Source organism: Eriocheir sinensis, chromosome 30 (genome assembly GCF_024679095.1).
Source record: "Eriocheir sinensis breed Jianghai 21 chromosome 30, ASM2467909v1, whole genome shotgun sequence".
Lineage (NCBI taxonomy): Eukaryota > Metazoa > Arthropoda > Malacostraca > Decapoda > Varunidae > Eriocheir > Eriocheir sinensis.
In genome coordinates this window covers 5889926-6009925 of record NC_066538.1, presented here as the reverse complement: position 1 = coordinate 6009925, position 120000 = coordinate 5889926, and the positions used below count along the sequence as shown (strand labels likewise).

Genomic DNA, 120000 nt, shown 5'->3' with positions numbered 1-120000 from the left:
AACTTACCGCGGGCCCCAACACCAGCCCCTGCACCACCCCAGGACGAGCTGTGTGGGGATGACCCGGCCTGGCAGCGCTTCGGGGCCCACTGCTACAGCGTGGTGGGCGCCGAGGAGCCTCTGCCGTGGTGGGAGGCGCAGAGGCGGTGTGTGGAGGAGGGAGCCGACCTGGTCTCCATACACTCGCTTGAGGAGAACTATTGGCTGCAGGAGAAGGTGTGTGGGGGGAGGGAAGGGGGGGGGGGGAGTGTGTGTGTGTGTGTGTGTGTGTGTGTGTGTGTCAGTATACCGCTACCTTCACCTTTGTCCCTAACACGTCTACCTCTTACATCCCTTCTCTTGCTTTCTCTTCCTTCCCAGTTCCTTCATACTTTTTTTTTCTGCTAACACCATCAAAACCATCTCATCTCTATTTATACAACATGTACCTTCAACCTCATCATTAGTGCCTCTACCTCTTATTTCTCCATTCCTTGCTTCCCTTCGTAATCATTCCCCAATACTAAAACATTTCACATTATAACATTTTAGCCCATCGCAGCTTCATAGGGTTAAGATTCAGCACATGACCTTTGCTGCTTAGCGCTAACCCGGTAGCAGCGACGGGCCAAATTTGTGGCTTTACCGTGTAGCAGCAGCGGGCCAAATTTGTGCCATGATATAAACCCCCCAAAATAGATGATACATAATCTGATCACAAATGCTTTGATATATATTATGAAATGGTTTGTGTGAGTGATGATTTTTTCTCATTTTTCTCGTTTGGAGGGACCATTAAGAAACGTGATCCCTGCTGCTACCGGGCTAAGGGATGCTGTATCAGACCCATTCATTTCATCACTCTTCATCTCGAGTTAAATTCACGCCCATCTTTACTTTCCCTTTCGTGCCACAGGTGATGTCGTTGGGCGTGAGCGCGGTGTGGACTGGCGGGCGTGTGTGGGCGCAGGAGGAAGGGTACCGCTGGATGGACGCCTCACCTCTCGCCTTCTCTAACTGGGCGCCGGGAGAACCCAACAACGTGCATGGTGGGTGTGTGGGGCAAATTATCGTACTCATCGCATTGCATTTTCGAAGTTTCTGACCGATAACTATAGCAAAAAACACAAACCTCAATAAATAACAGTTTTAATGGTAACTTTGATGATTTTCTGTCGTTATTTGTGTAGGTACGAGAGTTTGAGGTTTAAAAAAATGATGAATACGTTGTGGTGAATACGATAATCTGGCAACGCTGGTGTGGGGTTGGGGGAGGGGTTGTGTGTGTGTGTGCGGGAGTGTGCGGGGGAGATGGGGAGGTTATGTGTGTGTGGAGTTTGGTGGTGGAGGGTAGGCGGTGGATTGTTGTATGTGTGAGTAGGTGGAGATGTTTATTTGTATGCTTGTTTGTTTGTCTACGTGTGTGTGTGTGTGTGTGTGTGTGTGTGTGTGTGTGTGTGTGTGTGTGCAAGAGAGAGTACCTGTTTGCACACCTTTTAGTACGCACACCTCAACCCACTCGTAATGCGCTATATCAACTACTTACAAAGGCAAAAGTTCTTATCTCTATCCATTCGTCTACTAAGTTCCCTCCCTCGCTATCTGCAGAATCTTTTAATTACCAATCTATCTAGTTTTTCCTCCCTCGCCCTCTAAACACGTCTTCAGGGACTCAGAACGGTAAATACTGCCTAAACCTACGATATCATTAATCCAGTCCACTCTTACACTTATCCATTTCGAAATACAACACACACACTTTTCAAGCTTCCCAACAGACCACGATGATAGTCTTCAGGGGCTCTTAGAACGGTAAATACTGCCTACACCTTCGATATTATTAATCCAGTCCACTCGTACACTTCCCCATTTCGAAATACAACACACACACACACACACACACACACACACACACACACACACACACACACACACACACACACACACACACACACACACACACACACACACACACACACTTTTCAAGCTTCCCAACAGACCAGGATGATAGTTTTACCCTACACACGTCTTCAGGGCCTCTTAGAACGGTAAATACTGCCTAAACCTACGATATTATTAATCCAGTCCACTCCTACACTTCCCCATATCGAAATAAAACACACATAGTCTCTTCTCTTCCTCCCCAACAGACCAGGAGGATTGCCTTGCACTTTACACTCGTCGGCGGGCTCTAAGAATGGTCTATGCTGCCTAACCGTACGATATCATTAATCTAGTCCACTCTTACATTCCCCCATTTCAAAGTACAACACACTTTTTCCTTAATTTTCAACAGACCAGAAGGATTATTTTTTTCCCTACACACGTCTTTAGGGGTCTTAGAACGGTATATGCTGCCTGAACCCACGATATCATCAATCCAATCCACTTCTACACTCCGCCATTTCGAAATACAACACACACAGACTCTTCCCTTCCTCCCCAACAGACCAGGAGGATTGCCTTGCCCTCTACACTCGTCGGCAGGGTTACTGGAACGACCAAAACTGCGGCACTCCTGAAGGACGTGTGTGTAAGCGACCTGTTGGTGATGCCCGCCCCGTCGCCCCTGCCCCGACCCTCACCACCACCACTGCCACGTCCCATTACTGTCACCCTGGCTGGACCGCTGCCCCTGGTTAGTTGTCCTGTTGTGGCTTTCTCTATGCAGGTTAACTATGTGAATAGGCCCAGCATCCACCAAGAAGATTTAATCCTTCCCAGCATCCGCTAATGTGATTCAACCCTTCCCAGCATCTGCTAATAAAACTTAACATTTCTCAGCATCCGCCAATGAAATTCAACCCTTCCCAGCATCTGGTAATAAGACTTAACATTTCTCAGCATCCGCCAATGTGATTCAACCCTTCCCAGCATCCACCAATAGGATTTAACCCTTCCCAGCATCCACCAGTCACATGAATTCTGAGTTAGTGAGTGAGATTGTTACAGCACATGTATAGACACGTTAGATTTGGAGAGAAAAAGAATACCTAGGTTTCAGCATATCGCAAGCACAGAAGGGGGCTTCGTGGTGCAGTGGTTAGCACACTCGGCTCACAACTGAGAGAGCCCGGGTTCGATTCCCGGGCGGAGTATAGAAATTTGGGCGGCCCCTGTCCACCCAGCAGTGAATGGGTACCAGGTATTAATCGGGGGCTGTGTCCCGTCTCCTGGGATCAGTTCTCTTCTCCTATAATTCCTTCCCCTTCTGTCTCTCTCCGGCATATGACCACAGATGTTGCGACCACTAAACGAAACTTTCCAAACTTTCGCAAGCACAGAACGGCCTCTCAGTATGTCCTTCCTTCAGGTGGCAAGTGTTACAAGTACTTCGGCGAGCCCCGGGACTTCGTGGGTGCCAGGGACGCCTGCAGGAGGGCGGGGCGAGGCGGTGACCTGGCCAGCGTGCACACCTCGGCCCAGGCAGGTGTGTGGGGTGCTAAAGGTCTTGTACACACCTGTCGTATTCAACTACTATTTATATTTATTCATTTTATTTATTAGTTTATTTTGTTATTTTCATCAGTATATATTTTAAGATTATTCCAAACTTTCTGCATTTTTTATTCACATTCTTAGTCTTTACAGTTTTTACGATGAATGTTTTTTTTTTCTTACTCAGCGATTTATATTTAATGATATTACTTATTATACATTGTAGTTTGTTTCATTATCTACGTCATTAGTATATATTTTTTAAGACAATGCCACATTTTTTTTCTATTTTTACATTCACTTCAACACCACCACCACCACCGTCCCCCCTACCCCGCAGCCTACCTCACCATGCTCGGGGGCGGGGGCGCGGCGGGGGCGTGGCTGGGGCTGAGGCGGCAGGTGCGGGGCTTCCTGTGGGTTGACCAGACGCCCGTGAGGTACACCAGGTGGGCCGCGGGGGAACCAAGCGGCGCCCAGGTGTGTGTGTGTGTGTGGGGGGTGACGGGGGGCATATGTGGGGGGGGAAGAGGGGGGATGTGGGGGGGATTTGTGTAGGTGGTGGGGGGAGCATGTATGATGCATTAAGACAAACAATATTATGTAATTTAATTGTTTGTTTCCTATTTTTTTTATTTTCTTCCTTTCTCTCTCTCTCTCTCTCTCTCTCTCTCTCTCTCTCTCTCGTGTCAAACCTCAAATTCTCACAGCGATGCATCGATGCGGCAAATAAAGCGAACAGAATGTTGGGCTTCATTAAAAGAAAATATTTATTAAAAAATAAAGATGTAATACTCCGCTCTACAACAGTTTAGTCAGACCCCACTTGGAATATGCGGTACAGTTTGGTCTCCCCACCATGCAAAGGATATTGCTAAATTAGAAGGTGTTCAGCGTCGGGCAACGAAAATTATCCTTCCTTGCGCAACAAATCCTACGAAGAAGGCTTACCCTTAACATGTTCTCTTGAGAAACGTCGCCTCCGAGGAAAACTGATCGAATGTTTTAAAATACTTAATGGTTTCACGAATGTAGACAGATCAACATTGTTTATGATCAATGACACTTTGCACGAGGAACAATGGCGTAAAACTCAGATGTGAACAAGTAAATTCAGACTGCACCAAATTTTTCTTCACCAACGTTGTAGTGCGAGAATGGAATAAGCTCCATCATCAGTGGTCCAGTGTAACACGATTGACTCCTTCAAAATAAGCTCGACCGTCACTTCCTTCAACTTAATATCAACTAGAGTAGAAATGCAACGTTTTGGAGTCTTCTGATTAATGTAAAATCACTTAGGTTTAAGGACAGACCACCAAGTCTGGACTGTGGGTCTGATTTTCTATGTAAATCTATGTAAATCTCTCTCTCTCTCTCTCTCTCTCTCTCTCTCTCTCTCTCTCTCTCTCTCTCTCTCTCTCTCTCTCTCTCTCTATATATATATATATATATATATATATATATATATATATATATATATATATATATATATATATATATATATATATATATATATATATATATATATATATATATATATATATATATATATATATATATATATATATATATATATATATATATATATATATATATATATATATATATATATATATATATATATATATATATATATATATATATCATTTGTCCTCCTCCTCTTCCTCCTCCGTCTCCTGCAGGTAATGTTGGCGAGGCGGCGGCGGGGTCAGGCCGAGGAGTGCGTGGAGATGCTAACCCAGGGTAGGGCGGGGCTATGGAATGACCTGACCTGCAGTGAGAGGCGACCCTTCCTGTGCCAGTCCCCTCAAGGTAGGTCATGGGGGGGAGGGGGAGAAGGGGGGAAGGAAGGAAGGAAGGTGAGCGTTGATCGAGGAAGCTGCATAACAGTTTTTCCGTTAACTCCGACAGGCCGCGTTGAAGTAGTTTGTATTGCAGGCCCTGTAACCAGACTTTATCAAACGCCTTGGTGATGTCACGTTGGATAATAGTGCAGTTTGTTCCTTGTCCTTTAGTGAGAGCTACTTTTTCGTTGGCGATGGAAAGGAAGGTGGGTGAACGGTGGGGAGAGGAGAAAAGTGATATTGGTTGACGTGGGTAGTGGGTGGACGAGATAATAAGAGAAAGAGATAAAAAAAAAACAAGAATATGAAGGAAAGAGCAAAAAAAGTATTGATATTGGTTGCAGTGGGTAGTGGGTGAACGAGATAATAGGCCAGTTTCACAGTTCCCCATGATGGGTTAGTAAGCTCCCAAACCAATACCAGAACCTTCGAAATTTCATTGTGTAGTGTCTGGTGTTTATATTTAAGTTCACAAATTAGATGAAACTATACAGGAAAAGTCTTGTGTATTTAGTGTGGCATCGAAGACCTCACCATTTTGGATTGTATGGGATTCTATAGTTTGGTTCGGGCTGTTACGAAGACACTGTGCTGGACTATGAAATCGGCTCAATAAGAGAAAGAGATAAAAAAAAAAGAATATGAAAAAAAGAGCAAAAAGAGTATTGATATTGGTTGACGTGGGTAGTGGGTGAACGAGATAATAAGAGAACTAGGTAAAAAAATAAAAATATGAAGGAAAGAATAAAAAGAGTATTAAAAATCTCGACTCACTTTGCCTAATATTACGAAAACTATTGTCCTTACCGTAAGTGTGAGTGGTCGTAAGTAGGTAGCCAACGTCGTAACTCAAGGACTAGTTGCAGCACTTAAATTATCAACCCTTCTCCGCCAGACCCAAGACCAGTGCACCCCATCACCCCCTCCAGCTCCCCCGCCCCCCCGGAGAGCTGCCCCCCGACCCACCACCACTACCAGCGACAGGGGGAACACTGCTACCTGGCCGTTAACACTCCCCTCACTTGGCAGGTAAGACGCGTGGTAATTCGGTGACGGCCACATTCAGCTCATGTTATAAAATAGACAAAGGAATGAATAAGTGGTTGTTGTGGTGTTGTTGAGATTTCGTTCTTCTGTTTTATCTAAATCACGCAAAATGGTGTCTAAGAGTAATAAAAAGAGTAAATAGATTAATAAAGAATGATGAATAGGAAAATGAACATACACGTTATTTTGTTATCTGTGGAGTTTTTGTTCTTCTGTTTTATCTAAATCACGCAAAATGGTGTCTAAGAGTAATAAAAAGAGTAAATAGATTAATAAAGAATGATGAATAGGAAAATGATCATACACGTTATTTTGTTATCTGTGGAGTTTTTGTTTTCTGCTTCAGCTAAATCACGCAAAACGGTGTCTAAGAGTAATAAAAAGAGTAAATAGATTAATAAAGAATGATAAATAGGAAAACAAACATACGCATTTTTTTTCTCTTCACGTGGCCTTGTACAAAAAAGTCTTGGGAGCCTCACACCCAGAGTTAAATTTCAAACACAATTATTAAAATGTTGATGACTGATTTTTTTTCGTCTTTTTTTTTTATATACAACAAAGGAGACTGCTCAAGGGCAACAAAAAGAGTGCAGAGAAAAAAAAATCCCGCTACTCACCGCTCCCATAATAGACAAAAGTTAAGAATGGCCATAAGAGAGGTCAATTTCGGGTGGAGAGGTGTCCTGATGCACTCTTCTTCATCCAGTGATTGTATTCTTTTACCTGTCCCACCCTTGTCCAGGCAGCGGAGGACACCTGTGCGGGGGAGGGGGCGCACCTGGCCACGGTGAGGACGAGGGGGGAGGCGGCGGCGGCGTGGGTGTCGGCACTGGAGGCAGAACTGAAGGACCCCTGGCTAGGACTTCACCGGCAGGACGTGAGTAGAGAACACACACACACACACACACACACACACACACACACACACACACACACACACACACACACACCTCTTCTTCACTTTCTCTTCATTTCTTTCGTCCCCCAACTTCATTTTTATTTCTCCTTTTTTATCTCTCACTTTTATCTCCCTTTCTTTATCTCCTCTTTATCTTCCTCTGTCTCCCTCCCTTTCCGTCTTACTCTTCCTTCCTTCCCTTCCTCCTTTCTTCCTTCCTTCCTTCCTTCCTTTTTTCCTTCCTTCCTTCCTTCCTTTCCTCCCTTCCTCTCAAACTCAGCTGTGGTCCAACAAGCAAATTAATCACACACACACACACACACACACACACACACACACACACACACACACACACACACACACACACACACACACACACACTATACCCCTTATTATACCTCTTCATGTATCTATTTATTTATGTATTCATTTTTATTTATGCAGTTGTTAATGAACTACTTGATTGATATGTTTTTTTTTTGTTAATTACCTTTCTATTTCATCACTTTAATCTCTTTTATCTTGTTTTCCAATTCGTTTCTTTCTATTTTTCTCTATTGTTTTCCTATTCATTCCTTCTTTCTTACTCATGCGCCCTCAAACTCACTTTTCCTCCTCTCATTCATTCTTCTCTTCTCTCTTCTACTTCCTCTCATTCATTCATCTCTTTCTCTTTTTTCCGTCAGTACTCAAACACTTATTTTTTCTTCAGTTTTCCTATTTATTCCTTCTCTCTCATTCATGCGCTCTCAAACTCACTTTATCCTCCTCTCATTCATTCTTCTCTTCTCTCTACTAATTCCTCTCATCCATTCATCTTTTTTTTCGTCAATACTCAAACAATATTATTTTTTTTCTACTATTCTTCCTATTCATTTCTTCTCTCTTACTCATGCGCCCTAAAACTCACTTTTCCTCCTCTCATTCATTCTTCTCTTCTCTCCTTTCTTAGTTACTCACTTATAATTTCTCTCATTCATTCATCTCTTTCTTTTTTTTCCGTCAATACTCATTCATTATTTTTTTTTTCTCTTTTGTTACCACACCTTCAGGAGACAAAGGACTTTACCTGGTCGAGTGGATGGCCGCTTCTGCACGCCCCTTGGTCCAACAACAACAACAAAGACAACAGCAACAACAATACAGAAGGGTCGTGCGTGGGTCTCCTCTCCTCCAGCGGGGAATGGGTAACCGTCCCCTGCTCTTCCCCACGCCCTTTCCTCTGTCAGCTGATGATAGGTGAGTGTGGGGGAAGGAAGAGAGAGAAAGGGAAGGAACTGAAAGGGAAGAAGGGGGATAGGAAGGAAGAGGAGGAGAAGGGAGGGGATAGGAAGGACTAAAAAATTGAGGGAAGGGATAGGAAAGGGAGGAAGGGGAGAGGAAGAAATAGGAGGGGAAGGGTGGGGAGAGGAAAGAAGAGGAAGGGAGGAGAGGGAAGAGAAAGCAATAGGAAGGAGAGAGAGAGAGAGAGAGAGAGAGAGAGAGAGAGAGAGAGAGAGAGAGAGAGAGAGAGAGAGAGAGAGAGAGAGAGAGAGAGAGAGAGAGAGAGAGAGAGAGAGAGAGAGAGAGAGAGAGAGAGAGAGAGAGAGAGAGAGGAGAGGAATAAATAGGAAGATAAGGGAGGGAAGAGGAAGGGAAGGAAGGGAAGAGGAAAGAAGAAGGAAAGAGAGCGAAGAGAAAAGAAGAGGAAGGAAAGAGAGGGAAGAGGAAGCAATTGGAAGGGAAGAGAGGGGAGAGGAAGGAATAGGAAGGGGAGGATAGTGATGGGAAGTGAAGATAAGATAGACAAGGCAGAAAACGTAGACTCGATAAGATAGACAAGGCAGAAAACGTAGACTCGATAAGATAGACAAGGCAGAAAACGTAGACTCGATAAGATAGACAAGGTAGAAAACGTAGACTCGATAAGATAGACAAGGTAGAAAACGTAGACTTGATAAGATAGACAAGGCAGAAAACGTAGACTCGATAAGATAGACAAGGTAGAAAACGTGGACTCGATAAGATAGATAAGGCAAAAAACGTAGACTCGATAAGATAGACATGGCAGAAAACGTAGACTCGATAAGATAGACAAGGCAGAAAACGTAGACTCGATAAGATAGACAAGGCAGAAAACGTAGACTCGATAAGATAGACATGGCAGAAAACGTAGACTCGATAAGATAGACATGGCAGAAAACGTAGACTCGATAAGATAGACAAGGTAGAAAACGTGGACTCGATAAGATAGACAAGGCAGAAAACGTAGACTCGATAAGATAGACAAGGTAGAAAACATAGACTCGATAAGATAGACAAGGCAGAAAACGTAGACTCGATAAGATAGACAAGGCAGAAAACGTAGACTCGATAAGATAGACAAGGTAGAAAACATAGACTCGATAAGATAGACAAGGCAGAAAACGTAGACTCGATAAGATAGACAAGGCAGAAAACGTAGACTCGATAAGATAGACATGGCAGAAAACGTAGACTCGATAAGATAGACAAGGCAGAAAACGTAGACTCGATAAGATAGACATGGCAGAAAACGTAGACTCGATAAGATAGACATGGCAGAAAACGTAGACTCGATAAGATAGACATGGCAGAAAACATAGACTCGATAAGATAGACAAGGCAGAAAACGTAGACTCGATAAGATAGACACGGCAGAAAACGTAGACTCGATAAGATAGACAAGGTAGAAAAAGTAGACTCGATAAGATAGACAAGGTTAAAAACGTTGACTCGATAAGATAGACAAGGCAGAAAACGTAGACTCGATAAGATAGTCAAGGCAGAAAACGTAGACTCGATAAGATAGACAAGGTAGAAAACGTAGACTCGATAAGATAGACAAGGTAGAAAACGTAGACTCGATAAGATAGACATGGCAGAAAACGTAGACTCGATAAGATAGACATGGCAGAAAACAGACTCGATAAGATAGACAAGGCTGAAAACGTAGGCTCAGGGCTAGTTTCACAGTTCCCTATGATGGGTTAGTAAGCTCCCAAACCAATACCAGAGCCTTCGAAATTTCATTGTATAGTGTCTGGTGTTTGTTTTCAAGTTCACAAATTTGACGAAACTATACAGGAAAAGTCTTGTGTATTTAGTGTGGCATCGAAGACCTCACCATTTTGGATTGTATGGGATTATATAGTTTGGTTCGGGCTGTTACGAAGACACTGTGTTGGACTGTGAAATCGGCTCTCAATCTCCCTTCCGTCATTCGTAAGGTGACTTCTGATGATAATGATGATGGCGGGATGATGATAAAGGGGTGACTCATCTTCATCCCCTCCCACACACAGACTTGCCGGGAGTGAGTGTGTCGGTGGAGACTGCTTCGAACCCTTGCCCCGACCCTCGCTGGCTTGACTTCGGGGGCGCACACTGCTACCTCGTGGTGCGGGAACCCAGGCCCTGGCACGACGCCCGCCACACGTAAGGGAGAGACGGTTGGATAGATAGATAGATAGATAGAGGTAAATAGATAGATAGATAGATAGATAGAATGATAGACTGATAGATAGAGAGAGAGATAAATAGATAGATAGATAGATAGATAGGTAGATAGATAGATAGATAGAATGATAGATAGATAGATAGATAGAGAGAGAGAAATAAATAGATAGATAGATAGATAGATAGAATGAGAGAGAGAGAGAGAGAGAGAGAGAGAGAGAGAGAGACAGAAACAGAGACATAGACAGAGAGAGAGAGAGAGAGAGAGAGAGAGAGAGAGAGAGAGAGAGAGAGAGAGAGAGAGAGAGAATAAACATAGGAAAGACTAGATGAGTAGGGAGTTGGTAAATGTGTGGAAATGAAAGATTTTTTTTTTTTACAACAAAGGAGACGCCTCAAGGGCAACAAAGAGTGGAAAAAAAAAAAAAGCCCGCGACTCGCCGCTCCCATAATAGACAATAGTAAAGAATAGCCAAAAGAGAGGTCAGTTTTGGGTGGAGAGGTGTCTTGATGGATAGAGGTAGATTGTGAGGTAGATAGAGATAGATAGATAAATAGATAGATAGATAGATAGATAGATAGATATACAGATAGAGTAGAGCCTGATAAATAAATAAAAAAAAATAATGGACGAGAAATAGAAAATTGAGATAGCAAAACATACAGCATAAATACAGAAAAACAGAATTGAGGAAGGAAAAAATAAAGAAGCATAAATAGAGAGATAAATAGATAGGCAGATAATGATAGATAGATAGATAGAGTGAGTGAGAAAGTGAGGCCTTCCTAATTTATGTTTCCTTCTTATCATTCTCTCTCTCTCTCTCTCTCTCTCTCTCTCTCTCTCTCTCTCTCTCTCTATCTATCTATCTAACTATCTATCTATCTATCTCTATCTATATATCTTGGACAGGGTGTCTTCTTGAGGCGAGGTGACTGACCCTCTCAGACTCCTCCCTCGGAAATGACCCTGCCCTGGTCTACACGACGTCATGCAAGCGGTCTGGATAGGCCTACTGCACGAGGAGGACGGTGAGCCTACTAGCGACTTTATTTTTTTTCCCCTCTTTACACTTCTCTCATTCAGCATCGGGAGTTTTGCCTTTGTAACGGCACTCCCAAATGTAGTCCCACACTGTTTAGGTCTAATTTTTTCATCCTTTTCTGTATCTCCTCTTTCTATTTCTTCTTTTTCCCTGTCTCCTTCATATTACTTTCTCTCCCTTTTTTCTCCTTCCTATTGCTTCCTCTTCCCTCTTTTCTCTTTTCACATAAAGTTGGGCTCGTTTTCCTTCTTCTTTGTATTTATTTTCAAACAAGTAGCCTATTCTCTTCCTCCTCCTCTTCTTAACCGCGTATTTTTGGAACACATCGTCTATTTTTTCGTCCTTTTCTCTCCTCTTTTCTCTTTTTACCTGAAGTTTCTGTTGGATTCGTTTTCCTTCTCCATTGTATTTATTTTTTAACAAGTATTCTCCTCCTCCTCCTCCTCTCCTTAAGGCACACAACGAGGTCAAAGTGTCATATTACTCCAATCGTCATTAAATTTTTATGGTTTGAGTGCAGTACTTTACTGATCATTCACCTACAATATCAAGATGATATCTTAAAAGAAAAAAATTTCCTTCACTTTTTATGTAAATTTACTACCCATTTAAAATGGGGTGAGTTTCTGTGTTTTTAATCCGATTTTAGTTTTCTTTATATAGAATTAAAGAATGAACATTCCTCTACTTCTCCAAGTTAGATAATCCATGGATTCGAAAAATAATAGTACTTATGAATTTTTTATTAATGTACTCATTTTCCACTATTTTTTAATGTTTCCATCCTCCTTGTGACCAACCAATACAATCTAGAAGGAAAATCAACTACCATTGCAAATGTTGCTGTTTTACTACTCTATCCAAAACTGCAAACAGATTTAAGATCGGTTAAAAACTTTCAAATCTCAGGAATTTTGAAGTTAAGGCAATGCACTTTTGAGATACGGGCATTTAAAGTTACGTAAGTACATATTGATGTTCCTCGTCCATGAATGGCCACACTGTGCCGAATATTGTTAGTACCAGGTATTGTAATGTTGCTGTCTTGCTATTTAGGTGATCTTGAGTCATGAACATGGCACCTGAACCCACTTCTTGTTGAAGTATTACTCACTCAAAGGTGAGGGTGTCAGGGAGCCACCGCCTCCCTCATTGTTGCCAGTTTTTGTTTGCATCACTTGGTGTTAGAAACTATCTGGCTCGTAGGATTTGCTTCCTTCCTTTTCTGTTTTAATCTTCTTTCTTGGTTATGATGATCTGTCAGAAGCTCTGTCTTTCCTTGTCTTGTATTCGTTTTCATATTTTTTGTTTTTATGTTGTATGGTGAGATGGGCTCTTCTCTCTTGAAACTGAAGTAGGCTGTGGTAATGGTGGTGATGATGCAGAAGCATCAGGAACAGCAGTCGTGGCAGCAGGGAGCGAGTGAGAGGTGGTGGTGAGTAAGGCAGCAGCGGTGGGTGGTGGTGAGTCAAGCCTCGCTGCTCCATGTGGAACGCCTGTCTGTCTCTTCATTATCTACTCGACCATGGCGTGCCTTCTTCAAGCAGGCAATCCTCTTGACAATGACAGCCTTTCTTCTTGGCATTTGTGCTGGATGAAGCCATCATCAGCAATTTTGTCATAAGAGGAAAAAAAAGGCAGTGTGGGGGTAAAGCGTACACACCTATTTCCATCCTCTTCGTGACAGGGACACGCACTGATGAATTCTAGTTCGTTCGTTCGTTAAGGATTTACCCCCTAAAAAATTCTAGTGAGAGCTACGGGACAGTATTGTCCCGCGCGCACAGGAGAAAGTATCAGACACCACCAGAAAGAAAACTATTCGTGTCTAAATACTACAGTGTTTTTCCTACAAATTTTTTTCTAAAGGTATCTTCTGCCTCACGTGACCTTGACTGAGCGCGCGGGGTGATTTAAACGGCGATTTAAATGCCCATTTAAACTCGGTCGGTAAAAATTCTTCCTGTAATGTTTTCTCTATGCCTTTAGGGTGATCATTGACGAAGTTTCTCATTAAATTTTTCGATAATTTTTTGCATTTTTCACCTGAGTCGTTTGCCTTGAGCACATATTTTTTAACATGTCTATTTTTTTCGTCCTTTTCTCTCCTTTCTCTTTTTCACCTGAAGTTTCTGTTGGGTACGTTTTCCTTCTCCACTGTATTTATTTTCAAACAAGTATTCTCCTCCTCCTCCTCTCAATAAGCATGTATTTTTTAACACATCGGCGCCTCAGTTCGCCTGTCTGAATAGCCTCTCGTTGAAGTTGCTGGGATTTTCATGGACTGTTTTGTGAGCCCAGTGATAGTTTTACACGACTTAAGCGCCTTGAACGGGACCATCGCATTGCATTGTCGTTTCTGACCGATAACTATGGAAAAAAACACAAAAAGGATCAATAAATAACAGTTTTAACGCTAACTTTAATGTTCTATCGTTGTTTGTGTGGTTGCGGCAGTCTTAGAGCCTAAACATGATAAATGCAATGTTCAGAGTACGACAATTTGGCAACGCTGGACTCACACTACCATCAGGGTCATACAACTACCCCTGGAAATGCCCAAAACCACCATGAAAGCCTTGTCAAATGTGTGTACTTGGGCGCCGAAATATTTCAGAATATGGTCCTAAGTACGACAATCTGGTAACGCTGGACTCACACTACCATCAGGGTCATACAACTACCCCTGGAAATGCCCAAAACCACCATGAAAGCCTTGTCAAATGTGTGTACTTGGGCGCCGAAATGTTTAAGAATATATGGTCTTAAGTACGACAATCTGGTAACGCAGGACTCACACTATCACCAGGGTCATACAACTACCCCTGGAAATGCCCAAAACCCCCATGAAAGCCTTGTCAAATGTGTGTACTTGGGTGCCGAAATGTTTGAAAATACAGCCCATGGACCTTACACTGATCTTTCTTCTGTGTACGCCGCACACACACACACACACACACACACACACACACACACTTTTCCCAACACCTTCCACGGGCACCATAGGAAGTGTCACCGTTGCCAGATTATCGTACTCAGAGCCTCGTATTTACCAGTTTCTAAGCCATAACTATTGCCCAAAAAACACCAATAATTAACGATAACTATATATGAAGGCAGTTATTGGGGTCAAGAAGTCAGTTTTGGGGTCGGACATCGGCAAACATAAGAGGCTGAGTACGACAATCTGGCAACATTGAAGTGTGATTGATTGATTGATAATTTACTGTTGCAGGTAAACAACAAGGGAGAAGGGAGGAACATGCCATCCCAACCCCCAGGCAGGACAGTGTGTGATTATACGTGTTTTCTCTTCCAGGGTTCCGGTGGACTGACGGCTTGGCGCTCAACTACACCCACTGGCACGAGGGGGAACCGAACGGGGGTGCAGGGCTGTGCGTGGAGGTGTACGCGGGGACGGGCACCTGGAACGACGTGGAGTGCTCCCAGGTGCGGCCCTTCGTCTGCACGCACGTCAGGGGGTAGCCACACACACACACACACACACACACACACACACACTTTATTATGTCACCTGAAAGTACCTGTTCGTGTATCAATTCTCGTGTTTTGCTCAATACATACATACATACGTAGATACATACCTCATAGATGTTCTGTATAAATATTGTATTGTATTATTGTTGAGGCTTTTGTAGTAGTTTCTGGTTTTGTGTGTGTGTGTGTGTGTGTGTGTGTGTGTGTGTGTGTGTGTGTGTGTGTGTGTGTATTGCATTGTATTGTATCCATCCCAGATTTATGTTCATCAGGTATTGGGACAGTGACAGTTGGAAGAGTTGGTTCTGTTGATTATTATGAGAAATTCAGAACGCTACTAAATTTATTGGGCGACTTTGTGGGATAAAACTATAATGCCGTGTGTTGCTTGCCTGCAGAGACCTGTTGATAGATAAATATTTTGGCACAGAACGATAAGGAAAGATAGAATTACCTTTTATAGGCTTGCAACAGATATTAGCCTACTTTATTCGATTATATATAAGATCTAAGTTCTTATCATATGGAGACAGCATAAATTATTTAGCCTACCTTTCGACCAAACGTTTTCTCTAGCCGGTGGGGAAGTTAAACTGAATGAGATATTGCTATATTATGTGTTATTTGCGCGCTAGAGGGTTTAATAATGACAACTTGATAATTATAATGTTCACCTGTTGCTGTGTATCCGAGGAAAAGCCAAACAAACAAAAGTAAAACAAAACACAATCAACTTATCAATCAATCAATCAATCACATCAACTCTTTCCAATGGCCAAAAAGGAGATAAATCGGGTTCTAGGGAGTGTTTTTTCAGGCTCATGGTACAGAAGAAGAGTCAAACTACCACCAGGGTCATAAAACTACCCCTGGAAATGCCCAAAACCCCTACGAAAGCCTTGTCAAATATGTGTGGTTGGGGTGACTAACTTAAGGGCCACTTGCACAGTTCACCATGATGGGTTAGTAAGCCTCCAAACTAATACCAAAGACTTTAAAAATTCCTTGTGTAGTGTCTGGCGTTCATATTTAAGTTCAGAAATTTGAGGAAGCCATACGGGAAATCTCTTGTGACTGGTCCTGCATGGATGTAAGTAGCGGGCTTTATTTTTTTCATTATTGTTTTCTTTTTTTTTCTTCTTTACGCCCTTGCACTGTCTCCTCTGCTGTAAAAGAAAAAAAAATGGAGTGAAGATGAAATAGTTCGGTTCGGGTGATTACAAAGTCACTATATTGGACTGTGAAATTAGACCAGAAATTAGAACTCTTTCAAATTGACCTCTCTTTCGGCCACCTCTTTTGATTCTTTTTTATAGGAGTAGCGAGTAGCGGGCTTTTTTTTTATTATTGTTTCCTTTTTTGTGCCCTTGAGCTGTCTCCTTTATTGTAAAAAAAAAAAAAAAAAATCGCTACTCCTATAAAAAGAATCAAAAGAGGTGGCCGAAAAAGTTGGCTTCCTTGATTTTGTGACACGATGGCGACTGTAAAGGAGTCATGAGAAGGAAACAGCTGCAGTGAAGAAACGAACGAGGCAAGACATGAAGGTTGAACCACGGCCAACAGAAGAGAAGGCCTTGGGTTGAACACGCGCCCGGAACCATGACAAAGGAAAACGGGGAAGGAAGCTGTAAAGATGACCCCCCAGCAGCAGCAGCCCCCCTCTGAGTCACCCCGTAGGCTACACGTGGTTATAGATCTCTGTTTACATTTATAGTTACTTATACATGTTTTAAGTGCGGGATCCTCCATTGTTCCTCTCTACAGCATTCTACTTTTGGCGTGTTTGTGGTGTCATTCCTGTAAAAAAATTAATAGCTCTTCATCTTGGCTATGTGGAAGGTTAAGACTTTAGTGGTACTAGTTTCTTTCAGGGCTCCCGCCTTTGGACCGGTTCGTTTTTCCTGCAATTTATCCAATCTTGAGAATGTTTGTGCCCTGTGGAGACCTGCCGTGGGTGTGAGGGTGGACACACGCCGCGGTGGGGATCACTCTCACGCCTTGACCCCAGTTTGGATTTATGTGTAGACTAACTTATCGACGTTAAGTAAGATAGCAACCCATTGCTGCAAAACAGTAACCTTTCCTAACCTATAATAGTACTCTTTTCTCATTTTCTTTGTCTTTTTTTTCTCTTTCTCCCTCTTGTTTGTTTACCTAGTACAAAAATTGTACATTATCTCCAAATTTGCTGTGGCACTCATGAATCTAATTTCCCGTGATAACTGTTTCCACGTGAAAAAGCATCATAATTTACCCAGTAATGAATAGTCTGTTTCCCTGAAATTTAATGCTCATAATTACTAACAATACCAGATTAGTTATTGGCCACAGTGACAGGGTGCAAGTGTCATCGTGGGCAGGGAGTGAAAAAAAAAAATCAGTAAGACAACTGAAACTGCGTGTGGCCAGCGCCTCAGGTAACTGTGAGGGGTCACCTTTACTATAAGTTTGCACTAGATCCGCATGCAGCGTTGAATTACTTGTGTGTAGACAGTGTGTGTAGCTTTCCAGTGGCTTACCCCCCCTGTCTGGCAGCCCCCTGGTGAAGCCATGCAAAAGCAAACATGTGGCTCAGGGCCACAGGGGGCAGTGGGCAGGCATGCCAGGTTCTTCAACAACACAAAAATAAACAAATAATAGAACTATCAAAGATATTGGGAGTATTTTTTTATAATTTCTCCAGTTTTTAGGGTCTGAGGTAGTAACCTTTAGTAATTTAATGAGTATTAACACAAAAAAACATTCATCTCATTAATGGTGCATATAATTATGTAATGCCAGAAGGTTAAGTTAATTATGAAATATATACAGGATCACAAGTATCGTAAGTAAGTAAGTGTGTCTCCCTCCGACCGTTAGACGTCCGCATTCCATTTTTTAATTTTTTTTTCGTTAAAAAAAAAAAAAGTAATGGAATGAGGACGTCTAACGGTCGGAGGGAGACACACTTACTTACGATACCTAAACCTACTTTTGTGATCCTGTGTATATATATATATATATATATATATATATATATATATATATATATATATATATATATATATATATATATATATATATTCCATACTTAACCTTCTGGCATTACAATTATTCTTATAGATTCTTGTGTGTTAATCAACTTCATAACAATTTCTGCCAGAAACACTTGTTTTCTTTCATGAATTTCTTCTTTGTAAGTTCTCACACGTTTGAACTAATAAGGAAACAGCTTATGTGTGAGTGTGTGTGATTCACGACACCAGTTAGGTAGTAGTTTCTTTTAGTACACTCATGTGAAATATAAAGTATATTATGCACTGCTTAAGTGCACTGCAATGCTGTCCCAGAGCTCACTGGCTTGAGGAACAATTTTGGAGCTCTTTGATGGGTTAATTAATGCCTACCACAGCCATTTGCCATGCTTGTGGAACACTAGTGGAGGAACTACTACACAGTCGACTTGATGTGCAATTGATGCCGTGATGTATATATTTGTTTCTTGGTGCAAGCATGATAGATTCATGTTGAGATTTAATATGAAAATAGTTTCAACTGCATTTTATGTTAGTTTAGCAAACTCAATAAATCCTTATGACCTTTTGCTTAAAAAGTACTGAGATAAGTACCTATTATAGTCCCTTTCTATTATTCAATTAAAAAAATTATACATATTGTGTTTGCACCAAGAGACCATGCTATCTCCTGGTGGATCACGTGACCTTTCCATGGATGAACTGCTCGCCGTTTGGGGATTTACATGTCCTTAAGATTTGTTAGGATGCATTTCAGTGAAGTTCGCTCCCAGCACCTAATTTTAATTTTCACAACACTCTTTTACTGAACTGTAATTCATCTGTCAGGATCCTATTTACTTTATGCCATTCTTCTTTTTTCCTTGCAGCTTATTATGGTTATCTGTATGGTAACATTTTATACATTTTTTCCCCTTTTCCATGCACTTTTATAATTCTTGTCAGTAATTGTTTATTAATTGATTCTGTTGATGCAAAACCTACAACAAAAGAGAAGAGAGGTGCATATAACATAAGAGGCAGCCATATGAAAAATAGATTCAGAGCTAGAATATATAGGGAAAGTAGAGGTTCTCCATGTAACAAATTGATAAATTAGCTGAGGAGGTGGTGACTGAGTACAATAATTAATGTTAAGGGGAGGTGATGGAGTACCTTGTCCTCTTAATCTATACCAGACTGACTGTGGCGGGGGTGGTTTGTTGAGTGTAAAGGTGGGCTGAGGTGAGGAGGGCAGGATGTGAAAGCGAGTGACAGCGGATAATGAGATTGTACTGCCTGTCTGTCTATCTCTGTGTCTGTCTGCCTGTTTTTTTTATATTTTTTTTTACAATTGAATACATATATGTCGATGACTGGGCAACGGCCTGCTCTCTCTCTCTCTCTCTCTCTCTCTCTCTCTCTCTCTCTCTCTCTCTCTCTCTCTCTCTCTCTCTCTCTCTCTGTGTGTGTGTGTGTGTGTGTGTGTGTGTGTGTCAGCATCCATCCCGCCCCCTCAAGCACACAGATAGGATAACAAGCCTTCCGCCCTCTCTACCCTTTCCCCCTTACCCCCTCCCCCTCCCCTCCCTCTGACCCTCACCCCTCTCCTTATCGTCCGTCCCCCCTCCCCCCTCACGCGATGACTGACTGTGGACACGCACCTCGCCACGTCCTACCTTTGACCACACACACACACACACACACACACATCGTGACTCAGGCTCCAGCATTCCAATCCTGTGAGACGAAATAACCACAGGAGGGAGGAGGCGGTGGTGATGGTGGTGGTGATGGTGGTGGTTGCGGGAAACTCAATACTATATACCAATTTATTTTTATTTTTATCTTTTCACGTAATATGTATACGTATATCAAGATACTTGTTGCCACTCTCTCTCTCTCTCTCTCTCTCTCTCTCTCTCTCTCTCTCTCTCTCATTACTGTAAGATGCAAACTATGCCTTTTTTTAATTACTGAAGTATTACTTTTACACACACACACACACACACACACTAAATAGATAAATAAATAAATAAACAAGCGCCATTTAGTATAGTTTCCCCTGAAGTGTCTCATTCACCGTTTCGAGACTCACGACGCGCTTCGAGACGTGGTGGGAAAGACAAGTTGGGTTCAGTTTGGTCTTGGCAGTGATGGTGGAGTGGTGGTGCTGGATAATATAGAGGAGGTGAGTTTATAGTTATTAGTAATGTAAGGGTGGTTGTGAAAGAGGAAGTCAATTCACACACATGACGACCTGCGATAATCTTCATGGTGTAAATTAATAAAGAAACACCTCACTTTGTTAGTCTCGTTAGCAAGGTAGTATGTGATTTTACCGAGTATAGACAAATGGTAGCTTTTTTTTTTTTTTTTACATAAGAGGACACGGCTCAAGGGCAATAAAAAAAAAGTACAAAAAAAAGCCCTCTACTCGCCGCTCCTATAAAAGATAAAAGTAAAGTTTGGGATTATGTTAAGTTTAGGGTATCTTGAAACCCATAATACTCGGCAACTTATGGTGTAATTGAACAGGGAAAGAGCTCACTTTGTTAGATAATAAGTAATTACTAATACCACTACTAATACTACTAATACTAATACTGGTACTCTTTTTACAACAAAGGAAACGGCTCAAGGGCAACAAAAAGTGTAGAAAAAAGAAAAAAAACGCTACTCGCCGCTCCAAACCGCTCTACTACTACTACTACTACTACTACTACCTGTCTTTCATCCCCTTATCCATCATCCTTCTCTCTCTCTCTCTCTCTCTCTCTCTCTCTCTCTCTCTCTCTCTCTCTCTCTCTCTCTCTCTCTCTCTCTCTCTCTCATTATTACTTACTACTTCTATTACTATTTCTACTACTTCTCTACTATCGAAATTGAATCGTAGAAGGAAGTAGTTGCAATAGTAGTAATTGGTGGTGTTATCATCGTTATTGTTGCACCGTTAGGGATGGAGTGCTCTTAATTAAGTATAATATCACACTAAGTTCCTCATTCATGTCGGTATCGCTGGTGTCGGTATCGCTGGTGTCGGTATCGCTGGTGTCGGTATCGCTGGTGTCGGTATCGCTGGTGTCGGTATCGCTGGTGTCGGTATCGCTGGTGTCGGTATCGCTGGTGTGGGTATCGCTGGTGTCGGTATCGCTGGTGTGGGTATCGCTGGTGTCGGTATCGCTGGTGTCGGTATCGCTGGTGTAATCTTAACTTCGCACACAATCGCCCATTAGGATCGGTATCAGCGGGGCAGAAGTAGTCTTTAACGTAACCCTAGAAAGTAGCCCCCCCCCCGTGTAATACCTTATAATCTTTATCAAGCTTCGTTCCCTTCAATACATGAGGAGGAGGAGGAGGAGAGTGTTCAATCCTTTTCCTAACTGCACGACATCAGTAACAGTAGCATAATCTCTCTCTCTCTCTCTCTCTCTCTCTCTCTCTCTCTCTCTCTCTCTCTCTCTCTCTCTCTGATAACGGCTATCATGTCATGTCTGGGTTTTGGCAGCAGAATGGCGCCGTAAACCTATCATATTTAACGTCTGTCTCTCTCTCTCTCTCTCTCTCTCTCTCTCTCTCTCTCTCTCTCTCTCTCTCTCTCTCTCTCTCTCTCTCTCTCTCTCTCATTTGTAAACTGATTTTTTGTGTAGTTTTCCATTTTTCTAATGCGAGAGTTAGTCTGTACTCTCACACTTCTAGCTTGCTCGCGTACTAGTAAAATCGCGGTGATACTACTACTACTACTACTACTACTACTACTACTACTACTACTACTACTACTACTACTACTACTACATCTATACAAACTGCGTCCTGAATTATGGAGTAAACCTTAGTATTTCAGTAATGTCTTTCCTCAACAAATCTTTAGTTCAGAGTCATCGATCAAAGTAAACCATTCATATGCCTTTTTTTCTTTTTTTGTCTCCAATGCCGTGGCCTTCACACTGTATTCCCTTGAGTTGGCTGAAGAATAAAATGTTTCCTCCACGGCCTCGACTTTGCCTGCTGCTTCCTGTTGTGTGTGTGTGTGTGTGTGTGTGTGTGTGTGTTCCCTTTCCAGACACAGACGAAGACGGATTGATCTGAGTTTTATTATTATTACTGTAGAAGAGACCGCCAAGTTAGTGATAAAGCGAACGTAAAAAAGGTGTTCCTCGTTATTAGTTTACTAGTGTCTTATCAATTTATCAATATATTACTAATGCTTCATTATTTTTCATTATTTTTAATATATTTTTTTATTGTTGTAAGTTTTATTATTAGTAGTATCATTATTTTAGCATTATCATGTTGCTACTATCCTTTTCCAATATTAATTTTTGTATGTAAGCTATTTCATTGTTATTATATTTTTTGTATTATTGTTATTGTATCAAGATGGCGCCATTATAATCACTTGCCTGCGCCATAACGGGCAGGGGCTGACCACCCGGCCCTATCGAGAGCCTACCGGCGCCAGAGGTGAAACGTAAAAAAAAAAATAATAATAAAAAAAAATCACTCCTAATTTATATCATCGTGTTGACTACGTGACACAGATGAGTAAGAGCGTGTTTGTATGTTTGTTTGTTTGTCTCGCTCCTTGGCCCTTGTCCCTGATGTTAAGTGTTCACTCCTTAAGCCTTTCTCTGTTGCTGTTCTTGTTGTTGTTGTTGTTGTTGTTGTTGTTATTTCCTCGTAACCATGACTTGCTCGTTTCGCTTCGACAGGAAAGTTTCACTGAATATTCTTGCGTTAAAGTTGGTGTAATGCAGGGAGTCCTTCGTGTTTTTTGTTTTTTTTATTTGAGGTCCTTAATTGTTTATCTTTATTTCTTGTTTGTCTATATTTGTTTGACTTTTTTTGGCAGATTTTTTTTTGCACACACACACACACACACACACACACACACACACACACACAGACACACACACCTGTATGTTGTGTGTGTGTGTGTGTGTGTGTGTGTGTGAGAGAGAGAGAGAGAGAGAGAGAGAGAGAGAGAGAGAGAGAGAGAGAGAGTGTGTGTGTCGGTTGCCTGAAAGCAGAACAAAAACTGATAAACGAGAAAAAGAAAACGGAAATAGCAAAGACAGATAATGACCAAGAGAACTGAGGAAGGAAAAAGAAAATAAGCAGAGAGAGAGAGAGAGAGAGAGAGAGAGAGAGAGAGAGAGAGAGAGAGAGAAAGCTCGGGTTATGAAAGTGAAGAGACGAGAAATCACGGGTTATGAAAGAGAAGAGAAAGCACGGGTTATGAAAGAGAAGAGAAGAGAAAGCAAGGGTTATGAAAGAGAAGATAAGAAAGCACAGGTTATGAAAGAGAAGAGGAAAGCACGGGTTATGAAAGAGAAGAGAAAGCACGGGTTATGAAAGAGAAGAGAAGAGAAAGCACGGGTTATGAAAGAGAAGAGAAGAGAAAGCACGGGTTATGAAAGAGAAGAGAAGAGAAAGCACGGGTTATGAAACAGAAGAGAAAGCACAGGCTATGAAAGAGAAGAAAAGAGAAGAGAGGAAAGCACGGGTTATGAAAGAGAAGAAAAGAGAAGAGAGGAAACCACGGGTTATGAAAGAGAAGAAAAGAGAAGAGAGGAAAGCACAGGTTATGAAAGAGAAGAGAAGAGAAAGCACGGGTTATGAAAGAGAAGAGAAGAGAAGAGAGGAAAGCACGGGTTATGAAAGAGAAGAGAAGAGAAAGCACGGGTTATGAAAGAGAAGAGAAGAGAAAGCACGGGTTATGAAAGAGAAGAGAAGAGGAAAGCACGGGTTATGAAAGAGAAGAGAAAGCACGGGTTATGAAAGAGAAGAGAAGAGAGTTAAGCAGTGATGATCAAGAGAAGAGAAGAGAAAGCACGGGTTATGAAAGAGAAGAGAAGAGAAAGCACGGGTTATGAAAGAGAAGAGAAGAGAGGAAAGCACGGGTTATGAAAGAGAAGAGAAGAGAAAGCACGGGTTATGAAAGAGAAGAGAAGAGAAAGCACGGGTTATGAAAGAGAAGAGAGGAAAGCACGGGTTATGAAAGAGAAGAGAAAGCACGGGTTATGAAAGAGAAGAGAAGAGAGGAAAGCACGGGTTATGAAAGAGAAGAGAAGAGAAAGCACGGGTTATGAAAGAGAAGAGAAGAGAAAGCACGGGTTATGAAAGAGAAGAGAAGAGGAAAGCACGGGTTATGAAAGAGAAGAGAAGAGAAAGCACGGGTTATGAAAGAGAAGAGAAGAGAAAGCACGGGTTATGAAAGAGAAGAGAAGAGAAAGCACGGGTTATGAAAGAGAAGAGAAGAGAAAGCACGGGTTATGAAAGAGAAGAGAAAGCACGGGTTATGAAAGAGAAGAGAAGAGGAAAGCACGGGTTATGAAAGAGAAGAGAAGAGGAAAGCACGGGTTATGAAAGAGAAGAGAAGAGAAAGCACGGGTTATGAAAGAGAAGAGAGGAAAGCACGGGTTATGAAAGAAGAGAAGAGAAAGCACGGGTTATGAAAGAGAAGAGAAGAGAGGAAAGCACGGGTTATGAAAGAGAAGAGAAGAGAAGAGAGGAAAGCACGGGTTATGAAAGAGAAGAGAAGAGAGCACGGGCTATGAAAGAGAAGAGAAGAGAAAGCACGGGTTATGAAAGAGAAGAGAAGAGAAGAGAAAGCACGGGTTATGAAAGAGAAGAGAAGAGAAGAGAGGAAAGCACGGGTTATGAAAGAGAAGAGAAGAGAGGAAAGCACGGGTTATGAAAGAGAAGAGAGGAAAGCACGGGTTATGAAAGAGAAGAGAAGAGAAAGCACGGGTTTTGAAAGAGAAGAGAAAGCACGGGTTATGAAAGAGAAGAGAAGAGAAAGCACGGGTTATGAAAGAGAAGAGAAGAGAAAGCACGGGTTATGAAAGAGAAGAGAAGAGAGGAAAGCACGGGTTATGAAAGAGAAGAGAGCACGGGTTATGAAAGAGAAGAGAAGAGAAAGCACGGGTTATGAAAGAGAAGAGAAGAGAGGAAAGCACGGGTTATGAAAGAGAAGAGAAAGCACGGGTTATGAAAGAGAAGAGAAGAGAAGAGAGGAAAGCACGGGTTATGAGGTGGCATTTCCCGGCTCTTCACTATTAGATAACAAACTTTGACCTTGAGGAGTCAGGCACGGACGGTTGCTACGAAGCGTTGGAAACAAAACCAACCACAGGCATGCACAAGGGAGGAGGGGGAGGAGGAGGAGGACAAAAGACTGACTCACAAAGAACCGTACCATCACCTGAATATAAAAAAAAAAAGTGCTAATCTGTTGGAGGTCAATGTCAATGTGTGTGTGTGTGTGTGTGTGTGCGCGCGTCAGAGAGAGAGAGAGAGAGAGAGAGAGAGAGAGATGGACCTTGATGCTTGGCGGGGAAGAGAGGAGGTAGAGGAGGAGGAGGAGGAGGAGGAGGAGGAGGAGGAAAAAGAAGAGGAACATGAGTAGGAGGTGGGTGGAGGAGGAGGAAGGAGGAGAGGAGGAGGAGGAGGAAGGAGGAGAGGAGGAGGAGGAGGAAGAGATAGAGAAGAGGAAAGATGAGGAGGATAGAGATAGAGGAGGAGGAAGAGATAAAAAGGAGACAGGAGAAGAAGGGAGGTAGGGAGGAGGAAGAAGGGGTTTAGGGAGGTAAGGAGGAAAGGGGTAAAGGAGGAGGAAAGGGGGGTAAAGGAGGAGAAAGAAAGGAGGAGGAAAAGGGGGTAAAGGAGGAAAAAGAAAGGAGGAGGAAAGGGGGTAAAGGAGGAGGAAGAAAGGAGGAGGAAAGGGGGTAAAGGAGAAGACGGAAAGGAGGAGGAAAAGGGGTAAAGGAGGAGAGAGAAAGGAGGAGGAAGGGGAAGGAGGGAGGGGGCAGGAGGGCGGTCACCTCACAATCGGGGCATTATTCACCCAACAAAAGGTAACCAAAGTTCAGTAAGGTCAACGTTCTCTGTCCACCCGAGATAACACTTCCCTCCCTCCCATTGGTCCGCTGAAAGTCCGAGGCCCTGGCGGGAAAGACGCTGATTGGCCCTTACTGGCGCCCAAATAAGGAGAGGGAAGAGCTGATTGGCGGAGAGACGAGGCTGAAAATGTTAATGCTTACTCGTGTTAAGTAATCGTTCGTGTATATTTTTATTTATCTATTTATTTTAGTCCTTTTTATTTCCTTTTTTTTTTTTTGTCTGGGTTTTCCCTTTCGTCCTTCAAGTCTTCGTGGGAAAGGTAAAGAGTGAATGTGACTAATTAACTTTTCAAGGACAGGTAGAACAGGGCTTTTCTTAGCGTACTCCTTTCTTTTTTCTGTTTTCTGTTTTTCTTTTATACAATTTACCATGAAGTTTTGCATCACTGTACGTTATTTATTATCATCTTTACCGACTGTTTACTTTTATATTTATTATCCACCGTTATTTTACTGTTATTTACTACTGTTATTATTACATTATTTAGTTTTATACCTTTTTGAATGTATATATGAGAGAGAGAGAGAGAGAGAGAGAGAGAGAGAGAGAGAGAGAGAGAGAGAGAGAGAGAGGAGGAGGGAAGAGGAAGAGATAGACGTGAGAGGCAAGCAGCGTGTCGAGGAGGAGGAGGAGTGTCGAGGAGGAGGAGGAGAAGGAGGAGGAGGAGGAGAGGTATCAAGTGCGGAAAGAAGAGGCTGCATGATGGAGGAGGAGGAGGAGGAGGTATGCGGTTGGAGGAAGAGGTTAAAAAAAAGTACAACAGGTGATTGGAGAGAGAGAGAGAGAGAGAGAGAGAGAGAGAGAGAGAGAGAGAGAGAGAGAGAGAGAGAGAGAGAGAGAGAGAAAAAAAGAAAGAAAGAAAACGACGGAATAAGAGGTAGGCTAACACAAAACCATACAAAGACTGACAAGGAGATGAAAGAATAAAGGAGGAAGAGGAGTTGAAGGAGGAGGAGGAGGTAATGAAGGAGGATGTGAAAGTAAGAAGGACATATGTAGAATTGATAAGATGGAAAAGGGATGTAACTGCTCCCAAAGATAAGGGGATGTGACGGTTTGATAGGAGGAGGAGGAGGAGGAGGAAGAGAAAAAGGAGAAGAGGGTAAAGAAATATAACATACCAGGGAACGAATAGGGTAGATAAATAAGCAAGAAGATAGGCCTACAAATGCAAGGGGTAAACTGGAGACTAGAAATAAGAGAGTAGAAGAGAGAACGAAGGAGGAGGAGGAGAAGAAGGAGGAGGAGGAGTCGAGTTACAGTAGTAGAGGGGGGGGAGGGGAAGATATCAGGAGAGCAGGTGAGAGGAAACGACGGCTTGAGAGAGATTAGGAGGAGGAGGAGGAGGAGGAGGAGGCATTGACAAGTTCGAGGACAGTTTACAAGCAAGCAGGGAGGGAGGGAGGGAATGGATGGATAAGGGCAGGAGGTAAATAGGGAAGAGGAAGAGGAGGGAAGAAGAGGGAAACACAGGGGGAGAGGAGGAGGAGAAAAGGGCAGTTGATGATAGGAAAGGGCAGTTGATGATAGGAAAGGGACAAAGAATATAAAGAAAGATAAGGGATGATCGAGGGCACCAGAAAGGGATGAAAAGGGTGGAGGGAGAAAGGAGAAGGAGGGGAAGGAGTGTGAGGTGAAGGGAAGCTTGGAAATGGAGACAATCTAAGAAAAGGGGAAAGGGAGGGAAAGGGTAAAGGGAGTCAGGAGGAAAGAAAGGGCAGTATGCGATGTGAGAGGAAGCGAAGGGAGTCACTATAGAAAGGGGATAAGGGAGAAAGGGGTGGGAGAGTGCGGACTGCAGGAGAGGGGAGAACTTAAGGAGAAAAAGGATAGAAGGGGGACAGAGGAGGAGGGAGGTAGAGAGAAGAGAAGGGAAACAGGGAGAAAGGGCAGAGGCAAAGGGAGACTATATACGAAGGGGGTACGGAATGAAGGAGTGGGAGAGTGGGGGAAGAAGGGGGATAGAGGAGAAGAGAGGTAGAAGGAAGAGAAAGGGAAACAGGGAGAAAGGGCTGAGGCAAAGGGAGACTATATACGAAGGGAGGACGGAGTGAAGGAGTGGGAGAGTGGGGGAAGGAGGTTAGGGAGAAGGGGAATAGAGGAGGAGAGAGGTAGAGAGAAGAGAAAGGGAACAGGAGAAGAGGCAAAGGGAGACATTATTGGAAGGAGATACGGAGTGAAGGAGTGGGAGAGTGGGGGAAGGAGGTTACGGAGAAGGGGGATAGAGGAGGAGAGAGATAGAGAGAAGAAGAGAAGGGAAACAGGGAGAAGGGGCAGAGGCAAGGGAGACTCTATACGAAGGGGATACGGAGTGAAGGAGTGGGGGCAGGAGTTACAGGGGGGAGGGGGCGGCGTGCCAGAGTCCACCATCCATATTCTTATCACCGCAAGACGAACGACACACGCCCTTACCGTCCCTTTCCGTACACTTCGCCCCCTTCACCGACCCGCCGCCGAGCCTCGCCGAAATCACCTTTAACGCCCCGCTGATGCCGAAGTGGAGGGCCATCCATGCGCCGTCACAATGCGTCTTTTATCTTGGGTACCGCTGGTGCTGCCCCTCTCACGTGCCTGCCGCGGGGGGAGGGCGGGAGGGGGTAAGGGAGAGAGGGGGAGAGGGTAAGCTGAGGTATATATGCGGGTGAGAGCGTCAGGCACTTCACTCTGGCTTCAGGAGTTGCCCTCGCTGTTTCTACCAACACCACCACCAACAACACCACCACCATCATGTCCATCACCGGGAAATACGTTCTGAGCGGCAACGAGAAATATGCTGATTGGCTCAGTGCTGTGGGTATGTTGCTTAACCCCCTTAACACCATCCCTGTACACCAGTTCGAAACCCTGTATGGTATTGTTGTGGATTTGTAGGTGTGAGTTGTATTTTACCTGTCCTTTAGCCCCCTCTCTCTTTTTTTTTTTTTTTTTTTTTTAGTTGTATTTGATTTGTCTTTAATGATCCCTTGATTCCCACCATAATACTTCCTAAATATATGTCCCTGTTTATTTGTTTAGCGCAGTGTTTGCATTTGTTGTATGTATTTATCTCCTTTAGTGTGTGTTTTCATGTCTAGCACACTTCCACCTCTTTGACCTCTTCAGAAATTCGTCCCAGTGTATTATTTTGCTTAGTAGTAGCTTTGTGGTGTTATGAATCAGGTCCTCCGTTGGTTCAGGAGTCACAAGCGGTGTGGGTCGCAGATGACTTTTTTCTTCAATTAATTCTAGCGGTTATAGTAAAAATGAGGTGCTTGATTCGGTTGTCAAGTTGTACAATGTTTACATGAAAATTAACGCCCCTGAGGATGTAACAACCTTACTACACATTTCACCCTTTTTATGCAATCTGCTTCGAAATCAAACGGACCGGTTCATTTTTTCGAGGTTTGAGCAAGGTGGGCGGTTAATTAGTTAGTGTTAGTGGGGACATTCCTCTTCGTTCAGTGTAATAGAAAAAAAAACACTAAAGTAACAGGTGCCTCAGTTACCTGCATATTGAATCAGAGTTATGTAGACGAGTTAACATACATATGGTTCGGAGTCTCAGTTCGGGTGGTTCGAACAAGACACTAGACACAAGGGCAGCTCCGTGTCGGGGAGGTAGTGTGTGCAGCGGCCTTCCTTGTGTGGCTTCTAGTATACTCCTGTGGCTGCTTGGTGATTCTTCAAAACTTCTCTGGTTCACTTTGATCGCACTACGTGAGATGATATCGACGTGACTACGGCGGGCAATATTCGCAAGCATTTCGGCGCCCATGTACACATAATTATTAGACATGGCCTTCACAGGACTATTGGACATTTCCAGGGTTATTTCCATGACCCTGTTGGTAGTTTGACCTTTCTGTGCCATGAGGGCCCGATTAATCTACTCCTTGTCCTTTGAAAGTACTTGATGTGAGGCGTAAGTGTAAGAAAACCAACCTGCACAACTCAATAGATCATTCAATATTGCACTTTTCCTTGTCTTTGTAACGCTCCAGCACAGCAGCCTAACTAACTGCACAACTATCAATCAGTCAATCAATTCACAGCCTAATAAAGCCCATCAATCAATCAATCCGTAGCCTAATACAACCCACCAATCAGTCAATCCGTAACCTAATACAACCCATCAATCAATCAATCAATCCGTAGCCTAATACAACCCATCAATCAATCAATCCGTAGCCTAATACAACCCATCAATCAATCAATCCGTAGCCTAATACAACCCATCAATCAATCAATCCGTAGCCTAATACAACCCATCAATCAATCAATCCGTAGCCTAATACAACCCATCAATCAATCAATCCGTAGCCTAATACAACCCATCAATCAATCAATCCGTAACCTAATACAACCCATCAATCAATCAATCCGTAGCCTAATACAACCCATCAATCAATCAATCCGTAGCCTAATACAACCCATCAATCAGTCAATCAGTCCGCAGCCTAATACAACCCATCAATCAGTCAATCAGTCCGCAGCCTAATACAACCCATCAATCAGTCAATCAATCCGCAGCCTAATACAGCCCATCAATCAATCGCAGTATCCTCATAACCGGTGTGTCCGCAGGTATCCCCGCTGACCTCGCCGCCAAGCTGGAGGCCGCCAAGCCCTCCCTGGATGTGACCCAGAGTGGCAACGACATCGTCATCAAGACCACGGCCGGCGACAAGAACTTCACCAACACCATCACGCTCGGCAAGGAGTCCCAGGCCACGCTCCCCGGCGGCATCGAGTACACGGTCAGTATTATAGAAGCGGAGTACCTTAATGCAGCGTTGCCAGATTATCGTATTCACCACATCGTATTTATTACTTTTAAGCCTCAAACTCTCGTACCTACACAAATAACGATAGAAAATTGAAGTTAGCGGTAAAGCTCCTATTAAGTGATGTTTGTTTATTTGTTTTTGCTATAGTTATCGGTCGGAAACTACGAAAATGCAATGCGATGAGTACGATAGTTTAGCAACGCTGTCTTTATGGTGTTTTTCCCCCATTTTGAGGGGAAGTATAGATTAACATTTTTTTATATTTTTTGATGGGTGTTGATTAGAATTTTTCATATATTTTTTAAGGATATAGATTAGCATTTTCTCTATTTTTTGTGGGGTAGTCTTATAGGTTAGCAAGTTTTTTTCTATTTTTTGATGGGTGTTGATTAGAATTTTCCATCTATTTTTTGAGGGATATAGATTAGCATTTTCTCTATATTTGGGGGGTAGTCTATAGGTTAGCATTTTTTTGTCATTTTTGAGGGATATAAATTAGTACTTTTTGTCATTTTTGAGGGATATAAATTAGTACTTTTTGTCATTTTTGAGGGATATAAATTAGTACTTTTTGTCATTTTTGAGGGATATAAGTTAGTACTTTTTGTAAATTTGTAGTCTGATAGTCCGATACTTGTCATCTTATCTCTCTTCCTCCTCCTCCTCCTCCTCCTTGTACTCGATCGTCTTTTGTTTCTTCCCCAAGACTTCTTTTTATTTGTAGTGTATCATTTTTGTTTTTCTGCCAGCACATTACCTTTCCCTTCGTCTTCATTTTTTTGACTGGTGTTCATGTCTATTTTTTTGTGTGTGTTTGTTTCGATTTCTTTCTCATATCTTCCTATCTTTCTATTCATCATCTTTTCTATCCATCATCTTTCTATCTTTCTATTCCTCATCTTTCTATCTTCTATTCCTCATCTTTCTATCTTTCTATTCCTCATCTCCCTATCTTTCTATTCCTCATCTCCCTATCTTCAATTCCTCATCTTCCTATTTTTATCTTTCCCTCCTCTTTATTTCATCTTTAGTCTTATTCTCAATCTTCTATTTGTGATTCTCTTTTGTTTCCTCTTCATCTTCCTTTGGTTATTCAGTTTTCTTTGTGTATTTTATTTATTTCTCATCTTCCTTTCAGGCCTGTTTCTTTCCTTCATCTTCTATTCGCCTTTATCTTCTTCGTGTGTGCATCATCTATTCTTCCTCTTCTTCATTCTTGGGTCATTCAGTTTTCTTTGTGTAAATTCTTTCTCCTCCTCCTCCTCCTCCTCCTCCTCTGCTTATCAGTCTGTTTATCTTCCTTCATCCTCACTTCACCTTTGTACTTGTTCTTTTTTCTTCGTGTGTTCATCATCTATTTCCTCTTTTTCATTCTTAGGTCATTCAGTTTTCTTTATGTAAGTTCTTTCTCCTCCTCCTCCTCCTCGTATCATCCAGTTCATCTTCCTTTCATCCTCCTTTCACGTTTGTACTTGTTTTTTTATCTTCTTCGTGTGTGCCTCATCTATTTCCTCTTCATCTTCAAGTTATTCAGTTTTCTGCGAACGTGATTCATTTCTTATTCAGCTTCCTATCAATTCAGTTTTCTGCGAACGTGATTCATTTCTTATTCAGCTTCCTATCAGTCCGTTTATCTTCCTCTCATCCTCACTTCACCTTCGCTCTGTTCTCTTATCTTCGTGTGTGTGTGTCATCTCTTAGGTCCTCTCCATCTTCCTCTCAGTATATTACACGTATCGTCTCCCTTATCTTCACTTTTAACTATCTATTCCTCTGTTACAAACCTTACATTACTTCTTCAGTCTTATTCTCTTCGCTTCCTTGTGTATCATTTCTTTTTCCCCTTCATCTTCCTGTCAGTACATTAACCATATCTCCTCCCTTATCTTCACTCTACCTGTTATCTTGCTATTCAATTACCTACTCCTCTCGTATGGGTCTAATTTTGTCACCATCTTCAGTCTTATTCTTGTATTGTTCTTGTGTATCATCTCTCCTTTTCATCTTCCAATCAGCACATTATACCTATCTCCTCCATTACCTTCACCTATTATCTTCCTATTGAATTAACCACTCCTCTTTGTGCCGGTGTATCTTCTCTACGCTCCCATATCACCTGTAATTAACTCCTATCTGACTAATATCTGTCGGCCCACTCACATCTTCAAGTTTCCTTCAGTGCTTAATAATTGGTTTACTGATAGGCTCGCTGGGTGACTCATGTCCGTTCCCACAATCATATCTCTCAAGTCCTCTTCAGCTCTAATGTTTGTTTCATTATTTTACTGTTTTACTGATACTGTTGTCATTGGTTATCGTTGCCCTTACCTCCCTATCTCCACCTCTCCAGCCTCACTCCAATGGTCCAAGCCTGGCAGTACAGTGACGCTCTCTTCATTTAGTCTTTGGTTGTGTTTATTATTTCTTGGCCTCACCACACGCCTTTACATCTTTTACCGATACTGTTGTCATTGGTTATCGTTGCCCTTACCTCCCTATCTCCACCTCTCCAGCCTCACCCCAATGGTCCAAGCCTGGCAGTACAGTGATGCTCTCTTCATTTAGTCTTTGGTTCTGTTTATTAATTCTTGGCCTTACCACACGACTTTACATCTTTTACTGATACTGTTGTCATTGGTTATCGTTGCCCTTACCTTCCTATCTCCACCTCTCCAGCTTCACCCCAATGGTCCAAGCCTGGCAGTACAGTGATGCTCTCTTCATTCATTTAGTCTTTGGTTCTGTTCATTAATTCCTGGCCTTTCCACACGCCTAAACGTCTCCTTTCCTCTTCGTTTTAACCCCGAGCAGTGACATGACCCCAGCAGTATATTCTTCCCCTTCAATCTTTTTTTATTTTTATGATCTACTATTTAACATCAGGCTTTCCAACAGTCTCTTATGAGGTTAGACGGTCAATGATTTTTTTATATATGGGAGTCAATTGTGATGGGATGAAGGAAGGGAGGGAGGAAGGAGGAAGAGGAGAAAAGGAGAGAGAAGGGAGGAAAAATAGAGAGAATAAGAGAGGGGAAGATAAAGCTTGTGATGGCGGGGTGGAGTAAAGGAACACACTACGTCTTCCTTGGCCTGCCTGGTGGATGGTGACCTGGTTCTTGCACTCCCAACACCTCTCCCTCTCACTATCATGGAGGTAGAATTGGTGGTGTCGACTTCAGCCCAATTAAGTGAATCCGCCCGAGATGTCATTTTTACGGCCAAGTGTCAGGTGTTGTCAGGTCAGGCTCCCTCTTAATGGGCTCGGCCAGGCTCGCCCACCCCCATCTTTTGGCCGTAAATTTGACAGTTCGTCGGCTTCACTTCAATGAATGGGATTAGCGGGCCGTATCGACTCCATCAATTCTACCTCCATGATCACTATCCTCCCTCCTCTTCAAGCGCCCAAACCACCTCACTCTCCGTACTCTCAGCATCGTACTCTGCTCCTGTAATCCACATCGTCCCACCTCTTCACTGGACACCATGTCTCTCCATGTGATCGCAGCCATAGACATGTATATTTTTTATGATTTCATTGCTCTTTAACAGTCATATATCCCTGTATGCTAACCTCATAACCTCACCATCACCCAGATTATGTAACCCCCCCTTAGTGTTTTGATTCTTGAACTTTCCTCCCATCCTCTCATTGATGTGTCCAGATCATCTCACTGTCTACAAAACTACCTTATCTAGCCTCTCCTCTCAGCTTTTTAGTCAGCTGTATCTGACTCTTTAGTGTTTATCACTGGTTTGTTTTTCTCCAGGCAGGGAATGAGTGTGTGTCAAGTATGTTCTTCCTACACTTTTCCATGCATTTTTTTCTTTTCATTTTGTTTCAGGATTTTACTGTTACTAATAGCAATTCGTTCTTACTTTTCTGAGCTATCCTCTTCCCAAGTTAGGCTTTTCCGATACCCTACACCCATGTCCACCCAGCAGTGAATGGGTACCAGGTATTAATCGGGGGTTGTGTCCCGTCTCCTGGGATCTGTTCACTTCCCTATAATTCCTTCCCCTTCTCTCTCCGGCATATGACCACAGATGTTGCGCCGATTAAACGAAACTTTCCAACTTTTCCCAGGTCCTTTTCCATCATCTTATAAAATAACGGGACAATTTTACCTCATCTGCCCAACAAATCTTCACTACACCTTTAAGAGTACACATATATATAATTACAATGCCTTGGAGTGCAGAGGGTAGCAGGGTCTGACCTCCTCCCTTGTTATATTATTCACTTACAACACACCTCTGCATCTGAAACTGACTCTCTCGTCTGGCCACTCATCCATCTCAACCTTGTGTCTTTTTCCTTTTGTTTATCTGTCCCTGAGCTGCTTCCTTTACCATAAAAAAAATAAACACAATCCATCTCGACTTAGTCTTTTTTCTCTTTGCTTATCGTTTATCCATCCCTCTGCAGGTGAAGTTGACGCTCTCTGGCACCACCCTCAACGGCACCTGGGACTTTGGCGGCAAGACTGGCACCGCTACCGTCGAGTTCACTGCCGACGGGGTCACACAGGTGAGCCGCCCCATCACCCGGCCGACCCTGATGCTGGCCGGGGCGGGGGAAGTAATGCCTAGGAGGAGTGGGTGTTGGCACTTTGCATGATTTAGAGTAGGGTTAGAGGTGTATTTTAGTGCTTTATATTTTTTCTTCACCCAATTTTCTTTCTATATTTTTCTTTACTTCTTCAATTCCTGACTCTCTCTCTCTCTCTCTCTCTCTCTCTCTCTCATTGATCACTCACCCCTGACTCTCCTTCCAGACCATGATCTACAACAACATCGCCTCCAAGAGGATCTACTCCCGCCAGTAGTCTGCTACACCCCAAGTCTATCAATATGGTCTCTAGATTACCTTTTCCTCACTTCACTTGCTAAATTTGGTTGTCTTTGCTCTTCAGCCTGACTTAGTAACTTTGGTATTTAAATTGTTACACCACCTGCACTCAAGTCACTTTTATCTTTACATTCTTTAGTCTTGTAACATCTTCTGAAGTGAGTAATTTAGCAAAAAGATATCCTTGAACACTATCTGTACTGCTAACAATAAGGATGTGAAATTTTATTTCTAATAATCATTAAAGTCTTTTTTATAAGTACTGGGTTATTATTGTGTAGTTTGTAGTTCCCACTTTCCATTGTCTCTTAGTTGTCTGAATGGCATGTATGGTCTATTCCGTGTCTGTGTTCCGACTGAAACCTTGCACGTGAAAAGATCAGAGGTCACTTTCATGGGTTCAACTCGGGCTTGTTTTTACAAAATCTCCTCAACACTGCTGCAAGACGTGCCACATCAAGCCACGAACACTGCACAATGATAAGCACCAACCTTCCTGTAATGTGAGGACAGCTTCACCACAACTCACTTCACGCCACATTCCTTCCCTGAGGGTTGTAACAAATGATGATAAGGGTACATTTTATTACACTTTTAAAGTGCAACACATATCAGAGAAAATATATCTTTAAGTGTGTTGCTCAGCCATGACCACTGGCTCCCTCGCTCCACCAGTGTTGGCTGACGTGTGGTGACCAAACACACCCTAGAACACACCTTAATGCGATGCTCATGAACACGTTACTATATGACAAGACAGAGTGAGGGAGCGGGCGGCCGACAATGTCTCTTCTCACGCACACGCTCACTCACAGCTCGGACACTTTGGCGTCCTTGTACAAATCATAAAATCAAGAGGGAAGATTTGTTAAAAAATTAGCATTCATTTTGCACAGTAAAAGCTTCTGTTAAGTTATTAATATACAATATTGACCCTGTGAGTGAGGCAACTCATGTACTCCTGCCTCTCATACAGCCACTCACTCTGTAGCTTGCTTACATTTTCTTTCATACTTGCTCTCTCTCTCCCTCCCTCTCATCCGCCAGCACTGCACAAACTGCTAACCACAAACAATGCAACGTAATGTATTCATGGCACATTATTAATTATTGTTTTGCATCACCAATCAGCTCGGTAACATAATATTTCACTACTTGTAATTATGCAATTCTACAGCGTCACACATTTTTGTATTTTTCTTCATTCTCTCCAAAGGCAGCAATAACCTAAGTATTGGGGGCACGGCCTGTTCTTTGGGTAGCTGATGAGGCCCATGGCACTACTTCCTCTATGGAGTGCCAGGAGGTGGGGGACACAGCAGGGAGGGGGCAGGGGAGGGGCGAGGTAGGAATGGTGAGAGGGCTGTTATATGGCACCCCCACACACCTCTGAAGGGTGCTGGCAAGGCTACTACTAGTGTGTGTGTGTGTGTGTGTGTGTGTGTGTGCGCAGTGTCTGTGTGCGAGTGTATTGACTATGTACACTTCTGAGCTCTACCTTGCATGTTTGGGGTGATGGTTGAGGCGGCGGCTGGCATCCCTACTAGTCTGGATGCACCACACATGTGGCGGCCTCATTTATAGTCTGTTCACATTGATGTTGAAATGTTCTTAAACGTATCGGCACCTCAGTTTGCCTGTTTGAAAAGCCTATCGTAGAAGATGCTGGGCTTCTCATGGACTGTTTTGTGATCCTGGTGATAGTTTTACCCAGCTTATGCACCTTGATCAGGATAACTGACCCATGAAAATCCAGTTAATCTTCTCTTTGAGCTTAGAAAATAGCTATCATGGGAGAGCGATATGTCTAAGAACATGGACTAAGCCTCATCACCTCCATACAGTTTATATCGTTGCCCAATCCAAGCGAGAAACACTCCAACTCGGGTTACATGTGATGGGTGGATGCTGGGAAAGGTTAGATCTTGTTAGTCATTGCTGGGTATGGACTGGGTGTTCAAGGCTGGTTTATGATATCAATGTGAAGAGTGAGACCTTTATCCATCAATTATGCATGTTTACATTGTCCTCTTCCAGCGTCCATCACTACCTTTTTGACACTCCCTGGTGCAGCTATGAAGCTTTCAACCCTCCTGACACACAGCAGCTCAGGGCCCAAGCTTCATTACATAACATAAGAAAACAGCAACAGTTCTCCCTGATTCCTGCTGATGCACTACATGTTTGTCTAAACTCTCCCTCTAATACATACATCAAAAACAATCAACAAGTCACTACTGTCCCTGAATCTTGCCACTCTGCTACGGCTCTGTCACTGCAGCTCTGTACCCTCCTCCCACCACACTGCTGGCAACAGGGGTGGGAGGAGTTAAGATATGCTGTTAATTCAACTCATTGTCCTGACTACTTAAAAAAACATTGGCTGAATTTTACAACAGCATATTCAGTCTTTCCCTCCCCAACAATGACTTTTGGAACATCCACATCATTTCAGTTAGGGTATTATTTTGCTCAAAATTGGCCTCAAGGATTTCAGCAGATGTGTTGTTTTGGTATCAACAGATACCAAAACATTACAGTATATTCATTCTCCACACACTGGATGGCATCTAGCAAAAACTGGGAAAATCCAATGACCGTCAAAAATTCTTATTGAGGTTTGAAAAAGCAAATATGCTGCCCAAAACCAAGCTATGTAATAATTTGGTAACAACGCAATCCTTGCTTTAACGTGCACTACTAAACCAATCAATCGGGGGGAGCAGACACTTAGGGGCACGTTGCCTTGCCTGTCCTACAATGCCATTCCCCTGAGCAAGTCTCTGTGCCGGCTGCCTTCCCTTCCCCAGTAACTCAAGGCAGGATTAATCAACTTGAAGCCACAAGTGTTGTGGGTGTCCCCTTGGCTGTCTCCACACAGGATTGTCTCTTACAGGAACAACCCAGTGAACAAGGCTGAGTAATGTGCCACGTGCCCATTTGGCAGGAGTTGGCACTGATGGTCTATGCAGATAGCAGGCCTCAATTGTGACCTGGAGTAATCACTGAAGTGACACTACATCATTCCAGCAATGCCCCATGACTCTGTCGAATACTTATTACCAAAGGCATCAATTTGCCTTTTCAAGTCCCTATTTAGTGTAAATGTCTCACATCCATAAAGACAGGGAGCACAGGCAACTTTTAAGATTTGAATCTTTGTCTTTCAGACAGGTATTGATAACGCCATACATGTAAGCTGAGTGAGTACATAACACTGAGGGCCATGCCAGTCATCCAGACATCACCTGCAGTTGTACTGTGCTGCCTTTCCGTTCCTCTGCCTTATCACAGCCTCTGACATTACCAGGAGAGGGTGGGGCTTGGCAGTGGGTGAGTTAGCATCCACTATTTGTAGCCCAGCTGTTTGAAGCTGCTCACTAGCAGGGTCTGCCATGTACAATTGCTCAAAGTACTCAGCCCAGCACTAAAGTAAACCCTTAATTCAATGGAGGCTGAAAGTAACACGTCACCACACTGTTCATTTCCAAAAGGGGAGGACACCAGGGTGGTGAAGCAGCAGGAAGTGATCCTCTACATGTGCAGAGTAAGATGGGTTAGGGTAACAAAGTGGTAAGTGTTAGTACTTTTGCCTACCAAACTTATAAATGTAAAAGCTTGAATTCAAGACTGATATTAGTAACAGTAAAAGTAAGGATTTTTTCAAGATTTTGTGTATTTTTTACTTGACTGAGGCTATAAAGCCAACACTCCTGGTGAAGATTTGGCATGTGTACTGAACATTATCTCAACACAACCATCCACTTTCCTCTCACCTTAGGAATAGGTTCAAGTAACTCAATGGATAACTAAAATGTGGATTTCAGAGTTTTTCATAAGAGTATATGGAAGTTAATGAGCGCAGGTCGGAGGATGTGTCATTGTTTATGTCCACTGCCTCCACGGTGGCCAGGCCAACATGCCACAAATGGCCAGGCTGGGACATTGGTTGAGTTATTTTGGCAGGGTTAGTTAACTTGAAAATTTGTCATCAATTAAAACTACTGATTTCCAAAATATTCATATTTGTTCAAAACAAAAGTAGCACATTCTCCAGATCTTTACCACACCTCTAATGGAGCATGTGGGCAGTCCAGGGGACAGCCTGCAGGAGGGAGAAGTGTGGACAATGAGATGGTAGAAAAACTGAAGAAGCATTATTTCCAAGAGGAAATTGAAGGTGTAGAGAGATAAGTCTGCAGACAAGAGTGAAAGGAGACTTGTAGGTATTCTCTTGTGGAAGTTCCAGAGGTAGACATCAGAATTTGTAAATGAATAGCAATTAGCATTCAACTAAGAACCTCCGCTATATTTTTTCATTCATTACATGAATGTTACTCATTTCTGGTGATTTATCTTAATATAGTCCATCCCCTGAGGCTGGCTCCCTGGCTCACAGCCGAGTAAGTAGGGATGCTGCTGATTGGTGGTTGGCGGCAAGGCGCCTGACACCTCCCTCGCCCAACACACCAGCCCAGGCTTAGAAAACATGCATATTCTTTTATACAAAATAGGTAAATATTGTTGGTCCCATTAGACTGAGCAGAGATTGTACAACCATAACATCATGTTCAAAACTCATTAGGGTGAAAAATAGTTATCAAGGTGTGTCAGAATTACATTTAATATTTATACCACTCTTTACTTACTATTTGCAACAATAACAATCAATTTTAGAATAAAGTTTGTTCTAGGACATAAAATCCTCCTGAATACAATGGTACGATCAGATTTTAGATGAAGTGAAATATAAGAGGAGACGAGAAAGGATTTGTAAAAGTGGTATAAACATTAAATGTTATTCTCTAACTTCTGCTCACCATAGTTACTTCTTCTTTACACTAACAAATTTTGAAAATCATGTGATGGTTGTAAAATCACTACTTAATCCAATGGCATTGACAATATTTACCTATCTTGTCCAACAGATGAGCTAAGTAAAGAAATGTTAATATTTTCTGAACTTAAGCCAGTGATGGGTGACAGAGATGCCAGCCAACAGGCAAGCAGCAGCGACCTTCCTTACTCGGCGAGAGATCCAGCCACAGCCGGGACAGATCCAGCTTAAGTGAACAGACTGGCCATCCTGACGGTATCCTCCTATTGCCAGTTCATTAAATTGAGGGTTTACAATTAATAAGATTACTACCATCATTACTAACCCCACGTCCCACCATGTTCTTCAATAAATGTATCTAAATGTGTTCATGTTTCCACAGCCTGTCTCTCAGCCATGGTGTTTCCTCAGGGTGAAACTGCTTACTAAACTCTGCGTGCATCACCCGGCCTACACTTGGACACTGCATGGTATTCAGCCGGCAGTCACCAGTTGATGCCAGATTAACATTCACAGCAGAGAAGTTGACTTAGTATGAAAAAAAAATGCCTTTCTGAAGTCTAGCAATCAGCCTGAACCATCCCATCAGAGACAAGGACTTTTTTTTTTTTTTTTTTCATGCAAATCAAAGAGAATACTAAAAATTAAGAACAGAAATATGTGACTTAGATCAGACTCCAATCTGTATGAGCACAAACCAAACCTTCAGATCACGCGTGGTAACCATATGCCACTGCAGGGAGTTCTCTGCCGTGGCGTGGCACGGTGTGGCAGGGCAGGGAGGGGCAGGGCGATGGCACAGCTCTGCCCAGCTCAAATTTTAGGACCAACACACACATGTATGCACACACACACACACTTAGTAGTCTGGAAAACAAGGGAAACTGTTTTACTGTGTGGAGAGACCTAACAAGTAGGATGAAGTCTCACCCTTGACACACAAGGCAGCACAGGGCGCACACCCAAGGACATCATGCTTCTGTGCTGTTTTCTTCATACAAATTGATTTTTAATGGAAATGCTGTATTTGGTGAATGGAACAAAAACTGTGATTTGCTCATGAAATACTTCTGTAAACATCTGTAAAACATATACGCAATAAATTTCAGAACTAATTCTTGTGGATATTTTAACAATGTCTCTTCACGCCTGTCCTATGACGTCCTGGCACTTCTTTGATGCAGTAACCTCTCATTAATCAACAGGGGAGTACAACAGATGGGGGGGTGGGATAGAGGGTGCTCAATCACTATATCATCCCTGGGAGACCCTCAGAGCAAGTCTCCATGCCAGTGCTTTTCCCATACCCAACACGTCCCAACAGGACCCATTAACTTACTCTAGCCACAACATTTATAAACACTGCCTTAACCTCCTCCACTCAGGGTTGTTTTGTAGGGTTGTTACTTGCAGAAACAACCTGGTGAGCAGGGCCAACTTCTGGGTAGCATGGCACGTGCCCTTGTATTCAAGAGTTGGTGTTCAAGGACCATGAAAGTAATGAGCCTCAGTTCAGTCTCAAAGAATAACTGCCAATTTGACACAGTCCTTCCAGCAATATCCCATGATTCTGTGAACTTTTAGTTACCAGAGGTATCCATGCCTTGCATCCATAACGTAAGACAGGAGCACAAACGACTTGAAGATCCAGATCTTCATCCTTCTACACATATATTTGTGCTTAGCAAGTTCATCATACCATAAGCCAAGCCAACTTGCCAGAAGACTTTAGACATGACCCACTCTTATTTTGCACTACACTACCAAGGTGTGTGATATTTTCCAAGAACTCAATGTCCTCGCCACATGCATGAACAGTCCATATCGTTTCATCTAGTATGCCTCCAAACACCTGTACCTTGGCCCAGGAACCCAAAGTCCTAATGGCTTTGCCTTCTTGTGCAGTGCCTCGAGTCATCAAATCTCAAGCGACTCCGCAAGGATTACTGCATCACCAGCAAATCTAAGATCAAGGACCCTGGCATTGCCAACAAGTACTCCACAATAACTGGCCCACAACTCTGCCTAATACCCAGTCCACACAAGTGATGGGGCAAGGACACAGCCCTGCCCCACTTTTGCATTCACAGAAAAGAAGCTGGGCCCCTTCCCACACTTTACAGCACTCTCTGTCCTACAGTAGAGGCCAATCAATCTTTCCAGGAATCCCGCAGAGTCACAGGAGATCCAAGACTGCCTCACAATGGACTCAATCAAACATCTTCTTGAGATCAATATAGACCGAGCATCCCTTTCAAAACTCATGACAGCGCTCCACCGGTAAGCGAAGCAATAGGATACAGTCTGTTGATGATTTATCAGGCATGAATCATGACTGCTCAGGTCTGTGATCTCAGTAGTTGACTGCAAATCTGCATAAGCAATAGAGGGGCAAACACATTGCCTGGCACACTGAGCAAGTTAATACTGCAGTAGTTGTTCCAGTCCTGATGGCCCCTTTTCCCTTTCTGGGTAGGGATGACAGCCACATTTAACATTCAGGAGGAATGGCATCAGATTTTCATATGGCAGTTAAGACCACATCCAACCTGCTGATCAGAGCTGCAAGGCTTTGATGTGTTGACAACAGTGGGTTCAGCTGGCATGAGAGGCCAGAGTAGGGACATGGCATGTGAAAGCCTGTAAAAAATCCTCATACTAAACACTTCATTATCTACTACTAACTAAATTAACAGGAACATACACCAGGGGGGACGTTGCTTCACTCACCTACCGCCTCCACCCCCGACAGTCCCTCTGAGCAAGTCTACACACAGTTACCCTTCCCATTCCAAGCCACTCTTGGCAGGATCAATTAACTTGCTCCAGCCATGAGTTACGTGGGTGTCCCCCTTGTTTCCTCCACTCAGGGTTGTCTCGTACAGAAACAACCCTATGAGCAGGATCAACGTCTTGGAAGCATGCCACGTGCCCATGCAGCCAGAGTTGGCATTCATGGACTAAGGTGGTAACAAGCCTCCATTCAGTTTCAGAGGTAGTCGCTGGTTCACCACTAAATCATTCCAGACACCCCATGATCCTGCGAAGGTACTTGATACCAAAGGCATCGACACGCCTCTCCAAGTCACTATTTAGTGTCCATGTCTCACAGCCATACAGCAAGACAGGAAGCACAAGTGACTTACTAAAATCTTTGTCTGCCTGCAGAGATATCGACAATGGTACATACTCATATTGAGCGAGTCCATAACACAGCGGGCCAGCCCAATCCGTTGAATGACTTCCTGGTAAAACCCACCACTGTTATGCACTATGCTACCAAGGGCCTGGGGGCAGCCAGCAGCCCAGAAAAAGCCTAGATATGAAGAGGATTGAATCAGTTGGCAGCATTATACAAAGGTGCTACCAACTGAACTACTGTGCTTAGCATATCAAAGTGAATACCTGTACTGTACTGTGAAGTATATTTTGAGATAGGTACTCAATGAAGAATAAATAATAATAATAATAATAATGTGATCCCACAGTGAGCAAGTAAACAACTGTGCAAACAACAAAGGTGCAGAAACATGCAAGGAGGAGTGGGCTAAGAGTGATCAGATCCATCAATGAAAACACCTTCAGGATTTGGATTATAAAGTGAAACTTGGTACTTTAAAAGGAACTCGGGATTCAGATTCCGTACCGGTGAACTAAAATGATAATTTCATTGCCTATTTCAATTCAGATACGTACCGTTTTCTTGAATACCCTAATCCAACACTCATTCAGCTTATCATAGGGAGTAACTGTCTTTCAATATGTTTGCAAAAATTCAATATCTTTTTCTAGATGAAGGAAAAGTGACTTTTCAGAGGCTTAACTGCCTGTCCAGAGCTTTGCTGCGGTGGAAGACGTGCACTCTTCCCCCACTTAGTGACTGCCTGCCTGAGGCTACAAGACCTGCCAGTGCTGAGGGGAGCCAGTTGAGTCTTGTAGCCTGCACCAGCCCAGCCTTTACTTTCCAAACTTTTGAGTTCATAATCCAAAGGATGGCCTTATCTTTAGTTATGAGGCTTTGTGGATAAGGACTGCCAAGTCCATGAAACAGCCAAGGCCCTGAGGCAGCCCCTCCCTCCCATGAGCAACAACTGTCATGTGAACAGCACGTCATATGTTTACTTGGTGCTTTTCATGGAGGCAAAACAAGACTGAGCATAATTTATACTAAGTCTATGAGGAAAAGCAATTTGTCTGGTCTGTACTTTATTACACAACAAATTAGGAGCTAGACAAGTTCAAATAAAATTTTATTCCATAACAGTGCACAGCAAAATAAAGCAACATTCTTAAGATTATCATTCTAATATTTCATCCTTTTATCTTCTAAAAATTCACTTCTTCACTTCATGAAGAGTTTTAAGGCAAGTGTAAATTATCCCACAGGTCAGTTTGCCAACATTTGCATCAGTGTTGGGCACCAGACAGGAGACCAAATCACTACACCCACAGACCCTGCGAGACACTCAGACTGTACTGAAGGGAGGTAGGTGAGGCCTCTCAATAAGCTGGCCATCCAAGGACTGACCCGGCACAGCATGCCTTGCTCAGGGAAAGGGTTCTTTCAGGCCCATAAGTTGGTCTGGCTGCTGGTATGCGCTGGGCTCACCAGGACAGGTGAGGCCACACCACCCAGCCTCCTGATGAACCACGTCACTAACAAACAAGTGTGAGACTACTTCGCAGTGAATAACAGTAAGACCATTGACAAATGGCCTGCAGTCATGATAAAAACTAAGAAGTAATTAGATAAAAGTAGTTCTTGAATAGTTCAAAAAGTCTTGTGCTGACATAAAATAAAACAGTATGAGGTGTAGATGCATAAGAAACTAAGCAGACATGACCATAAGAGAAATGAATGATAAGCCAGACACTAGAGTCTTTTGTGCTAGCAACTTCTCCCTGCAGCCAGACCAAGTTACTTGATAATGCCTCCGTTGTAATAATGCCCAACAGAATCAGAGCCACAAGTGTGAGCTGAACTATGAACACACACTTAGCTTTGCTGTGAGATTAATCTACACATTTACCAATTCATTACATGTTAGTCTAAAAACTTTTGAGAACATTTTTAAATTTGAAGGGTCTGTGGGGGTTTGATTTGTTACAACTTTGATGATGAGTTACAGAGATGATGATAACAGATGGTATTACTTATCAGGACTGATAATAATCACCAAGTCAACAGTCTCAATATGGAGGGTGGTTGTTATAATAATAATAATAATAATAATAATAATAATAATAATAATAATAATAAAGTCACTACCATTACTAGAGGTTACCCCACTTTCTGCAGGGGCTGGGAGAGAGGGAAAAACATGGCCTGTGTTACCGTTTAGAGAACTGTGTCAGGGACAACAGATAAGGGATGACCAGTCTCTCATCTCAACCTCCTCTTTTGATATTAATTTTTATACAGATACATGTATCCTTCAGAACAATAATAATAATAATAATAATAATAATAATAATAATAATAATAATAATAATAATAATAATAATAATAATAATAATAATGATAGTAATAATAATAATGATAATGATATGATAATAATAATAATAATGATAAAAGAAGTCACCACTCATTTTTTTTCAGTTGTATGTTTTCAGTAGTTGCAAATCACACCCTGGACAAACTCTGTAGTACATCTGACACTGACCTGAATATACACTATGTACAGTCCCATGAAGGTGAGGCAGAGAATATGAATGAACAACAGAGTAAACAACTACTTTCACCACGGCAAGAGATAGAAGAGGTACAGGAGGCCAAGGCATGCACAAGGAGGAACATGGGTCAGGTACCTTGATCTTATCTGAGCCACAGCTTCAACCGCAGTGCATCCACCCCGTTAAGATAGTACCTGCAACGAGAGAACACCGGTGAGGGAATGGCAAGGCAGCAAACAACATCCCTGCTCAGACCCCACTCACTCCCCTCTCACTTGTTCCTGTGTTCCTGGTCCCTTCAGCACACAACCCTGACTTTCAAGAGGAGGGTATCAGGACGCCTCTCCTCCCGAAATTGACCTATCTTTTGGCCACTTCTCTGCTCTTTTACATGAGCAGCGAGTAGCGGGCTTTTTTTCCCATTATTGTTTCTTTCTTTTTTTTTTCTCTCTTTTTTTTGCCCTTGAGCTGTCTCCTCCACTTAAAAAAAAAAAAAAAAAAAAAAAAAAAAAAACTGTGTGTCTCTCTACCTTGTTAAAGCATTCACATTTTATCAATACCTTCTTCCTGTCATTACCCTTCCTCTCCTCCTTCCTTCTTGTCTTCACTCTTAACACAGAGCACACTTGAGCCACTAAAAGCAGCATTCCTCACACTAATGTCCTTGTACAGTTTTTGTCTCTTCCCCATTCACATCTAGCTTATCCATCAGCTATCTATCTATCTCTGGTTTCCTCACTCTGGATACTGAATACATTAAACAGTTCAGAGGAGCTATCAACATAACAACTTAGGTCTTGGATATGACTCCCTCCTCTACTCTTAAAAAAAAGTAATAATCCTGAAATTGACCTCTCTTTTTGCCATTCCTCATACTCTTTTTTTATAGGAGCAGTAATTTAGACTTTTTTTTCATAATCGTTTTCTTTTTTTGCCCTTGAGTGGTTTCCTTTACACTAAAAAGAAAGAAAAAATACAGCTATGAGTGTGAGCCTGGAAAGCACAAGTGTGTAAAGTATGACCCATGGTATGAATACAGATAAGCAGTTTCTTGCACACCACAAACCCGCTTGGCCCAGTCACTGCAGCATTACAATTCCTGGCCAAGTCCTTGATGAGGGTGGGTTGCCAGGTAGTGTCTAGATCCGTGTGTGTGTGTATGTGTGTGTCAGCCGAGGCTCATCTACAACTACTACTACTACTACCTCTACCTAATCATGAAACCCACCCAGCCTTATGTACCAAAATGTAAAAAAATAGATGAGGGAGGATATCGAAGTAGTGTCTGATTCTGTATGTTTGTGTGTTAGTCCAAGCTCATCTACTTTAACTACCTCTACCTAAACCTTATGAAACCCACTCAACCTTATGGACCAAAATGTAAAAAAATAGATAAGGGAGGGTTGCCAGGTCATCTACTTAACTACCTCTACCTAACCATCACAAAACCCACCCAACCTCTTACACCAAAACGTAAAAAAATATGTAAATAAATAAAGATAAATAAATAAATGAAAATGAGCCCATCTGAGCTTCATCTACATATATTTTCATGCAAACTAGACTTCTATAATAAGTATCTAAACATCTGTAAGAAAATCATGAAAAATAAACATCTATAACAATTGCCGAACTTCATTTCCCGTGTGGATAATACAATAGTCCACCTCCCCAGAGTGCCACATTCAACCACTTCCTGTTTCCATAAATAAGTAACAAAGGACCTTCATATCAGAGAGACCAGACAGAACTTACTGACAACATACAACCAGACACAACATACTGACAACATACAACCACACAACATACTGACAACATACAACCAGACACAACTTACAATATACAACCAGACACAACTTACTGACAACATACAACCACACAACATACAACCAGACACAACATACTGACAACATACAACCACACACAACATACTGACAACATACAACCAGACACAACATACTGACAACATACAACCAGACACAACATACTGACAACATACAACCAGACACAACATACTGACAACATACAACCAGACACAACAGACTGACAACATACAACCACACACAACTTACTGACAACATACAAGAGCAGCAGCAGCAACATACAACATACCTACATAACATACAGCAACATACCAAGAGAAGTTTAATTATCTGGGCAAAGGTTGATATAAGGATGAGTATGTGAGAAATTAAAAGAAAGTACTAATAAAAAGAAGAAAGGACGGATACAAGGAATTATCAGAGGAAGGAATGTTGATGGTATGCTTCTGGTTACTCTGAATTATACTTGAGAAATGTTAAAGAATGATGCCTAAACAATCTCATAGCCTGTCCAACCCCATAAGGGAAAATAAGGATGTTAAATGAAGAGGAAGAGTTGATATGTAAAGAGTGGTTTAAATAATACATACACCTAAACAGTTGATATGTAGAGTGGTTTAAATAATACATACACCTAAACAGAAATGAGAACGTAAGCAAGAGTTTGATTTTTTTCTTAATACAAAGAGAGACATAAATAAGGTGCAAAATATCCTGTGATGAGAGAGGAGTGTTAAGAAGAAGAAAAAGAAGAAAAGGAAGAAAAAAAGAAGAGGAAAAAGAAGAAAAAGCAAAAGCAGAAGAAAAAAAGATGAAGAAAAAGAAAAAATATAAGACAAGAAAAAAGAAAAAGCAGAAAAAAAGTACAAGAAGAAAGAGGAGTGTTAAGCCTAAGGTTGGTTTTACAAGACACTTTCGCTTCTCACCAACTATTTCTAAAGGTCAAAGAGGGGATCAATCGGGTTCTAAGGAGTGTTTCTTTAGGTTCACGGTACAGAAGAAGGGTCAAACTACCACCAGGGTCATAAAACTACTCCTGGAAATGCCCAAAACTCCTACGAAAGCCTTGTCAAATATGTGAACTTGGGAGACAAAATGTTTAGTAATATGGCCCTAACCACGAGCATCAGTGAAACAACCTACCGGAAGAGTCTCTTGTCGCGGACGAAGCCCAGGTTCTCGTACAGCCTGAGAGCCGGCTTGTTGGTGATCTCCGTCTCCAACACAACCTCGTCAGCGTCGTCGGTGGCCATGGCACGGATTGCTCTCTGCACCAAGTTTGACCCTGAAGGAAATGAGGTTCAGGTCAGGAAAAATAATTGACATTCATTCACATCCTTTTACTACACTTTAAGCACCTTCTACTAGATTAAATGCTATTCACAACTAATATTTGGTGGTTTATGCATTACTGGTATATTGTATTGAAAATTACACCAAGGTTATATATGCCTGATTTTCTTAAACATCTTAATAGACTCCACCAACAACAATGTAGTTGATTTGGCATTTTTGACCTGTTTTACAAGGTGTGGTTTGTTGGTTTTGTTGATTTTTTATATGATTTTTATGACTGAATTTGTAATGTGTAATATGTAAAATTCCAACACCTCTAACTTCCTCCCTCCCAAAAATGGAATTGAAAAGCCAAACTAGCAACATAACTATTAATAAATACTAATATGACATATAAAAATCTGATGATAGCATTTACTGTGTCTATTCCAACCTGAATGACAGCAAAATTAATACACAGCATGTTTCCTTTTCTACTTACCAATTTTTCTTTTGCGAAACCTGTGATCGACGGCAAGCATTGCAATGTAGCCCCGGACCGTGACTTTCTTGTGCACGTCCAGCTTACAGACGATGGCCCCCACCACCTCTCCGTTTGAGACAGCCTGGAGCACACACAACACTCAGAGAGGAGCTATTACGGCCCTGCCTGAGCTGACTGTTCCTACCTCTGAATGTTACCTTGGGCTACAGTATATACACAAAACTTATTTTGAGACTAACAATGTTCCATCAACACCTGTCAAACTTAAGCAACTACTTTATATAAATAATACCCCAAAAATTAATCCTTGGTAGAAAAATAAAAAATAAGGTTGAAATAAAAAAAAATTGCTTACATTCCTTCCTTTCCAAGTTATCTACTTTGATAATGCATTCCTGTATCAAAAGAACTTTCCTATCACATGCTACCATATACTGTATGTTTACAGTTGCTTAATCATTCCATGATTAAAACTTAGTGCTGGTAATGTCAAATGTCCTGCCAACCCCTGCTCCCTCCCTAGTGAAGAATACACCACACCTGGAGAAGCCTCAAATTTTACCTAAACAATCTCATGTCCTCATCACGGACATATTGAGATTGGAGCAACTGCTGTACGTTTATAAATAGATATAAATAGGTTAGGTCAGCGGAGCAATGTACATTTGAGTGACAACACTGCACAACTTCTTCAACAAGTTTACTATATATACCGGTAGTTCTTTTGTAGCTGTTTTCCAGTGAAGAAAACTGTCATGTGGAAGAGCATCATACTTTACCCGGATATGGACAATCTGTCTCTGAAAAAGACTGCTCAAGTATTCATCAAACCCAGTTATATAATATTCCAATAGGTTAGTTTTTGCTGAATCATTTTTTTCTATATTGGTGCCAAATAAGGGGGACCCCTGTACTGGTTGGGACTGACCAGCAGGATGCCAAAAAAACTACAGACACCATGGGCATCATAATAATGAAATATATGTGGGAGATACAATCTTCACCTTCTCCAACCTGATCTTGATGCATTAGGTATTTATGAAAAACGGACCGACTATTTACTGAGCAGTGCTCCCTGAATATTGGATATTTACATCATTGTACATCAAGCAGACCGGAAACTGTTCTAGCCACAGGGTGGGTGGAGGCAGAGGTGTAATGGCCGGTGATGCAGATAATGACTGAGGGCCTTAAGCTGTGGGGCACCCTTTGGCTTAATGCTTGTGACTGCCTCATGTCTCAATGGCCTGGGGTTGATCCCCAAGCAGGTTGCTAGAAAAAAAAAACTTTTCCAAAGTAGATCAATTTCTCATGTGCTTTAAGAAAGTGGCAAGTCCCCTTGATGATAGTAGGAGGACAGTGCAAAGACCCTCCCATAAAAGGTAGGGGGGACAAGTGGGGTCAAAGCTCCTTCATATGGTGTGGTTAGGCATGGCTTATAGGCCCAGCTACTTGGTAAATAACAACTCAAGATTGACTAAACTGACAAGCTGCTTATAAATAGCAACTAGGTACCTAAGAAAACTCTTGAGGTCATGAATAAAAATATAAAAGACAAAAATATTACAAAATCACATTTTGAGCAAGTTATATCTTTCCAATAAATTTTCCTGTTTTAAAATTTGAACATTTTTCTAAGGCCAACCTAGTGTCTGAAACACCTCTCTCACAACATAACTGGTCTGAGGAAACACCCAAGACATCAATCAAACCTGCAACAGCCAAAGACTTCCTCATACTCCACTAGTGTATAGTAAATTCATACTACCAAACCTCTAAAGAATTATGATGATGCTGTGAAAATGACAAAGCAGGACACTGGATGTGGGAAGTCATGCCACAAGAGATGCTCAAGACTGAGGAAGCTAAATCAAGCAGGGGTGAATTACAGGTGCCCAGTGTGTGAGAGGGGACAGGAAACAGAGGAGGGAGGAGGAGACAATGGAAGTAGATGGAGGTAGCCTTCAAGTGGTGGACCATTCTGCTGTTTGGGAGAGATGTTGTCGTGTGAGGTTTGAGCAGACAGCAGTGAGAACAAGAATAGCAGCTGCATGGATAAAATAGTGATCAAACTTGCTGGTCAGCAGAAAAATATCATTAAGGAGTAGGGTAAATATCTACTGTGCATGTGTGAGACCAGTGATGTTGTCCAGAACATAAACATGACCAACAAAGAGTTGGAGAGGACAATGAGGAGCAGTGACTGCAGATTGCTGAGATACATGGGCGTGTGAGATGGGAGGGCAGGATATCAAATGGAGGTGATAAGGTGTGGCGTGGAAGACGTGTTGAAAGTGCTGAGCAGGCAAAGGTTGAGGTGGTGAGGGGATGTCAAGAGGAGGAAGGATGAGCGTATACTAAGAAGAGCTGCAGAGGTGGAGGTAGAAGGGAGGAGACCAGCTGGAAGACTGAAGATGACCTGGAGAGGGTGTGTGGAGGAAGATATGAGAAGGATGAACATCTGGGGGGAGAGAGTATATGACTGTGGGAGACTTATAACCAGTCCAACCTCATTAGGGAAAATAAAGACCTAAACTTATAAACTGAATAAGCAATACTACTTTATGAATCATATCACACACACACACACACACACACACACAGTGCCGCCACAGGGAAGATCCAGGGCAGCGTGACGTCCTCTTCATCTTGGGGTCCGGCAAGCACCGCTGCCCAGCCAGGCCCGGGCACCACCCCAAGGACGACCTGGCCAGGGACACACCTACACCCGCAACACAAGATAAGCGCAACACACCGCCGCCCACCAACACATACGTACCAGGAAGCACAGCTTGGGCCAGTTATGTATAAAATATCTATACGTGTATATAGAGTAAGGTTCAGACAGGTCCTTCTGGATTAGCCTCATTATGGCGGACATTTGTAACTCGTTCTCGTAATTAATGTACTCCACTTGTAGGTCGTCCGCCACCGCCGCCGCCGCAGGCACGGGACTTATGCATATTTCCGGAGTCACTAAACTGTCACTGGCGGAGCTGAGGCTGAGGTCATGCGCTGGGGTGCTCTGGGTGCCCTGCGACGAGCCCCCGGAGGTGTGTCGGGTCCTGGGCCGCGCCCCGCACAGCGACTGCGACGAGTCCGACGAGCGCTCCGAGGCCAGGGAAAAGGTGTCGGAGACGGCAATGCTGCCGCTGCTGGTGGCCTCTGAGACGGTGTGGCCGTTGCACACCGCACCATTGAGGTCACTCTTGGACTCCTGACTAGACTCTGAACACGGCTCCTCCGGGGGGGGCACGGTGGGCACGGCGGGGGGGCGGCACTTGAGGGCGGGGACGTGCACCTCGACGTCCGTGGTGCCCAGCTTGATGCCGTTGACGCCGCCCCTGAGGGAGAGCTTGTCCCTCAGCTCGGCGGCCACCCCGCCCTCCGCCACACCCTCGCCCGCGGCCCGCTTATCCATGGCGTGGGCGTGGGCGTGGGCGGTCCTGGCCCTGGCGCCGTGCACGGGGGCCAGGTCAGCTGACGGGGCGGGCACGGTGTGGCACGGCAGCAGGGGCGGGAGGTCTGGCAGCAGCACCCGCCTGACGGGGGCCTCACGCATGGTCCCGCGGCCTCCACGCCTCACAGGCTGGGGGCGGCTGGCCTCACGCCCCGCCTGGCCTGGCTCAGCACGCACGCCATTACCACCTCGCTGGCTGCCAGTGTTTGGGCCAGACAGCCTCGTCACCTCCTGCTGGGCCGGGGACGGTTCCTGCACTGGCCGCCCGCACGCCCTCCCCAAGGCCCTACACACCCTCACACGCCTCGCCAGGGGGCAGGGGAATATTTTAGCAAGGGCGTGTGGCCTTGTGGCGGCCCAGCGCTGGCCTCGCAGGGATATTGAAATGTTTCACAGACTTTGCGCTTATATATGGATTTGCGGCCGTGTGGAGCATGGTGAGCGTGACGTCACCCGGCGGCCTGCTTGAAGGGCCTGCCCCGCCACCACGCCCTGCACACGCCTGCACCTGGCCTGCACTGCCCACGATGGCTCTTATGTGCTTTTCCAGTCCCCTCGTCTGTCACCACTCGCCTACTGCCCGTCCCGTGGCCCGCCAGTGTGCCTCACCCACCGCCATAACCCTTCATTAGCATATCATGGCCACATCTCGGCCCCAATAGATCCATCACTGTGCTAAATCTTGTGGCACATCACCTCAGTACACCTTTTCATGACTTTTCACACACATAAACAGCATCAGCATTTCCATTAATATAGCACTTTTTTTGTTTATTCTAGGTATGCAAGCAATATATCAGAATCAATCAGTGAATTAAATGACCAATCAAGCAATCTGATAGTTCGCCATTTCGACTTGTATAATTATTTAATCAACCTATCAGCCCAGTTACATAACTTAGCTAAGTGTTCCATATACGTACATTAAGGTAGGAAACCATCGATCAATGTCTTCAACTTTGCATGGCTTAATTAATTCCAGCAAAGGTAGTCCATAATAATTACTGTTTCACCGACTCAAAGGTTGTCTATCTTTGATAAGGCCAACAATTCAAGGATAGCCTATATTTATAGAGGAAGTCATCCTGGAAGGTGATAATTATAAGCCAAGTTATTGAGTTTGATCAGAGATTCTTAATTTGTAGGCTACACTATTGCAGGAAGGTGTAACCATATGATTCCACGGCATACTCTAAATTATGAGATTCTTTTTCAATGGGGCAAACCACAAGACGGTGTCCCTAGTCGTGTTAGTGGACAAAGTCAAGGTCCTTCACAGAATTAGATGATTGAGTTTGCCTTGAAAGATCCGTTTTCTAATACACCAACAGAAACAACAAAGCAAAATACCATTTAATAAAAACAGCCTCCAATACGGGCAACAACTCAAAGATATTCTGATAAAATAATACGTAAAATATGACAATGATAATAGGTGATGAAGATAACGATGACCTTCGACGATAGGCCTATAATCTGGGTTTTGGATCGCTGCTAACATATGACAGTGAAAGGCCCGCTACTGTCTACATATATTCTTTTTAATGAGGTAGTATAGTCATCATCTTGAAGACTTAATTTGTAATATAGCAAGTTCATCATGGCGGACGCGAAGGCTCCATTTACAGACGTTCATCCCCAAATACAAAGCATGATGAAATTTTCTTGAGTCACTGGTAAATAATGTCAGTGTTGCAACCACATATCAAATACAACGAAGATTTTAAGAAGCTAAAGAAAAAGAGGAGGAAGATGAAGAAAGGCGAAAAGGAGAATTAAGAAGAGGAAAAATTTAGACTCAGAGCAGGAGGAGGAAGAAGAGGAATTAAGGAGAGACGTGAAGGAAAGGGGAGGATGAAGAGGGGAAACTATAGGAGCAGGAGGAGGGGCCGGAGGAGGATGTGAAGGATATTAAGAGGAAGATGAGGGAAAACTAGGAGAAGGAGGAAAGGGAGGAGGAGGAGGAGGATGTGAAGGAAAGAGGAGGATGAAGGAAAACTAAGAGCAGGAGGAGGAGGAAGAAGAAGAAGAGGATGTGAAGGATAGGGGAGGATGAAGAGGGGAAACTAAGAGCAGGGGGAGGGGGAGGAGGAGGAGGAGGTGAAGGAAAGAGGAATTAAAATGAAGAGGGAAAACTAAGAGCAGGAGGAGGGGGATCGAGGCAGAGGGCGGAGGAGGAGGAAAAGGAGGATATAGTGAAGGAAAGAGGGGATCGAAGAAGAAGGAAAGCTATAGGAGGAGGAGAATATGAGAAACAGAAGCAAGGGAAGAAGAAGAAGGAGACCATTACGTATAACAATTTAGTACGACAATAATAACAGATACTTCAGGAGCTTCCATTTCAAAGGCTACGCATCAACATATCCATAAAAGGAGAAGAACAGGGGAAGGAGGAGGAGGAGGAGAATGAAGAGGAAAAACTATATCAGGAAACAACAACAACAACAACAACAGGGGTGATATTTTACCAGGCCCTAAAAAAATGGACCCCCCCCCCCCACAGACCCCCCTTCCCTTAATGAAATGTGTGGGTGCGGGGGAGGGGGGTGGGAGAGGAGCATCTTCCCCCCGGTATGCACAGGTAACGGCATCTCGGCCTTGCCTGCCCACCTGCCCGAGGAGAAAGTCACCTCGAGGCCCGGAGAAAGGGAGAGAGGGAAGGGGAGAACAGGTGAGCGGGGCAGGTGAGGGAGGGAGGGTGACAGTCTCTCTCTTGCCTCGTTGAAAATGCATGTCCTCCCTTCTCCTTTGTCGTTTACTTGCAACAATAGACTATCAATCAATCAATGTAGACTCTAAACACTTCTTTTCTTCTAAATATACCTATACTTCTTCTTTGTTTATTAACTGTTTTCTTCTAAATTAACACTTCTCCTAAACTCTTCTTGTAAACACTACTTCTTTCCTTATTAACTATTATAGCTCTTTTTTTTCTTTGCACCTTTTTTCTTTTCTTTTAATTTTTTCTTCCAAACACTTCTTTTTGCCTCTACTACTACTACTACTACTATTACTACTACTACTACTACAACCACAGCCACCAACATATGTGAATCTGACACTATATATAAACAAGCACTAAAAATGAGAGATATCACCCATTCCTTCTCCTTCCCCAATACTATACACTAAAGAAACAAGATGAATGAATGAAACAATAAAACTTAAAAGATGAAGAGAAGAAAAAAGGAGGAGGAGGAGGAAAGAGAAAAACTCGTAGCACCGGGTGAGCAAGGGTAAGCGTATATCTATGCCCAGCAGAGAGGAGGAGGAGGAGGAGGGGAGGAAGAGAGAGTTGAAGAAGATAATAGCCCACGCTTCCATGCCCATCAGTGTAAGGTTAGCAAGTGCGCGTGAAGGGTGTGCAGTACGTACCCTTAACACTTAGGCTTTCTATCACCCCTTAACACTTGGGCTTTCTATCACCCCTTAACACTTGGTCTATCACCCCTTAACACTTGGTCTATCACCCCTTAACACTTGGTCTATCACCCCTTAACACTTGGTCTATCACCCCTTAACACTTGGTCTATCACCCCTTAACACTTGGTCTGTCTATCACCCCTTAACACTTGGGCTTTCTATCACTGCTTTCCTGTTTGTATATAATTTGATTCTCTGTCTATTCTCAGAAGCTTTCGGCTCTCACAACAAATATATCACAAGACCACAAAGAGTTGTTTTTTCATGAGTGTCTTCTTCATATTCATAGTGCAGAACCCTTGTCAAACTATAGGCTCATGACATAACCCTTATATAATACTAACACAGCCTCTATCAAAGCCTTATCAAACGAAGATGTATATGTGTGAGCCCGGAAATGCTTGAAAGTATGAGCCTCTATATTTCAGTGTAGCCAACCATCGAATAATGTGAGCTTATGATGGTTATTTTCAGCGAGGAGGAAGCGAACTGAACCGAACTTATAGCGTATTAGGAAACTTCTTTATTGATGTTGCAAAGTCTGAGTTCCTGATTGCGAGGCGTGTGTGCGTGTGTTTGTGTCTATATTTGATGGAAGACTGGACATAATGTATTCTCCAAGTTCCATCCGTGTCTGTCTTTCCTGCTCGGTGACGTCAGTGATGGCAGAAAACAGGAAGATGGCAAAAGAAAATGGAAAGTTGTGATGGATCGATCTGCTTCGTGAATTAACTTTTGACGCTATTCTTTGTTTTCGAAGTTACAATGATAGGGTTGTTAATTCAGATTGTTATTAGGCCTACCCTTGCCATTACAATTATAAGCGAAGAAGCACGTATATACTAGTTATAGCTGGTAAAATATAAGGAAGTATATGAACAATCTTACAGGTGAGAAAAAAAACTTGATGTGAAAGAAAACGGAATGTGAAGAAAAAAAAGGCCAGGATGTGAAAGAAAAAAATCATGATGTAAAGGAAAGAAAAAGAGAGAAATAGAAAAGTAAGAAGAGAGAAAAAGAATGAAAAATCGAGAATGTGAAAGAACAAAGGAAATTAAGAGAAAAAGAAAAAAATGAATATGAAGAACAGGATGTGAAAGAAAAAAAGTGCAGGATGTGAACGAAAAAAAAAAAAAAGCTCACAAACTGGATACACACACACACACACACACACACACACACACAAAAAAAAAAAAAACTTGATCGGGGGAAAAAAAAAATCAACAACAATTAACATGCAAATAGAGGCTAAAAGGAGAACTAAGAAACGCCAACACTGCAATCACTAGAGAATGAATGAAGGCAAGGATATGAGAAAGAGAAAACAAACCTTACAAACAGGATATGCCCAGTATTAGCCAGTAAAGTAAAAACTAAAGATACGATACCTGCTAACGAAAAAAAAAAAGAACTTAACAGGAGGAAGAAGAGGAGAGGGGAAAGAGAACAATATACCTACATCAAAACAATTAACGAACCTACACCATACACCTGAACACTCGTCTCTACTTTAACTCCTATTGTAGGCCTACGTAACCTCCTCCTTTAATCCTCTTCTCCCTATTTTAACTCCTATTTTCTCTTCCCTCACCTATACCTCTTCCTCCAACTGTATATTTCCTCCATTATAGCCCTTTATCCTCTTCTATACTTCCTCTTTCCTCCGCTTTGTACGTCCTCCAGTAATCCTCCTTCCTCATCTGTATGTCCTTCATTAACCCACATCGTTTTCCTATTATATCCTTCATTATAATAGGAGTGACGATCGAGATGGCTTTGGTTCTTCTGCTGCCTCGCCTGCGGGTTGGGAGCGCCCTGACTCTCCTCCTCCTGCTCCTGCTGCTTCTACTCATGGCCTACACCGCCCACCACCACGTCCGCATCAGCAGGTTGGTTGCGGAAAGACATAACGTATACATTTAATTTGTGTTCTCTTCCCCTTGTATGCGAAAGTAGACTAGGAGGTAACCATTTGCAAGCGGCGAATTCTGCTATATGTCAATGCCCAGTGTTTTTTTTTTCTTTCGTTTCTCATTTTCATATCGATTTATCTTTTTTGTCGTGTCACATTAATAAGCATATCACTAAATTTCCAAATCCTTGTTGTTGCTAAGTTTTTGTCTGGTAACCTTTAGCAAGCAACTCCTTTCTGCGATATCTGTCAGTGCCCAATGTTTTTCTTTCTTTCGTTTCTCATTTTCATCTCGTTTTATCTTTTTTTTATCGTTTCAGATTCATAAGCATCACTAACTCTCCAAATCCTTGTTGTTGCTAAGTTTTTGTCTGGTAACCATTAGCAAGCGACTCCATTCTGTTATAGCCCAGTGTTTTTTTCTTTCGTTTCTCATTTTATCTTTTTTATCGTGTCAGATTCATAAGCATCACTAACTTTCCAAATCCTTGTTGTTGGTAAGTTTTTGTCTGGTAACCATATTAGCAAGCGACTCCATTCTGCTATAGCCCAGTGTTTTTTTCTTTCGTTTCTCATTTTATCTTTTTTATCGTGTCAGATTCATAAGCTTCACTAACTTTCCAAATCCTTGTTGTTGCTAAGTTTTTGTCTGTTACGCAAATTATCATATTCCTTCGAGCTCATATTTAAACCTATTATCATTTCTTTATGTGGTTTCGTGGGTAATTTGTTCCTTTCGCTAGTTAATCACCGCCGCTTATGTTTATTTCCCTATTTCCTCTTATGTTGATTCCTATTCCGCGAAACTAATTGATTGATTGATTGATTGAAAGTTTATTGTTGCAAGTAAACAACAAAGGAGAAGGAAGATTGAAGTAAAAATGTTTTGTGCAGGACGGGCGGCAATGGCGAGGCTCTGGACCCCCGGCACGTGGCGCTGCACCAGACCCCGCACGTGCTCTTCTTCAACCGCGTGCCCAAGTGCGGGAGCGAGATGCTGGTGCTGCTCCTCCAGTGGCTGCAGGCACGCAACGGCTTCAGGCACGTGCGGCTCAAGAACAGCGTCAGGCGGTACCTCACGCGCGACGAGCAGGTGTGTGGGGGTGGGGGAGGGAAGAACATAAGTTAATGGGTCATATTCTTAAACACATAAATGACAAGGATTTCGCAGCAGTATTTGAGCCTGGGCAGGTGTGTGTGTGTGTGTGGGGGGGGGGGGGAGGGGGGGGAGGGGGAAAGAGCATAAGAACGTAATGGGTCATATTTTTAAACACACATTTGACAAGGCTTTCGCAGCAGCTTTGAGCAATTCCAGTGGTAGTTTTCTGATTCTTGTGGTGATTTGAGCATTCTTTTGTGTGTGTGTGTGGGGGGGGGGGGGGGGGGGGGTTGAAAGAACATCAGAACGTAATGGTCCGTATTTTTAAACACAGATTTGACAAGGCTTTCCCATCAGTTCTGAGCATTTCCAGTGGTAGTTTTGATTCTTGTGGTGACTTGAGCATTCTTGTGTGTGAGTGGGGGGGGGGGGTGAAAGAACATAAGAACGTAATGGTCCATATTCTTAAAAACATATTTGACAAAGCTTTCCCAGCAGTTTTGAGCCTTTCCAGTGGTAGTTTTGATTCCTGTGGTGATTTGAACATCTTTTGTGTGTGTGTGTGGGGGGGGGGGGGGAGATGAAAGAGCATAAGAACGTACGTAATGGGTCATATTTTTAAACACACATTTGACAAAGCTTACCATTGCTTCATAGGCTTCGAAGTGGCTCAGCGGTTTCGAACACGGATTCACTTGTTTCGGGTTTACGTTCCGGTGGGTTAATAACTTGTTACTTGAAATAATTGATCCAGAAAACTTATTATATATTATTAAGGGATCATACGGCCGAAAAAGAGAGGTTAAACGTATTCCCATGAGTTTCTTTACGCTAAATGTGGAGAAACTTTGTCAAACTACCACCGGGGTCATAAAACTAACCATGGAAATGCCTACAAACGGTCCCTATGAAAGCCTTGTATAATGTATGTGCTTGGACGACGAAAGGGTTAAGGCGGGTATTACCAGACACTTTGCCATATCACATCAACTATTTCTAAAGGTCAAAGAGGGGCTCAATCGGGTTCTAATTGGTGTTTCTTTAGGCTCACGGTACAGAAGAAGGGTCAATATACCACCAGGGTCATAAAACTACTCCTGGAAATGCCCCTAACTCTTAGGAAAGCCTTGTCAAATAGGTGAATTTGGGCGTCGAAATGTTTTAAAATACGGCCCTAAGAATACCGACTTTTCTTCTGCAGGCGGCGTTGGTGGAGGAGGTGGGAGAGCGCCTACAGGAGAGCCCAGAGCCACGAGTGAGCTTCGACAGGCATGTGTACTTCACCAACTTCAGCAATCACGGGTTCAAGATGCCGCTGTACCTGAACCTGGTGAGGGACCCCGTGGAGAAAGTGGCGTCCAGGTGAGGTAGTGGTGTGGGTGAGAGGTTTAATTTGTTAATTCCTTCTATTTCAGTTTTAATTTTCACCAGACGGCTGGTAGAGAGATACCCAAGTGTACCAAGAGTTGCTGGGTTGTCGTGGCCCAGAGTCGGCACAGTGTGAACGGAGCTTAAGACTTCATTCCTTCTCCTTCTCCTTCAGGTTTTACTACGCCCGTGTGACACCCCGCCCTGGAGCAGCCACCCCACCAGGCTACACACGGCCTGCCCCGCCCCGCTACACCAGCTTAGAGGAGTGTCTGCAGCACCATGACCCTGAGTGCACCTTCCTCCCAGGGCATATGTACGACCTCACCATCCCCTACTTCTGCGGCCATAAGGAGTTCTGTAGGTGGGTTGTACACTATGGGCGGTATTCCCAGATGCTTCCGCCTCTCACACCATTCCCAAAGGACGAACACGAGATTAATCAGGTTCTAACGAGTGTTTTTTTAGGTTCAAGGTACAGAAGAAGGGTCACACTATCACCAGGGTCATAAAACTACCCCTTGAAATGCCCTGAACTCCCACGAAAGCCTTGTCAAATCTGTGTGCCTGGGCGTCGAAATGCTTAAGAATACGACCATATATCTTCATCGACCCTTCCAACCCCACAAGGGAAAATAAGGGTGTTAGACGAAGAAGAAAAAGAAGAAAAGAATAAGGTCATACACTACACGATATACTATGTCCTCTTTTTCCAGTGGGCACAAACCTCATGCGTAATCTAGCTTCTGTACTACTATTTCCACATCTCTTGGTAAAAATAAGAAATTGAGATTATTGATTTTTTTTTCTAACAACAAAGGAGACGGCTCAAGGGCAACAAAAAGTGTAGAAAACTTGTTAGAACTACACTTGGCAGCAAAGACCGTGTGTGATGCTGCTATGGGCTGACTTCAGAAGCCATATTAGCACCATGAAGAATCTTAAAATTTTGCTCATTATTATATGTTTTAGAATTTCTGTGTTTTCCTCACAGTCTATATCTAAGCACTTTTTTTTTATATCAGAGGACACGGCTCAAGGGCAATAAAAAAGAGTACAAAAAAAAGCCCGCTACTCGCCGCTCCTACAAAAGATAAAAGTAAAAGTAGCCAAAAGAGAGGTCAATTTCGGGTGGAGAGGTGTCAAGTAGAGCCTCAAAAATAGGTTCATCACTGCATCTTTCAAATCTTAACTCCCTACTGATCTCCATCCCCAGGGAGCTTAACAACGAGGCTGCCCTGAGGGAGGCCAAGAGGCAGGTGGAGGCGTGGTTCCCGGTGGTGGGCATCCTGGAGGAGGTCAATGTCACCCTGGCCGTCCTGCAGCACCGCCTCCCGCACTACTTTGCCGGCGTCCTTGACCTCTACCACAATGACTTACTAGGTACTCTTGCGGGATGGGACGGAGAGGATAGGGAGGATCAGAATGCATGTAGTTACCAGGTGCACTAAGGGAAAATAGGGAGTGTAGGGTTAAGAAGTCTCATGATACTGCATACAAAGTTAATTAGATGCAAGTGAGAGATGGGAAGTCTCAAAACAAAGACAGATTTACTAGGCAGCCTGGCAGATGGGGATTATGGGAAGGAGAGAGCCTCAAATTACCAACACACTGAATTGCTAAATAGACTGAGGATGGATGGAAATTCCTAGGTGGACCAGGGGGATAGAGGTGAGGGAAAGGGGAGAGCCTCAAATTACAAACACATTAACCCGGTAGCAGCGACGGGCCAAGTTTGTGGCTTTACCATGTAGCAGCGACGGGCCAAATTTGTGCCATGATATAAACCCCCAAAATAGATGATACATAATCTGATCACAAATGCTTTGATATATATTATGAAATGGTTTGTGTGAGGGGTGATTTTTTCTCATTTTTCTCGCTTGGAGGGACCATTAAGAAACATGATCCCTGCTGCTACCGGGTTAAACTGCTGAAGAGACTGAGGATGGATGGAAATGGAATGAAATAATATATCATCAAGCAAAAGAGAGCATATGACATCCCTGGATCATGAAAAACTTGTAGATCTCTCATGATAATCCTTTAAAAGTAAAATGAAGAGCTGTATATTCTTAATGATTCTTAGGCTGACTAGTATTCTTTATAAAAATTCTGAGCCCCCACAACTAAGGTCTGCTCGCCCCTCCCAGCAGCGCCGCACTACAACATGAACCAGCAGCGGCCACCCACCAGCCCTGAGGTGGAGGCCGCCCTCAGGACCAACATCTCCCTTGAGTATGACTTCTACAACTTCCTGAAACAGCGGCTCGTCAAGCAGTACCTGGAGCTGCCTGTGACGTGACTGGTGGCTGGGGTTCTTTGTCATCTCATTCTTATCACTACAATGTCTTCTCTTAACATGTATGAGGGAGAATGACATGGCTGGAAAGAGTGTCACAGAAAGGGCAGAACTAGTTTTTGTCATTCAATCACAGGGACGTTAAATGAAAATAAGAGGGAGTTGCCTGTGGTTCTAGTGATCTGGTTCTTATCAACACAACATCTTCCCTTTACATGTATGAAGTAGAATGACATGACTGGAGGAAGTGTGGCATTGAGGGCACGAGAATTTGTTTAAGCCGCTCAATAACTTAAACCAAAAAAGACCAACAGGAAAAGAAAAAAAAAGAAAGCATGAAAAAAGAGAAATAAAGAAGAAAACCAATGAAAAACAAATAGTAAGAGAAAGAAGGAGAAGAAAGAAAAAGAGAAAAGGAACCTAAAAAGACCACCAACAGGAAAAGAAAATTAGGGGAAAATAAGGACGCTAAACGAAAAGAGGAGATGAAGATTCAGTCACAGAGAAGTATGAAATAGTAACTGATAGAAGTACATGTGAACACAAGGAGACTGTAAGAGAAGCCTTCCCTATCACACCTCCCCTAACAGGAAGGCTCTGAGCTGCAGGAAAGAGAAGAGATAAGGAATACACCCATGAAATTTTAGATACAAGGAACCACTTCTTACCAACTCCCTGAAAAATAAATGATACTGAGTCACATACTGCCATAAGGGGCATTAAACAGGAAGGCTCTGAGGTCCAGGAAAGAGAATAGTGAATATAATAATGTAGTTTGAGATATGCAGAACCACTTTTTACCAACTCCCTGACACACAAATAATACCGAGTGACATACAGCCATAAAATACATTAAAGTGATACTGACACACTAACTTCCCCTACGCAGCATTCTCAGTAACCAGGAAGTGATGTGATAATAGAAACAATACATGTGATATACATATAAAACTTTTTATTTATGTACTCTTCACCCTCCATTGCAAACCACTGTGTTCACCTGGGACGTGGGATTGTAAATAAATACCCAAACAAAGCTATTAAAGATTCCTATTGGTTAACACGTACATCATCCATTACAAGATAGTTCAATTGCTCTTCCTATAACTTAAGTGCTGGAGTGATGATCTTTTTCTCTGTACATATATACTGCTTAGACATTTGGAGCATCCAGAAGAGAAGAAACATAAGGGACTAAGCCATTTTTTCTAGTCTGCACTGGGAAGGGGAAGCTACACATTGCAGAGAGAACAAGTTGCATGGAAAAAGTGACCTTGCATTTGGTGTGCTGTGGGTTGCTTTTCCCTTGTAGCTTGTATTTTGTTCTTCCTGGGATGTGTAGTCTGCCTTTCCCAGTGCAGACAAAAAAATGGTTCTGTCCCTTGCATTCTTTCACTGTTGGATACCTCAACTGAGAAGGGGAAAGCAACTTGCAGGAAAAAAGCAACATGAACGATCCAAAATAATGAATGACATGTATATTGAGACTGTGAGTGTTTGTGTTTGAGTGCGCGTGTGTGTGTGTGCGTGTGTATAAACGAACCCTTAATTATAGGTCATGTAGCGTGGCGTGGCAGAGAACTTGGCATAGGCCTTGATGACCTTATTGACGGCATCCAGGAAGTCCTTCTCCGTGGCCACCTTCCTGCGGGCTCGGATGGCGTACATGCCTGCCTCCGTGCACACCGACCTGATCTCCGCTCCTGGAAGAGGGGGAGGAAGGAGGGAGAGGGTGTCAGGAGGGAGAGGGAGAGGAGGGAGAGGGAGAGAGAGGAGGAGGGAGGAGGGGAGGAGGAGAGGAGGGAGAGAGGAGGAGGGAAAGAGAGAGGGAGGAGGGAGAAAGAGGGTGTGAGGAGGGAGAGAGGGTGTATGGAGGAGGAGGGAGAGTGTGAGGAAGAGGGAGAGAGAGAGGGTGTATGGAGGAGGGAGAGAGGGTGTATGGAGGAGGGAGAGAGAGAGGGTGTAAGGAGGAGGGAGAGAGGTGTATAGAGGGGGGAGAGAAAGGGAGTAAGGACCTGTCTGTTACTGGTATGTGATTGTCCCTTCTTTACTGCACCTTAAAAAAAAAGGGGGTACTAATAATTCCAATCACCTCCCCCCCTTACCTGTGCTGTTGGGGCAGAGGCGAGCCAGCAGGTCGAAGCGGATGTCTCGCTCCACAGACATGGACTTGGCGTGGATCTTGAAGATGTGCGTCCTGCCCTCCAGGTCCGGCAGGCCAAACTCTACTTTGCGGTCCAGCCTCCCAGGTCGCATGAGGGCCGGGTCAAGGGTGTCGGGTCGGTTGGTGGCCATCAACACCTGCAAGAAATAATGTTAGTCTAGTGTCATCTCATCATGTTTATAACTGTACTTGTAATTAACCGTCCTCTGTTACTTTCGATACTTTGTAATGTCTCCTAATCTGCCCAACCCCTCAAGGAAAGCAAGAACATAAAACAAAAATAAGTACTGCCTCCCAAGGGACGTGTTTATTTCCCTTTCTCAGACTATCTTTTTTATCTTTCAGAATCTGTGCTAAAAACAAGCCCAGTTAATCTTTTGTAACTTAGCAAAGCACAGAAACATGGGGGTATAAATAAAATACCAGCACCCAAATTACTGAAATAGGAACATGGCAGAGAAGGACAACTATAACAGGGTAAGGAATCAAATAGGAACGCACCGGTCCAATACGTATGCATCAGGTATTTAAAAATGTCTTCAGTGTGAAAATACTTAAAATTTCAAACAGTCTTATACTGATTCTTAACCATTCCTCATATAGTAATAAGAGTTGAAATTTAAATTGATGCTAGCAGCCTTGTGATCTAAACCAACAGCCTCCTCACCTTAATGTTGCCACGAGCGTCAAAACCGTCGAGCTGGTTGATGAGCTCCAGCATCGTCCTCTGCACCTCATTGTCACCGCCGGCACCGTCGTCGAAACGAGCGCCACCGATGGCATCAATCTCGTCGAAGAAGATGAGGCACGCCTTCTTGGTCCTCGCCATCTCAAACAGCTCACGCACCATCCTGGCTCCCTGCACCACAACACATTAGGTTACTACTGTTTTTTTCCTGCTTTTATACAGTAAAGGAAGCAGCTGAAGGGTAAAAATAAATGAAAACAAAAAAGCCTGCCATGAAAACAAAAACCCTGATATGGAAACTGTGAAAACAAAAGACAATGAAAACAAAAAGCTTGCTATGAAAACACAAAAGTCCACTATGAAAACAAGAAGCCTGGCTCGTAATACAATAATTATCATCATTTTCTATCACTCCATTGCTAGACATGGACTCTTACAAACATTTCTACAAGCTAATATTCAGTCCCTTTCATTTTCAGTTTAAATTTTTTGTGGCCTAAGTTTTATCACACCCTTTAGAGCAGCACAAGGTAAAATATCCAACAGCATAACACATCCCCAAAGTCAGCCATAACTCACCTCTCCGACGTACTTCTGCACCAGCTCCGAGCCGATGACCCTGATGAAGCAGGCGTCGGTGCGGTTGGCCACAGCCCTCGCACACAGCGTCTTGCCAGTGCCGGGCGGACCGAACAGCAGCACACCCTTGGGAGGCTCAATGCCCAGGTTGACGAAGCGCTCTGGCTGCAAGGTGATGAGAAATGTTGATAAAATGACTGGCAAACCAAGACAAGAAAAACTGTTGCTGTTCCTGCTGTGTGGAGTCTCAAAGCAAGGAGAGAGTGAGGGTGAATTCCATAACCACAACAACTTCACATCAGCACAAGACCTCATCATTACACAGCAGACATACCACAACACCACCACCTAAAGTTGTAAAATTCCAGGGAACTTTGAGAATTGAGAAAAATTTGTCTGTCTATGGTGCCTTTGGGCTTGTTTTTTTTTTTTTTTTTAAGGCTGTTAGTGTTGCCTCTTCAGACTTCAGTTTTAGGGGTCTGTTAGTGAATGTCCCTTAGCCTGGTAGAGACACAGGCAGGATTGTTTAAGTGACACCTGTTGAGCCTCGTGCCACCCTCCGGTAAACCTAACCTAACCTAACAAAACCCCAAACAGTTACTAAAGGTCTTAAGTTATATTTACCAAAATTGGTTTGTTTATTAACACAAATCCACATGTGAAAATTTAGAAAATTCCCCAAAATATCCAGGCCCTGAAACTTTCTATTTTTCTGGAAACTTTCCCACCCTTTGCAACCCTACCACCACCACCACCACCACCACTCACATGCAGCAGGGGCGTCTCCACCACCTCCCGCAGCTTCTCGATCTGTTCCTTGCAGCCGCCCACATCAGAGTACGTGACGTCCGGCTTCTCCTCCACCTGCATCATGGTGACGGATGGATCGATCTTCGGCGGCAGCGGAATGTGGATCTGGTACTTGTTGCGGTCCACTCTGGAGGGATATAAGTTATTATTTTTTTTAAGTATTGGAAGTAGCTTAAGGGCAACAAAAATAGGAAACAAAAAAAGCCCACAAAGTAGAAAAGTATAATAATAATAATAATAATAAGGGATGTACTGATTTCAGGAAGGAGAAGGGAGGGAAAATAGACATTAAACAAGAAGAAGTAGGAGAAGAAGTAGAAAAGATGTACTGATTTTAGGAAAGGAGAAAGGAAGCAGAATAAAGATGCTAAACAAGAACAAGAAAAAGGATAAAACAGCAACATTAAAACAAGAAAGGGAACATAAGGGTGCAGCATGGCCCTTACCCAACTCTCATGCCTTCCTCGATATCTGTCGGGGCCACGGAGTCCGCCAGGTCCACCACAAACTTGGCAAACTGCTTAACGTTAATGATGTACTTGGGGTCATCGGAGTCAGCGTTAATGATCTTGGTGCAGCGGGCAACCTGTGCGTGGCATGGGGACGGGTGAGACACAGAAGGGTGGACTGCAATGTTACCAGACTGTCGTACTCAGCCGCTTATATTTCCCGACTTCCTACCCAAAAACTGTCTTCTGGACCCCAATAACCAAACTCATTTATAGTTATCATTAAAAGAGTTAGATCCTGATGTCTCTTGGCAATAGTTAGGCGTCAGAAACCGGTAAATATTATGCTCTGAGTACGGTAACCTGGCAACGCTGGTGGATTGTAGTAAAGAACAGCACAACACAGTGGATGCAGGATATAGTTACTCTAGTATATTATTTAACATATTAAGGGGCACATGTTTTTTGAGTAGGGGGTCAAGAATAAAGATCTTTTTGTCACCTGTAGAGGCTGTTCATTCTGCAGGGTCTGTTTGTCGGCCGCCAGATCCCAGAGGGCGGGCACGGCCAGGCCAGTGTCTGACTCCTTGATGCCCGTCAGGTCATTCACTTTCTTCACTGTCTTCTGGATGTCCTCCTCGATGTTCTTGATTACCTTGGTGTATGGTCCTTGACCCTGTGGAGAGACTCAACATTAATAATACAAGTTTATCTCCTGGTTTTGTTTTCTTTAGCTCACTCTGATCTCTGCATCTTGTGACCTGATGGTATGGAGAAAATGAATGCCTCAGTAAATGAAATAACATAACTACCAGGCAATACCATAATCTCTCACATCCCTAAGAGAGGCAGGACAAAGAAGGCTCATACTCACATAAGCTTTTAGCAGAGTTATGTCGGCCTCATCCAGAACTGAAAAATGAGATAATGACATATTACTACTGATGTTAATATTAATTATCAACTCCAGAGCTTTTTAAAAAAGGGCTTGAAAGTATGAACATGTCTTCATATTTCACGGCATACTACTGTAAACTGTACGTAGTGATTAAACGGGACAAAATGGCACTAGCACTTCAGCCCTTACAAGATCATTAGGAAGGCAGACTCTACTGCTGCCTTTAACACCACTGAAAATGGCACATTGGAAAGCACGATAATTGTGGAGACCATATTATAACCATAATAGGTAGTTATACATACGCGCACTGTTTTTGCTGGTGTCAGCAGCAGTGGCAGTCTTGCCAACGATCCGGTTGGCGATGGTTCGCAAGGTTAGCGATGGTACCTATGTTTAGATAGCGATTAGCCCACGCATGTGAGACCCAGTTCCACCACGCGAGGTTATTATTTTTTTTTAGAACACGCACCTTTACCTAATACTATACCCGGCCCAAACCAGCAAGCTTTCACAAAACCCTTTGGGTAAAGGTGCGTGTTCTCAAAAAAATAAATAACCACGCGTGGTGGACCTGGTCTCACATGCGTGGGCTAATCGCTAACTAAACGTACCATCGCTAACCGGATCGTTGGCAACACTGTCACCACCGCCGACACCAAAACAGTGTGCGTATGTATAATATGCCTTTTCACTACCTTTACCACTTTTTCTTTACTTTGAAGTTTTTCCGCCTTCATATCATGGTTAAGGGACATGTATTTCGTCCCTTAAGTATAATATGGAGGCGTAATATCGTATTTTGGAGGCGCGTAGTGAATCTGCACAATTACCTATGTCTATATTTATTGAAAATAATTGAACAACAAATTTAACCAAACTCAGCATCATCATTTAGAGAGGGGCTTTCTTTACCCCCACAACCCCCTTGCTTCAACCTAACCAGACCCAACCTGACTTCATAGCAGGGGGGGGGGGGGGGGCTCTACAACAACAATTAAGCCATTTCTTGGTTATAAAGATGAATAGTAGGATATGTATGAAAAAAGTCAAATTCTCCACTGTGCGATAGGTGTAAAACTAGATTAATTAACGCTATTGGGCTTTTTTTTTTTTTTTTTTTTTTTTTACCTGGAGCAGCCTAACTATAGGTAATAAAAAAAAGCTACATGCAATCTTAGCCTCAGACCTTCCATTAGTGAGTAAAGCTTCGTAAACTGACCCGCAGACCCTCATGAGCCATCAAAAGGCGACCCAAGAGAATAAACAGCCGAGTGACGAGACAACAACAGGAGGGCTCATGACAGGTGCCTCGATTATGCCATTTTACGAGCCTCCAGCCTCACCTTTGATGGGCTCGTCGTCGCTCTTCTCGTCGTGGGTCTTCCGCATGTCGGCGCCTAAGTGGTCCGGCATCTTGAGGGTCAGGGAAGGCGGGAAATAAAGAAATAAGTCAGCGGCGCCTCGGAGACACCACGATCACCAGGATGACTCGAGGCTCTGCGGGGCGCGACCTCGTACGCAGCAGGACCAAATTGTCGTACTCATCCTTAAGACTTCTATTTTTGCGATTTTCTACCCCAAAACTGTCTCCCAGGCCCCAATAACAAGATTCATTTATATTTATCGTTAAAAGGGTTAATTTTTGGTGTTTTTTTATAGCAGTTATGGGTCAGAAACTGGAAAATACAATACTCTGACTACGATAGTCCGGCAACGGTGCTCGTACGTCACAAGAAAGTGTTTAACGTCCACTTATTTTCGTAGACTACAAAGAAATTAAGGCATATAAGTAGCTTTAAACTAGATGGTACGTCTTTTTAATATATTTCTATTTATTTTATTAAGCATATCAACCTACTAGATAGATGTTTAATTTTTTTTTACACTGGGCCTAAAATGCTCGACTAATTTCCGTGATAATAAATTCAGCTCATATGATTTCTTGAAGACCATAAAATGCAGTATCTTGCAAAATGTACACTAACTTTACAATAAAACCTACAATATAAAGCAAAAATAATTAATTACGGGCATGACGCGGTACAAAAATTGATTTTCTGCGCCATTTTTGAGTAGCATAACAAAATTTCCAATAATACAAACATTTAAAATAAAAAATAAAAAATGAACCATGAAGACAAGTATTTAGATAGCATAATAAAAGAAAAAAAAAAGAAGCAAATCGAGCATAATAGTTCTTGCCCTCTCTGTCCTTGCAATCCTCAGACCGTCACCTTTCACTGCACTGTCTATCCCCTCACTATTTCTGTCAGTCACCTTCCATACCATTCTCATGCAGTTTTAATCCATTCTCCATTTGTTCCAGTCTGACTTTGTATCTTCTTTCCATCACCCTGCATACCTTTTCCAACTCACTCCATCTCTCAGCACATCATAGACAGCCCACCCATTGATCTTCTCATTCTTTGTCCTTTCACATCAGGTCCTATTTCTATCTTCTGCCCCATTCACAACCATTATCTGACTTTTCTCACTACTATATTTCACTCCAAAATCTCATTTACCACATCTAATAGTTCCTGCAGTTCCTAATGCTCCTAACCTATACCTGGCTCTCCTAATGATTCGCACTCTATCATACGCTTACTTCCATTCTTCCTTTTCCTCTCTATCATCTCATTTACCACATACATATTGTCTCTCTCTTTCAATCCACTTACAGCCTTTCATTCAACACAATCTTTCACCGTATTCTATCGGCCTATAATTCTTCAGCTCTTTCTTACTCTTATGTCCTGTATCAGAGTCACTCTGCATTCGTTCCATTCCCGAGGCACTCTCTCATTCTCCCATACACAGTTGAATAGCTCAGTCATCCTGTCTATCACCACCTCACCTCCATTCTTATACAATTCCGTAGATACAAAAGCTTATCGTACACCTGCCATGTAACCGTTGTTTACATCCTTCTTGGGGCTGAGACGGAGGCAGTTTAACATTTATTTTTTTGCTCATCTCTGTGCCTCGAGGTAAGGAGGTGCTTCCGTATTGATCCAGATAAATATTATAAACCTAAGCATTCATAGAGGTAGTTAAAGTAGAGGTGAATATCGATCCTCTCATGAATACTTCTGCAAACAATGTATATTTTTGAATTGTGGTTATAATTCTTCAGAGATGTTTCCATATTAGCTTAAGTAAACATTATAAACCCAAGCATTCATAGAGGTAGTCAAAGTAAGGTGAATATCAATCCTCTCATGAATACTTCTGCAAACAACGTATAGTTTTGATTTGTGGTTATAATCAAGTAAGATGTTTCCATATTAGCTTAAGTAAACATTATAAACCCAAGCATTCCTAGAGTTAGTTAAAGTAAGGTGAATATCAATCCCTTCATGAATACTTCTGCAAACAACGAAACTATTTAATAATTAGTTAGTGGTTGTAGATGTTTCCATATTAGCTTAAGTAAACATTATAAACCCAACATTCATAGAGGCAGTTAAAGTAGAGTGAAATATCGATCCTCTCATAAATACTTCTACAAACAACGAAACCATTTAATTTTTAGTTGGTTATAATTCTTAAGGTGAGATGTTTCCATATTAGCTTAAGTAAACATTATAAACCCAAGCATTCATAGAGGTAGTTAAAGTAAGGTGAATATCGATCCTCCATCAATACTTCTGCAAACAACGGATAATTTTGAATTGTGGTTATAATTGTTTAGGTGAGACGCTTCCATATTAGCTTAAATAAACATTATAAACCCAAGCATTCCTAGAGGTAGTTAAAGTAGAGGTGAATATCGATCCTCATGAATACTTCTGCAAACAACGAAACCATTTAATATTTAGTTGGTGGTTATAGAGAAAGATAAAAAGAAGAGATAGAGAGAATGGAAAGAGTAGAAAGAAAGAAGAATAGAAAGAGCGTAGAAGAAGAAGAATAGAAAGAGCATAGAAGAAAGGAAGAGATAGAGAGAACAGATAGAGTAGAAAGAAAGAAGAATAGAAAGAGCATAGAAGAAGAAGAGATAGAAAGAAGAAGAATAGAAAGAGCATAGAAGAAAGGAAGAGATAGAGAGAACAGATAGAGTAGAAAGAGCATAGAAGAAGAAGAGATAGAGAGAACAGAAAGAGTAGAAAGAAAGAGAAGAGATAGAAAGATAGAAAACCATTTAATTTTTGGTTAGTGGTTACAATTTCTTATGAGGCCAAACTTTACCTTGCACGGGTGTTTTAAGAGATATGACAAGCCTGCATTGCCCCGTCCTTCTGCTCTGTCCGTTGAAAATAACTTGAGTATATAATGGAACCACGACCTATAGATACTAATAGAAAACATAACATAGAAAAATAGTAATTGTAGATTTTATTGCTGTGTCTGCATTCTTTTTGACCATGAGAAACAGTGGAAAATATTATTATACACATTATCCATCGCATTTTTCTTCTTTAACTGATCATGTGTTGCTAATATTATCCTAAGAAAAGTTTTACATACAATTATAATCATTGATAATCGTTTTGTTTTTTACTGCTTTTGCATTTCTTTTGACCAAGGGAAACAGCGGAAAATATTATTATTCATTATACCCATCCAATTTTTCTTCTTTCACTGATCATGTGTTGCTAATATAATTTAACATGCAATTATAATCATTAATAATTGTTTCATGTGTTTTAAATGTTCCTCCAGATGACACCCACGGCAGACACCACCACCTGCTACATCTGCAACGACAAGCGGAGGACAGCCAACACTGATGCCTCCACCACCCCCACAGGACCCCACGCCGACTCCGCGACCCTGAAGCAGACCCTAATCCGCGCACTCTCCCATGGGCACGCGGAGGACTTAGCGAGTGGAGGGGAAGAGGATTTTGGGCTGACAAGCGGTGTGTGCGTGGTGTCCCTCAGCTCAAGATACGATGGAGGGTTGGAGGCCGTGAGTGACAGGGTGGCGGGGGACCAAGTTGTTATATGTCGCCGGTGCACGGGACTGCTTAAGGACTTTGAACACCACGAGCAGATGGCAGCGAGGAAGGCTGAGGAGATCAGACGTTTTTTGATGCGGCAGATGCAGTTTGAGGAGGAGGAGGAGGACAGTGGAGGATCGACATCACTCTCCCATTCGCTGCAAGACTCCATTAAGAAGACCATGGCGAGGAGTCAAGATGAACGGCAGGGTATCATCGCGGCCTTCAGGGCATTCAGGAAGTCTGGGATGAGGGAGGCGAGAGGGAAAGGAAGGAAGCGGAAAAAAGAATTGCTTTCCTCGGATACGAATAATGAGGAGAAGGACAATGTTGATGATGACGATGATGTGGGAGATGAGGATGAGATGGAGGAAATTATACAGGAGGAGAATGTTAAGGAGGAGGAGGAAAGACGGAAACAGGAAATCGCCTCTGCACGTCACAGCGAGAGGATTCAGAGGAGGAGAGAGGACGGCTTGGTCATGCGCTGGGGAGACACTTTGTTCGAGAATGAAGACGATATGAAGCTACTGGAAGATGAGGACTTGTTTGACTACTCCCCTAGTATCTTGCTGAAGGATAGATCGTATGCGAGACGAGGAAGGGGCAAAAAACTCACCCGTGTTGTGCGATCTGCCGTGCCGTCCGCCAAGCCTGAAGAGGACACGGAGTTCAAGTTTCAATGCCCCTTTTGCTTCCGATACTACACTCCCATGAGCTCACGCATACACAACTGCACCTCCTACAAGAACCAGCTGAGGTGCCAAGTGTGTAACATCTTCTTCACCTCCTACGTCAGGCTGGAGAAGCATTTAGAAGTGATTCACATGCAGCAGAAACAACTGACCTGCACCACGGACGGCTGCAGCTTCATGTGCATCGCTGAACCGACACTCACCATACACAAACACTTCCATGTCCTCGAGTCCTTCACCGGGGAGGGGGATGACAAGGAGGCGAGAGGGATGAGGAAGGCCGAGTTTAACCAGCGGAGGAGGGAGTCCGTGCAGGGGAGAGGGAGACACGAGGAGGTTACACTTGAGGATGACGAGGAAGGTGTCATGAGTTCGCCGGAGATCGCCGACCGCGTTTCCTTCCTGATTGACGAGAAGAGCTTCCTATCCGACGGCCACCCGCTTAACATCACCATGGACAGGATCTCTAAGGATGAGGAGGAGGATCATAAGGTGTTACGATTCCAAGGCAATGACAGAAACCAGGCAAAACATCTCTCTCCGAATTTGAGGCTAGAATCAGGTGCGTTAACCCCTGAGAAAGATGAACGGAAGTCACCCAAGGGCAGTAATTTAGTCTTGCAGTGCCCGATATGCGACATTACTCTCGTGTCCACCAGGAGTTACCAGGAGCACATACGGGACATTCACAACTTGCGGGTGACGACCAAGATAGCGGGTGAGGACTCCTTCAGCAGAGAGTCGCCGCAGAAGGGCTCAAGTTCAGAGTCCCTGATGAGGATAGTCAAGTATTATAATGTAAAAAAAAACTCCAACGTAACTCTGAGGGTCATGGAGTGAGACGAGAGGGAGAGAAAGGCAACAAGCAGGACACGGAGAGTAAAAGTTCATCCGTGGCGGCGAGTTACGGAGACTCCAAGGAGGGGAGCAACTTGGAGTACGTGTGGAAACCTTTGTTGTTCGGAGATAAAGAAGATAAGGAAGAGATTCATACCAGTGAGGAGGAGCAGGTCATGGAGAAGAAGAATAAAGACAGCAAAAAGAATCACAAATGTCCGACATGTGCAAAATCCTTCCCCTCCAGAGCTCACCTAAAAGAGCATGAAATCAGCCACTCCAGCACACAGCAGTACCGGTGCAGCGTGTGTGGCCAGGGATTCAAGAGGAAGAACGCTCTAAGTAAACACATGCGCATCTTCCACAGCAATGGGCCTGGCAGTGTTGTGTGTTCATGCGGGAAGGTGTTCGCCTCAAAGGAGCTGATGGAGAAGCACAAGGAGAACAGTGGGCAACATCGGCTGCTGGTGTGTGGGGAGTGTGGCGCCATGTACAAGACCCAGGCCAACTTGGAGAGCCACATTCTGCTGCACCAGGAGACTCGGGCAGGTGGCGACGCGTGGCCCCACACCTGTCACACCTGCCAGGAGAGGTTCAGCAGTCGAGCGTCCCTGAGAAACCACACCCGGGACACCCACAGCGCCAATGTCTTCCCATGTCCCGAGTGCAGCAAAACCTTCAGGACGCAGAAGCAGCTCCGCCTTCACTGCCTGCGCAGACACACCGCGGGTGACCGAGAGTTCCTGTGTCCTCTCTGCAGCAAGGCGTTCCATGTCCTCAAGGATCTTCGCCGCCACATGCAGACTCACAACCCGGCTGGGACTCACGAGTGTCCCGCCTGCCACTCCAAGTTCAAGACGGAGTCGACGCTGCGCTCACACATGAAGTCCAACTCGAAGGGGAAGCCGTATGACTGCAGCATTTGCCTCTTCCCGTGCTGCACCCTGGAGGCCCTCAGGGAACACTTGCTGGGCTGCCACAGTATCCAGGACATCGGGAGTGACTTCAGCACGACCTGGAACTCCAAGTGTCTGGTATGTGGGCAGGTGTTCCTGAGGCGCTCGGTCCTGGCACAACACATGAAGACACACTTTGGCCCCGAGGACACCCAGCTTGTGGTTCTGGAGGACACCGAGGTTGATATTGCTCAAAACTCTCTGTTCCAGCAGGACTTTACTGAGCCGGGGCAGGTAGGAGCCAGACAGACAAGGCTTGGCAGGGTGAAGGGCAAGGCTTCACCCCACCATGAGAAGGCAACTCAGGCTGAACCCAAGGTGATAAAGACGAGGAAAGAATGTTTACCTGAAGAAGTGGATGAAGGGACCAGAGATAGCCAGACAGTAGTCACCCCAGCACAGACAGACACTACTAATGAGACATTCCCTGACACAGACAGTGACAGACAGACAGACTCAGGAAGCCAGGAGGAGGAGACTGAGAGCAATGTGTGGGGAGAGAAGAGTGTGGGGGCCATGGAGACCTCAGCCCCAGGGGTGGGTGGCGCGCCGGCTGCCTCGAGTAGCTGCAGCGTGGAGGGCGAGGAGACGCGGTACATCTGTGAGGCGTGCTCCCTGGTGCTGACGGACATGGAGGAGCTCAAGGTGCACCTCCTCACCTGCTACAAGGAGGACTCCAGCGACGAGTGCTTTGTGGTCTTTGAGGTGGACGAGGACAACAAGGTGCAGTAGCCGGACACGGACACGCTCCCACTAAGGTCACGGTGCCACACTAGAGATAGGTCATGTACTGCTGTCTACTGTAATATTTATACTTTTTGATGAATCTATTGGTAAAAGTTTCTAATGTAAATTCGTACTGATAAAAGTCCCGGTTCGCAAAGTACAGCAGCTCCGCCATGGTGTTGAGGAAGGAGTGGAAGAGCAGATAGAACCACGACAACCAGACAATGTGGTTCGGGATCTGGAAGAGTGGTTGATTGTGGTTACTATTAATTTAACTTTCTAAAACCACAAAAAGTACTTTAATAAATCTATGCAAAGGGAAACAGTGGTTCTGAAATATATGGTATACATTCCTTACAACTTCTTTCTTTTCCTAAGTAGCAGTGTAAATACAAAATAATTACTGCTTTCCACTTCCTATGACAATTTTACAAGCTTACCTAAGAGAGCCTTGCCAGTAAAGCAAATCTATGGATCCTGCCGTGGGGTGCTTGGTGCAGGGAAGGTGTGTGTGGGGGCCTGCTGAGAGGGACCTCCGGGGATGGTGTGTTCCTGGCAGTCATCATCATCATCACTTCATCGACGCCTGCTCCTAGGAGCTCCCACCAGGGGATGGCCACGGCAGAAGAGCTTCCAACTTTCTCTATCCAGACACTCCCTCCTTGCCTGCTCAAAGTTTCTCAAGGATCTTTCCCCCCTCTCCCTAACGCACTCTTGCACCCTATCCCTTCATTTCACTGGAGGTCGTCCTCTAGCATTCCCTCCCCCTATCTCACTCACATACACCCTTCTGGTCATCTTACTCTCCTCCATTTGCTCCACGAGGCCAAACCACTTCAAAGTCTGTCGTTTCACTTCTTCCACCACTCCACACTTCTTCCCTTCACCCCTGTGACACATTCCAAAACGCTCGTACACACTTTCATTACTCATTCCATCCATTCTACTCACACCACAAGCACTCCTCAAATAACTCATTTCCACTGCTTGAACTCTAGACCTCTGACTTTCATTCCTGGCCCACATTTTACTTGCATATGTGAAGGTTGGTACTATTACTGTATTTCTCAAATCCCTCTTTACCTCCATGCTCACACTTCTGCCATTCATGATTCGTCCCAAAGACCCTACCACCCTTCTTCCTTGCAATGCCCTTTCTCTTATCTCTCCCTCCGTACCACCATGCTTACACATAACTGATCCAAGGCGGTAGTGAGTGTGCATAACTCACCACCCCTTCACCGCCGTCCTCTCATGCTGGCAGGCTGCAGGCTTTGACAGTTGAGACAAACAAGAAATTGAAAAATAAACTACAGGCAAAAAAAATTACCAATATTTACAATAAATATATATTTGAACACGTGAAACAGGAGAATAATATAAAAATCCTACCCCTCATTTGTTGTAATGTAATAAACAGCTTCATCCGTCCCTTCCCTTGACAGTGTGGGGCCCTACATGTAAAGGGGCTGTTACACTGGGCAAATTTTCCGTGGATCTTGTCAAACCACGATTTCCGCTGGCGTGGTTCTCATATTTCCGTGGTTTTCTGACGTGTCCACGATCTCCCAAAGCTACGGTAGATTTCACCGAAGGACGACGGTATTACTCACCATCATCATCATCAGCAACAACAAGAAACAAATGAGAACCACGCCAGCGGAAATCGTGGTTTGACTGAAGATCCACAGAAAATTTGCTCAGTGTAATAGTCCCTTAACTTTTGGCACCAGCAGAGTAGGCACCAAAACCACACCCTAATTTTTTTTTTTTTTATTTATTTATTTTTTTTACGGTAGAGGAGTCGGTTCAAGGGCATAAAAAAAGGTAACAAATGTGAAAAAAAGCCCGGTACTCACTGCTATAGAGAGTCCGAGGAGTGGCCGGAAGACAGGTCAATGATCCGTTATTTCTACTCAGTACCAGACTAATAAAGAGATTTCCTGTGTAGTGTCCTAAAATTCCCTCCTCTTTTTTATATTAACGCCAAACACCAAAGCAACAAGGAATTTTCATTGTATTTTGTGTTTCATTTGGGAGCTTACAAACGTGCTGTACTGGACTGTAAAACTGGTCCTTTGTTGCGTATATGATAGCATGAGGAACCCTAAAGCATGCCCACACCTCACCAGCCACTGCCCTTAACACCAAGCTGGGTGGAGATGCAGCACAGTAGGCAATACATAGGAAAACTGCTTCCTTAACCCAGTAGCAGCGACGGGCCAAATTTGTGGCTTTACCGTGTAGCAGCGACGGGCTAAATTTGTGGCTTTACCGTGTAGCAGCGACGGGCCAAATTTGTGGCTTTACCGTGTAGCAGCGACGGGCTAAATTTGTGGCTTTACCGTGTAGCAGCGACGGGCCAAATTTGTGGCTTTACCGTGTAGCAGCGACGGGCTAAATTTGTGCCATGATATAAACCCCCCCAAAATAGATGATGCATAAAGTGATCACAAATGCATTGATATATGTTATGAAATGGTTTGTGCGAGTGATGATTTTTTCTCATTTTTCTCGCTTAGAGGGACCATTAAGAAACATGATCCCTGCTGCTGCCAGGTTAATGATTGCCAGGCTGAGGAATGATGTGAACTAGGTCAGGCTCACCAATTTGTACTCAACATTTTAATTAGTACTCAGACCATGAAAAAAAAAAAAAAAAAAAAGATGAAAATACCCAAATACTGAGACTGAAACTGGGCACCTCTCCACCCAAAATTGACCTCTCTTTTGGCCACTCTTTACTTTTGTCTATTGTGGGAGCAGTGAGCAGTGGGCTTTATCTTTCTCTACATTCTTTTTGTTGCCCTTGAGCTGTCTCCTTCATTGTAAAAAAAAGTCACTATCAAACTTAATTCTAGCTTGTATTTCTTTTCTTCAGCTCAGTTTTAGTATTCATAACTCTTTACAGACCGGCACAAGTACGCTATGTCTTTTTACCATACACAGCCACCATCGGCCTGTCATGAAGGATGTAGCCGTTACACACTCTGAGGGCCTTGGACGCTGCCTCCTCATCAGGGAAGGTGACGAACGCCTGCCCCTTCATGCGGCCACCAAGGATTCTGTACAGGATCTTGGGGCCATCGCTGGACTCAAAGTGGCCCATCAGAGCACCCAGGTCCTTCGGGGAGACTCTAGCGGACAGGTTTTTGATGTAGAGTGTCCGTGATGGTGTCCCTTCCTCGTAGTGTTTGAATTTTTCCATCTCCTTTAACTCGTGGATGCTCCTCCTGTTTGCCTCTATCACCGCCAAGGGAGTGAGGTCACCTGGGTCAAGGGTCATGATGAAGGGTTTGGTCTGGTCGGCTGGCTTGACCTCGTTTTTCTTGGTCACATGTAGAGGTGCATCATTGTTCCTGGTGGTGGTGGCGGTGGTCTTCTGTGGTGGCTGGGGAAGGGGACCACTCATCCTCCTGGTGCTAGGCTCAAGGACCTTTGGGATCTGCCGCATATCCCAGTAGGACTCCGGCTTTTCGGTTAAGTAAATACACTGTGAGGCTTCTGTTCTGTTCCGCTTGGGTGTGGTGAGTTCTGCCATCTTGTCCTGTTGTCTCTTCCTGGCGGGTTCCTGAGAGTGACTCGGGGTTGGCTCCTGAGTGGGGAAAAGCTCCTCAGCCAGCTCCTTCAGGTGGTTCATGGGGTGAGCCGCGGGGAGGAAGTCCTGGTGGCGAGGTGGGTGTTCAACCTTGCCCAGCACTGGTCCTCCACTGGCCCCACCCAAGCAGTAGTCTATAGCCTCGGTAACACTGGTCTGTTCTGGTGTGTCGAGAGATCCCCCAAGTTGTTTTTTGTGCCTTGCCAGTTTCTCTTCAATGGCCTCCAGCCGCTGCCTCCTGGCGAAGGGGGCCTCCAGCGGGGAACTCTCGCTCTCCCCATCCAGAAGGAGTCGGATCTCGGCATCGGTCAGGCCACAGGACTTGAGTGTTTGCCTCACGTGCAGGAGCGACTCCACACTCCGGAAGGATTCAAAGGACGCCAAGCCACTGGTGCTGCCCGTGACGGACTCCTCACATGCCGCCTTCACAAACTTCCTCTGGTTGTGCCGCTGCTGGTCCAAGGATGTGTGTGTAGACAGCTGCTTCTGCACCAACTCCTTCAAGAGCCTCTGCCTCAAACTCTCACCGGGACTCTCCTCAGGGGCCTCCTCGTCCTGCCCGAAATAGCGGTACTTTTTCACGTTACTGTAAGTTATTGACGCCATTCTGCAGAACACACACAAACCCACACACAATAAATACCCAACACCGTAACGACCCTCGGCCTTACTCGGCCTCACAAACAGTCTATGTGCGATGCGACAAGCCCGACCCTTCCTCACACATAAGGGTTCCAGTTACTGCCGTCCTCGGGTGTGAGGGAGCCCGTGATGAGAAGCACAATGTCCACAACCCACCATATCCCCACACCGCCCAGTGTCAGCAGCTTCCCCACGGCTGTCCCGGTGTGGCCCAGGCAAAATCGGTCCATGCCCAAGAAGCCGAGCAGGACGCTGTAGATGAGGGTGGTCACAAAGTAGTGCCCACTGTACCTGGTGGAGAGAAGGAGGAGGATGAGAAGGAAGGAGGAGGAGGAGGATAAGAGAGGAGGAGGATAAGGGAGGAGGAGGAGGAGGAGGAGGAGGAAGAGAAGAGAGGAGGAGGAGGATGATGATGAGAAGAGAGGAGGAGGAGGATGATGATGAGAAAAGAGGAGGAGGAGGAGGAGGAGGATGAGAAGAGAGGAGGAGGAGGAGGATGATGATGATAAGAGAGGAGGAGGAGGAGGATGAGGAAGAGAGAGGAGGAGGAGGAGGAGGAGGAAGATAAGATAGGAGGAGGAGGAGGAGGAGGATGAGAAGGGAGGAGGAGGAGGAGGATGAGAGAGGAGGAGGAGGATGAGGGAGGAGGATGATGAGAAGAGAGGAGGAGGAGGAGGATAAGAGAGGAGGAGGAGGATGAGAAGGGAGGAGGATGATGATGATGAGAAGAGAGGAGGAGGAGGAGGAGGATAAGAGAGGAGGAGGATGATAATGAGAAGAGAGGAGGAGGAGGAGGAGGATGATGATGAGAAGAGAGGAGGAGGAGGATGAGAAGGGAGGAGGAGGATGAGAAGGGAGGAGGAGGATGATGATGAGAAGAGAGGAGGAGGAGGAGGATGATAATGAGAAGAGAGGAGGAGGAGGATGAGAAGGGAGGAGGAGGATGAGAAGGGAGGAGGAGGATAATGAGAAGAGAGGAGGAGAAGGAGGAGGAGGAGGAGGATGAGAAGAGAGGAGGAGGAGGAGGAGGATGATGAGAAGAGAGGAGGAGGAGGATGAGAAGGGAGGAGGAGGAGGATGAGAAGAGAGGAGGAGGATGAGAAGAGAGGAGGAGGAAAGAGGAGGATTATAAGAAAGGAGGAGGAAAGAGGAGGATTATAAGAAAGGAGGAGGATGAGAAGGAAGGATGATGATGATGAGAAGAGAGGAGGAGGAGGAGGAGAAGAGAGGAGGAGGAGGAGGAGGAGGAGGATGAGAAGAGAGGAGGAGGAGGAAAAAGGAGGATTATAATGAGAGAGGAGAGGAGGAGGAGGAGGAGGAGGAGGAGGAGGAGGATGAGAGGAAGAGGAGGATGAGGAAGATGATGATGAGAAGAGAGGAGGAGGAGGAGGATGATGATGATGAGAAGAGAGGAGGAGGAGGAGGAGAAGAGAGGAGGAGGAGGAGGATGATGATGATGAAAAGAGAAGAGGAGGAGGAGGAGGAGGATGATAATGAGAAGAGAGGAGGAGGAGGAGGAGGATGATGAGAAGAGAGGAGGAGGAGGAGGAGGAGGATGAGAAGAGAGGAGGAGGAGGAGGATGATAATGAGAAGAGAGGAGGAGGAGGAGGATGATAATGAGAAGAGAGGAGGAGGAGGATGAGAAGGCAGGAGGAGGATGATGATGAGAAGAGAGTAGGATGATGATGATGATGATGATGAGAAGAGAGGAGGAGGAGGAAGAGGAGGATGATGAGAAAGGAGGAGGAGGAGGATGAGAAGGGAGGAGGAGGAAGAGGAGAATGGAAGAGGAGGAGGAGGATGAGAAGGGAGGAGGAGGAGGATGTTGATGAGTAGAGAAGAGGAGGAGGAGAAGGAGAAGGATGATTATGATGAGAAGAGGAGGAGGAGAAGGAGGAGGAGGAGGAGGAGGAGGATGAGAAGAGAGGAGGAGGAGGATGATGATGATGAGAAGAGAGGAGGAGGAGGAGGAGGAGGAGGAGGATGAGAAGAGAGGAGGAGGAGGAGGAGGAGGAGGAGGAGGAGGAGGAGGAGGAGGAGGAGGAGGAGGATGATGAGAAGAGAGGAGGAGGAGGATGATGAGAAGAGAGGAGGAGGAGGATGAGAAGGGAGGAGGAGGAGGATGAGAAGAGAGGAGGAGGAGGATGAGAAGGGAGGAGGAGGATGAGAAGAGAGGAGGAGTAGGAGTAGGATGATGAGGAGGACTGAGGAGGGGTTGAGTTATGGTTCCCAGACAACTTAGCATCATTAGGATTTATAAGATCTGTAATTCATATGGGGCATCTCGAGAAGGGGCGGAAGGGACACTCATTTTCCCTGGGAGAGGCAGACTACACATCCCAGGAAAACAGGATATATATTGCCAGGGAAAAGCGACCTTCTGTACACCAAATACAAGGTCACTCTTCCCCTGGGACTTGCTGTAAACATAATGGCTTTGTTCCTTATGCCCCTTCTCTGCATGCCTCATATATACAATACTTACTGCAGAGAGAGAGAGAAGGGTATTTTTTTTAGTTTACTACTTAGAGAAATGAACTGAGCTTTGTTTTCTTTCATTGTATCTGGTACATAGTTACAGTGCTTGAGATAGCGTTAGAGTGCACAAATCACTCTCCCTGATACCAGCGAAGTGAATCAGGCCAATCATGCTGAGGCTCTTACGGCCATACCATACATCTCCCTCAAAACCTTCCTCTTCCTCTTCCCTTAAACAGTGTCCCCTTTCTGCTGGATACTATAACGTGACCTGGACCCCTTCCTTCGCTAGAGCTTCTTCCGAGTTGGAGAAAATGTCCGAAAAGGTTCTACAGTCGAAGAGGTTGCCTTATGGTACGGCCGTTAGCCCCTCACACTTACTTGATGCACGGGAAGCCATCACGCAGGAACTGTCTCTCCCCGCAACACTCAATGCCCTGCAACACTGTGCAATACACCTTGGTGATCTCAACGTCCTCAAACCTCTGCCCTCCAAACTGGAAGTAAATGGGAGAGAAAAACAATAAAGGATTTTTGTGATTTGAATACTGCATCTTGTTTTTTGAGCTCTGCGAACTTATCTCGGAGCTAAAATTGAACTAACAGTGAGACAGGCATGTGTGAATCCTTAACTGTCTTTATTCTTACACTGTATTCTGGTCACCGTTGCCAGATTATTGTACTCAAACTTTCAGAGCATAGTATTTTCCAGTTTTTGACATCTATCTATTGCCAAGAAACATCAGGAATTAACTATTTTAACGATAAATATAAATGAATCTAGTTATTGGGTCCCAGGAGACAGTTTTTGGGTCGGAAGTTGGTAAATATAAGAGGCTGAGTACGACAATCTGGCAACGCTGGTTCTGCTGCTACTGAAACATAGTGATAAACAAATGGATGGTGACGCTCTGCTCTCCCCATTATCCATTCCTTCACACTTCCTTTTCCTCTGCTTTCCTTCCCCTCCCCACCCCTCCCAGCCACCTCTCTTCATTCATTCCTTAAGATACTTTCTCTCCTCTCCCTTTCTTTCCCCTCCCCTCCTTAACCAGGTAGCAGCGGGGATCATGTTTCTTAATGGTCCCTCTAAGCGAGAAAAATGAGAAAAAATCATAACTCACACAAACCAGTTCATGATATATATCGAAGCATTTGTGATCAGTTTATGTATCATCTATTTTGGGGGGTTTATATCATGGCACAAATCTGGCCCGTCGCTGCTACCGTGTTAAGGGTCTCCTAAGTCTACTCCTATGACTGAACTTAAAAATAATATACAGTACCCCATTGGAATGAGAGATTACAACCAGTCTATTTGCATACGGGTCCATAACGTATATACAGCAACCCGTGGGAATGAGAACGACAACAGAAAAAAGTAGTCTGGAGCAAGATACCAAGGCAAGAGTAGAGAATCTCATCTGAAACTAAATTTGATTACCTACTCTTTTTGGCATCTTCACACTATGATATCTTTGTATGAGGGGCAGGGTCTGGGCAGTATTATATTTTTGTTTTGTCCTTGGTTACTCCACCACTGATAAAAAAATAAATAAATAAATAAATAAATAAATAAAATGGGGATGCAAGGGTATTAAACAAGTGGAATAAACTACCTGAAAATGACATCCACAGCCCTTGCGTCAATACCTTTAAAAACAGATTTGACAACTTTGAGAGAGATGCACAGAGAAGAGGCACCCTTATGAGTAGTTAGCTCCCTGCCTCTTTACTATCACAAAGGTAAACTATCACCAAGGTAAACAACAGCCCTTCCCGCACCTTGACGCAGCCGTAACCCTCGTCGTCGCGGGCTGAGTGGTTCCCCTGGTGGTCCGTCAGCTCCTGGCAGTCAAGGAACTCTAGGGGTCTGGAAGGGGGAGGCGAGCGAGAAAATAAATATGTGAATCATGAGAATATAGTGCTATGGGACATTTTAGGGAGAGAAACCAAGTCAAAGAAACAAATGAAAAGCAAAGCAAAGATTGGCACGGATTTCGCCGTCACTGGTGGTAACATATAGTCCCAGGTCCTTCTCTGCCTCTGTGGTGGATAGTGGAGTGTTTCCCATGTGGTATTGGTGTGCTGGATATCCCTTCCCAAGGTGCATGACTTTACATTTTTCTTCACTGAATTGTAGGAGAGAGGACTGATAGGAGAGAGAGGGAGGAGGAGGAGGTAACAGGACAGAGGAGGAAGCAGAGGAAAGAGAGAGAGAGAGAGAGAGAGAGAGAGAGAGAGAGAGAGAGAGAGAGAGAGAGAGAGAGAGAGAGAGAGAGAGAGAGAGAGAGAGAGAGAGAGAGAGAGAGAGAGAGAGAGAGAGAGAGAGGAGGTAACAGGAGAGAGGAGGAAGCAGAAGAGAGGGAAGGAAGAGGAGAGAGAGGAGGAGGTGCCGTAACAAGAGAGAGAGAGGGATTTACATAGAAAACCAGACCCCACAGACCTCATGGTCCAGACTAGGTGGTCAGTCCTTAAACCTAAGTGATTCTACATTAATCAGATGGCTCCAAAACTTTGCATTTCAACTCGTTAATATTAAGTTCAAGGAAGTGACAGTCGAACTTGTTTTTAAAGGAATGTTACATTGGACCACTGAAGTTGGGAGCTTATTCCATTCTCGCACTATGTTAGTGAAGAAAAATTTGGTGCAATCTGAATTTACTTGTCTACATTTGAGTTTTATGGCATTGTTCCTCATTCGCAAGGTGTCATCGATCATGAACAGTTTTGATTTGTCCACATCTGTGAAACCATTAAGTATTTTAAAACATTTGATCAGTTTTCCTCGGAGGCGACGTTTCTCAAGAGAGAACATGTTGAGGGTGGAAACCCTCTCTTCGTAGGGTTTGTTGCGCAAGCAAGGGATCCTTTTTGTTGCCCAACGCTGAATACCTTCTAATTTAGCAATGTCCTTTGCATGGTGAGGAGACCAAAACTGTACTGCATATTCCAAGTGGGGTCTGACTAAACTATTGGAGAGCAGAAGTATTACATCTTTAATTTTTTAATAAGAAGTTTCTTTTAATGAAGCCCAACATTCTATTAGCTTTATTTGCTGCATCGTTGCATTGCTGTGAGAATTTGAAGTTTGACGCAATTTTGACCCACATGCCTTAACGCACTGAACGCTTTTAAGTTTAATGCCGTGCATTTCGAAATCGAACTTCTTATTTCTTGTTGCAACTTGAAGGACCTGGCACTTCTCTACATTAAAAAGCATCTCCCATCTATCCGACCAGGCTGAAATTTTGTGCAAATCCTCTTGGAGGCTCTTGGAGGAGGAGGAAACAGGAGAGAGGAGGAAGCAGAAGAAAGAGGGAAGGTTGGTTGATGAGGTTTCAGGCCTTGCTCTGCCGCTGATGCAATGCAAGGAAGAGGAGAGAGGGAGGATGATGATGATAATAATAATGATAATAATAACAATAATAATAATAATAATAATAATAATAATAATAATACCAAGAAGTGAGGTGAATTATATATTAGCCGTTTCATTTCCAGGCACGAGAGGGATGTTAAAAGGCATAGCACCCAAATAATCTGACATTCTGCTGTAGAGAGACTTAATTATTGAGGTCATGGAGTCAAGGCGTGTTAATAAGGGGCAGGAGGTTAATAATGCGGGTTAGGCTTTCCAGTTTCCTTTCCAGGCGAGGAGACAAAAGCGCCTCACACTCACAAATAGGAACAGTTGACCCTCGGGGAGTGGGGCACACAGAGGTCAGGGGTCGAGGGGTCATCGCTCTGCTGCTGCTCCCCGGTGACACGTGAAGGGCCGGAAAATACCACGAAAAGGATAAAAAGGACGAGGTTCAGGCCCTCCCCCATGATGTAAACACTGGACCCACTGCTGCCAGCCCTCCCGAGCCACACAACCCCCGCCATAACCCATCTGAGCGTATACATAACCCACATGAGATATTTTCTAAACACATGGATAGTCCTTAAAATCCTGAGTTATGGTTTACTTAGTGGTGGTGAGGGGTTCATATGGGTTCTTACTTTAGAGCAATGTGAGGGTTGTGGTGGTAGGCCTGCGCGGTGGAGCCCCTGAGCAGCCTCGGAGTGGCCGCGTCCAGTAATTTCTCACGTTGTTTTTACGCGGAATTACCCCGCCGCGGGTCATCAGGGCGGGCCGACGTGCACTTTACCGACACTAGACAATATTCACAACCATGGAGACGCAGGGTGACGCACATAAGCCCGGGAAAAGCGAGCCCAGGGTGTATGGCCGCGCTGAACCCCTCGCCATTGGAACCCAGGAATGCGAGGAGCCAAGTTTTAGTGCCTCCGAGGGCCGCGTGGAGGCTCCTGACCCGTCTGACATGATCCCTGGCAGCAAAAAACATGATCCGCAGGTGAATGGTGAAGTGGTGGTGAACGGCGTGGGTGGTGAAGGGGAAGCATGCCCAGTGAGGTCCCCCTTGAAGGCATCCAGTGAGGTCATCCCCGAAGTCATGTCGAGGGAGAAGAACGAAGAGGAGGGGAATTTTGAGGTGTCAGAACTGCTAGCAAAACAGAAAGATGAAGAGGAGGTGAACTTCGAGGTGTCAGATCTGTTAGCAAGACAGGGAGATGAAAAGGTGTCAGAACTGCTTGGAAGACAGAAGGTTGAAGAGGAGGCCAACTTCGAGGTGTCAGAACTTCAAGACGAGGCGAACTTCGAGGTGTCAGAACTGCTAGCAAGACAGAAAGATGAAGAGGAGGCAAACTTCGAGGTGTCCGAGCTGCTTGCAAGACAGAAGGACGAGGAGGAGACCAACTTCGAGGTGTCCGAGCTCATCAAGGAAATTCTCAATCAGTCCTCGTACCTGGATGAGGGTTTAAATGGCCATGACTTCGTGACCGGACTTGACGGCGAGCTGGAGGGTCAGGTCGTGCCCATGTACCTTGAAGGGAGTGAGGCTCGTAGCTCCACGCCGGACTCAGACTCCAACATGCGGACAGCCAGCGAGGGCTCGTCCACCCCCACCAGCCAGCTCTCGGTCCCCTCCAGCACGTCCTCGGATAACCCGGAGCTGAGGATCGCAGAGAAGGATGCGACAGAGGATGCGAAGGATAGCGGACTGGGGTGCCGGTCAGAGGAGAGCCATGAGGAGCTGTCGCAGCACACTGGGGAGGCGAGCGAGGAGAATGACGTCAGTTTGAGTGTTTCTGCGCCGATGACGGAAAACGGGGAAGCGCTGCAGGATGGCGAGAAGAGCAATGTGGTGTCCTTGGGTATCAGTGAGGGTGGGGACCAGGGGCGGCAGGGTCCAGAGGGGGGTGAGGCGCTCTCCCCCACCCGTCACATGGAGGAGACGCAGCCGCCTACACAAGATAATTTTGACACATCATTGACGCAGAACGACAAAGTTATTGAGACAAGTAGAATAGACACTCCCGGAGCACAAGACACTCCCACAAGCCCTGACGAGACTGCCAAGGAGGAGGAGGTGGTGTCATATGAGGCCGGCATAGGTGTGAATGCTGCCGATGCTGACGACGAGGCGGAAAGGGTCAGCATGATGGCCCGTGCCCTCGAGAACCTGATCCTGAGCGCTGTTGAAGCGGACCGAGAGAGGCAGGCGGAGGTGGCATCATCAGATTCCTCCCGCACACCAGAGCAGCTAGAACAGACTGAATTGCCGGCAGGAGCTTCTGAAGTTGTTGCTGTAGAAGAGAAAGCCACCCCAGAGGAAGAGCAATCACCCGCCTCCCCTGCAGAGGACGCCAAGACAGAAATACAACCTGAGGGCGCTGAGAACATGAGCCTAAGGGAGGAGGCAGTGGAGGAAGGGCAGGGACAGGAGGCCGGCGCTGGAGACAGGGAGTGGCCGGAGGTGTTGGGCATGGAGGCAGGCCGGGAGAGGCTGCAGGTGGCAGGCCAGGAGCAGGAGAAGGCCACTGATGTCCCTGCCTCCGTGGCTAGCAGCGAGTGTGTCTGCAAAAGGTGAGGGAGTTCTGTGTGCTTTGCTGCTTTCTTATTTATGTATTTATTATTTACATAATTTTTATTTATATATTATTCTTTTATTATTTATTACTTTAGCTGCATGATGTCAAGGTGAGCATAATTTTATATATGTATATATATATATATATATATATATATATATATATATATATATATATATATATATATATATATATATATATATATATATATATATATATATATATATATATATATATATATATATATATATATATATATATATATATATATATATATATATATTTTTTTTTTTTTTTCATTTGGTTATCATAAGGAAAATTTTTAGTATAGCTACTTAATTGTTTTCTCCTGATTGTGTTGTCATGAAATTATTTTATTTTTTATTTTTTATTTTCCTTAATTAAAAATGTGAATATTTTTAATAAGCAAAATTTCTGGTGCTGTATTCCATTGATTCATTGCTTTGTTTGGAAAGCTAAATTTTCTTTTCTTTTGAGTATATAAAAGTAAAAAATTAAGTCCAGCAGTTTATACAGGAAGGAGGAGCAGGAGTGGGGACAGCGATTAGCGGGATTTTTTTTTTGCACCTTTTTTTTGTTGCCCTTGAACTGTTTCTTTTGCTGTAAAAAAAAAAAAAAAAAAATGTAATTTGTTCTTTTCTTTGATGAGCACAATGAAGAGTGAAATGTCGGTAACCACTGAGGCTTTGTGCAGTGATAGCATGTGCCTCTGTCTTTACCCTTACCTTTTTCCCTTGGCGTGTCAGGCTGCAGGGTGTTGAGGAGGGGGCCAACGTGATGGTGGGGGTGTGGGCTGAGCTGAGGTCTTCCCTGCGGCAGCTCCACCGCTCTCTCATCCCACAGGCGGCCCAGGGCTCCTCCATGCGCTCCCGGCCCTCCCTCACACGCATCAAGGCCCTCGCCAATATGTGAGTGTGTGTGTGTGTGTGTGTTAAAATAAGAACATTGTTAAAGATAATGATGATACTGATGAGTTTTGCAGTAAATTATCAAGATAAAATTGAGATAAGTCTGAAGAACATTGCTTTTGACGATAATGATGATTTGTGAGGGAAATTCTCAAGATCTAATCATTCCATAAGTCTTTAAAAAACATCACTTTTAATAATGATGATATAGACATGGCGGTAAAGTGCAATGGTGATGCTAGAGTGAGCGTAACAATGACAACTGTAACACCTCTCCATCCAACATTGACCTCTCTTTAGTCCACTCTTTACTTTCCGCTTTGTGGGAGCAGCGATTAGCGTGCTCTTTTTCTACACTTTCTTTTTGTTGCCCCTGAGCTGCTTCCTGTGCTGTAAAAAAAAAAAAAATAATAATAATAAATAAATAAAGAGAAAAATAGCGATGACACACCTTGACGCTCCTTCAGGTTGGTTAGCCACGATGCACACCAGCTGTACCTGCGCCTCAGTCACCTGGCCCACGAGCTGTGCATCGAGCTGAAGGTGCGACTCCTGGCCACCATCCACGACGCCCCCACACCTGTCCAGGCCGCGGGGTTCATTCAGGGTGAGCCACAAGTGATGTCTTCCTCTCTTTGCCTCTGTGTCTTGAACTGTTGCTGTTTTCGTTTTCTCTATTGCGTCTTTTTTTGTCTTTGTTTCTTTCTGTCTGTCTCTGTATCTTTTTTTTATCTGTTTTTTTGTATCTTTTTTTGTATGCGTTTTGTTTCTTTCTGTCTGTCTCTGTATCCTTCTTTTTTACAGTACAACAGGAAAGGAAAAAAAAATGGGAGAATTAGGAAGATATAGAAGGCAGAGAAGGAGAAGGGAGGGGAAGTAATGAGGAAAGGAAAACACTGAGAAGAAAAATAGAATATAGAGGAGAAAACAGAAAAAAAACAGAGAAGGTAAAGGTAGGGAAAGAAAGAAGAAGAACTAGGAAGAAATCAAAGGTACAGAAGGAGAAGAGAGGAGGAAAAGAAAACAATGAGAAGAGGAAGAAAAAGTAAATATGGTAAAGACAGGAAAAGAAGAAAGGTGGGAGAACTAGATAAAGGAGAGAATAAATGACAAGAAAAGGGAAAAAAATCAATAAGGAAAAAAAACTGAGTAGGAAAGTGGATGTCAGGGGGAGGTGTGTATTTACCTAGCTGTATTTACCTAGTTGTATGTACCTCATTGTAGTTTTTCAGGGCCTGGGGTTACGCTCGTGTGGTCCCGTCTCCATATCTGTATCCGTCCAGTTTTTCCTTAAAGTTGTGCACACTCTTCGCCGATACTACGTCCTCACTTAATCTGTTCCAAACCTCCATGCTCCTTTGCGGGAAGCTATGTTTCTTTACGTCTCTCAAGCATCTTCCTTTTCTCAATCTTTTACTGTGTCCTCGTGTGTTGCTGGTGTTTCTTCCTTCTCATAGTAGTAACTCCTCATTGTCTACTTCTTCCGTTTTATTCCATGTGTGTTATGTGTGTGTACGGAGGAGAAAGAGACAGGAAAAAAGAAGGGAGGGAGGAAGGGGGGTGGAGAGAAAGAGAGGGAATGAGGGAGTAAAGGGTGATAGAAGGAAAAATAAGGAGTAAAAGGAAAGAAGGAAGAGAAGAAGAGAGGAAGGAATGATAGAAGGAAAGAGAAGGAATAAAGGAAAAAATTGGAGGTGTGTGTGTGTGTGTGTGTGTGTGTGTGGATATGATGACACTGAACGGATATCAGAGGTGAGGCCCGGGGTGACATGATCCTGGTGTGCCTCCCAATGATGCCAACACAAGCCTGATCCACCACACAACACACACAGGAAGGAATTAGGCAAGAATTGGCACTAATATTATGGGGGATAAGTGGAACAGAGTAGATAGTTAACCCTCATTGTTGTTTGTCGTATGAATTTATGTTTATTTTCACAGCTACATACGTGTTCATACCCTTGCCATTTCTTGATTTAATTCTTCCTCTCCTTGTTTACTGTCCTTGTTTTCCTGATACTGGGTCTGGATGTGCTGTGAGTCTCCTGCTCTTGATAGTTGTAAATGCTCTCCTCCCTGGTGTTCATTCTTCTTATGCCTTCCTCCGCACACTATGTCAGGCCTTCTTCAGTCTTCAATATAGCTGGTCATCTCCCTTCTACTTCTGTCACCTCCCCTCTTCTTTCGCATCTCTTCTGAGTAATCGCTGTTAACTCATCCGCTGTGATTGGCATGGATTTCACCTTCACTGGTAGCCTGGTAACATACTTTCCCAGGTCTTTCTCTGCCTCTGTGGTGGATAGTGGAGTGTTTCCCATGTGGTATTGGTAAGCTGGATATCCCCTCCCAAGGTGCAGGACTACATTTTTCTTGATTGAATTATAACAGCCACTTTTTGTTCCATTCCTGTAGCTTGGTGATGTCTTCTTGTAGGAAATTCACAGTCAAGGGGTTAATATCTCTTCTTCCAATGTTCCTCTAATCTTTTCTTACACTTATTTGCTAGTCCTCTATCAGTTAGTTTTTATAAGTTCTCTTCTCCCTCTACTTTTTCCTGTGGCCTTCCTTTTTTTAGTTTTTTTTATCTTATCTGTCTTATGTTGCTATTTCTTGATTGAATTGCCATTTTTATCTCATCTTTCGCTAATCTTAATCTTTTCCTACTTTTCTTTACTAGACGTCAATGAGTAAATATGTAAGTCCTTCCCCTCTAGGTCACCCTTTGGCCATCCCTTTTCATCTTGTGTCTATTTATGTTGCTATTTCTTTATTGAATTGCCATTTTTATCTCAACTTTTGCTCGTCTTAATCTTTTCCTACTTTTTTTCACTAGATGTCAATGAGTAAATATGTAAGTCCTTCCCCTCTAGGTCACCCTTTGGCCATCCCTTTTCATCTTGTGTCTATTTATGTTGCTATTTCTTGATTGAATTGCCATTTTTATCTCATCTTTCGCTAATCTTAATCTTTTCCTACTTTTCTTTACTAGACGTCAATGAGTAAATATGTAAGTCCTTCCCCAGGTCACCCTTTGGCCTTCCCTTTTTCATCTTGTGTCTGTTTATGTTGCTATTTCTTTATTGAATTGCCATTTTTATCTCAACTTTCACTCGTCTTAATCTTTTCCCAACTTTTTTTCACTAGATGTCAATGAGTAAATATGTAAGTCCTTCCCCTCTAGGTGACCCTTTGGCCATCCCTTTTCATCTTGTGTCTGTTTATGTTGCTATTTCTTTATTGAATTGCCATTTTTATCTCAACTTTCGCTCGTCTTAATCTTTTCCCAACTTTTTTTCACTAATGTCAATGAGTAAATGTGTAAGTCCTTCCTCTTTAGTTTACCCTGTGGCCTTTCTTTTTCTTCTTCTATCTGTTTATGTTGCTATTTCTTCATTGAATTGCCTTTATTATCTCAACTTTCACTTATCTTAATCTTTTTCCTGCTTCTCTTTACTAGACCTGAATCAGTAAATATAAGTCCTTTTCTCCCCTCTTGTTTACCCTGTGGCCTTCCTTTTTAATCTTCTATCTGTTTATGTTGCTATTTCTTCATTGAATTGCCTTTATTATCTCAACTTTCACTTATCTTAATCTTTTCCTACTTCTCTTTACTAGACCTGAATCAGTAAATATAAGTCCTTTTGTTCCCCTCTTGTTTACCCTGCGGCCTTCCTCCTTCCCCCAGGTGTGTGTGACTCGTACCAGTGGGTGATGGGGGTGTGCGAGGCGCTGCACCCCGCCCTGGAGCGCCTGGACTCGGAGCACCTCAGCCGCTTCAAGCTCAACTGGGTGACCGTCAACATGCACATCTTCCACTCCACCATCCTCACCGACCCGGATGTGCTCGACTATGCCCATGTGTGCCGCCAGAAGGTGTGTGTGTGTGTGTGTGTGTGTGTGTGTGTGTGTGTGTGTGTGTGTGTGTGTGTGTGTTTATATCTCAATTTCCCTGCATATTCTTTTATCCCTTGATTCGAGTACAGGCTCTGATACTCATTATGCTTCTGTCTGTCAGCTGAGTGAGTCCAACGAGGGGGAGGATGTGCTGGGCTGCTGGGCGTCACTGCACCGTACGCTCACAGTGGCCGAGGCGGTGTGGGTGCGCGCTGACACTCTCCTCCAGGACTACGCGGTGGAGCGGGCGGCACTCAGCACCCGCAGGAGGCAGCTGCTGGCCGACTGGGAGCACTTCAAGGCACAGCAGAGGAGTCAGCACCACCAGAAGGCCGAGGTGCAGAACGTTGCTGTCACGTCTGCTGCAGGTGAGCTTTGTGTTTTGGCCATTTTTTTTCTTGTTGTTCTTTGTCTTCTTGTTCTACTTTGTCCTCTTGTTCTTCTTTGTCTTTTTGTTTTTCTTTGTCTCTTTTTGTCTTTTTTTTCTTCTTGTCCTTTGTCTTCTTGTTCTTTTTTGTCCTCTTGTTCTTCTTTGTCTTCTTGTTCTTCTTTGTCTTCTAGTTCTTTTTTGTCTTATTGTCCTTCTTTATCTTGTTCTTCTTTGTCTTCTTGTTCTTCTTTGTCTTCTTGTTCTCCTTTGTCTTCTTGTTCTTTGTCATCTTGTTCTTCTTTGTCTTCTTGTTCTTCATTGTCCTCTTGGTCTTTTTTGTCTTCTTGTCCTTCTTTGTCTTCTTGTTCTGCCTTCTAGTTCTTCTTTGTCATCTTGTTCTTCTTTGTCTTCTTGTTCTTCTTTGTCTTTTAGTTCTTCTTTTCCTTCTAGTTCTTTTTTGTCTTCTTGTTCTTCTTTGTCTTCTTTTTCTTCTTTGTCCTCTTGTTCTTCTTTGTCTTCTTGTTCTTTTTTGTCTTCTTTTTCTTCTTTGTCCTCTTGTTCTTCTTTGTCCTCTTGTTCTTCTTTGTCCTCTTGTTCTTTGTCTTCTTGTTCTTCTTTGTCCTCTTGTTTTTCTTTGTCTTCTTGTTTTTCTTTGTGTTGTTTTTCTTTGTCCTCTTGTTCTTCTTTGTCTTCTTGTTCTTCTTGTTCTTCTTTGTCTTCTTGTTCTTCTTTGTCTTCTTCTTCTTTTTCTTCATTGTCTTCTTGTTCTTCTTTGTCTTGTTTTTCTTTGCCCTCTTGTTCTTTGTCTTCTTGCTCTTCTTTGTCTTCTTGTTCTTCTTTGTCTTCTTGTTCTTCTTTGTCTTCTTGTCCTTCTTTGTCTTCTTGTTCTTCTCTGTCTTCTTGTTCTTCTTTGTCCTCTTTCTTCTTTGTCTTCTTTGCCTTCTTGTTCTTTGTCTTCTTGTTTTTCTATGTCTTATTCTTTTTTTTGTCTTGTTCTTTTTTGTCCTCTTGTTCTTCTTTGTCCTCTTGTTCTTCTTTGTCCTCTTGTTCTTCTTATTCTTCTTTGTCTTCTTGTTCTTCTTTGTCTTCTTGTTCTTTGTCTTCTTGTTCTTCATTGCCCTCTTGTTCTTCTTTGTCTTGTTCTTTGTCTACTTAACATCCCCATTCTCCCTGATCCTCTTTGGTCCTCCAGCTGGTCTCCTCCCTCCCACCTCCACCTCTGCAGCTCTTCCAAGGACACTTTCTTGCATCACACATTTTTTTTTCCCCACTGAAAGAACAGATTATTTTTACATTGATAGAGACAAGCTGAGGACAGTAGAAACCAGTCAAAAAATGTCCATGAATTGCTGCTCCATGTAAGGGAAGACAGAGGAAAGTGATGAAAGACAATGATCAAATGTAGTAATCTTGAAACTCCTCATTAACGATTGCAATTGGCATGGATTTGGCCTTCACTGGTAGCCTGGTAACATATACTCCTAGGTCATTCTCTGCCTCTGTGGTGGATAGTGGAGTGTTTCCCATGTGGTATTGGTATGCTGGATATCCCCCCCAAGGTGCAGGACGTTACATTTTTCTTCATTGAATTGTAGCAGCCACTTTTGTTCCACTCCTGTAGCTTGGTGATATCTTCTATTAGGTAATCTGCATCCAATGAATTAAAGAGAACTAGTGAGTTTTAGAAAGGAGGAAATATACAAGGAAGGCTGTACATGAGTTTACCAATGAAGGGATGAAAGGTTGCATAAATTGTTAAGTCTTTTATTAGTATGTTTAACAGTATAGGTAAGTTGATAATGATTTCTGTTTTATATTCCCTTCCCTTCAGAGGATGGAGTACCCCAGTGCCCCTGTGAGGACTGTGGGGTGGGCAGGGGCAGAGGCAGGGACTTGCAGGGACCCTTGGGCGTGCTGAGAGGACCCGCCCCTGCCCTGACAGACCCCCGCCCCCCCTCCAGCTGCGAGTGCCATTTCTGCAACGCATCAACGGCCGCCGCTGTGAGTGATCCTGGCTTGTTGGTTACTTTGGGGCTTTCTGCATCAGCCCAGTCAGGGTAATAAAGAGCCGTACATCATGTCAGCCACTATAAATAAAATTCACCTGTGCCATTAACGGGCTGGGCTTGTCTTTAGGCCCCTTAAGAGAGCCTACCAGCGCAGGAGGCAGAACCTGAAAGAAATATATGTATAAACTGACCTCAAAAATTCCTGTCAACTTGTTCACTTTGAGAGGTAGTATTGAGACTCATTAATTATTTTCAGTATTGTGAATGTGTTATTTTGGGGATTTATGCTTTTTGTCACATTTGAATGGTGTTAGATACTTTGTTATGCATATGCTCTTTAGGGGATTCAGTATTCTTTTCTGGCAGTGGAAGGGTGTTAGATACTTTGTTGTGAATATGTTCTTTTGGGGATTCAGTATTCCTTTCTGGCATTGGAAGGGTGTTAGATTCTTTGTTATGAGCGTGTTCTTTTGTTACATTGGAATGGTGTTAGATTCTTTGTTGTGAATGTCTTCCTTTGGTGGTTCATGGTGCCTATGGTGAAGGTGGCCACACTCTCCTATTCCATATCCCTTGTTGATACGAGTTTTCACGCAGACACAAGAGGAGCCAGTCCTTCCCCAGCCCTCCGGGAGCTCCCTGCCGCCCCTGGCCCAGCCGCAGCTCTCCCTCTACCCCCACATCCACAACACCCCCCCCGGCAGTGACATTGTCGGGGGAGGAGGCCAGTCGAGGGAGGATCTAGGGCCCCTCCCCCCTGCCCCCACCACCAAGCCCCCCATCACAACCAACCCTTATGTGGTGAGTTGGTTGCCTTGGTTGTGTTCAGTCATGCTATCTCTAGACATGATATTTCTAGTATTGTATTATCTTCATCCTACACCTTAAGTACTGGATTCACTCGAATTATCATAGTATTCGTTCCTTCATTCTTCCTAAAAAATTTGGACTTTTAACCCGGTAGCTGCAGGGATCGAGTTTCTTAAAGGCCCCTGTAAGTCAGAAAAATGAGAAAAAAATCATCACTCATGCAAACCATTTAACAATATATATCAATGCATTTGTGATCAGTTTGTGCATCATCTGTTTTTTGGGGTTTATATCATGGAAAAAATTTGGCCTGTCGCTGGTACACTGTAAAGCCACAAATTTGGCCCGTCGCTGGTACACCGTAAAGCCACAAATTTGGCCTGTCACTGGTACATTGTAAAGCCTCAAATTTGGCCCGTCGCTGCTACCAGTTAATTCATCTTTATCCAACACCTTTTTTGCAAGCACTAATGGATTCACACACCCTTCTCTTCCTTCTGCAGGGGAGTGACCTTTTGACGGAGCAGCTGATGCGGGAGTGGGAGCTGGTCTACGGGGACACCCTCTCCCCCCCTGGCTCCCACCCCATCCTGCCCCCACCTGAGGCTGTCCTCCCACGCTATGAGTAAGCTTGTGTTGTTGGTCTGTCGGGGGATTATGGAGCATGGAAGGGAGGAGATGGGGCAACGTTAACCATTTTCAATTCTCATTCTTTTTATTATTAATCTGTAACTGCTTTTCCGTGTCTTCTAATGAGCTTTTTATGTGTTATCCTTATATGTCTGGGGATTATGGGGCATGGGAAGGAGGGTATGGGGCAACGTTAACCATTTTCACTCCTTATTCCTTTTGTTTTTAATCTGTAACTGCTTTTCCGTGTCTTCTAATGAGCTTTTTATGTGTTATCCTTATATGTCTGGGGATTATGGGGCATGGGAGGTAGGACATGGGGCAACGTTAACCATTTTCACTCCTTATTCCTTTTGTTTTTAATCTGTAACTGCTTTTCCGTGTCTTCTAATGAGCTTTTTATGTCTAATCCTTATATGTCTGGGGATTATGGGGCATGGGAGGTAGGACATGGGGCAACGTTAACCATTTTCACTCTTACTCCTTTTATTATTAATCTCTGTAACTGCTTTTCTGTGTCTTCTAATGAGCTTTTTCTGTCTTCAGTGACTTAATTCCTTTTGGGGAGGCAGACTAGATGACCTTATGAACTAAATAGTCTTGAAATAATTGATCTTTTTGCTGCAGGGGGCAAAGGGTATTTGTACTCTTTGATGCTTCCTCGGATGTTTATATTTGTAAGAGTGGCAAGACAGGGTGTCCACTGCAGATGTAGCTAACAGATGTGGAGTAGAGGACCTGGAAACAGTGCTCAAAAGGGAAAGACTCCAATGGTTTGGACATGTAAAGAGAGCAGGGAAGGATACAGTGCTGGGAGTTGTGGAGAGATTAGAGGTAGAAGGAAGGAGACCAGTTGGTAGACCCAGGAAAACATGGAGAAGGTGTATACAGGAAGCCTTGGCATTGATGGGATTGGATGAGCATCAGGCAGAAGACAGAGTAGAATGGAGGAGAAAGAGAGCAGGGGAGGATACAGTGCTGGGAGTTGTGGAGAGATTAGAGGTAGAAGTGAGACCAGTTGGTAGATCTTGGAAAATGTGGAGGTGTATACAGGAAGACTTGGTATTGATGGGATTGGATGAACATCTGGCAGAAGACAGTAGAATGGAGGAGAAAGAGAGCAGGGGAGGATACAGTGTTGGGAGTTTTGGAGAGATTAGAGGTAGAAGGAAGGAGACCAGTTGGTAGATCTAGGAAAATGTGGAGAAGGTGTACATAGGACAGGGCTGGCCGATTTAAATCAATGATTTAAATCAAGATTTAAATCAAATGATTTTTTTTTAAATCATTGATTTAAATCAATATTTACTTCTGCCCAAACCAACATGGAATGTAAAGGAAACATATAAAAACAAACACATACTTACACCTGCTTCATATATTCCTGAGGAATAGAACAGTTAAAGCTTCCTTTTACAATACAACAAAAATTTCCACATTCCATTAAAAAATGAAATCAAAGGGTTTTACTTGTAATGAACTGTACTTATTTCTGAGGAGTAGAATATTGAAGCACTTCCTTTTACAATACAGTATAACAAAAAAATCCACATGCTATTAAAAAAAGGAAATCAAAGAGGTTTACTTATAATGAACTGTACTGATTTCTTGAAGTAATGAATTTAAAAAAGAAAATTATTATGGTCTGTATTTAAAACAAAAGCACATTGAATTTATACTGTAAAAGCAGTCTTTGAAAAATAATGATACACTTCTTTGAAAGTAGTTCATAAAAATTCTTTGAAATCGAAATTCAAAATCTTTAAAAATAAGGTTTTTAATTCTTATGACAATAAATTTGGTTCTTTTCAGTCTTGCTACTATTCCTTGTAACTCCAGTTTACACTGTTTGCATATAGCTCTCCTTGCTTTCCCAGACTTTGAAGGAATTCTGTTAAAATGTTCCCACACTGGATCACTCTTCCTACCAGATACATTAATGCTTGTGGTCAGTGACATCTCTACGCTCTTGTAGTTAGCTCAGGAATGAGTGGGTGGCCTGTAACACCTAAACAGTCAAACTACTACACAATGGCACAAGTCCGGCTATGTCCTAACATGATGTAAGAGGAACAGAACAGAGCCTGAGAGAGATGGTACAATCCTGGTCAGTGGCTACTGGGCTGCTTGACAGGTTCAAACACATTGTAACCAAGTGAGAGAGGATGCAACATGCTGTAAAAACACTCCAAAATGTGTTTTAAACTAATGTATAGAATATATATATATAGCTTTCCAAATATTTTTTTATGCTGATTAAAAAGAAAAAAGAAAAAAAAATCTGATTTAAATAAAAAATTCAATTTTTTTGATTTAAAAAAAAAAAAATAAATCACCAACCCTGATACAGGAAGACTTGGCATTGATGGGATTGGATGAGCATCAGGCAGAAGGCAGAGTAGAATGGAGGAGAGCCATAAAGCGTCCAACCACTCAGGAAACGAAATGATGACGATGAACTTTGCATATTGTTTTTTTAACGTAGAGGTAGAAGTCTTTGCTTATTCCCATTTTCTGTTGATGTGTTTTAGGGGTGACCCATCAAGCCTCGTGAGCGGTGTTGAAACCCTGCGGATCAGCACCAACCGCCCTCTCTACACTCGCACCATGGTGGACCCCGCCCTGCCCTACGTGCCCGACACCCACGCCACCGCCCGCGCCCACACCACCGTCCTGCCCAGCTCCTCTGCCACCCCTGCCCCGGCCCCATGCCAGGCCGGCGGAGCAAAGGACCCGCCCCACAGTGCCCCGCCAGGCTGTGAGGGCGGAGGGCCTGTGGTGGGAGAGGGTGTGGGTGGATGTGGTGGTGGTGGTGGTAGGTGTTGTTCCTCTGGCAGTGGCACCAACACCACCAGCGTCATCACCCACACCAGGGCACACCACCCGCACACCACGGGACCTGGCCACAAGGGTGAGAGAGAGAGAGAGGGGGGTAGCAAAAACAATTAAAAACTAAATAAAAATAAATATAAATGAGTTAAAGAAGAAAAAAATGATAAGGAAGTAAATAATATGAAAAGAAGAGAGAGAGAGAGAGAGAGAGAGAGAGAGAGAGAGAGAGAGAGAGAGAGAGAGAGAGAGAGAGAGAGAGACCTAATATATAGCTGCTAAGTTAAGTAAGTTGACAAATATAGTATGATGAAGTCTTATTCCTCAATCCTCACACCAGCAAATTGAAGACATTAATAAGTCCCTCAGTCTTATCATGCCGTTGTTTCCAGGTAAATGTTTGAATGGCTTGGGGGAGCGCGGGGAAAGAGCCGTCAGCAGGGAAAGTAAGTGTCATTTTCTCTGGTGTTTTAATATTTATACTCTATGCTCTATACTTATATATCTTGACTCTATATTTATACTCTACGCTCTCTATATATATCCATTTATAGTAGTAGTAGTAGTAGTAGTAGTATTTATAGTATCAGTACCCTCTATCCCTATTTCAATAGTGCAAATATGATCAGTGCATCCTTTCTATAGTAACCCTTGCAAAGAGATTTAACCTGGTAGCAGCGATGGGCCAAATTTGTGGCTTTACCATGTACGTACCAGCGACGGGCCAGATTTTTACCCTGATATAAACCCCCCAAAATTGATGATGCACAAACTGATCACAAATGTGTTTAAGTATATATTATAAAATGGTTTGCGGGAGTTTGCGAGGTGATCTAATAGAAGTGTTTAAAATGTTTAAAGGATTCATTGATATTAATGCGGAAGATTACTTTACAATTGATCTATCAAATAAAACAAGAAGAAATCACAATTTGAAGATAAGTGGTAAAAGATTCTCGTCGCACGAAGCTAAACACTTCTTCTTCAGTCGAGTTGTTAATGTTTGGAACTCTCTACCCTGTGATGTCATTGATAGTACAACAGTTATGGCATTCAAGAATAGATTAGACAAGTATTTTAAATCCAACCAGCAACTAAGATATTACTCATTGTCGTAATAACGTTAAGTTCTTTCGAATACTGGTGTCCTTGTCCACTTTTATCGCCCGGTTAGTGGTAGCAGTAATGGTAGTTCTTTCCTCTTTCCTACATAATTTCCATGCAGTTTTTCCATGCTGCATGGTTCTTTTTCCTTTCCTGCCAGCTTTGGCTGGATGGATGGGGGGGTGGGGAGGAGCCTTCGCCTTTGCTGTCCTTCATCTTCCACCTTTGATTAGATAGTTAGTGTAGCTTGTCACAAACAGCCTCGTAAGGACCAGCAGGTCTGCTGTTGTTTGTTCTTCCTTTGTGTCCTTTGTTTGTGTTCTGGGGATTAAAAACATTATCCCCGCAGCTACCGGGTTAAATGTAAGAAAACCATGCCGTAGTTACTGAATGGGAAACTTCATGTACGGAGGAGGCTGACGGATTGATGACGGATGTCTTTCTTCCCTCAGGTGGTTGTGAGAGTGACTCAAGCGGTGGAGAGGAGTGGAGCAGCGGGGACGAGAGTGACTCCTCCACCACTGTCTCCTCCACGCACCAGGACCCACACTGCGACTGCTGCTACTGCCACATGCTCCACCACAAGCAGGTGAGGGGGGGGTATTCTTCTTGTTCTTCTTTCGTTCTTCTTGTCGCTTAATGTCCTTATTTTCCTTAATGGGGCTAGACAGGCTGTGAGTGTTCTTGTTGTTCATTTGTACCTGTTTTCATGTTAATTAAATAGCTTGTAAGAGTAAGTAAACATAGGATATAAGGAGACTACACAAGGCAGCTCCTGAAGAAGGGTCTTGCACCAAATTCTCTTCCCTTTTTGCCTTGAGTTGTTTTCTTTACTGTAAAAAGAACTTGAAAAAATGGTAATGTAAACTGTGGGACTGGCCCTTGATGTCACTATTTTTCTTTACCGTAAAAAAAAAACGTGAAAAAATGGTAAAATAAACTTGATGTGGCTATTCCCTGGTGTCCCTCAGGGTGGTGGGCGGCAGAAATACAGTGACAGGCGGGACAGGCTGCTGCAGATACTCTCACGCAAGAAGAAGGCGCGCAGCTGCTCCGCCATCTCGTCCTCAGGGAGCTCCATCAACACCAACGCTTCGGCACCCCAGGGGCCCGCCAGCAACCCCCCGTGTAGTGGGCGGGGCCGTGAGCCTCCCCTGGGCGGCCAGAACATCGACAAGATCATGGACTTCATCGAGGGGAACCAGCTGGATGAGGCGAAGCATGCTAAAAAGGCCGCTAAGAAGGCTCGGCAGAAACAGAAAAAGGTATTGCTTCGTATCACCTGATTTTAAAGGGTGTATGATTCTTTTTCTTCTTTGTTTATAGTTCTAAGTAATGGGGAACACGTGCCAGGGGGTGCATTGCTTCACTCACCTGCCACCTCCACCTGATTTTTAAGGGTATATGATTCTTTTTCTTCTTTGTTTATAGTTCTAAGTAATGGGGAACATGTGCCAGGGGGTGCATTGCTTCACTCACCTGCCACCTCCACCTGATTTTAAAGGGTATATGATTCTTTTTCTTCTTTGTTTATAGTTCTAAGTAATGGGGAACATGTGCCAGGGGGTGCATTGCTTCACTCACCTGCCACCTCCACCTGATTTTAAAGGGTATATGATTCTTTTTCTTCTTTGTTTATAGTTCTAAGTAATGGGGAACATGTGCCAGGGGGTGCATTGCTTCACTCACCTGCCACCTCCACCTGATTTTAAAGGGTATATGATTCTTTTTCTTCTTTGTTTATAGTTCTAAGTAATGGGGAACATGTGCCAGGGGGTGCATTGCTTCACTCACCTGCCACCTCCACCTGATTTTAAAGGGAATATAATTTTTTTCTTCTTTGTTTATAGTTCTAGGTAATGGGGAACATGTGCCAGGGGGTGCATTGCTTCACTCACCTGCCACCTCCACCTGATTTTAAAGGGAATATAATTTTTTTCTTCTTTGTTTATAGTTCTAGGTAATGGGGAACATGTGCCAGGGGGTGCATTGCTTCACTCACCTGCCACCTCCACCTGATTTTAAAGGGAATATAATTTTTTTCTTCTTTGTTTATAGTTCTAGGTAATGGGGAACATGTGCCAGGGGGTGCGTTGCTTCACTCACCTGCCACCTCCACCCCCGACCAACGTTGCCAGATTGTCGTAGTCAGTCGCTTATATTTTCCGACTTCCTACCCTAAAACTGTCTTCTGTGCTCCAATAACAAAACTCATTTATAGTTATTGTTAAAAGAGTTACATCCTAATATTTTTTGGCAATAGTTATGTGTCAGAAACCGGTAAATACTTCCACCCAGCAGTGAATGGGTACCAGGTATTAATCAGGGGTTGTGTCCCGTCTCCTGGGATATGTTTCCTTCTCCTTTAATTCCTTCCCCTCCTGTCTCTCTCCGGCATATGACCACAAGTTGCCGACTCAACGAAACTTTCCAACTTTCCTTTTTCCGGTAAATACTATGCTCTGAGTCCGATAATCTGGCAGCGGTGCCCCTGATAGTCCCTCTGAGGAAGCCCCCACACAGTTATCCTTCCCATTCCAACATTATTTTGAAAGTAATTATGCAGTGAGGGAAAAAAATGTAAAATTGTAGTAAGTTAATATCCCTTCTTCAGATGGCTATTAGAAGAGAGGAGGAAGAGGAGGAGGAGGAGGAGGAGGAAGAGGAAGAAGAAGAGGACGAGGATGAGGATGAGGACGAGTACAACAGGCGGAACAGCTGTGATGACGCCCAGGACGATGTGGAGGAGGACGGGCCGCTGGCGGAGCTGAGGCGGCGCGCTCCGGACGTGACGATAACGGTGGTGAGGCCGGGGCAGCAGGCAACCCGACCACCGCCTCCACCACAGGTAATATTTTTTCCTTTGTCTGTATTTCCTCCACCAACACCACCACCACCACCATCATATCACCACCTTTCACCACCATCATGACCACTTGCCAATCATTCATAACATTTAAATTACTGAAGATGGAGGTTTGTAGGAAAAAGGCAAGACCATCAACATCTAAATGGAGGGTCTACCGTATATTGATATTAACCCGGTAGCTGCGGGGATCATGTTTCTTAATGGTCCCTCTAAGCGAGAAAAATGAGAAAAAAATCATCACTCATGCAAAGTGTTTCATAATATTTATTAATGCATTTGTGATCAGTTTATGCATCATCTATTTTGGGGGGTTTATATTATGGCAAAAATTTGGTCTGTCGCTGGTACATGGTAAAGCCACAAATTTGGCCTATCGCTGGTAACGGGTCAATGATTCGTAATTATTGTTTGCAGAATTGCTCCCAGAGGCCCCGGGACCCCTCTCCCTCCCTCATGGACAGGTGCAAGCCGCCGCCCGCCAAGCTCATCCCCTCCCTGAGCCAGCCGCCGCCAGAGCCCAGCCCGGCAGCACACACTGGTTCCCGCACCATCCTACACCCTTACAGACAGTCACAACCCAGCCGCCAGCCGCCACACCAGCCACCCCAAGGCAGACACCCGCCGAGCATCTCGCCGCAGCTCAGCGCAGCCACCGCCAGCACGCCCAGCCCCCAGGAGCCGCCGAGCAAGCCTGGGGCGGCGGCTGGGGGCGTGAGCAGCCTGAGCAACATCCTGAAGGGCATGGACACGGCAGCCAAGGAGAAGGACAAGGGCTCGCAGATGGTGACGATCCGCCGCGTGATGGACCCCAACAACGCCGAGCCCACCGTCACCATCACGCTGAAGGGAGACCAGCCGGAGAAGGACAAGGTGCTCTTCAAGCTGGTCAACGGGCAGGGTGAGTGGGGCTTCCTTTACTTATTGACTTATTTACTTATTTATCTACAGTTAAGTGATAAGTAAAAGAAGAAAAAAAACAGCTTAAAGGAAAAAGAAAAAGAGCCTCCTTGTCTTCTTTTATGATGTATATATTTATTTCATTTATTTATTTATTTATCTACAGTGAAGTGAGGAGTCAAAGAAGAACAAACAGCTTAAAGGAAAAAGAAAAAGAGCCTCCTTGTCTTCTTTTATGATGCATATATTTATTTCATTTATTTATTTATTTATCTACAGTGAAGTGAGGAGTAAAAGAAGAAACAGCTTAAAGGAAAAAGAAAAAGAGCCTCCTTGTCTTCTTTTATGATACATTTATTTATTTATTTTTTTGCAGTACAGGGAATGGCATAAAGGAATAAGAAAAACCATCTTCTTTTAGGGTACACTTCTTTTTTCATGCACACAAGTTGTTATTTAATTTCACGGTAGAGGAAGAAGCTTGAAGAAGAGAAAATATCCTCCTTGTCTGCTGTCAGGTACTTCTATTCATGCATGCACACCACTTGTTTATTTATCCTCCAATTTTTAAGTACATGATGCAGCTGAAAGGAGAAAAGAAAGCCGCCTTGTTTTCTTTTAGGGTATTTATCAGTTCATGCTTGCTGTTGTAATTAGTGTTTATATCATGATAGAAAACTCAGGAAAATTAATTAAGGCCGATGATGATTGAGAATGTTTAGCTATCACTTTTGATGATAGATAATTATCACACTCAATTTTTGCAAGGGAAACTGTATACTGATGTCTGTGTTCTTTCAGCTGTGTCGGGCAATGGCGGCCGTGGAGGTCAAGGAGGCAAGAAAGGTGGCGGTGGAACAGGAGGCTCTGTCAGTGGAGGTGGTGGTGGTGGTGGTGGTGGTGGTGGGGGTGGTATTTGTGGCGGTGGGGCAGGAGGTGGTGGTGGAGGGCCAGTCGTGCAGCACCCGCCCCAGCCTGAGCCCTGTGAGCCGCCCATCCCTGAGGGCCTGGACCCTGAGGAGGTGAAGAAGTTTAAGAAGAAGCAAAAGAAGGAAAGACAGAGGCTCAAGAAGCAGCAGGAGCAGATGGAGGAACAGCAGAAGGGCCAACTCCAGCAGCTTGAGCTACAGAAACAGCAGGAGTTCTTGAGGCAGCAGCAGGAGCAGATCTTCCAGCAGCAGTTAGCCCTGCAGCGGCAGCAGGAGGAACTATTGAAGCAGCAGCAGCAACAGCAACAACAGCAGCAGCAGAACAGCCAGGCTCAGGGCAATTCCAAGAAGAACAAGAAAAAGGGCAAGGCGTTGGCGGCGGGCGTGGGCACGGCGAACACTGCCAGCACCCCCGCCACCACCACCAAGGCTAGCGGTGGGGGCAGCAAGGCTGGGAGCAGTGGCGGGCAGAACGGGCGCGTGTCTGCGGTGGTGTATGACGGCGATGACATGGCCCAGTCCTTCAACCTGCCGCCGGGCGTCACCATCAACAGGGTGGAGGGCCAGCCCGGCATGGTGACCATCTCCAACAACATGGGCGGCGCCTTCTCCCAGCCCTTCCTGCCCAACCCCAACATGTACCCCAGCCCCATCATGCACGGCTTCCCCACCCCCCAGGAGCCGCCCCTCCCCAAGACCTACGGCCGCCCCCACGCCCCCGGCCTCAGCTGGAACACCACCCTGGATGGTGGTGGTGGCGGCGGCAGCGGCGGGTACCCCGACAAGGACAACGTCATCGTGGTGGACACCAACAACAGCTTCCTGGGCACCAACTCGGCCGCCGCCACAGCCACCACCGCCACGGCCGCCGCCGCCGCCGCCAAGAGGGAGCTGTCTTCAGAGGAGAAAGTGATGATGGCGGTGAAGGGCCTGATAGACCCCAGCACCCTCAACATGACCCAGAAGAAGAAGTTCAAGAAGAAGAAGAAGGAGCTGCAGGAGGAGCGGGAGCGGGAGGAGCAGCGGCAGCGGGAGGAGGATGACCTCATGGACCAGATGTACAACCTGGCCACTGGCAAGTGGCCTCAGCAGCAACAGCAGCAGCAGCAGCAGCAGCAGCAGCACCATGACGCAGCACCACACAATCAAACGCAAGCCAGCAAGACCCAAGCCAAGAAGAACACCAAGCAGAAGGAGAACCTCAAGCAGACGGCGGCGGTGAGCGGCCCCGGCAAGCAGCAGGCAACCAGCAAAACCAAGCAGCAGCAGAAGACACAAGACACCTCGCAGAAACAGAAGCATCAGGACCTGGTGCGGCAGAACAGTAAAAACAGCAAACAGGGCAGCAAAGACACCAGCCTGCAGAACATCACCAACCAGCCGGCCAAGGGCACGGCCACCGCCAGCATAGGAGGGAAAGCCAAGCAGCAGCAGACACATCAGCAGCAGCAGCAGCAGCAGCAGCAACACTCCCAGAAGGCAGCAGTGCAGCCAAGTCAACAAAAACAGCAGAACCAAGCCAAGCAGCAGCAGTCCTTGCAGCAGAAACAGCAGAAGGTAACTCAGCAGCAGCACCCTCAGACCAAGCAGAGTCAACAGCAGCAGCAGCAGCAGCAGCAGAAGCAACAAAAGCAACAGTCGCAGCAGAAGCAGAACAGCCAACACCAGCAACAACAACAGCAACAACAGCAACAGCAAAAACAACAGCAGAACACATCACACAAACCTAACCAGGACCACCACCACCAGCACCACCACACAACCAACAATCACCTCCACCAACACCAACAACAACAACAACAAACACACCCAACTCAACACCAACACCAGACAAAGCTTACTAACCAACAACATCAGCAACAACAACAACAACAAAGACAAGGCCAGCAACAAAGGCAGCAACAGCCACACAACTCCAGGACGCACACCCAACAGAAACAGCCTTTGCCCAGCTTCCCCAGTGTGAGGGAGGGACAGGGGGCTCCAGCAGGGGGTGGCGGTGGGCATAAGGGGAGTGGAGGAGCTGGCGGTGGTGCAGGAGTGCCCGGGAAGACAGCCTACGTGCCTCAGGACATCGCACACGAGGCTCGCTACGCCCAGTACCTCGCGGCCAACGCCAACACTCTCGCTAAGATGAGCTACACCACACACAATGGGGCGCTGGTGGCCACGGAGAGGCTGCCGGAGCACTGCGGTGGCCCTCAGGAGGACGACAAGAGAACCTCCTCCTCGTCCTCCTCCTCCGGGAAGAAGAAGAAGGCCAAGAAGAACAAGAAGGGTAACCTGGAGGACCTGACCACCATCGACAGCGTGTTCACTCCCAAGGATGTGGCTGAGGGGGAGCTGGACGAGACGGAGCGCGACGTGGAGGCCTTCAAACGCTTCTGCTTCAATAACGTGCCACTCAACTCCGGGGAGAAGCCCAAGGTCAACATCAACATCAAGGACATCATGATCAAAAAACGGCCCTGCAACGGGAAGCCTGTCACTGGCTGAGGGCGGGGAGTGGCGGCGGCGGCGGCGGCACTTACAGTTTTATAATGACAGTCTTGTTTTCCTTCTTATTTTCACTGTTCTCAACCGTTCTCGTCTCCAGTGAAGTGATGCTAAAGACACTCGTTTAGACTTCAAGGGCGGAGCTGGAGCCTCGAACACGTTTTTTTATACTTTTTTTTTCGTCTTCCTCAACTCAGGTGTTCGGCTCTATGACACGTATTGTTCCTGTACCTTAGGAATCCATTTTACTTTTATACTTGCATGCCTTAATTTCACGTCACTTTTTTATATTTAAAGAACCTGACTGTTTTTAAACTAATCGTGTGCTAGCTTATCTTCCATCTCGTAGGCAGTAATTAAAAAGAGTTCCTCGGAGGATTGACAGGAAAGGCGGAGAAGAACGTCTTGTATCACCTCAGCTCAGACTAACTCATGCACATCATCATGCCTCGGAAACTATTATACGGCAGATTTTTACGCCCTTCATTCATACCGATGCGGGAGTTCCTGTAAACGCATAAGCTGCTTTGTCTCTTGCTGTGTTGGAAGGTGGAACTGCTTGTGTAAGGCTGGGCACTGGTCACTCATCAGCACTGTGCCTCGATTCGTAAAGATTGCAAGCGATGAAAGAGTGTGAAATATTCTAAAGTATATGTGGAAAGCAAGGAAGAAAGAAAAGGTTAGCACTGTGGTTTGGGGTTGACTCTTGACATAGGGAACATCAACACCCTGAAAAGAACGCAAGTGGTGAAAGAACATGACAGTCGGAATAAATATGTACAGGAATCAAGAAAGGAGAAAGCCTCAGCACTGTTAGGTTGTTGGTCCCTTGCCTTGAGGTGTGTGGGAAGACCAGGAAAAAAGAACGCAAGTAGAAGGGATTGTAATAGTGGAAAGTGCATTAGATAACAAGAAAAGGAGGATTGAAAGAAAAATATGAACCTACTGAATAAGTCAAAACAAAAAAGGCCACAAGAAGAAGGAAATAAATGTTATGTTTGGAGAAAAAAAACATAGTAGAAAGAAGGATTGTCATAGTGGAAAGTGCATTAGATAACGAGGAAAAGAGAATTGAAAGAAAAATACGAATCTACTGAATAAGTCAAAACAAAAAAAGGCCACAAGAAGAAGGAAATAAATGTTATGTTAGGAATAAAAAAACATAGTAGAAAGAAGGATTGTCATAGTGGAAAGTGCATTAGATAACAAGAAAAGGAGGATTGAAAGAAAAATGTGAACCTGCTGAACAGTATGTCAAAACAAAAGATGCTACAAAAAGAAGGAAAAAATGTTATGTTACGTTACCATGACTGTACTAAGAGAAAGCGCAAGACCTGTTCACAAATACCTATATCCGGATGACCCAGTGGTGCTGTTTGCTACACTGTTAATTGGGACCTGAAATTCTGGGATGAACGTTAGTGATAGTTACTGAAACCAAGCCCGTGCAAGTCGTTGATGGTGACGGTTGATGTAGGTGGGTGATAACGAAACCAAGACGGTGGAATTGACTTACAGGTGACATTGGTGGTAGTTATCGAAACCAAGCTTGTGGGAATGGTTGACATGTGTATGGGTTTATGAATTAGCAAGCAATGTAAGAATACTGAAATGGTGTCGTCAGAAAAAAAGAAGTTGGAAAAGTTGGAAAAGAAGAGTTGGATTGCACTTCACAGAGACTATATTAGATCCTTTACTGAAACATGAATAGCAAGTAACACAAGGGATCAAAGAGAGTGGGAGAGACATTGGGAAGGACCTTTGTACACCAGACCACTAGTAACGACCACTAATGATGATGATGATGATGGGGAGGTCACCTGACGTAAACCCAATTAAGACTGCTGGTTCCTGGATGACGAGAAGCACAGGTGAGGTAATGCCCACAGGTGTTACCAGGTGTGGCTGTAGCGTGACTAAGTAGATTTATTACTGAGTTTCTATGTCATATTGATGTAACTGGACTGCCCAGAGGCGCCGTGGAGGGTGGGGTGGCGAGGGAGGGAGGGAGGGAATGGGTGAAGTCTGGGGGTGTGTGGGGGGCGCCGTGCCACCCCCCACACCCCTGCCATCACTGCTGCAGCTTTGTGAATATTGCCTAGTTAAGAGTCTAGAGCCTGTTTTTATGTAGACTACAACAGTGAGCCTTTAAATAAAAATAAATGAGTGATATACAGTGTGTGCGATTATTTGGTTCCTTGGCGAGGGGTGGAAATCATCGAGGGCGCTGTTAACCTGGTAGCAGCGATGGGCCAAATTTCTGGCTTTACCGTGTAGCAGTGACAGGCCAAATTTGTGCCATGATTTTAACCCCCAAAAATAGATAATACATATACTGATCATAAATGCTTTGATATATATATACTATGAAATGGTTTGCATGAGGGGTGATTTTTTTCTCCTTTTTCTCGCTTAGAGGGACCACGGTTTCCGCTGGCGTGGTTCTCGTATTTCCGTGGTTTTCCGACATGCCCACGATCTTCCAAAGCTACGGTAGATTTCACTGAAGGACAACGGTATTACTCACCATCATCATCATCAGCAATAACAAGAAACAAATGAGAACCACGCTAGCAGAATTTGTGGTTTGACTGAAGAGCCCCTTTTTGAGACACTTTCATTTCATATCAACTATTTCTAAAGGTCAGAGAAGGGGTCAGTTGAGTTCTAATGAGTGTTTCTTCAGGTTCATGCTACTGAGGAAGGGTCAGACTACCACCAGGGTCATAAAGCTACTACTGGAAATGCCCTTAACTCATATGAAAGCCTTGTCAAATATGTGAACTTGGGTGACGAAATGTTTTAAAATATGGCCTCTAATCTTGAGAAATATGGAGTTTTTTTCGTGTGATTTTTCTCATTACTCTTCTCTCCTCATTCATTCATTCAGGTCATTTCTAAAGGTCAAAGAAGGGGTCAGCTGGGTTCTAATGAGTGTTTCTTTAGGGTCATGTTACTGAGGAAGGGTCAAACTACCACCAGGGTCATAAAACTACTACTGGAAATGCCCTTAACTCGTATGAAAGCCTTGTCAAATATGTGAACTTGGGCGACGAAATGTTTTAAAATATGGCCCCTGATCTTGAGAAATATTGAGTTTCCTTTCATGTGATTTTTCTTGTAACACTTTCTTTCCTCATTCAGGGTTCATGGATATTTTTTTTTACATTCTTCTCTATATACTTTTGTTCTTCCTCTAACTTCCCTTCCTTTCCTTATTCATCCATTCAGGTCTATGGATATCTTTATTTTCTTCATTCCTTTCAAATATCATACGTTTTTTTTGTTTCTTTCTTATAACTCTACTTTTCCTTTCTCCTTCATTCATTCACGTCTATGGACATTTTCATTTTTTACATTCTTCTCTGATATACTTTTGTTCTTCCTCTAATTTCTCTTCCTTTCCTTATTTATTCATTCGGGTCTATGGATATTTTTATTTTCTACATTCTTTTCAAATATACTTTTTTTTTTGGTTTTCTCATAACTCTACTTTTCCTTTTCTCCTTCATTCATTCAGGTCTACGGATATTTTTATTTTTTACATTCTTCTCAAATATCATACGTTTTCTTAATTCTTTCTTATAACTCTACTTTCCTTTCTCCTTCATTCATTCAGGTCTTTGGATATTTTTATTTTCTACATTCTTCTCAAATATCATACGTTTTCTTAATTCTTTCTTATAACTCTACTTCTCCTTTCCTCCTTCATTCATTCAGATCTTTGGATATTTTTATTTTCTACATTCTTCTCAAATATCATATGTGTTTTTTGTTTCTTTCTTATAACTCTACTTTTACTTTCCTCCTTCATTCATTCAGGTCAGGTCTATGGATATTTTTATTTTCTACATTCTTCTCAAATATCATACGTGTTTTTTGTTTCTTTCTTATAACTCTACTTTCCTTTCTCCTTCATTCATTCAGGTTAGATCTAAGGATATTTTTTATTTTACATTGCCTAATTTCATACATGTTTTTGGCTCCTCTTGCTACCCTATTTTTCCTTTCCTTTTCATGTAATTTAGATATATGTGAGTTGTTTATTTTATGTTCTTTCCTAATGTCATACCTGTTTTAGCTTACTTCACCTTAAGATGTCTAATTCAGCATGATCCTGTACTTATAACTCTACTTTTCCTTTCCTTTTCACTCATTTCAAGTATATGGAGTAGTTTATTTTATGTTCTTTCCTAATGTCATACCTGTTTTAGCTTACTTCACCTTAAGATGTCTAATTCAGCATGATCCTGTACTTATGACTCTACTTTTCCTTTCCTTTTCACTCATTTCAAGTATATGTGAGTAGTTTATTTTATGTTCTTTCCTAATGTCATACCTGTTTTAGCTTACTTCACCTTCAGCCCTTCAGACATCTAATTGGTCCTGTTCTTATGACTCTACTTTTCCTTTCCTTTTCACTCATTTCAAGTATATGTGAGTTGTTTATTTTATGTTCTTTCCTAATGTCATACCTGTTTTAGCTTACTTCACCTTAAGATGTCTAATTCAGCATGATCCTGTACTTATGACTCTACTTTTCCTTTATTTTTCACTCATTTCAAGTATATGTGAGTTGTTTATTTTATGTTCTTTCCTAATGTCATACCTGTTTTACCTTACTTCACCTTCAGCCCTCCAGATATCTAATTTTGTATGGTCCTGTTCTTATAACTCTACTTTTCCTTTATTTTTCACTCAGTTCAAGTATATGGATTTGTTTATTTTATGTTCTTTCCTAATGTCATACCTGTTTTAGCCTACTTCACCTCCAGCCCTTCAGACGCCTAATTTTGTGTGTTTCTGTACTTATCACTCTACTTTTTCTTTCCTTTTCACTCAATTTAGATGTACGGAGTTGTTTATTTTATGTCCTTTCCTAATGTCATACTTGTTTAGCTTCCCCTTCAGCCCTTCAGACGCCTAATTTTGTGTGTTTCTGTACTTATCACTCTACTTTTTCTTTCCTTTTCACTCAATTTAGATGTACGGAGTTGTTTATTTTATGTTCTTTCCTAATTATCATACTTATTCTAGCTTACTTCACCTCCAGCCCTTCAGACGCCTAATTTTGTATGATCCTCCTGTTCTAATAACTTTTCCTCTCTTATCCCACTCAATGAGATATATGGAATGGCTTTTGATAATCCCCCCCTAACAACCACTGCCATTTAACTCCCATCACGACCTTCATTAACCTGTAACAATCATAAAGTTTTGGCCATTACTTAGAACTGGTAATAGCCTATAGAAATGCGCTAAATTATAATAGTAAGATCAGCCATATTGGGACACAGACAGAGAGAGGCTAACGAAGAAGAGGAAGAGATCGAAGGAAGGGAATGGAGAGAACATAAGATAAAGAGGAAGGGAGAGAAAAAGAGGGTAGGAAAAGGAAACGGAAAGGAGGTAATGGAAGGAAAAAAGAAGAAAATGAGGAAAGAAAGGGAGGACATATTAAGGAAAATACATAAGTTCTATACCAAAAGACTGTACGGTATCTGTTGCTTAATTGTCGTGTGCTAGTTTGATTTAATTCATTAATTCCCATTAGGTCAAGGTGATTATAAAATTAGGCTACATCAAAGGGAGACATAATTTAATTCATCATTCCCATTAAATTAGTATAGACAGATTATAACACCACACTAATTAAGGGGTAGCTACATCCTGAAATAACGGTTGATGTGTAAAAAAAAAAAAAAAAAGATATAGTGAATGGTCATTATCTCAACTCCCGTATACTAATCTAACTTCATCTAATTCATATCAGGTTAGTATATATATATATATGCATTACAACGTCAAATCAAGTGGATACCCAATATAATAACGAGTAAGGTAAGCAGATACAGTTTAGATAATAAAAAAAATCGAAAATATTTGTCCAATTGTGAACGCCCTTGCGTCATCAGTGCCCCGGTGATCACGTGACCTCTCAGTGTCAATTTAAAGGTGCTCGGGGGAGGATCGTTTGCCGCGCGGGTCGTCCTGTCGCCCCTGGGGTACCCCAGGGGCGCCTCTTTCCTCCAGGGTAAGAAATGGCGGCTTGTTGTGTCTGAATGATAATATTGTAATGGTAACGTGTTGATTGGCCAATGATGAGTGTGGGGATGGTTAGATTTTGGGGGTCTGGGGGCCGGCCATCACCACCACCATCACCACCACCATCACCACCGTCACCACCACCATCACCATCACCACCATCACCACCACCATCACCACCATCACCACTCATCACCACCATCACCATCATCACCACCACTATCACCACCATCACCATCACCACCACCACCGTCACCACCACCACCACCACCACCATCACCACCGTCACCACCACCACCACCACCACCACCATCACCACCATCACCACCATCACCATCATCACCACCACTATCACCACCATCACCACCATCACCATCACCACCATCACCATCAGCATCACCACCATCACCACCGTCACCACCATCACCACCATCACCACCATCACCACCATCACCACCATCACCACCACCATCACCATCACCATCACCATCACCACCATCACCATCACCACCACCACCACCATCACCACCATCACCACCACCACCACCACCACCATCACCACCATCACCACCACCACCACCACCACCATCACCACCATCACCACCACCACCACCACCACCATCACCATCACCACCACCACCACCACCACCATCACCACCACCACCACCACCACCACCATCACCACCACCACCACCACCACCATCACCACCACCACCACCACCACCACCACCATCACCACCGTCACCACCACCATCACCACCATCACCACCATCACCATCACCACCATCACCATCACCACCATCACCACCACCACCATCACCACCGTCACCACCACCACCACCAACACCAACATCACCACCACCACCACCACCACCATCACCACCATCACCACTCACCACCATCACCATCATCACCACCACCATCATCACCACCACCATCACCACCATCACCACCACCACCATCATCACCATCACCACCACCACCATCATCACCATCACCACCACCACCACCATCATAACCACCACCATCACCACCATCATCATCACCACCACCATCACCACCTTCACCACCACCACCACCACCTCATCACCACCACCATCACCACCACCACCATCATCACCACCACCACCATCACCACCACCACCATCACCACCATCACCATCACCACCACCATCACCACAACCACCATCACCACCAGCATCACCATCACCACCATCACCACCACCTTTCATCACCACCACCATCCCCACCACCACCAACCCACCACCATCATCACCATCACCACCACCACCACCACCTTTCATCACCACCACCACCATCATCACCACCACCACCACCACCACCACCAATCACCACCACCAACCTTTCATCATCACCACCATTTAACTCCCACCACCACCTTCACCACTACCATCATCACCACCACCACCCCACCACCACCACACCCATTCACCACCATTAGTACCTAACTCCATTCATCATCACCATTAACTCATCATCACCACCACAATCATTGGCCCCAACCACCACTACCGTACCACCACCACCATCACCACCATCGTACCACCACCACCATCACCACCTGCCACTTTTGTAATTACTAGCCTATTTATCTAGTTATTCACCCGTTGATATGCAGAATTGGACGCTAATTTTCTGACATATCTTTTCATACTATTTATCTGTCTTTGTAACTATTTCCCGCTGATATGGAGAGGGTGTTTTGGGGGTGGGGGTGGGGGGAGGGGTTAAATTAAGGGGGGGGGTTAGAGGAGGGGGGCGAAGCTACACTCGTTAGAATATGGTGTTAGGTTTGGTAAGATTTGGTAAGTTTTAATATTTTGTGATACGCTTTTCTCTGCGTCGTTGTCGGAATGGCGGTCTCTCTCTCTCTCTCTCTCTCTCTCTCTCTCTCTGTCATTGCTTCAGAATTCGTGAGACAGTGAGATGCTTCATTCGATTGTTTCACTTTTTTTTTGTCTATCCGATATTTTGAGAAGAAAAGGAGGAAAAAAAAGAAATAGGCAAGAAAGTAAACACACACACACACACACACACACACACACACACACACACACACACAGCACGATTTCAAAACTTTCATGTTCAATTTATCTTTAATTTCTGTTTCAGGGTAATTCTTAGTAGTTGTTAGGCAATGATTTGACGGGCTGTTTTGTAACCCGGCCGGCAAGTCAGTGATCCGCTTAATTGGGTACATGTTAGGTTGGTGATTGGATTGATTGGGTGCATGTTGTTAATTATGTCCATCTACACCCCAACCACCACTACCACCACTTAGCGTTCATCACCACCAATTGTCACTATCATTACCACTCACCAGAACAAGAACTACTACTACTATCATTACTACTACTACTACTACTACTACTACTACTACTACTACTACTACCATCACCCATTTTTCCCACCACTACTTTCGAAACTATTATCAGTAAAACTACCACCACCACCATCACTACCACCACCACCACCACCACCACCATTAGCACTCAGAATAAAATCAAAATGGACAGCCGTCGCGTCAAGCACCAATAATCGAGGCAAACAGAGGCGAGAGGGTAATGTGTTTGTACGTTACTCCAGTCCTTAGGTACTTGGCTCATTATTGGCCCGAACTGGAGGTCATAATGAGAGTAAATTCAACGTTTTGGGGTAATGGGATGATTTATAAGTCTCGGACACACACACACACACACACACACACACTAACACACACACACACATACACGCACACACACACACACACACGCGACCTCGTTTGTAGGTGGAAATGAGGGCGTTAGAGAAGGTTTTATTGTTATTTAAATCGTTTAGTCTCGGATAAAACGTTCATTTGTTTCAATCACTGGCGATGGTAATGACAATACTGAAAATATGGAGTGGTAGTAGTAGTAGTAGTAGTAGTAGTGGTAGTAGTAGTGGCAGTAGTAGTGGTTGATATTACTGTTGGTATTTTTTTATGATACTTAACTCGTTCTTTCCTGTCACTGGTAAACACTTAACTTCCTTCCTCGGCATTTCCTTCTTCCTCTTTCCTTCCTTCCTTCTTCGGTATTTCCTCCTTCTTCTTTCCTTCCTTCCTTCCTTCGTCTGTATTTCCTCCTTCCTCTTTCCTTCCTTCCTTCGTCTGTATTTCCTCCTTCCTCTTTCCTTCCTTCCTTCTTCGGCATTTCCTCCTTCTTCTTTCCTTCCTTCCTTCTTCGGCATTTCCTCCTTCTTCTTTCCTTCCTTCCTTCGTCTGTATTTCCTCCTTCCTCTTTTATTATTTCCTCAAGTAAGCTGAGTAGTAACCCTTTAAGGTTCCTTCCTTCCTTCCTTCTTTCGTCTGAACATCCTCCTTCCTCTTCTATTCCTTTCACTGGTAAACTCTTTAACCAGCATTCCTTCCTTCCTTCCTTCTTTCGTCTGAACATCCTCCTTCCTCTTCTATTCCTTTCACTGGTAAACTCCTGAAGCAGCATTCCTTCCTTCTTTCCTTCCTTCCTTAGTCTGTATTTACTCCTTCTTAGAGCGTTAATTCTCTCTCTTGGGACGAGCATCAAGAAGCTTAATTTTGAGGCTTCGTTTTCCTAATTGAAGCGGCATGTTACTCTCTCTCTCTCTCTCTCTCTCTCTCTCTCTCTCTCTCTCTCTCTCAAAATAACACAGGAAAAACTACAAAATCGTATCCCATTACCTTAACTTCCATTCCTACTCTTCCTATCTCTTTCTATCCATTTCTCCTATCTTTATTTTTCCCATCTTTATTTCTCTTATGTTTACTCCTATCTCCCTCCTCTCTTTACTGGTCCCAACATTACTCCTCTTTGCTTTACCTCTCCCATTTCTCCTCCTACCATCGTGTATTTATTCCTATCTTTAGTCCATATTCCTATCTTTTCACTCCTATCTTCACTCCTATCTTCATTATTTTTACTCTTATCTTCATTATTTTCACTATCTTCATCATTTTCACTCCTATCTTCATCATTTTCACTATCTTTATTATTTTCACTATCTTCATTATTTTCACTCCTATCTTCATCATTTTCACTATCTTTATTATTTTCACTATCTTTATTATTTTCACTCCTATCTTCATTATTTTCACTCCTATCTTCATTATTTTCACTCCTGTCTTCATTATTTTCACTCCTATCTTCATCATTTTCACTATCTTCACTATTTTCACTCCTATCTTCATCATTTTTACTATCTTCATTATTTTTACTCCTATCTTCATCATTTTCACTATCTTCATTATTTTTACTCCTATCTTCATCATTTTCATTATCTTCATTATTTTCACTCCTATCTTCATTATTTTCACTATCTTCATTATTTTCACTATCTTCATTATTTTCACTATCTT

The 120000-nt window shown here is 43.8% G+C and overlaps 10 protein-coding genes and 3 long non-coding RNA genes across 23 annotated transcripts in view; 7 read left to right on the top strand and 6 right to left on the bottom strand.

Moving 5' to 3' along the window:
* Positions 1 to 10651, top strand: part of LOC127005746 (C-type mannose receptor 2-like) — a 26004-nt gene extending 15353 nt beyond the window's left edge. The window contains exons 12-21 of the mRNA XM_050874857.1: positions 1 to 216; positions 896 to 1028; positions 2429 to 2617; positions 3293 to 3409; positions 3758 to 3897; positions 5103 to 5232; positions 6160 to 6293; positions 7057 to 7191; positions 8265 to 8451; positions 10515 to 10651. The exon at positions 1 to 216 is cut by the window's left edge and continues 5 nt beyond it. Of these exons, the coding sequence (XP_050730814.1) occupies positions 1 to 216; positions 896 to 1028; positions 2429 to 2617; positions 3293 to 3409; positions 3758 to 3897; positions 5103 to 5232; positions 6160 to 6293; positions 7057 to 7191; positions 8265 to 8451; positions 10515 to 10651 (1518 nt within the window). The remainder of the gene's footprint in view (positions 217 to 895; positions 1029 to 2428; positions 2618 to 3292; positions 3410 to 3757; positions 3898 to 5102; positions 5233 to 6159; positions 6294 to 7056; positions 7192 to 8264; positions 8452 to 10514) is intronic.
* Positions 10652 to 28736: 18085 nt separating this feature from the next.
* On the top strand, positions 28737 to 35988 carry LOC127005493 (fatty acid-binding protein, liver-like). The gene is made up of 4 exons (XM_050874401.1): positions 28737 to 28904; positions 30677 to 30849; positions 35306 to 35407; positions 35655 to 35988. Exons 1-4 carry the CDS (start codon positions 28838 to 28840, stop codon positions 35703 to 35705), a joined length of 393 nt encoding a protein of 130 aa, XP_050730358.1. The 5' UTR covers positions 28737 to 28837; the 3' UTR covers positions 35706 to 35988.
* Positions 28983 to 30579, bottom strand: LOC127005494 (uncharacterized). Its single transcript, XR_007758570.1, has 2 exons — positions 30212 to 30579; positions 28983 to 30178 (listed from the first exon to the last, which is right to left on the bottom strand). It is a non-coding gene; the product is annotated as an uncharacterized LOC127005494 (long non-coding RNA).
* Positions 31368 to 35299, bottom strand: LOC127005495 (uncharacterized). The gene is made up of 2 exons (XR_007758571.1): positions 33534 to 35299; positions 31368 to 33370 (listed from the first exon to the last, which is right to left on the bottom strand). It is a non-coding gene; the product is annotated as an uncharacterized LOC127005495 (long non-coding RNA).
* Positions 35989 to 36298: 310 nt separating the features above from the next.
* On the bottom strand, positions 36299 to 53875 carry LOC127005492 (N-alpha-acetyltransferase 30-like). 4 transcript variants are annotated; one of them, XR_007758569.1, is made up of 7 exons: positions 52621 to 53875; positions 50555 to 50641; positions 49839 to 49962; positions 49205 to 49346; positions 46374 to 46432; positions 41269 to 41432; positions 36299 to 39833 (listed from the first exon to the last, which is right to left on the bottom strand). XR_007758569.1 is itself a non-coding variant. In XM_050874397.1 (6 exons), the coding sequence occupies exons 1-5, from the start codon at positions 53401 to 53403 to the stop codon at positions 46381 to 46383; spliced, it is 1188 nt and encodes a 395-aa protein (XP_050730354.1). In that variant the 5' UTR covers positions 53404 to 53875; the 3' UTR covers positions 36299 to 41432; positions 46374 to 46380. The 4 variants fall into 4 exon arrangements, 3 of the variants coding, with proteins under 3 accessions (XP_050730354.1, XP_050730356.1, XP_050730357.1); XM_050874397.1 differs by having other exon boundaries at positions 36299 to 41432; XM_050874399.1 differs by lacking the exons at positions 36299 to 39833; positions 41269 to 41432 and having other exon boundaries at positions 44799 to 46432; positions 52621 to 53872.
* Positions 41439 to 45486, top strand: LOC127005496 (uncharacterized). Its single transcript, XR_007758572.1, has 2 exons — positions 41439 to 44394; positions 44505 to 45486. It is a non-coding gene; the product is annotated as an uncharacterized LOC127005496 (long non-coding RNA).
* A 2687-nt stretch (positions 53876 to 56562) lies between the features above and the next one.
* Positions 56563 to 64939, top strand: LOC127005490 (heparan sulfate 2-O-sulfotransferase pipe-like). 5 transcript variants are annotated; one of them, XM_050874396.1, is made up of 7 exons: positions 56563 to 56640; positions 58481 to 58613; positions 59531 to 59729; positions 60937 to 61097; positions 61279 to 61467; positions 62320 to 62486; positions 63257 to 64939. In XM_050874396.1, exons 2-7 carry the CDS (start codon positions 58495 to 58497, stop codon positions 63406 to 63408), a joined length of 987 nt encoding a protein of 328 aa, XP_050730353.1. In that variant the 5' UTR covers positions 56563 to 56640; positions 58481 to 58494; the 3' UTR covers positions 63409 to 64939. The 5 variants fall into 5 exon arrangements, with proteins under 5 accessions (XP_050730353.1, XP_050730352.1, XP_050730349.1 ...); XM_050874395.1 differs by having other exon boundaries at positions 56579 to 56668; XM_050874392.1 differs by having other exon boundaries at positions 56594 to 56672.
* LOC127005489 (26S proteasome regulatory subunit 7) lies at positions 64341 to 70510 on the bottom strand. Its single transcript, XM_050874391.1, has 9 exons — positions 70340 to 70510; positions 68970 to 69007; positions 68598 to 68771; positions 68093 to 68232; positions 67605 to 67773; positions 66837 to 67001; positions 66237 to 66428; positions 65511 to 65706; positions 64341 to 65108 (listed from the first exon to the last, which is right to left on the bottom strand). Exons 1-9 carry the CDS (start codon positions 70407 to 70409, stop codon positions 64951 to 64953), a joined length of 1302 nt encoding a protein of 433 aa, XP_050730348.1. The 5' UTR covers positions 70410 to 70510; the 3' UTR covers positions 64341 to 64950.
* A 1381-nt stretch (positions 70511 to 71891) lies between these two features.
* Positions 71892 to 75476, top strand: LOC127005487 (uncharacterized). The gene is made up of 2 exons (XM_050874389.1): positions 71892 to 71986; positions 73662 to 75476. The coding sequence occupies exon 2, from the start codon at positions 73662 to 73664 to the stop codon at positions 75474 to 75476; it is 1815 nt and encodes a 604-aa protein (XP_050730346.1). The 5' UTR covers positions 71892 to 71986.
* A 164-nt stretch (positions 75477 to 75640) lies between these two features.
* LOC127005488 (zinc finger protein 366-like) lies at positions 75641 to 77518 on the top strand. The gene has a single exon (XM_050874390.1). The coding sequence runs from the start codon at positions 75650 to 75652 to the stop codon at positions 77159 to 77161; it is 1512 nt and encodes a 503-aa protein (XP_050730347.1). The 5' UTR covers positions 75641 to 75649; the 3' UTR covers positions 77162 to 77518.
* Positions 77519 to 78488: 970 nt separating this feature from the next.
* LOC127005485 (RNA-binding protein 41-like) lies at positions 78489 to 81359 on the bottom strand. Its single transcript, XM_050874387.1, has one exon. It carries the CDS (start codon positions 81357 to 81359, stop codon positions 80082 to 80084), a length of 1278 nt encoding a protein of 425 aa, XP_050730344.1. The 3' UTR covers positions 78489 to 80081.
* A 113-nt stretch (positions 81360 to 81472) lies between these two features.
* LOC127005486 (TM2 domain-containing protein CG11103-like) lies at positions 81473 to 87748 on the bottom strand. The gene is made up of 4 exons (XM_050874388.1): positions 87557 to 87748; positions 85660 to 85747; positions 84256 to 84371; positions 81473 to 81686 (listed from the first exon to the last, which is right to left on the bottom strand). Exons 1-4 carry the CDS (start codon positions 87703 to 87705, stop codon positions 81473 to 81475), a joined length of 567 nt encoding a protein of 188 aa, XP_050730345.1. The 5' UTR covers positions 87706 to 87748.
* A 151-nt stretch (positions 87749 to 87899) lies between these two features.
* LOC127005484 (uncharacterized) lies at positions 87900 to 110741 on the top strand. 4 transcript variants are annotated; one of them, XM_050874386.1, is made up of 16 exons: positions 87900 to 88373; positions 88545 to 89809; positions 90582 to 90743; positions 91211 to 91350; positions 94429 to 94616; positions 94759 to 95005; positions 96839 to 97008; positions 97614 to 97817; positions 98330 to 98451; positions 100988 to 101367; positions 101678 to 101731; positions 102842 to 102978; positions 103361 to 103654; positions 105004 to 105237; positions 105673 to 106156; positions 106957 to 110741. In XM_050874386.1, the coding sequence occupies exons 1-16, from the start codon at positions 88053 to 88055 to the stop codon at positions 109578 to 109580; spliced, it is 7026 nt and encodes a 2341-aa protein (XP_050730343.1). In that variant the 5' UTR covers positions 87900 to 88052; the 3' UTR covers positions 109581 to 110741. The 4 variants fall into 4 exon arrangements, with proteins under 4 accessions (XP_050730343.1, XP_050730341.1, XP_050730340.1 ...); XM_050874384.1 differs by having other exon boundaries at positions 87900 to 88412; positions 88533 to 89809; XM_050874383.1 differs by having other exon boundaries at positions 87900 to 89809; positions 103376 to 103654.
* The last annotated feature ends 9259 nt before the right edge of the window (positions 110742 to 120000 follow it).

Bases quoted from the DNA above. Each gene is read 5' to 3' on its own strand.
- LOC127005493 (XM_050874401.1), top strand. From the start codon at position 28,838: ATGTCCATCACCGGGAAATACGTTCTGAGCGGCAACGAGAAATATGCT. The intron at 28,905-30,676 runs GTATGTTGCTTA...GTGTGTCCGCAG, and splicing joins TGATTGGCTCAGTGCTGTGG to GTATCCCCGCTGACCTCGCC. The intron at 30,850-35,305 runs GTCAGTATTATA...ATCCCTCTGCAG, and splicing joins CCGGCGGCATCGAGTACACG to GTGAAGTTGACGCTCTCTGG.
- LOC127005492 (XM_050874397.1), bottom strand. From the start codon at position 53,403: ATGCGTGAGGCCCCCGTCAGGCGGGTGCTGCTGCCAGACCTCCCGCCC. The intron at 50,642-52,620 runs GTACGTATGTGT...AGTCTTTTTCAG, and splicing joins GGCCCAAGCTGTGCTTCCTG to AGACAGATTGTCCATATCCG. The intron at 49,347-49,838 runs GTAAGTAGAAAA...CATTTCCTTCAG, and splicing joins GTTTCGCAAAAGAAAAATTG to GGTCAAACTTGGTGCAGAGA.
- LOC127005490 (XM_050874394.1), top strand. From the start codon at position 58,429: ATGTCCTTCATTAACCCACATCGTTTTCCTATTATATCCTTCATTATA. The intron at 58,614-59,530 runs GTTGGTTGCGGA...TGTTTTGTGCAG, and splicing joins CACCACGTCCGCATCAGCAG to GACGGGCGGCAATGGCGAGG. The intron at 62,487-63,256 runs GTACTCTTGCGG...CGCCCCTCCCAG, and splicing joins CTACCACAATGACTTACTAG to CAGCGCCGCACTACAACATG.
- LOC127005489 (XM_050874391.1), bottom strand. From the start codon at position 70,409: ATGCCGGACCACTTAGGCGCCGACATGCGGAAGACCCACGACGAGAAG. The intron at 68,772-68,969 runs GTGAGTATGAGC...GTCTCTCCACAG, and splicing joins TAACTCTGCTAAAAGCTTAT to GGTCAAGGACCATACACCAA. The intron at 68,233-68,597 runs GTGACAAAAAGA...TGCCACGCACAG, and splicing joins AGAATGAACAGCCTCTACAG to GTTGCCCGCTGCACCAAGAT.
- LOC127005487 (XM_050874389.1), top strand. From the start codon at position 73,662: ATGACACCCACGGCAGACACCACCACCTGCTACATCTGCAACGACAAG.
- LOC127005488 (XM_050874390.1), top strand. From the start codon at position 75,650: ATGGAGAAGAAGAATAAAGACAGCAAAAAGAATCACAAATGTCCGACA.
- LOC127005485 (XM_050874387.1), bottom strand. From the start codon at position 81,359: ATGGCGTCAATAACTTACAGTAACGTGAAAAAGTACCGCTATTTCGGG.
- LOC127005486 (XM_050874388.1), bottom strand. From the start codon at position 87,705: ATGGGGGAGGGCCTGAACCTCGTCCTTTTTATCCTTTTCGTGGTATTT. The intron at 84,372-85,659 runs GTGCGGGAAGGG...ATTTACTTCCAG, and splicing joins AGGGTTACGGCTGCGTCAAG to TTTGGAGGGCAGAGGTTTGA. The intron at 81,687-84,255 runs GTAAGTGTGAGG...TCTCTCCACCAG, and splicing joins GATGGCTTCCCGTGCATCAA to GTACAGTGGGCACTACTTTG.
- LOC127005484 (XM_050874382.1), top strand. From the start codon at position 88,053: ATGGAGACGCAGGGTGACGCACATAAGCCCGGGAAAAGCGAGCCCAGG. The intron at 95,006-96,838 runs GTGAGCTTTGTG...CCTTCCCTTCAG, and splicing joins TGCTGTCACGTCTGCTGCAG to AGGATGGAGTACCCCAGTGC. The intron at 101,732-102,841 runs GTAAGTGTCATT...TTCTTCCCTCAG, and splicing joins AAGAGCCGTCAGCAGGGAAA to GTGGTTGTGAGAGTGACTCA.